The sequence below is a fragment of the Carassius gibelio genome, chromosome A4, assembly GCF_023724105.1.
Source record: "Carassius gibelio isolate Cgi1373 ecotype wild population from Czech Republic chromosome A4, carGib1.2-hapl.c, whole genome shotgun sequence".
Classification (NCBI taxonomy): domain Eukaryota; kingdom Metazoa; phylum Chordata; class Actinopteri; order Cypriniformes; family Cyprinidae; genus Carassius; species Carassius gibelio.
The window spans coordinates 3,308,815-3,452,993 of record NC_068374.1 but is presented as its reverse complement, the minus strand read 5'-3'; the positions used below and the strand labels follow the sequence as shown (position 1 = coordinate 3,452,993).

Below are 144,179 nucleotides of genomic sequence, written 5' to 3'. Positions count from 1 at the left end.
GCAGCATTAGATTTTAATTTTTTCTCACTAATTTGTTGTCGGTGGCTGTTTTTGCCCCATTGACTTCCATTATAACTACATTTTTTGATTGCAAGGCAATGGCACCATATAATCATGCATTCTTAATCGTTTGTGGTGTTCCCTGTTGGGAAGAAGTACATTTTTTTTATTTTTACAGTTGATCACTAGGTGGAACCATTAACCCTTTAGATAGGCCTGTGCAAAAAAAGCTTAGTTTCTGGCTTGTATATACATCAAGAATGCATGATTATATGGTGTCATGAAAAAAAATATCCAGCCACAATCACTTTTTATATTGAAAATTAGTCATTCTGTGTGTTTTTACCCCCAAATCAGTGACATCATGTATGAACTTGGCAATTAAAGAGTTAAAACTTGTAATAAAAAAGAAAAAGAAAAAACGTAATTTTGAAAAGAACAGAGGTTGATTAATAGATTTATGCAAAAAAAAAAAAGGAGAAAAGAAATTTGGATACATTTTTTAGAGCAGTGTAATGTAGTGGATGTTTTCATCCTGAACATAACAAAAAGGTTGTGAATTTGTGCACAATGCACAAGGGTTAACCCAGCAATACACAATTTTTGCTTACACAAAAAAAAAAAAAAAAAAAAAACAGAGGCCAACTGCCAGAAGAAAACAAGTTCTAAATAACCACCGTGAGATCCTGCTGACTATGCCAAATGTTGGCAAAGCGCTAAAGGGACTACAGTTTAGCAAGACTACACCACCCTGGGTCTAGCCCGGAGACATCTATCAAGTGAATTACCTCTTTTTTTTTTAGGCAACACAGGTCAGCTCACGAGTAATTGGCAGAACTACAAAAATATTTTTTATTCAAATTAAAAATGTTTTTATTACATAGAGGTAGAAAACAGTCGCTGAATGCAACAGTTCAAATATCTGACTCAATTACAAACTTCAAGAAAATAAGACAATGGGCAACCTGGGTCCTCAAGGACAGCCAAAGTTAAAGGTACAGGAACCGAGGCTTGACAGCAGGACAAAAGGGCACAATCGGTCTACACAGCAAACCACCTTTCACTTACACCTGTGACACATTCATACACACACACAACCACTCCAACCAGCACTCGTGACAGAAACACCAACACCAGGAACCATACTCCTGCCTTAGGCACTCAGATCCTGTAACAAGCAGAAAGCAGGTTTTACACTTGAAGACACCATCACAGATGGATTATAATAAGGAAAGTTGTCCACACACAAATTACAAATACTTAAATCTCCAGAAATAACCAATACAAGGCAATAATCAATAATTGTGATTACTGCAACAAAAAAAACAAAAAGTAATCAAGCACAATTAAAACAAATTTAGAAGCAGACTCACAATGATCAACACACATTTCACAATAAAGGCTTCTTGCAATTACCAAAGAAAAAAAGAAAATTGATAAACCAAGGACCAAACAACACACACACATACAAGCTTCAACAAACCATTGAAATGACAAAAATAAACCAAAACAAAGCAACAGCATCTCCAGATGATAGTTCCCACATAGCCCCAACAAAAGGGGAGCTAATCACAAGTAATGACGTCACTAGTCTGTCTGTAAGGAAATTACAATTTAGACAGAACAGACATCCCCCTCACCGCTACTGCTAAATATTAATAAAATATCAAAATATCAACCCATAATAAAATTAACAAACTGTACAAATAAGTTCAGAAATCAACTCAGTATAGCAGATGAGCTATATGCTGGGAAGCTGAGAGCTCATTCAGTCTATATGGGTCACTGATGGTTCTTGTCTTATTTGTTAAGAAAACTGCAAAGTCGTCCGCTGTAAGAGTCGATGGAGGGGGTCGTGGAGGTGGATTAAGAAGAGGAGAAAGTTTTGAAGAGTGTCCGAGTGTCACAACAGCGGTTAAATTTAATGTGGTAGTAGGATGTTTTAGCCGTGAAGACATTTGCAGAGAAGAAAGAGAGGAGAGACTGATACACACTGAGGTCGGTGGAGTTTCTTGATTTCTGCCATTTCCTCTCTGCAGCCCTGAGTTTAGAGCGATGTTCACGGAGAACCTCGGACAGCCAGGGGGCAGATGGGGCAGTGCGTGCTGGTCTAGACAACAGTGGGCAAAAGTTGTCTAAGCAAGATGTTAAAGTGGAGCAAAGAGTGTCCGTAGCACTGTTCGTGTCCAGAGCAGAAAACTGAGAGAGTGAAGGAAGCGAGGATGAAACCACAGAAGATAGGCGAGATAGAGAAAGTAAGCATAGGTTCCGTCGAAAGGTGACCTGCGTTGGAGTGTGTGCCGCTTCAGGAGTAAGTGCTAGGTTAGCAGTAATGAGGCAGTGGTCTGAGGTGTGCAGTGGAGCAACTGAAGAGTTGTCCACAGAGCAACAGCGCGTGTAGATGAGATCTAGTTGGTTGCCTGATTTGTGAGTCGCTGTAGTAGACACTCACTTCAGATCAAATGAGGCGAGCAGAGTTTTGAAGTCAGCAGCCTGGGGTTTATCTAGGTGGATGTTGAAATCACCAAGACGTACCAGAGGAGTATCATCTTCAGGAAAGTTTGATAGCAGCACATCCAACTCCTCCAAGAAGTTTCCCAATTGACCTGGGGGATGATAAATGACCACAAAGAGAATTTTAACAGGTTGGGTTACAGTAATGGCATGTGATTCAAATGAACCATTACCTGTAGGTGATGGCTGAAGATCAAATTTCCATTCTTTTGATATAATGAGACCAGTACCTCCACCCATCCCAGTCATACAAGGAGTGTGGGAACAAGTGAAATTAGTGTAGAGGGCTGAGGGAGTGGAAGTGTCTTCAGGTTTGATCCAAGTCTCAGTCAGTGCCATGAGGTTGAGACCGGAATGAGTGGCAATGGAAGAAATTAAGTCTGCTTTGTTAACTGCAGACTGGCAGTTCAAGAGACCAACTGGAATGGAGAGCGTAGTAGTAGAGGTCAGAGGGACAGGCCATAGGTTTGTCAGACAGGCCTTCCTGTGATGTACATAGCGTGCTCTCCGAGTGTTAGTAGTGATAGTAGAGATCTGAAAGCACATAGTGACTACAAGTGTAAGAAATAAGTATTTGAGAACAAGCTATACAAAAAGTAAAGAAGGAGGAGAAAAGCAATACTCAAGTGCCCTGTCAGTGTCCTTGCTCAGAGGAGTCACGCAGGTAGAGTCGATGGTCTTTACACTCTTCTGTCTTCACACAAAGAGGATTCACACGAGGGCTGCCGCGACAACATTGGCTTTGTTGCATTGTTAGTTTTTTGCAGCCTTAGATTTAAATTTGTTCTCCCTCATTTGTTGTTGGTGGCTGTTTTTGCCCCATTGACTTCCATTATAACGACATGTTTTGATTGCAAAGCCATGGCACCATATAATCATGCATTCTTAATTGTGTGTGGTGTTCCCTGTTGGGAAGAGGTAAAATTTGTTATTTTTACAGTTGATCACTAGGTGGAACCATTAACCCTTTAGATAGGCCTGTGCAAAAAAACGCTTAATTTCTGACTTGTATATACATCAAGAATGCATGATTATATGGTGTCATGGCTTTGCAATCAAAAAATGTCATTATAATGGAAGACAATGGGGAAAAACAGCCACCAACAACAAATGAGGGAGAAAAATTAAAATCTAATGCTGCAAGAAAACTAACAATGCATCAAAGCCAATCTTGTTACTAATCTTTGACATGCCCAAAGACTGTGATAAAAGGTAAAAACAAAAAAAAAAATCAGCCACAATTACTTTTATATTGAAAATAAGTAATTTTTTTGTGTTTTTACTCCCCAAATGAGTGACATAATTTATGAACTTGGCAATTAAAGAGTTAAAATCTTGAATAAAAAAAAAAAATGTAATTTTGAAAAGGACAGAGGTTGATTAATAGATTTTTGCAAAAAAAAAAAAAGGAAAAAATATTCTGATACATTTTTTACAGCAGTTGAATTTAGTGGATGTTTTCATCCTGAACATAATGAAAAGGTTGTGAATTTGAACAATGCACAAGTGTTAACCCAGCACTAACCACCACAGAAAAGAGATCAAAGAAAAAAGAAAAGCCACTGCTCACCACATTCCAGGCAGATGCTGTTGCTTACACAAAAAAAACAAAAAAACAGAGGCCAACTGTCAGAAGAAAACAAGTTCTAAATAACCACCGTGAGATCCTGCTGACTATGCCAAATGTTGGCAAAGCGCTAAAGGGACTACAGTTTAGCAAGACTACACCGCCCTGGGTCTAACCCGGAGACATCTATCAAGTAAATTACCTCTTTTTTTTTTAGGCAACACAGGTCAGCTCACGAGTAATTGGCAGAACTACAAAAATATTTTTTATTCAAATTAAAAATGTTTTTATTACATAGAGGTAGAAAACAGTCGCTGAATACAACAGTTCAAATATCTGACTAAATTACAAACTTCAAGAAAATAAGACAATGGGCAACCTGGGTCCTCAAGGACAGCCAAAGTTAAAGGTACAGGAACCGAGGCTTGACAGCAGGACAAAAGGGCACAATCGGCCTACACAGCAAACCACCTTTCACTTACACCTGTGACACATTCATACACACACACAACCACTCCAACCAGCACTCGTGACAGAAACACCAACACCAGGAACCATACTCCTGCCTTAGGCACTCAGATCCTGTAACAAGCAGAAAGCAGGTTTTACACTTGAAGACACCATCACAGATGGATTATAATAAGGAAAGTTGTCCACACACAAATTACAAATACTTAAATCTCCAGAAATAACCAATACAACAAGGCAATAATCAATAATTGTGATTACTACAAAAAAAATAAAATAAATAGTAATCAAACACAATTAAAACAAATTTAGAAGCACACTCACAATGATCCACACACATTTCACAATAAAGGCTTCTTGCAATTACCAAAGAAAAAAAGAAAATTGATAAACCAAGGACCAAACAACACACACACACACACAAGCTTCAACAAACCATTGAAATGACAATAAAAATAAACCAAAACAAAGCAACGGCATCTCCAGATGATAGTTCCCACATAGCCCCAACAAAAGGGGAGCTAATCACAAGTAATGACGTCACTGGTCTGTCTGTAACGAAATTACAATTTAGACAGAACAGACATCCCCCTCACCGCTACTGCTAAATATTAATAAAATATCAAAATATCAACCCATAATAAAATTAACAAACTGTACAAATAAGTTCAGAAATCAACTCAGTATAGCAGATGAGCTATATGCTGGGAAGCTGAGAGCTCATTCAGTCTATATGGGAAACAATGGGTTTGACGGAGAGACAAACACGCATTCGTAATTGCAGGTGAAAACCCACACTAGTCATGCTGAATCGGTCTCACTCAAACTTCAACTATGCATAAATACAACAAAAAGACTGCTGTAACACAACTAAATGTACCACAGTAAGCAAGGGGCATGATACATTTGCTCACTGCCCAATGATAGGACAAGCAATGAAAAACCAGCCAACCAAATGCAAGCAGGAAGGGCTTCACTCGTCCTGCTACATATATATAACATCAGGGATGAAGAGCACATTAGTAAGGCCGCTGTAGCAGAGAGGCGAGGAAAGTCTCCCTCTCACGCTCTTTCTTTCAATATTTGTGTAGTTTTCCGAACACAAAATGAAGCTGTTTACTGTATGGAACGGAAGGATGACAGATGGAGGTGTAGTTCACCACCTCCACAGCTGTTACATTTATTTGGTTTATTTGTTACATTTATCTTTATTTCCTACAAAATCATCAGTTATTATTTTTCCTGTTGGATTTTAATATTTTTCCAATACTTAGTATTGTGGCCATCTGTAATTCATTATTTTGTGAGCCTTCTTGCCATTGGCTGCCCTAGTGAAAAAATTGTATACTAAAGTACAACTTGTTTGTATGCACTTTAATATAGCTGAATGTATTTGTGGCACACTATAAGTTTTTATACTAAAAGTCTGCTAAATCGGAACAAATAATTTTATACTTAATTTATTTAGTTGTGCAAAAGCAGTGCTGAAGTTCAACTAAAGTTGTATTAAATATTCTTGTTTGTGCTAAAGTGGAACTATTCCAGTTATACTTAAGTACACTTTAAATGTACACTCTTTCATTTAATTTTCGAAATGCAAAATTCATTCAGCATAAACTTAAAATGTATTTTTGTGACATTACAATTGCAACTCAATTACACTGTAAGAATGTTGAACATATATTAATATCATACTAATAACAAACTGAGGTCATACTATCCCTTACTTTCTGTGACTTTAAAATGCACTGCAATGGCAAGTAAACTTGAAGTGTGCTAATGGGACAATTATTGTGCGCTTCTAATGAAATAAATATTCCTTTATAAACAGTGGCCCAGATTAAAAAATTGCCTTTTACCAACACTCCCAGCATACCAGTCAACTCAATTATTCAGAGAACATCAGTGGAACATTGGACACAGACATCTGAACACTGGCTGAAGTAAACAGTGCGGGCTGGATTCGAACCAGGGTCGCTGCCACACAAGTGCACTAAAGCAGACATGTCCAGTGATAAACTGCGGTTACTTTGTAGACTTTCTATACTGTTACAAATATTACTATAAGTAAATGTTGTTTTTTTTCCCATCAATAACAGCACAAATTAGGCTATATGGACCTAAAGACTGTGAATCACTGAAAAGTCTTAATACAGGCATTATGAATTATTATTATACTTATTTGCAACTCAAAACATTTATTTTATGTACAGTATACTATTTGTATACTCAAGTAGAACTCAAATTAAATACAGTGTATTGTATTGTACATTTAATCACAAACAGGTCAACAGAAGTTTCAACTAAAATAAATTATTGAAGTATTACTAAATGGTTTCATTTGTGAATCCCCCCATTGTTACATTTGTGCTGCAGGCAACAGTTATGTTTGGTTCTGCTAACAGATGTTGTAAGGGCTGAGTTTCCATACTAGATGTTTCAATTCATACCTCACATTTTCTTTGGTTTGCCAAATCTTAAAAAAAAAATAATTGCACCACATCATCTTAAAATAATTTCATCATTCTCAGATTTTTAATACATGATGAGACTTGTCTTTAGCTGCAATGAGTTTCTCGACTAAAGGTTTCTCCTGAAAAATGTCCCAATCTGGAACACTGTTTCTCAATAGTGCGCATTCTACAGAGTTCAGATGTTTAGCAATAGTAGAGCAATCGATCGTTGGTGAAATTCAGAGCTCATGAAAGTATAAGGTGAGGAAAGACTGAATTATCAAGGTCTTTCACTGAACATACTGTAGCCTATGTTTAGGCTGATGTTAAAATCACATTATTAAAATTCTTAAGACACATTTAAGGGGTGAAGGAACAAACAAAATCAATACACAGAATGTGATATTGTCTCTTGTGCTACAGTCTTAGGTGAGAACTCATACAGCGGCCTTATTTACTTAAATGATATGACAACATATAATACAAACAATCCCCAAAGACATACATTATATGGTATTAATACAGCTACAGGAGGAGCTGCTTCTTTTATCCCTTACCAACAATAGTTGTTGGGCTGAGTGAGCATGGACATGTCATTGGGGTTATGAAGTGGCGTCCTCTTTCAAAGGTTCCTTCCAGTTAGTTTATATGGGTACGTATATGTTAAAATCACTTTTTACAAGTTTCAGACATGATGTAGACTGAATTAAGAACCTAGCCAGTGCACTTTCACTGTAAGATATTTCAAAGGGTTTTTAATTAAAAGATTTGCAGTAGCAAATTGTAGAGCCATTTTGGAGAACACCTGCTGAACGCAAGCTGTGTACGCTCTTCTGTACAGTTTGCGTTCAGCGGATATTCTCCAAAATGGTGCTATGTTGATGCGGAGAGACACAGAGGAGACAAATTGTTGGATAAAGTCATTATTTTTGTTTTCTTCACGTACAAAAAGTATGGTCATCGCTTCAGAACTTTACGGCTGATGGCAGATGGACTATTCTGATAATGTCTTTCATGCTTTTCTGGACCTTTACCTTGACAGTGTATTTTACTTGGAAGTCTATGATAAAGTTAAACGTTTTCATCCAAAATATCTTAAATTGTGTTCTGAAGATGAACTAGGCTTTTACAGTTTGGAACGACATGGGGGTAAGTGATTTGGGATTTTGAGTTTGGGGTGGAGTATCCCTTTGAAATACAAATACAAAAAATGCAGTAAATTTGAAATTCCATTAAAAACTAAAACAAACAAATTCTAAAACTAGAAAGGCAGTGTCACGGTTCATGAATGCACCGTCTCCTGCTCGTCTCATGTTACGTCATGTTGATTGTTTCATGTTTCTTTTTCATCTGATCAGCGGCAGCTGCAGCTCATTCTACCCGCCTACTTAATGCCCTGTCTTTCGTCTCTTGTTTGTCAGATCGTTGGTTGAGTTCCTCCGTGCTTCATGTCTATTCGTCCTCCAGTTCTACTGCTTCGTGCCTTGTCCCTGTTCGGTCAACCTAGGATTACAGTCATCATCACGGATCTCTCACCACCAGCACCTGTCTGTGCTGCAGTCAAGGTCCCTGCATCACCCACCAGCAACTCCTCATCATTATTCATCTTTAACAAACATTCTATACTTGCATTTGCCTTCTGTCCTCCATCGTAACGTCACAAAATGATCTGACCAACAATGGAGGCAGCGAGTAACCAATCATCCATCCTGGAAGAATTACTCAGCGCCAGTGCTCGGAAGATGGACTCCCAGGAGAGGAATCTTAACGACACTGGTCACGCAGTTCAGGCTTTGGTGGCGCAGGTGTCCGAGCTCACCCAACCACTACAGCTGCTACGAGTTCCCACTGTGCCGCTGTGGGAGAACCAAGATCCATGCTGGGCCTCGCTCCAGACACTCTCCGCCGAGATGAGGCGGGTCTTTGATAGAGCCGTCGCTGGGAGGGAGGCGGCGAGGATGCTCGCTGAGTTACATCAGAATGAAAGATCCATCTCCGACTATTCCATCAAGTTCCTTACTCTGGCGGTGGAGTGTCATTGGAACGAGGAGTCGCAGTGGGACATGTTCCTGCATGGGCTGGCTGACCGCGTCCAGAAAGATGGATCTTCCTACTTCAATGGGCTCATCGAACTAGCGTTGCGGGTAGATGCACATCTGACGCGAGTGGAGTGACGGAACCTACCAAGCTCCACACCCAAGGCCCGGACAGATGTGCGAGCCAGCGGCGGGGACGCGGCCAGCCCCTCCTACGATCATGAGCCCATGCAGGTAGGGCGAGCTTGGCTTTCCCAGGAGGAGAAGGAGAGGCGGAGGTCCCTTGGCCTGTGCCTCTACTGCGGGGGGACCGGTCATCACGCTTACATCTGTCCGGTAAAAGGCCAAGCCCGGTAGTATGTATGAGGCTACTATTGGGTGGGATCTCCGCCGAGAAGACCTCATCATCATCTACACTCCTACCGGTAAGACTAGGATGGTCAACACAGATTCACGACTGTCAAGCACTACTGGACTCAGGGGCGGAAGGTAATTTCATGGACAGTACACTTGCACGCAGACTTCACATTCCCCTCAGACCCCTCACGCACCACATCATGGTTCACGCCCTCAATGGACAGAAACTACCGGTCATCTCTCACATCACTGAAGACATCATCCTTATCACATCAGGCAACCACTCTGAAACCATCTCCTTCCACATCCTTGACTCTCCCCTTGCACCTATAGCCCTTGGTCACCCCTTGCTTCTCCTACACAACCCCAAGATAGACTGGCAATCCAATTCCATTCTGGCTTGGAATAACAAATGTCATGAGTCTTGTCTAGTGTCTGCCTGTCCGTCTGTTTCTATGTCTGTGTTTCAGGAGGAGGCAGTGGATTTGTCTAACGTGCTAGCGGAGTACCTCCACCTGAAGGAAGTGTTCATTAACCCTCTTGGCGTCACGGTCGAGTTTACTCGACAAGATGCGGCACTGAATAAAACGGCCGATTTTGTCATATAGGGTGTCAAATTTCATGCGACTTCTCCTGCACCAAATAGCAGACATGTAATACTTAATTAATCTCTGACTCAAAAAAACTCATGCTTCTATACAAAATCTTCGAACTAGAGCGCACTGAATCAGTGCAAACAAAAACGGAGCTAGTGTGAGAGTGAGCCATTTTATCAGAGCAATATTGTCAACGTCAGCAAGTATTGGCATTAGATTATTATTATTATTATCATTATTATTATCTAATGGCATCAATAAAGCTTCAATAAACCCGCAATGAAGTGTTGGGACTTCTTTTCGCGGACACTGATACAATATCTGCATTCAGAAGATGACGGTGATACTGAAAGTGAAAGTATAGCCCTACACCAAGCACAAATGGTGAATCCTTTGCCCAATGTAGATGGTCCTTTTGCCAAATGTCAGAGGTGTGAACAATGTTTGCCGGGGTCGGAAATTAGCAGGCGTGTTATTGTTGCGGGAACGAGGTGGGAGATTTTTACCGCGCTAGAGATGTATATTTGTCTTCTGACCGCAGCTCTCCGCAATCGCGGCGACAGTATTGTAGTGGAGACTTTGTCTAATGCCACTGGGTATGTTAGACAAGGTCGAACTATTCATAGGACAGTTAGGAGGCAAGGTGGGGAGTCGCAATGACAATGACAGTAGTCCGAGCTGTGCACACTCGGCGCATGCACGAGGCAGATCTGGCCGTGCTGCTCGTTGCAGGAGCAAAGGTGATGTGACACGAGGCATAGCTTTTGAACTATAACAGGTCTTGTCTACTTGTGTTTGTGTGTCATATGAATAATATAGATGTGCCCCATACATGGAATCAGAGTGCCTGCTGTATGTAGTAAATTGAAAATCTCTACAGCAAAAGACCAACCGCTACATGCATTCGGTTTGTTTCTACCATTTATTAGTAATGATTTACACAGTTTGTTTACTACTTACTATTTACCTGAGCATTCAGTATTGTGCAATAAAGCACACAGAAGGTGAGGGACTTTTTGGGGGAAAGAAGTGCTGCATTTTATCATTTTAACATGTGACTTTTCATGAAAATTCTATAATTCAAGATGGTCACCCCCATATGACGTCATTGTTTTATTGTTTTATTGCTTTATTAGGATCCCCATTAGTGGCCCATTTAATGGCAACTAGTCTTCCTGGGGTCCTATTTAAAAATCTTCACAACACAAAATTACACGAAACAAACACAAATTACAATCAAGAAAATTCAAACATTACAGTTACATTCAAAATATTACCAATTGAAAGTACATCACAATTTCTAGCTTTCACAAGGTCATTTGCAGCAGTTCCTTGGTTACTGTCCTCTTAAATTTGTATTTGTTCTGAACTCTGCGGAGTGAGACAGAAAATTGATTCCAAATAGATATTGCTTTGTAAAATGATGTGCGTTTCTGAAAATTTCTCCTGGGAAGCGGAAGTTTTATGTCACCACCTAGTGCCTGCCTGGTGGCATATAGGTGTCCACTTCCTACAAAAACAAGCTGCTCAGAAAGAAACTGTGGCTGTTTCATAAATACTGCATTCCACAATATTAAAGTTAATCGTAGTTTGATTTTGTCATCAACTGTAAGCCAAGAAAGGCGTGTATGCATAAGGGCCACATTAGTCTTAAGAGAACACTGGAGGACAGTCCTCGCTGCCCTATTTTGTGCCACTTGAAGCTTACATAGGTCTTTTTGTGTAGCAGATGACCATATAATTGGACAGTTTTCTAAATTTTCTAAACCTGTTTAGCAATGGACATAGGAATATATGACATACATTTTCTGGACATTGCAATACCATTCCCCATTTTAGCTATCATTCCATCAAAATGAGCTGACCAAGACAAGGAAGAATCCAAAGTGACGCCCAATAACTTGGCCTGCATCACTTGTCTTAGCTGCAGCCCATTGACTGACAAGTTCAGAGAAGGCTCAGTGATTAGTTTTGATCTTTTACAGAATATCATAGATGTTGATTTGTCTACATTTAAAGCTAATTTGTTATCTTTTACCCAGAGATTTGAAACATCATGAGTTTTTGCAGAACAGTACAGTGTGGAATCATCTGCATACATGACAGCAGTTGAATGTTCTACAATAAAAGGTAAATCATTTGTAAAGATCGAATATAGCAAAGGCCCAAGGCAGCTACCCTGGGGCACACCACAATGTATTGTCTTAATAGATGAATATTGACAATTAAAAAACACCCGCTGCTTCCTCTTGGATAGGTAACTCCCTATCCATAACAGAGACAAAGGTGTAAAACCATAGCATTCTAATTTTTGAAGCAGCATTTTATGATCTATCAAATCAAACGCTGCACTGAAGTCCAATATCACTGCTCCTACTAATCTGTTTGCATCGATTTCTTCTAACCAGTTGTCGGTCATATAAGTTAAAGCAGTACATGTGGAGTGACCCTCTCGATATGCATGCTGGTACTTGGTGATCAGCCTATTAGAAAAAAAGTATTTATAAACTGTTATATATTCATGAGGCCAGCCACCAAATGCTATCAAAACATACTTTACTGGTGTTCAGATCACATATTGATTACATCACATTTCACACGTGCAAATCACATCACGTGATTTAAATACCCTCTTCCCAGGCATAGGAACCAATGACTGCTCATCATGCATATATACACATTATCCCAAATACACCACATTTCCTCCCCCATTAAAAATCATACACCACATTATCAGTTCAAAAGCACCACATGTGTTCAAATTCTCAATTTCTAAAACGCTGTGGTAATTTAATAGTTCGTTTAGAGCGACGTAGACCCCCTGGACTTGGAATCAGGGGTTCTGTTAGTTCAAAAGGTACCTCAGAGTCAAATGTACCTGGAATTCCAGCAAATCCAGAATCTTGATCATTGAGTTCAGCATTTTGAGCTTGATCATTAGATTCAGCAGATTGAGCAGTCTCCTTTTCATTCGGTGGCATTGGAATCTCTGAGGACGAAGTGCGTGGTCTCAATTGATCACCATGCCGTCTATACACAGTATCCGATGCTGGATCACGTACCTTGTACGAAACAGGTCCTGTCTGTTGTGTAATCACTCCAGATAACCACTTCGGATCTCCTCCCACTGTACTTCGCAGGAAAACAGAATCATCCACAGCAAAGGATCTCTCTCTTGCCCGATAGTCATGTTGATTTTTCTGCATATACTGTTTTCTGCGAAACGTCTCATGAATGTTTGGTTTCAGGAAGTCCAGCCTGGTGCGGATGTGTCTCTTTAAAAATAAATCAGATGGTGACTGACCTGTGGTACAATTAGGAGTTGTGCGATAGCGCAATAAAAATAAAGATAGTCTATCATCAATGCACATTTGCTCATTAGTCAATTTCTTCATACCCCTCTTGAACGTCTGGACATATCTTTCTGCCAAACCATTTGTTGCTGGGTGTTTTGGTGCACTTCTGGTATGCATAATACCATCCTGCTTCACAAATCTTTGGAATTCATCAGAAGTAAAAGTAGTTGCATTATCAGTCACGATTTGTTCAGGTAATCCATATGCAGAAAACAATCTCTTCAATCTGGTAATAGTAGCTTGAGAAGTAATCTGTGACATACGAAAAACTTCCAACCATTTAGAATGAGCATCAACAATGATCATAAACATGTTGTTCAAGAACGGACCAGCAAAATCCACATGCAACCTTTTCCAACACTCACCCGGGAATTCCCAAGGATGAAGAGAGACGTGACTTGGCATTCTTTGTTCTTGTTGACAGATTTGACACTCCTTGGAAACTCTTTCTATATCCGTATCAATTTTAGGCCACCACACGTATTTACGAGTCAGAGCTTTCATTTTAACAATGCCAGGGTGTCCTGAGTGAATTTCCTGTAACACTGATTTTCGAAATTTGAATGGTACAATCACTCGTGTGCCCCATAGCAGACATCCCTGTTCTACTGACAGTTCATCTCTTTTCGTGTAGAATACTTTCAAATCATCTGACACTTCAATTGGCCAACCTTCCATGACATAACGAAACACTTTAGAAAGTTCTTGATCTGTTCTTGTCATTCTGGCAATCTGTGCTGCATTTAGAGGAGCTTCTTGAAGATGGTTTGTCAAAAGTGTGTTGATATTTGCTGAAATGGCTTCTGTTCCTACATCGGTAATTTCAGGTAATGGAATTCGTGACAAGCCATCTGCATTTCCATGATCTTCTGCCTTGCGATACATGATATGATAATCATATGCCGACAAAATTATCGCCCACCGCTGAATGCGAGCGGCAGCCATCATTGGGAAATGCTTATGTTCACCAAAAAGAGTCACTAATGGTCTATGATCAGTTATCAAATTAAAAGATCTTCCCCAAAGATACTGATGGAATTTTTTAACTCCATAGATCACACTCAAAGCTTCCTTCTCAATCTGTGAATATTTCTTTTCAGCAGGGGACAAAGTACGTGAAGCATATGCAATGGGATGCTCGTCACCATTTGGCATGATGTGCTGAAGCACCGCACCAATTCCATAAGCGGAAGCATCACATGCTAAAGTCAAAGGCAGTTGTGGATCATAGTATACTAGCACTTTGTCACTGGTGAGCAATTCTTTACATCTACTAAAAGCACCTTGTTCCTTTTTCCCCCAGCACCAAGCAGTTTGTTCTTTCAACAGTCTATACAGTGGTGCCAACACTGTGCTCTGCTGTGGTACAAAGCGTCCATAATAATTTACCAAACCTAAAAAAGCTCATAGTTCCTTCACATTTGATGGTGCTGGCGCATCTTGAATAGCTTTTACCTTGTCTTTTCTCGGATACACCCCTTTTTCATCGATCACATGACCCAGGTACTCAATCCGTGTTTGTCCCCACTCACATTTACATTTCTTTACTCTTAAGCCTGATTCTTGAAGACGCTGTAAGACCTTGCAAATGTTTGTTAGATGTTCTTGCTCATCTTTACCTGTGATCAACAAATCGTCCAAATACACAATCACTTTCAGATCTTTCATCAAATTTTCCATTATTCGTTGAAAAATGGAAGGGGCTGAACTGATGCCAAAAGCAAGACGATTATACACATATAATCCCTTGTGAGTGTTGATTGTCGTATACTTCTTAGAATCATTATCCAGCACGACTTGTTGATATGCTTGTGCCAAGTCAATCTTGGAAAACAACTTCCCTCCACTCAAAGTGGCTAACACTTCCTCGATCCGTGGCAAGGGATACACTTCAGTGTTGGCAGCTTGATTAACAGTGACTTTGTAGTCTCCGCATAAGCAAATTGTGGAATCTTTTTTTATAACAGGAACAACTGGAGCAGCCCACTCGCTGTATTTTACTGGGGATATAACATTAGCTTTTTCCAGTCTATCAATTTCCTTCTCCACACGCTCTTTCATAGCAAAAGGAAGAGGACGACTTTTAAAAAACTTGGGTGGCACATCTGGTTTCACTGAAATAGTGGCTTTAATGTCCTTTAAAGTGCCCAGCTCATCCTTAAAGACTTCACTATATTTGTCCAGCACTTCTTGAATGGACCCAGGCTGCTTACTCACATGTCGAATTATCTTCCAATTCAGTTTTACTTTCTGAAGCCAGTTTCTCCCACACAGGTTTGGACCATTCCCTTTGACTACGATCAGTGGTAACTCATTCACTTGATCCTCATATTGTACAGTAGCTATGAATTGACCCAACACTGGAATGCATTCACCGGTGTAGGTCTTTAACTTGACTCTAGCTCCCTCCAGTGGCAAATGGGCAAACGATCGTCTATACTCTTGTTGTGAAATGATGCTTACAGCCGCTCCTGTATCAATCTCCATCAATAAATCCTGCTGATTCACAGTAAAATTTACTCGGAAAGACTGTTTCTCAGTATCACTTAACATGGAAAACATTTCCAGCTCCGGCTCTTCAGCATGCATATAAGCTGTTACTTTGTGCTTGTTCTGTTGTTCAGCATATTTACTGTTAGGATGTGACTTCATTTTAACTTTACAAGCTCTCTTTATATGCCCAATCACTCCACAATTGTGACATTTAGAGTTTTTAAAATAACACTCCTGTGCATTATGGTTTTTCCCTTTACAACGATAGCATTGTCTCTGGTTATAAACAGTCTTTGCATTTACCTTATGCACTGTTGTCGCTGAATCCTCTGTTTTCCTCAGCTGTTGCGTATCTTGATCTGCGGTTTCCATACTGTGAGTACTTCAAGTGCCCGTGCAAAAGTGAGTGTGTCTTCCGAAAGCAATCTTCGTTGACATGCTTCACTTCGGATTCCGCTGACAAAACGATCACGTAGAGACTCATCCAAACTTGCACCAAAGTCACATTTAGATGCACATTGTTTCAGTTCAGCAACATACTGGGACACAGTTTCATGGGGCTTTTGAACACAGCGCTGAAATCGGAAACGCTCAGCTATTATTAACGGCCTTGGTTCAAAATGGGCCTTCAGAATGTTCACAATTTCTTCAAACATTTTATCCTTTGGCTTCGCAGGCTGAACCAGATTCCGTAGTAATCCATATGTGGACGCTCCCACAGCACTAAGCAAAATCGCTACTTGCTTCGTATCATCCACATCATTTGCAATCATGAACAATTCCGCTCGTTCAATATATGCAGACCAGGACTCATTTTCCGGTTTATACTCATCCAATCTTCCGATTTGCGCCATGTCTTCTCACACTTTATCCTCGTCGCCAATTTATGTTATATATTCATGAGGCCAGCCACCAAATGCTATCAAAACATACTTTACTGGTGTTCAGATCACATATTGATTACATCACATTTCACACGTGCAAATCACATCACGTGATTTAAATACCCTCTTCCCAGGCATAGGAACCAATGACTGCTCATCATGCATATATACACATTATCCCAAATACACCACATAAACTTTTTCAAAAGCGATCATTTCCATGACTTTACTGAGTAAAGGTAATAGACTGATAGGTCGGCTATTCTGTCCTGTAAATGTGGCTCTTTTATTTTTAGGCAGTGGTATAATTTTAGCCTCCTTCCATTTCTCTGGAAATATGCCCTGCAATAAACTTAAGTTGACCAAATGAGCAATGGGAAAGGACAGAGCTTCAGCAGCCACCCTGATTAGCCTGGAGTTCAAATGGTCCATGCCTGATGCCTTTCCATCAAGGAAGAGCTGCAAGAATTTTTCCAACAGAACCTCTGTCAACTTGACTAAATGAGAAAGTGACAGAATGGTTCTTCTCACTCATTATCTTACTTAATATTGCATCATAAGATGCTGAGGTATTTGGACACATACCAGATCGAAATTTCTCTACCTCACTAATAAAGTAATTGTTGAAATAATTAGCAATTCCCTCTGGATCTGTAATGAACACTCCATCATTTTCAACATATGCAAATTAGATGGGAAAATGCAATCCCTACATCAACATTGGGTCATCCTTAATATTTTTATAATTGACATAGTCTATATCTTTTAGCAATTTTAAGATATAGCCTTTTGAAATTAAGATGTCAAAATCAAACGTTTTAGGAAAAAACCTCTGGCGCCTAAAGGGTTAAGTCTCGTGCTGCTTCTCTTCCTCCGCATCGTCCCTATGACTGTGCCATAGATTTACTGTCAGGTAAGTCTCCGCTTAAAGGCAAATTATATTCACTTTCTGTTCCAGAAAGGGAGGCTATGGAGAAATATATTTCTGATTCTCTAGCTTCGAAGTTCATCTGCTCTTCCTCCTCTCCAGCGGGGGCGGGGTTCTTTTTTGTGGGGAAGAAAGACGGATCGTTGCAACCTTGCATTGATTACCGGGGACAGAACAACATCACGGTAAAGAATACTTATTCTTCGCCGTTAATGTCTTCAGCCTTCGAGAGGTTGCAGGGAGCGTCGATTTTCACAAAATTGGACTTAAGTAATGCTTATCATTTGGTCCGCATCAGGGAGGGGGATGAATGGAAAACCGCTTTTAACACCCCCAGGGGGCACTTTGAATACTTGGTCATGCCCTTTGGGCTTTCCAACTCCCCAGCGGTCTTCCATGCATTCGTCAACGACATGCTGCAAGATATGTTTGATCAATTCATATATGTCTACCTGGACGACATATTGATATTTTTCCTCTTCTCTCCAGGAACATGAGCAGCACGTTCGACGAGTGCTTCAGAGATTGCTAGAGAATGGGCTTTTTTGTCAAGGCGGAGAAATGCGAGTTTCATGCACAGTCGGTTCCGTTTCTTGGGTATATCGTGTCGACTGAGGGAATATGCATGGATCCCGAGAAAGATAAGGCTGTGGTAGAGTGGCCAAGTCCAGATTCCCGTAAGGCCCTACAGAGGTTTCTGGGGTTCGCCAACTTCTACCGGCGTTTTATTCGCAACTTCAACCAACTAGCCGCACCTCTGACCGCCTTGACCTCCCCCAAAACTATGTTCAGGTGGTCAGACACAGCCGAGGCTGTGTTTGCCAAACTGAAGAGATGCTTTGTTTCAGCCCCTATCCTGATCACCCTTGACCCATCACATCAGTTTGTGGTGGAGGTCGACGCGTCGGAGGTGGGGGTAAGGGCGGTGTTATCTCAATGTTCTCCCTCAGACGATAAGGTGCATCCATTCGCGTTTTTCTCTTATCGATTATCCCCTGCCGAACGAAATTATGATATTGGTAACTGAGAATTGTTGGCAGTCAAGATGGCATTGGAGGAATGGCACCACTGTTTAGAAGGGTCGGGGGTTCCTTTTATAGTATGGACCGACTACAAGAATTTAGAATATATTAGTACTGCCAAAATGTTGAACTCCAGGCAGGCTCGGTGGGCACCTTTTTTCGGACGATTTGACTTTACTTTCTCGTACCGCGCCCAGGTTCCAAAAATATTAAACCCGATTCCTTGTCACGTATTTTTGACCATTCTGAATGCCAGTCCACTCCCGAGTGCATTTTTCCTGAGACATTAGTGGTCTCCACACTCACATGGGAGATCGATTCGAAGGTCAAGACAGCCTTAGAAGGGGTAACGCCTCCGCCCGGGTGCCCACTGAATCGGTTATTTGTGCCGGAGGGATTACGGTCCAACGTCATCCAGTGGGGGCATTGCCCCTGATGGGTTACTTCAACTGCTGCCGGTCCCTTCGATACCCTGGTCCCACATCACACTAGATTTTATTACCGCCCTCCCAGGGCAACACGGTAGTTTTGACCGCGGTGGACCGGTTCTCGAAGGCTGTCCACTTTATTCCCTTGCCCAAATTACCCTCAGCCAAGTATACAGTGTTGACCATTCTAGATCACGTCTTTCATTTACATGTCTTCCCGATAGACGTGGTTTCAGACAGGAGACCCCAATTTGTGTCGAATTTTGGCGAGTGTTCTGTAGATTACTGGGAGTGACAGTTTAAGTCTGTCCTCAGGGTTTCATCCCCAGAGCAATGGTCAAACCGAGAGAGCAAACCAAGATTTGGAAAGGGTGTTGTGATGTTTGGTTTCCAAGAATCCTTCCTCCTGGAGCCAACAACTGTCAATGGTTGAGTACGCCCACAATACCTTACCAATATCAGCTACGGGCCTATCTCCATTTGAGTATGGCTTACCAGTCTGCAGCGAAATCTGCTAAAGCGGCCTATTTTTCAAATTTGATATCATGCAATAGAAATAAGCCAAAAATCTTATTCTCTGTGTTAAATTCTATGTTAAACCCATCTGTAATCTGCATTCCAAACCCTTCTGATGATTTATGTGAATGTTTTCTGAGGTTTTTCTCTGATAAAATCGTAAATCTAAGGTCTCAAGTAGCTACAAACAATTCTGTGTCTATGTTGGAAGATATTTTGCAGTCTTCATGTGTTTGGGACACTTTTGAACCAGTCTCATTACAAGTACTTTCTGAAGTCATTAACGCCCTAAAACCCTCACTGTGTCCTTATGACGAGATACATCCTCGCTACCTCAAACTGACCACAGAGTCAATTTGCCCTACATTACTCATTTTTATAAACAAGTCCTTAGCTACTGGTATGGTTCCTACCGCTCTGAAACGGGCAGTTGTCACCCCTCTCCTCAAAAAACCTTCATTGGACACGTCGGTGTTAAATAATTTTCGGCCAATTTCTGTGCTCCCATTTATTTCTAAGGTGTTAGAAAAGCTGGTCTTAACTCAACTTCAGTTATTTCTCAGCACTAACCACATTTCCGAACGCTTTCAGTCTGGCTTTAAACCTCTCCATAGCACTGAATCAGCTTTACTGAGAGTTTTTAATGATATTTTAGTTACCACTGATTCAGGGGACTCCTTAATTTTAGTTCTCCTTGACTTAACAGCTGCCTTCGACACCATCGATCACCAGGTGCTTCTATGGAGACTAAAATCCCTAGTGGGGTTAAATGGTTATGTCCTGGAGTGGTTTAAAACATACTTAACTGACCGCTACTACTCAATAAAAATTGGAAACTACTCCTCCTCTGCTGCGCGTCTCGAATTTGGCCTTCCTCAGGGTTCGATCTTATCCCCTCTGCTTTTCTCCCTCTATATGTTGCCGCTAGGATCGATTATGAGAAAGCATGGAGTACAGTATCATCTCTATGCTGACGATACCCAAATCTACCTACCTATAAAAAGAGACAATCCCCTTTCTGTCACCTCGCTATTTTCCTGCCTTGACGAGATTAAAATCTGGCTGGCAAATAATTTTCTATCCCTCAACAATTCAAAGACAGAGGTTAATGTGTTTAACTCCTCAAATGTCTCCAAAATTGATACATCTATTCTAGATGACCTGGCAGTTCACCAAACAAAGTGTGCAAAAAATCTTGGTGTCTTGTTGGACTGTCAACTCACTCTAGACAAACACATCTCCTCAGTAGTTGCGTCTAGCTTTTCCCAGCTCCGTCAGTTATCAAAAATCAAACACGCATTGCCTGTTAGCTCGCTTGAGACAGTAGTCCACGCCTTTATCGTTTCACGGCTGGACTACTGTAATTCTTTATATAGCGGCATTTCAAAAATACAATTAGATAGGCTTCAATTAGTCCAAAATGCTGCTGCGAAATTTCTAAAAAATGGTCGTAAATATGACCACTCCACCCCGCTACTCCGAGCCCTTCACTGGTTAACGATTCAGTATCGTGTAAATTTTAAAATAATTTTATTCGTCTACAAATGTGTGCACGATCTGGCCCCAAGCTATCTATCTGACCTCATCTCCCCTTACAACCCCACTCGAGAGCTCCGCTCTGGAAATCAAAAGCTGCTCAAGATCCCCTCATCCAGACTCAAACGCAGAGGTGACAGAGCATTCTCTATCGCAGGCCCGAGATTGTGGAACAACCTTCCAAGCCACATCAGAACTGCTCCTTCACTAGATATATTTAAATCTCTCTTAAAAACCCACCTGTTCTCCCTTGCCTTTTTGGATTGACAGGGATAGTTTTTAGTAAGTTCATTAGTTTCAGGTAGTCGTGTGTAAAAACATAATATTTGTGATAAAGTGCTAGACACACTGTCTACTGGATTGTAAATTTTCACACTTGGTGTTTTTAATTATTATGTACCATCAAATGCTCAAGGGAAGCTATACACTCTTTTAAACTTTCACTGGCATGTAACATGTTCTAGTGTTGTCAATTCTATCTGCTTTATTTTATCTCTATATGTCATGCATTGTATTTTGTACAGCACTTTGGTCAGTCGGGTGACTGTGTTAAGTGGTGCTTTATAAATAAACGAACTTGAACTTGAACTTGAGTATAGTGTAGGTTACCAGCCACTTATTTTTCCCAGTCTGGAATCCGAAGTCGCGGTCCCCTCCGTTCACGCCTTCGTCCAGAGGTGTCACTGCACTTGGACTAGAGCCCGCGAGACTCTACTCCAAGTGGGGGCGCGCATCAAGGCTAAAGCCGATCGCCACCGGTCTAGGCCTCCCATATACATTGTGGGTCAAAAAGTGTGGCTTTCTACTAAGAACATTCCTCTCCGTTCCATCTCAAATAAGTTGGCTCCCAAATTTATTGGCCTGTTCACTGTCAGCAAGATCATTAGTCCGGTGGCAGTCCCCCTCAAACTTCCTCCAGTGTACAGGAGAATTCATCCCACCTTTCATGTATCTAAAATAAAGCCCGTATTTCATTCTCCTGTTAATCCGCCTACATCGTCTCTTGTTTGTCAGATCGTTGGTTGAGGTCCTCCGTGCTTCATGTCTGTTCGTCCTCCAGTTCTACTGCTTCGTGCCTTGTTCCTGTTCAGTCAACCTAGGATTTCAGTCATCATCACGGATCTCTCACCACCACCACCTCCACCAGCGCACTCAATCAACTACTCACCTATCTGTGCTGCCGTCGAGGTCCCTGCGTCACCCACCAGAAACTCCTCATCATTACTCATCTTTAATAAACATTCTATACTTGCATTTGCCTCCTGTCCTCAATCGTAACGTCACAGGCAGCCAACCATAAAACTTATAACCTAGCTAACATACAATTTCATTTTGTCAGTAGGCTAATGGCCAAAATTAACTACTAATCATAGACTGTATAAAAACATGGAAATAGTTTGACGTCACCTGTATATTCCTAAAGAGTATTTCTGGAGTGCAAAGTGGGTGGAGTGGTCTGTCTATGGGACTGAGTCCCTTTTGCAGCCAGCCTCAAGCGGCCAGTCGGTGAATTGCAGTTTTAGTCACTTTCTTATTGGCTTCACGAGAGAGAGCAAGAGGTTGCGGCTTGCTACTAACACCTTAAAAAAACATTTGTTAAAAGTAATTTTAATTCAATAAGCTGACAAAAGTCATTTGAAATGACAGCATAATTTACCTTAGTAACATTTGTTACTGCTATGTTGACGTGTAAATGTTATTAGGTTAAACTGGTGTGAAAAAATCATGACACACACAGAGAAACGTACATTTATTTTTTACCTTGCTTACTTGACTTACTCTCTTGTAAGTTACATCGACACACAGCGCAGATGTTCTACGGAACTCTCCTATTCTCGCGGGTTCATTTCCGGGCAAAACCCTTGGCACTGCCCTGCAGGATCTGTGTCTTCCTCGAATGCGAATGGCGCACCGCGTCCCAACTCGACAAAAGGCTGCTGGCCCTGATGGCATTCCTGGACGTGTGCTTAGGGCATGTGCAGAGCAGCTTGCAGGGGTCTTCACAGACATTTTCAACCTGTCCCTCATCCAAGCAACTGTGCCTACATGTTTTAAGTCCACATCCATTGTGCCAGTACCGAAACACTCCTCCCCAACGTGCCTCAATGACTATCGCCCCGTAGCACTCACACCCATCATTATGAAGTGCTTCGAGCGACTGGTCCTAGCACACCTCAAAGACTGCCTCCCACCCACACTGGACCCACACCAATTTGCCTACCGCAGAAATAGGAGCACAGAGGATGCAGTATGCACAGTGCTGCACTCTGCACTCACACACCTTGACCATAACAACACATATGTTAGGATGTTGTTTCTTGACTTCAGTTCAGCATTTAACACCGTCATTCCCTCCAAGCTGACCACAAAACTTGGAGACCTGGACATTAACACCTCCCTCTGCAACTGGATAATAGACTTTCTGACCAACAGGCCTCAGCATGTTTGGTCAGGCCACACCCACTCCATCACCATCACACTTAACACTGGCGTACCACAGGGCTGTGTGCTGAGCCCATTCCTCTACTCCCTTTACACCCACGACTGCAAGCCTGTGCATGGATCCAACTCCATCATTAAGTTTGCAGATGACACCACGGTGATTGGCCTCATCAGTGACAACGATGAGACTGCCTACAGGGAAGAGATACAGCACCTGGCCACATGGTGCGCTGACAATAACCTGCTCCTTAACACCAATAAGACCAAGGAGCTCATTGTGGACTTCAGGAAGAAGAATAGAAGCACTCATGACCCCATCCACATTAACGGGCTGGCTGTTGAACGTGTCTCCAGCTTCAAGTTCCTGGGAACCACCATCTCGGAGGAACTGTCCTGGGCCACAAACACCTCCAGCCTGGTCAAGAAGGCTCACCAGCGCCTTTTCTTCCTCAGGACACTGAAGAAGAACCAGCTGTCTTCATCCATCCTGGTGAACTTTTACCGGTGTGCGATCGAGAGCATCCTGACCAGTTGCATCACAGTCTGGTATGGGAACTGCTCAGTGGCTGACCGCAAGGCACTGCAGAGGGTGGTGAAAACTGCCCAACGAATCACTTCCTGCTCTTGAGGACATCCAGAGGAAACGCTGTCTACGTCGAGCTCGCAGCATTCTCAAGGACTCCTCTCACCCTGACCACAAACTGTTTAACCTCCTCCCCTCCGGGAGGCGTTTCAGGAGCCTCCGGACAAGGACCACAAGATTCAGGAACAGCTTTTTCCCTAAAGCTGTCTCCTTGCTGAAATCTGCCCTCTGACACCCCTCAACACCCCCCACACCACACATAGACTCCTCCCCCTCTTCAACACTCTGATTTATTTATTTACTCACAACAAGCAAAAAGTAACTTGTTATTACTTGCACTACTGCCTGTTCACCCAGGAACACTGTATAATCCATTTGCACATGGAAATATTTTTTCTATGCACTTTACTGTCCATTGCAATACTGTAAATTATGTTCATAGTTCTGCCTATAGTGTACGTACACTTTTACATAGCCCATCTGTATAGTATGTTCATAGTACACCTATCTGTATATCGTGCTTATAGTATTTAATATCTGTAAATTATGTCCATAATACTTACCTGTATAGTTATTGTACATATTATAGACCTTTATTCTGTACTTACTGCTTATTGCACTTCTGGTTAGATGCTAACTACATTTCGTTGCCTTGTACCTACATGTGCAGTGACAATAAAATTGAATCTAATCTAATCTAAAAAGACATTATAGAAACCATTATACTATCTACAGTGAATGCAGACAGTAAAGTGATGCCCCAGTATATTTCTGACGTACAGATGTACTCCAAGCACTCGTGTTGTTTCTGACAGTAAGGATAAATGGATTTTCCAATCATTACAAGTAATGTAACATCCAGTGTAGTCAGTCCCAAGCGGCATTGTAAGCACGGTGTAAGTCAAATCTCGTCAATCCAAATGTGAGAAATAAGGAAAAGGCCAGTAAGGCAAATATAGTAGTATACAGCAAATGAAAAAAATACAGTAAGTCACTGTATGTGGGGTTTGACTCTAGGTGAAAAGGAAATATATTGAGATTGCACTTTTACATACTTAATATATTTAAATAACACTATACTAAGTGCATATATAATGTATTATTTTGAAACAATTTTAAGTATATTACGAGTATTTCAAAATATGTTTCAGATTATTTTTTAAAGTATTCGCAATATATTTACTCTATTAAAATTGTGTTAAATTGGAACCACTATAAGTATATTTAGTGTTCAACTACACTGCTCGCAATTGTATTTATATTACTTCTGTTGTACTAGAAGTACAATAGAAATTTATTTTAAGCTAATCATTATTTTATTCCCAGTATATCTTACATATAATATCAGCTCATTATTTTCATGACACTAAAAGAGCCACTACCAGTTTATTAAAAATATGTTTTTAGTATGACAATACCTTTTTCATATATTACATATATAATCAAAATCTTTTTTCTGTAAATAAACATTAGATTAAAATACATGTACATTTTCAAAACAAAAAAACTTTATTTTAATTTTGGACATTTTAGTCTTTAGCCCAAATATGTTCACATAACAAAGATCAGTGATCAGCAGAGCTACATTTAACAAATAATAATAATAATAAATATAAAAACAAATCAATGAAGTGCATTTTTAGCAAACTAGCAATGGCTTAAAAGAGCTGAACCAAATATGGAACCACAGAAGTCAATAAAATGTTTTTTTAACAAACTAGTAATAGCCATAAACAGTTAACCAGGAACTGTAACAACTCAAACATCACTATTTTGAGAATATGAAATCAGAATATGAACTATCCCTTTTCAGAACCTTTCTGTGAGATCATATGTACCAGACAATAATAAAGTCATTTCCTGTGCTCAAATAGATCATGACACGAGTTAAATTATTAAATGTTTCTGTAAATTTACACCCACATTTAACCGCAAAATCGAAAATTCAAGCAAAGATATCGGATAGAGTAAGATGGTCTAGTATGTTTGTGTCAGGACTCGGGTGTGATCTGTCCTTTTTTCTTCCTTTTTCTTACTTCGTTCGTTTTTATATTTATTTTTTCGTTTCTACTCATTTTTCTACACTTGTTTTCATTTTCTTTACTTTCTTTTCTTTCTCTCTGATTTTTTATATTTTTCTGGTTTTTCTTCCCTTCGCCCTAGCGCCAGCTGATCTCGCTTTGCAATCTAGGCTGCGGCTTGTCTGATGCACCTGTTCCCCCTCTATCTCATTACTCACCTGTTCCCGTTATCTCATTACTCACCCTATTTATTCTGCTTGGTTTTCACCCTTCCTTGTCAGTGTGTTCTGTGACCCTTTGGCTTCGGTTCTGTCCTGTTCTGGTCAGTTTGCTGGTTGGTTTGTCTGCCCAGTTAGTGTAACCTGTGTTTTGCCCTCAGAGGATTTCGGACCGCTCTTCTGGTTATCGATCTGGACTGTTTTTGATTCTGATACTGCCCGCCGTTCTCAGCCCTGTCTGCACCTCGCTTGACCCCTTGTCTGCCCGACTATTCTCCTGCCTGCCGTTGTTGGATTTGTTGCTCCCTCTCTCCTGGCGTTCGCGGAGGCTGAGCGCTCGACCTGCCCGCTGAGCAGCGTGAAGTCAAGACTTTTTCTCTCCTCGAGGGGTTTTGTTTTATTTTGTTTTGTTTTTGACGTTAAGTCGTCCTCTGAAATAAAACTCTGTTCTCCAGCCTCATTCCGCTCTTGGGTCCTCGTCTGTCCTGACACCACACACTGACCACGAATGGACCCTGCGGAGAACTCGACTTGGCAGGCGGCTTTGGAGCATCAAGGAGCGATGCTGGGCCGTCATGAGATGGAACTCTCTTCCACCCGTCACTCTGTGGATGCCTTGTCGGCTCAGATCACGGATCTAGTGGGTCGTCTCGATCGTCTCACTTGTCAGGAATTCCCTTCTCCGCCTCCCGGGCCTCTCCCGTCCGCTTCCTCCTCTGAGCCGAGAGTGAACAACCCCCCCGTGTATTCCGGTGAGCCTACTAATTGCAAAGCTTTCCTTATTCAGTGCGAGGTGGTGTTTTCCCTTCAAGCTCGAACCTACGCGTCAGATGTCTCCAAGGTGGCGTATGTCATATCCCTGCTTTCTGGTAGAGCACGTGATTGGGGGACTGCGGTATGGGAGTCACAGGCCGCGTGCTGTTCGGACTTCAGTTCCTTTAAGGAGGAGATGGTCAAGACCTTTGATCAGTCTGTTTTCGGCAAGGAGGCATCCCGACTGTTAGCGCGCCTTCAACAGGGCAGGCGTTCAGTGGCAGACTACTCCGTGCAGTTCCGTACCCTGGCCGCTACCTGTGGATGGAACGCCGAGGCCCTTATCGCTCGCTTTTTAGAGGGTCTCAATGACTCAGTCAAGGATGAACTGTTCTCCCGCGAGGTTCCAGAACGCTTGGACGATGTTATCAGCCTGTCCCTCCGCATAGACGCCAGGAGAGAGCTTCGCCGTCGAGTTCGTGCCGACTCCGAGCCTGTTACGTTCGTCCCTCCATCCCAGACTACCGAGGAGTGTGAGCCTATGCAGGTGGATCGCTTGCGCCTCACGCCCAAGGAGAAACAGCGCCGCCTGTTGGAGGGTCTCTGTCTGTATTGCGCGGCTCAAGGGCACCGAGCTCACTCCTGTCCAGCTAAGGCTGCTCGTTCGCCACAGAGCGTTAATCTGAGTGGTACTGCCATTTCCCCTGCTCACAGGTCACGCACTTTTCTGTCTGTGTCTCTGTCTACTAAACACACTCTGTTTAACCCTTTCGAGTCGATTAACGCATATATGCGTTTTGAGTCATTTTCACCTGATAACCCCGAAAAGAACTTAAATTACACTCTCAGTTTTAATCGTACAGATAAGAGCAATACATCAATCGAATCTGTAAAGGGTCTAGTTTTTTTTGGATACAGACATAATAACAAAAAACCTTTGTGCACTCATAAAATAAATATAACAAACAAGGTGCGCTGTCTACAGTCTTTGTCTCCGCTGATCGTCATGTACAAACATTTCATTAAAATGAACTGTAACTCAGTGAATACTCAACGAAGAGACATGAGAGAGATATCTATAGAAAGCCTGGAATGTCTACTTTTAAACTAAACAAGTGCTGCCGATAACAAATATTCTGAGATAAAGTAATCCATATGAAAACAACGCAATGTCTGTTTTTCATATCTCCGCTCATTATATCTAATGTGACCACGCCCCCGCGCTTAACGCGCTATTCAGATTCAAACTGAAGCGCGCGGCTTGAATACGCCCACACAGAAGAAAAAGCAGCAAGACTATTCTTCAAGTTTTTATTTTATTTTACTGTTTGCTTCGCGATGAGAGGACTAAGACATAATTCACCCCAAAAAGATGTGATGTGGTTGAGGATTTGAGAAATGGATTTCCTCAGAAAAAAGAATGAAGCACTTTATTCAGCAGAGATCATAAACATGAGTAAGTCTCTTTTTATTTATTTGTACTAGTTTTCACATAACGTGTAAACATTTTACTAGTTAGACTTTTTCCAAATACTTTTTCCAAACTATAATTCCTGACTAAATGTATAATCAAGTGAAACATTATGAAGTTTCAATAACAATATACAATACTATACCATTCAAAAGCTTGATGTAAATAATATAAATGTGACAAATAGAGATAACTCTAACAAATGTAAAAACAATGCAGTTCTTTCGATTTATTCCCCCTAAAAAAAACTGAAAAATATTATCAGCTCTTTTCAACATTAATAATAATAATAATAATAATAATAATGATAATAAATGGGGTTTATTTGGTAGAAAATAAGATTGTTAAAAGGATTTCTGAAGGATTGTGTGACTAGAGAAAGGATGCCAAAAAATTTGAACGTCAGCTTTGATTGTTCCTAATAAACTGTTTAACTGCTCCCCCAAGTGGATATTAAATTATGTTGTGGGATAATTAAATATATTCTTAATAAACTACAAACATAAAATTATATACTTTTATTTTGTTCTCACATTCTTTCTTGTAAGTCCTCCCTCAGAGTGGCACAGTTGAATGGGAGGCTCATTATGCAGCTCATTATGCAGGCCTTTGTCTTCTCAGGTGTAAATCACAATGATATTCATGATAGTTGACGCCTACTCGCATATGACTTTTACCAACAAAAAGTGTTTTAGAAAATTTAAATCAATATATTGTTTTCTGTGAGTGAGTGAACAAGATGATTTTCACATCATTCAGAAAGAAAAATTCTAGGCTACAAGCTCCAGTTCTCAACTTTTCCGGCAACCAATTTTATGTATGTGTTTTATTGCCTTATTCAAGTGATTTAACATTTTTAGTTTTTCACTAACCATGCATAACATTTTTTTTCTCAAAAATACAATCATGTACATGCATGCATTTCACATATTATTATAGCCCAGTTTGTGCTGATTACAGTGATATTAGACTTTACCCATTTAGATATTTATAAGAAACTGAAAAAAGCACAAATGTCAGGGCATGACAAAACTTCTCAAGGCCCCAAAAATACCCTTAGACTCCAGAGGGTTAAGGCTTCAGCACTCGTTGATTCAGGAGCAGAGGGCAACTTCATCGATGAGGAGTGGGCTCGCGTTCGGGATATACCCATCCAATCCCTGCAGTCACCTATAGTCGCTCATGGACTCAATGGCAGGCCACTTATGCAGATCTCGCGGATCACTGATTCGGTGAGTCTTCTTGCCTCCGGGAACCACCGGGAGGACCTTAGATTCCTAGTCTGTGACTCTCCATCTGTCCCTTTAGTATTGGGTCATCCTTGGCTCGTTCGCCACGGGCCAAACATTAACTGGGCAGACAATGTAGTTTTGTCATGGAGTCAGTATTGTCATACACATTGTCTCCAGTCTGCTTTCTCCCCGGTCTCTGTTTCTGTTTCCCTACAGGAGGAGGAGGCGGATCTTTCTCGAGTTCCTGCTTGCTACCATGATCTGCGGGCGGTCTTCAGCAGGTCCCGGGCTGTATCTCTTCCTCCTCACCGACCGTACGACTGTGCCATCGATCTCCTCCCTGGGGCTTCTCCGCCTCGCGGGCGGCTGTATTCTCTCTCCGCGCCAGAACGCGAAGCGATGGAGAAGTATTTAAGTGATTCTCTGGAAGACCGCGCTTAACACGCCTCGCGGGCACTTTGAATACCGGGTTCTTCCCTTCGGCTTATCCAACGCTCCAGCTGTCTTTCAAGCACTTGTCAACGACGTGCTGAGGGACATGATCGACAGGTTCGTTTTTGTTTATTTAGATGACATCTTAATTTTCTCCTCTTCTGTTCAGGATCATGTCCAGCACGTCAGACAGGTGCTTCAGCGGCTGTTAGAGAATCGGCTGTTCGTTAAGGCGGAGAAGTGCGAGTTCCACGTTCAGTCAGTTTCGTTCTTGGGCCACATCATCTCGGTAGGGGGGATTCGCATGGACCCTGCGAAGGTGAGAGCCGTCTCCGAATGGCCGACTCCTGATTCCCGCAAGGCGTTACAGCGGTTCCTGGGTTTCGCCAATTTCTATAGGCGATTCATCAGGAACTTCGGGCAGGTGGCGGCCCCTCTGACCGCGCTAACCTCCACCAGGATCAACTTCCGTTGGTCAGCGGATGCCCAAGCGGCGTTCGATGAATTAAAACGCAGATTTACTTCAGCTCCCATCCTGGTAACTCCAGAGACTTCCCGGCAGTTCGTGGTGGAGGTGGATGCGTCAGAGGTTGGTGTCGGTGCCGTGCTCTCCCAGGTATCCCCCCTGGATAACAAATTACATCCTTGTGCTTTTTTTCACACCGTTTGTCTCCCACAGAACGAAACTACGACATCGGTGATCGCGAGTTGTTGGCTGTTCGACTGGCTTTGGGGGAGTGGCGCCACTGGCTGGAGGGAGCGGCCGTTCCATTTCTGGTGTGGACTGACCACAAGAATTTAGAATACATTCGGTCTGCACGCCGGCTAAATGCCAGACAGGCTCGGTGGGCGCTCTTCTTCGGGCGCTTTGACTTCACCCTCTCTTATCGACCCGGGTCCAAGAACGTTAAACCCGATGCGCTGTCTCGTCTTTTCGCTTCTCCAGGCGACCCGCCCCCTGACACTATTATACCTCCGCGGTGCGTGCTGGGGGCGCTTACCTGGGGAATCGAGAAGCTCGTCAGACAAGCGCAGGGGGGAGTCGGAGTGCCCGCGGGGTGTCCCATCGGCCTGCTCTTCGTGCCCAGGTCAGTTCGCTCCGCCGTTCTCCAGTGGGGTCACTCCTCCAAAATCATGTGCCATCCAGGTGTGAGGAGGTCGCTGGCAGCCATTCGCCAGCGGTTTTGGTGGCCTGCCATGGCGGAGGATGTTCGCCGGTTCGTGGGGGCGTGCCCGGTCTGTGCTCAGAATAAATCCTCTAATTCTCCTCCCGCTGGTCTGTTAATGCCGCTTCCCATCCCATCCCGCCCCTGGTCCCATATTGCCCTGGATTTTGTAGTTGGACTCCCTCCATCCAGTGGCAATACTGTGGTTCTCACTGTGGTGGATCGCTTTTCCAAAGCGGTCCACTTCGTTCCTCTTCCTAAACTCCCCTCGGCTAAAGAAACGGCCCGGGTGGTCATTGATCACGTCTTCCGGATTCACGGCCTTCCGGAGGACGTGGTTTCTGACAGGGGGCCCCAGTTCGTTTCACATTTTTGGAGAGAGTTCTGTCGACAGATTGGAGCCTCTGCGAGTCTGTCGTCAGGCTTTCATCCACAGACCAACGGCCAGACCGAGCGCGCCAACCAGGATCTCGGTCGGATGCTCCGCTGCCTGGCATCCCATAACCCCTCCTCCTGGAGTGATCAACTCACCTGGGCAGAATATGCTCACAACTCGCTACCGGTGACGTCTACAGGTATGTCCCCGTTCATGTGTAGTCTGGGTTATCAACCTCCTCTGTTTTCTTCCCAGGGCTCCGAGGCAGCTGTCCCCTCGGTTCAGGCTTTTGTTCAGCGTTGTCGCCGCACCTGGAGGAGGGCCAGGGAGGCGCTTCTCCGAGCTAGGGGACGCGTTAAAGCTGCCGCAGACCGCCACCGAAGGTTGACGCCCCGTTATGTCTGCGGACAACGCGTGTGGCTCTCCACCAAGGATTTGCCACTGAGAGTCCCATCACGAAAGTTGGCACCTAAGTTCGTGGGGCCGTACCGCATTGCCAAGGTCGTCAACCCGGTGACGGTCTGTCTCCGGTTGCCCAATTCTCTTCGTCGTGTGCACCCTGTCTTCCATGTGTCCAAAGTTAAGCCTGTCTTGCGTTCCCCCCATTCTCCTACTGTGTCTTCCCCTGTCGCCCCCCCTCCCCCTGTTATGGTTGACGGTTCTCCTGCATATAGGGTTAGGAGAATCTTAGACTCCAGACGCCGTGGGCGGGGATATCAGTACCTAGTGGACTGGGAGGGGTACGGTCCGGAGGAGAGATGCTGGGTTCCAGCCCGGGACGTCCTGGACCGCTCGCTCATCGACCAGTTTCACCAACGCCGCCCTTCCTCGGGAGCGCCGGGAGGCGCTCCTGGGGGAGGGGGGTACTGTCAGGACTCGGGTGTGATCTGTCCTTTTTTCTTCCTTTTTTTTACTTCGTTCGTTTTTATATTTATTTTTTCGTTTCTACTCATTTTTCTACACTTGTTTTCATTTTCTTTACTTTCTTTTCTTTCTCTCTGATTTTTTATATTTTTCTGGTTTTTCTTCCCTTCGCCCTAGCGCCAGCTGATCTCGCTTTGCAATCTAGGCTGCGGCTTGTCTGATGCACCTGTTCCCCCTCTATCTCATTACTCACCTGTTCCCGTTATCTCATTACTCACCCTATTTATTCTGCTTGGTTTTCACCCTTCCTTGTCAGTGTGTTCTGTGACCCTTTGGCTTCGGTTCTGTCCTGTTCTGGTCAGTTTGCTGGTTGGTTTGTCTGCCCAGTTAGTGTAACCTGTGTTTTGCCCTCAGAGGATTTCGGACCGCTCTTCTGGTTATCGATCTGGACTGTTTTTGATTCTGATACTGCCCGCCGTTCTCAGCCCTGTCTGCACCTCGCTTGACCCCTTGTCTGCCCGACTATTCTCCTGCCTGCCGTTGTTGGATTTGTTGCTCCCTCTCTCCTGGCGTTCGCGGAGGCTGAGCGCTCGACCTGCCCGCTGAGCAGCGTGAAGTCAAGACTTTTTCTCTCCTCCTTGAGGGGTTTTGTTTTATTTTGTTTTGTTTTTGACGTTAAGTCGTCCTCTGAAATAAAACTCTGTTCTCCAGCCTCATTCCGCTCTTGGGTCCTCGTCTGTCCTGACAGTTCGGAGATAAATGCCGATATGCAATTGTATGTTTAATATTTTTAAAAAAGTTATTATTTATCAGTGTAGAAGTAAGCTATTTTATTTTTTATTTTATTTTTTTTAGGTTGCTAAACGCAATGACTGATTCAATCAACAGTCGACGGTAATCCATTACTAACAAATTAAATATTGTATATGCATTTACTTAATGAAGATTAGACAAATTAAATAACTGATTCTCTGCTGCAAATGTTATCAATAATAATCTTGCATAGCCTATTCCACAGACAGAAAAAAAAAAGTTTGCAGTGTTTTCTGTGCATGCGCAAATGTGTTTGTTATCGTGGGTGCAATAGCCTTTTATTACCCCGTTTGAGTAGCATTCCCGTGGTCAAGTTTCTGTGGCTTTCCTGCCATGTGAATGTCTGGTTAAAGCAGATTCATCCTGAAAATCAAATGGCTAACATAAATCTATTTACTGATAGCTGTTTATGATGCTAGATAGTTGGTCTAAGACTGTATTTGACGAATTCATGTCAGCTGCTCGTCTTTGATAAATTATAGTTGTTTGGGCTACCAGACATGCTGGTGTGACTATTTTATGTGCAGGTTCAGCCTATCAATGAGGTAAATCCAGAGTTGCCAGATTGGAAATGTCCAAGTATCATATCAGAAGTTCAAAATTATCGTATTTGGAAGAAAATTATCGTACACGAGTCAAAACACTTATCTATCTATTCAAAACCAACTACATTTCTGATACGACCTGCAATTTACCACAATAGATAACTAGGCGTATGGTTGGATGGAAGCAGTGCAACAAAATACTATCCCATTATTTTCAGTGACTGTCTGCATCGCAGTGAATATTAAAACATATTAAAATTATTTTTTAACTCTTGCTTTGTCGTGTCCATTGTAGGCGGAATTTAGCTGTTGCTGTGGTGCAGTTAACTCCACATCTGAGCCACTGTCATCGGAAGACTGCGTATTCCCAGATGTTGAAGGGGTTCTTGCTGTCATGTACCGCAACCAGTGCTCGTTGGCTTTAAAGCAGGGCACTCTCCTGCATTCTTAACACACCCTCAGGTGCACACAAACGCATTTAGAGTGTCTGTAATGAGCCGATTTCTTGTATGAGTAAAGAAGCCCTATGACTACTACTACCATCATTTACATTTTCATCAAATTCTGAAATTATCGTACATTACGGGATCTTTTTCATTATTGATCATACATCGTACAGAGGTAAAAATTATCATACAAATACAATAATTATCGTAAGTCTGGCAACACTGGGTAAATCCAGCAAAAACAATACTGATCTGGCTAGTGTAGTGTAGTGAACAGCTATTTTTAAGTGCATTGGCATAGTGCACCCTATTTTGTGTTTTTTTTTATGTATTGATTATCATTGAGTTGTAAGTCAATGTTTACATTTGTTTTTTTTTTTTTTTTTTTTTTTTTTTTTTTTTTATTACAGATGTAGATGCAGGGTACTATCCCTGATCAAACTGCTGTTCAAGATGATATCCCAGGATTTATATCTCAGAACCAGGAGGAAATTTGAATGGTTTCTTACTCATTAACTTCATTAATATTGTGTTTAATTTGTTCTATGTCCTAGGGATATGCCACTGCAGCTGACCTTGAGAATTCACCTTCTATACCTGCAACTCCCCGTCTGATACTTCTTGGTAAGTTGTTTTTAGATAGGACAGTTGGCTTTAGTGTTGTGTGTAGTGAATTCATTGGTATCAAACCAAACATTATTTAAAATGAAAAATAAAACTGAAATTTGACAGTTAAAAGGAGAAAAGGGAAGCCGCTTCCATCGCTGGATGATCAGCCTTGAGGGCCAAATAGTTTGCGAAGGGATCCAGTCCACCTTTGTGACAGGGCTGGCATCTTTTTTTTTCCCCCGTTTTTACATCTTTAACCTACAGTACCAAGAGGAGGCAGCCTGTACGTTTGAATTACTCCAGAGGTAAGATATTGTCTGCTAACACCTACATTTTTTCTGGCCAAGCTGTGGCTCAAGCATGGTTTCAACAGATCTGGTGATTAGGGATGCACCTGTCGACCGGCCATAAATCGGAACCGGCCGACAGACTGATACATTTAGAATGTTTATTTCTTTTAAATTTGATGATTATAACTGACAACTAATGTTAAAATATATCAGTTTGTGTGTAATGAATGATTGTAATATACAAGTTTCACTTTTTGAATGGAATTAGTGAAATAAATCAACTTTTTGATGATATTCTAATTATATGACCAGCACCTGTACATTGCACACGTTCAAACAGCAATGAATAAGGAGGCTGGGGAAATTAAATCTAATGTTAATTCTCAACTGCCTTTCAACGTTAGAATGCTGAACTCTTCTTCCATGCTCTTTTGCCATTCTTTTTTTGTTCTTTCAATGAATTGTACTCATCACACTTTCTATTATTTTATAATAGAAATTCGTTTTTTTTCCCCTCAAATTAGCTTAGTTAGGTCAAGCAATGTGATATAATTTTGGATTAAAAATGTTATGGTTAAGTTATGAAACTCATCTGTCTCTCTCTCGCTCTCATACAGACCCAAGACTTTGCAAAGGATCCTCATTGTGTGCTTTGACAAAATGGTTAGTGATCTAAGCAGTGACAGTGTGTTTGTTTATTGCTCAACATGTATGAATACATTCAAACCAATACATAAAACTTAATGAAACTCTTCATCGATGAAGAGTTTCATTAAGTTTTATGTATTGGTTTGAATGTATTCATACATGTTGAATTTTATTGGTTTAGGTAACACTAAGTGTTGAGGTACAGTATTTTGTCATAATGAACAATGTTTTTGGGTTTAAAAACGTATTTGATACTTTTTAAGCTATGAACATGAGAAAATGAGATGTCAGCAATGAACATTATATACAATATATTTCTGTGATTGGTCTGATCCATGTGTGCCTACTTTTGTAAGTATTTACCATCCAGTGTTTTTGTAGTACAATAAAAAAAAGTTAATTTTAACACGGAACTATTCGTTCTCTTTCTGATAATCTGATGGATTATGCCTATTCTTGTATTAACTCAAGATAGAATATGTCTATAACAATCAGTGGTACACGTTACTATGCTAAAAATAATTAACAATATTTAATGGAAACAAAATAAATGGTAATTTAACAGGAAAATAATGGTAATACTGCTGCCTGTTGTTTCCTGTTTTTTTTTTTTTTGATACACAGTAAATTCCTGTTGAAAAACATTACGGGGAGTGCACTGTAAAAAACATTAACAGGAATTAACTGTTAAAATAACAGGAAAATAATGGTAACCCTGCTGCCAGTAATTTCCTGTTATTTAACAGGTAAATAATTAACAGTGAAGGTAATGTGTTTGATGCATATAAAAGCATAAATGCAACTGAAGAGTTAATATGTACAACCCATTTGAAGTTTTTATCTAAATTAAATTTTTATCAGGCTGCTATATTTATGTTCAGTTCTTTCATTTTAATTGCATAGAAGCAGTTTATTAATGTGTATTGGTTTCAATACTAACTGTCTGTTCTGGTCTATTCATTTGGTTATATTTTGCTATAACTTTTCTGGGATGTGAACCACCACTTTGCAAATGCTTTAGTTAATTAATCAATTATTATAATTTGATTTATTTTTTTGCTAAAATGTATGTCTGTCTGTTCTGGTCTATTCACTTGGTTATATTTTGCTATAATTTTTCTGAGATGTGAACCACCACTGTGTAAATGCTTTAGTTAATTAATTAATTATTATTATTTTATTTATTTTTTGCTAAAATGTATGACATGATAAAAGATAATTTTACAATGGAAATGAAACAAGGAGCAATAAAATATTTAAGAGCCTTTATTTTCTGAGTTGACAGACTTGCACAGAATTATATAAATCCGAAAACCCTTTCAATATTTCACTCTCATCAAATGGGAAATACATTCAAATGACAATAGGACCTATAGCAGATCTGTAACAATCCCAAAGCTGTATTTTATTGCATATGTTTACTGATACTGATGGCTATAGATGAAAAGCCAAGCAACCTGCAACTTAAAACTTTTACTAATAAAACTCTGTATCATATAACATCTGCCAAATTAACATGTACAGTATGTTTTTACACAGATATTATAAGGTTGATTCAGAAATTTTCTTCAAACTTGTTGGAGTCACAGTCATTGTTTCTTGTCAAGATCAGTCATTCCCCTCCATCTGCCTCGCTCTTTCCAGAAGGATTCCAGTTTATATTCAGCTGCAGAGAGTGTACGGTGAATGATGATGTCTATGGCTTCGGCAGCAAGGGACGCACATGGCTGGCCACATCATTGAAGGAGAGCGGAAAATAGCTGGGAACTTCATCTCCAGGGAAAGACACAAGCTGTTCACCCTGACGGTTGACGTGCTCATAGAGAACCCAGACACCACCTTTCACTTTGTGGGAGGAAGCGGTGTCACTGAAAGCAATTTCATGAAGATTGGTTTCTCCGTTCAGGGTCACACTTCTTCCTCCATAGTTCACGTGCTCAAACAGCTGGATTTCAGGGTCATCCAGTTCATCTGTGATCATCTTGAGGGAAGAAAACTTTCCCTTGTCTTCTAGGGTAGCGTATTCTCCTTCCTCAAACACTCGCTGCTTTCCAGCTAAATTCTTGTCATAATACGCTACCCATGGTGCGCCAAAGACTTTGAGAGATGAGATGATGTCGTTGAAGCCCTTGTTTTCTAAGTTGTTGACATTGTTCTTGAATTCAGCTGATCTGCCTTTGAAGGCATCTTTGGTAAAAACAACAATCTTGCTCATTTTGAACAATAACTGGAGATCAGACGCTGGAGAAGGCAGGTGCTTCTTATTCAGCTTCCCGTGGCTCTGCTAGGAAAAGTGATTTTAATGGTGCGCAGAGCTGCCTTTTAAAGCACAAATACACCAAAGTGGGTGTTAACAAGGATATGACCGTACATGTAGGTCTGGCAGCTGAGAAAAAAGGAACACAAGCTTCTTGGCTGAAATAAATTGTCACAAATTCACTTTGACTGCTGCTCAGTTCTTGCACCTTCACTGATTATAACTGAATGAGCTCGCAATTAAGACAAGTAACAATTTTTCATTGATTGTAAGTGGAGTACTCCGCATGCCTTTTTTCAGTGATTCAAAGAAATGTCCCTTTACCAACATTATTATTATTATTTTTTATTTCATAAAAAAGATTTAAAACTAGAACAATATAAATAAGTTATGGAACACTCATGAATAATGTATATATTAAGTTAATTTTATGAAAGCACATTAAACATTAAAATCTAAAACATAAGAACCAATTAAGAAGACAGATTAAGACAGTGGTTCCCAACCCTTTTCAACTCGCGGCCCACACAACCACACACATATGTTTGCGCGGCCCACTTCAAAAAAATTAACTGACCCCACTATTGTTAGTTTAATAACTACGTACTAAGAAGCTAGATTGTTAACTGTATTTATTGAATGAACTAGGGCTGTGCGATATGGACAACAACAAAAAAAAACTATCGCGATTTATATGATCAATTTTGTGATTGTGACACACACCGATATGCTTTTACAGTCATAAATGCATTCAGGAAACATATTTCCAAAAGAAAACCAATTACAGCTTTATCAAAAAGTTGTAACGTCTCTAGACATAAATCAAAATTATCCCTATAGTAAAGATGTAACAAAATGTAAGGCAAAAAAAAAAAAAAAAAAACAGTGTACAGGGACTTTATTTTCCTTTTTTGCCATGCGTTGTTCATAGTGCTCATTAATTGTAGCAGTGCCTCAGGTGTTTGCAGTGTGTATACAGTATGTGTATGCGGTCAGCAGCGAGAGCGCATAAGTATAACGTGAAAGCACATTAAAATAATGCACGAGTGCGAATCTCTGTCACAAAACCAGACATGCTTGCTCAGAAACACGCTGCTCTGCGCGGAGAGAGTGTGCGCAGTTAAAACATGTCTCCTCTCACTTAAACTGCATCCTGTGCGCTCACAATTCTCTCTATGCTCATGTGTTAGATGTTAATTATTTCCGCACGTTTTTATTTCTAGCCTTTTACCGCATGCAGTGTGAACACACTGATCCGTTAACGTGCTCAGAAAAAAGGCGCATTACAGACAGTGTGTGAACCTGGAGTTAGGCATATGCCCAGTCAGTTCTGTTCTTGCGCTAAGCGCAATGCATTCTGATTGGATCAGATAGCATACTACGGGAGGTCAGGGCCGCGGAAAATCGTGCTATTAAACGATTTAGAAATCGCGCACGCTCAAATCATGATTTTATGACGATTTCTTTTAATCGTACAGAAAATAATTGGCGGCCCACCTGCAATACCACCTCAACTCACTAGGTTGAAAACGAGCGGACCACAGGTTGAAAACCACTGGATTAAGAGATACCTGTATAACCCCTTACCAGTTACCCCGCATTTTGGGCATGGAGACACAAGTGACATACCCAAAATAAAAAGGGTTCTGCTCATGATTCTTTCTGACTAGATACATAATTAACTTATGTAGAATTACTCAGACTGTTGTCATAATAAAGATATGTAAGCTCAAAGATAAAAACTAAAATATTAAAAACATGTTTTTAAATGTATTAAAAAAATTGTTGATTTAGGATATGAGTTTAGAAACACAATTTAGCTAAAGCCACAAGTCTACTAATGTTTCATTGGAAATTTCATAATATACAAGTGCTGGTTTTATAATTAGAATATCATCAAAAAGTTGATTTATTTCACTAATTCCGTTCGAAAAGTGAAACTTGTATATTATATTCATTCATTACACACTGACTGATATATTTCAAATGTTTATTTCTTTTAATTTGGATGTTTATAACTGACAACTAAGGAAAATCCCAAATTCAGTTTCTCAGAAAATTAGAATATTGTGCAAAAATGGTGCTGCTCTGCGGGCGACCTGGACACGCACTTACGCTGCTGTCTGTTTGTTTGTTTAACCTTTTAGCCAGCACCACCCCCCATTATGGGACTTACAGCTGAAAGTGCTCTACCAAACTTATAATTGTAACAGTTTCCTACTTCAGTGTGTTACAAACATAATTTTGGTGTCTTTGGAAAGAAGACCCTTTGGGCTTTACTTTTTATCAACCAGATTTGATAATACTCAAAAATATTAAACGTTATAGACACTGAAGTGCCTTGAAATTTTTTTTTACCACACTTAAATATTTTTTATTTGATATGAAAATACATGAAATGAGTCCTTGAGCAATCTAGAAAAGTAATGGGGTGAATGTCACATCTCTCATGAGTTTCTATTTCAAATCTGAATAAGATATCATGAAAAATGAGACTATGTCTAAACCCCCCACCCCCCATATATAAAAAAATATATTTACCAACAGTATTGAAGGCTTCTACAAACTATTTAGTCATTAAACATACCACTGCATAGTTTTTTCCATTATAAAACACTATACAGAAACTTAGACATCATATAAGTGATTTATTTGAGCACTAGAAAAATACAATAAGAATAACTTGAGTAAGAAAAATGAGAATAACAAGAAAAATAATAAAAAAAGATTTTACTTTGTTTGCCAGTTACAGAAAATCCTGAGATTGCTAGAAATGCAGCATTTACAATGAATTACGATGCAAATAAGTGCTGATGTGCCGATGGGCACTTATACAGATGGTAATAACACAAATGTGCCATAAAGTTATTAATCCACTCTCTCCATTCATATCGACGCGTTCACTTTGATAGCCGTGATCATGCAGTAATAGCGAGCTGATTTGGGCTGATTTTCACTGAAACAGATGGTAACCATGCAGATACATTAACATAAAACACACTCTCACATATATAAAAACTGTTGAAAAATAAAACATACAAAGTAAAAGGCGAACGCTATAAGCTCCGCCTCCATCAGCTGACAGGTGCGTCAGAGCGCATCACGAGGGAGCGCCAAATTCAAATAAACTATCTTTCGCCTATCTTTCATTTATTCATTTATTCTATTCTCATTCTGTTTGTGACACTGTACGCTGCAAAAACATGCCATTTTTTTACTACCAAGACGCAGTTTCCGACCGTGAGTTATTCCATAACGGACACAAACAGTTCTGTCACTGAAGAACTGAAACGTAAACAAAGGAGTTATGATCCATATTACAACATTATTGCTTCGTTGGACTAAACGTGCTTCATGAGATGTCGTTCAGTGGACCCTTACCTTCCTAACTAATCCGGGATTTACAGCTGTGGATGTGTTTATGACTCGTTATTACGACGAATCTGGTATGTACTGTGTTTCTAATGTTCATGTTTTTTATGTGCACTGCTTACACAAATGTAGCAAATACAGTCTTTATAAGCTTTCCATTGAAAAACAGCGATCTGTCATCAATGCTTGAGGCTTAAATCTTTATAATGATACATAGTTTGTCATGATTTAATTTGTCCCGTTTCTTTTAATCTATTCGTAAACACTGACACGTGCGAGTTTAGCGCCTTTCAGGACGAGGTCGTCAGGGTGCTGGTAACAGGTTAAAACAACTCTGTTTTGTATGCTCAAACCTTGAGGTTTTTTTTTCTTTTTCTGTGTTTTGTGTATGACTGCACTGATGGAGAGAACGACTAGATGGCAACGTGTGTTTTTCTTTAACTTTTGTTTTTGTTGTTGACAATGTCACTATGTGAACCCTTCTCTACCTGCAACACCAGTGGGAATGGGGAACGAGTCTATTCGAGGGAATTGCTTTTGTCGCTGCGATTGTGTGGAGATGTAGTTCATCTTTCCCGATTTATTTAATGTAAGCTTGCCAGAGGGTATGGGGATTCAATGCTCGCAGCGACCACGGAAAAGTCTATCCCAACAACAAACCCTATATCACAAAGGAACTGAAAGACTGTATTAACAGGAAACATCAAGCATTTAGGATTAAGGATCATCCACAACTTAAAACTGTACAAAAAGAGTTAAACCACAGGCTTAAAGAGGCAAAGGAACATCACAGGGGGCTGATAGAGGAAAACTTTCAAAACATGAACTCAAAAAAACTATGGGACTCAATGAAAATAGCAACTAACATGAAATCAACGGACAAGTCCCTGCATGTTACAGATGAACTGGCAAAAGCAAATGAGTTGAACTTTTTTTTATAAGAGGTTTGACAATCATGATTTCTCTGCTGAATGTGATTTGGTGCTTGACAGTGTTGCTATCAATCATTCTGATAGATTAGAGATTGATCCTAAGAGAGAGAGAGAGAGAGAGAACTTTATTAATCCCGAAAGGGAAACTGGTTTGCCACCAACTTAAAAAATACAGCCAACAAGCACACCACATAGCTAACACACATAAATAAAAAAATTCAACATTTAAAACCTATGAAAAACATGATTAAGAGACCAATGAGACATGATTATAACAAGATACAGTTGCACAATTCAGAAATGCAGGGCAAAGAACAGACAGTTCAACAGTTTGACAGTCAACAGTGTTCATTAAAGTATCTGACCGCTGCAGGAACAAAAGTCCTTCTCAATCGCTCACTGGAGCACCGAGGCATAATTAAATGCTCGCTGAAAGAGCTTCTGAGTCCATTAAAAACACTATAGTGGATGGCCTTCAAAAAACAATTTTTAATTTCGACCTCATCCTCTTCTCCACAATGACCTCAAGTGAGTCTGGGATAACACCAATAACTGAACCAGCTCTCTTTATCAGCTTATTTATCCTATTTTTATCATCAACAGATAAGCTGCCTCCCCAGCAAAGGACAGCATAAAAAAGAAAACTAGCCAAGATCCCCTGATAGAAAACATCTAAAAGCTTTGTACTAATGTTAAAAGATCTGAGTTTTCTCAAAAAGAAAAGTCTTGACTGAGCCTTCTTTATTAAAACATTAGTATTCTCTTTCCAATTTAATTTTTCATCCAAATGGACATTTTTATGATATGACTAAAAATTTATATGACTGAACAATTTCAATCGGCTGACCATTAATTGTGACTGGGAGGACCTTCTCCTTTTTCTTTCTAAAATCAATCACAAGTTCTTTAGTCTTCCCTATATTTAGTTTTAGAAAGTTTGACTCACAACAGCTAAATAATAGTGCAATCATCTACCCCCACATCCTTCCTATATGCAAATTGCAAGGGATCCTGAAGAACAGACATCTGCCTAGTCAGATGATCAAGTACAGCCCTCTCAAAACATTTCATAATGTGTGATGTCAGAGCTATAGGCCTCAGATTAGCATGACTATTTGACACCTTGGCTTTTTTAGGAATAGGAATAAGGCAAGATGTTTTCCACATAACCAGTATTTTAGCAGAGGCCAGAGACAAAGAAAACAGTGAATGAAGAACAGAGCATAGCTGATCAGCACACACTTTTAAAGTACGTGGATGTACATCATCGGGGCCTTCTGCCTTATTTGGTTTAATACACCTTAACTGCTGACGAACCTCTTCCATACTAAGATTAATAGCTGAACTACAGTCGTCAGAACTACTCTGCCTTAGATTAGAGAGGACATTCTCATGTACAGAAGAGAAATCGCATTCATCAAAACTGGCAAAAAAAGTATTGTCATCGTTAGCCTGTATACCCAATTTACATAAACTGGGATTACTAGTCCCATATCCAGTAATACACTTCATACCATTCCATAGACCTCTTGTGTTGCTAATGGACATTTTACCTTCAACAATTTCCTTATATTTTTGTTTGCCCTGTCTGATGATGACTTTCAACTCTCTTTGGGCAACTTGAATCCTTTCTTTATCACCACTATAAAAGGCTGCTTTCTTATTATTAATAGCAGCTTAACTTGGTGACCCATGGTTTATTATTGGGAAAGATTTTGATTTTTTTTACACGGAATTACAACATCGACACAATAATTAATATAATGTAACATATATGCAGGTCATCAATTCATGGGTTAAATTCAGGCATATAAAATGAAACCTTTTTACATTAAATGCCTGGCCTGGCGCCAGCCTGGCTGGATTTAAATTATTTATGATACCCGTGCGAGCCTCAAAGGAGACATGAAACCCCCACATTCCACAACACACACACACATAAGCACACACGCAACATAAAATTAAAACCCAATGGGAGGAGGATCTAGGGGAGGGAATCTCGGAGGAGCTGTGGGTTGCCATTTTGCGTCGGTTTCACTCCTCATCTATTTGTGCTAGACATGGTCTGATCCAGTGCAAGATTCTACATCGTACCCATCTCACTCGAGTGAGGCTCTCCAAAATCTATAATGATGTCGATCCCATGTGCATTAGATGTCATCAGGCTCCAGCTATCCATGTCCATATGTTTTGGTCTTGCCCTCCACTATTTAATTTTTGGATGCAGATATTTGATTCCATTTCTATTTGTACAGGGGCTCAATTTGATCCAACAGCATGTACCGCTTTGTTTGGGGTTTTACCTTCTACTTTGCAGCTTCCTGAATATAAAGCTGACTTTGTAGCCTTTGTCTCCCTTTTGGCTAGACGTTTGATTTTATTAAGGTGGAAGTCTCCTGCGCTGCCTTCTCACTTGTCTTGGATCAGGGACATACTTCAGTTTGTGAAGTTGGAGAAAGTTAGGTGCTAAATTAAAAAAAAAAAAAATTTTTATTATTATTATTATTATTTATGTTTTTCTTGTCAGTTGTACTTGACACTGATTTTGTTATGTCACTGGAAAATCAATATACAAATGTAAAAAAATTATAAAAAAGACTCAGGACTATGGACGTCTGGGTCCTCTCAGTTTGGCAGATAAAAAGGTTTTTGGGCTGACCGACAAGGATACTCTTGTGACATCCAATAGGAGCTTCCTACTCACGGCATCGAATGGGTAAACCTCTCCGGGCATAGAAGGAAAGTCAAAGTCGGGAGACCGGGAGGCTCTCGCCAGTATTTGATGGGAGCTCAAACACCTGACATCAAATAGGTAAGTCTCACCGACCGTAGGAAGAAAAAGGGAAGTTTGTCTAGCCAGGAGGCTCTCGCCGACATCCGATGGGAGCTTCCTACTCACAGCATCGAATTGGTAAACCTCTCCAGGCATATAAGGAAAGGTACAGTTGTGTGGCCGGGACGCTTTCGTCGGCATTCGATGGGAGCACATGCATCAAATGGGTAAGTCTCGCCGGCCATAGGAAGGAAAAGGTAAGGTTATCTAGCCTGGAGGCTCATGCCAACGTCGAATGGGAGCAAACTGCTTCAAACGGGTAAGCTTCACTGGCTGTAGAATAGAAAGATAAAGTTGTCTGGCCGGGAGACATCTGGTGGGCTGGGATCACTGGATCCCTTTTATCAGGATGGAGGTTTGTGAATTCCTTATTTTGGGTAAGGGAGAGCTGAACATCAGTTTATGGAAAAACTGAACTCCGCTCAGATATCCTTTGATGGACCCGACCTGGAGTAAATAAAGGAAGTAACTGAGAGTAGGGACAAATCCCAGAACAGAGTGTTGTATGTGAGGTGGAATGCCTTGAAGCATCTTCATGCAGTTACGTATGATTGGAGGTTTATGGGAGAAACTACCTGGAGAATGGTGTCGAGCAATGCATCGAGAAGTGGTTTTAGAGGGTGGGAATATTAATTCTGAATAGAGAAGAACTTGTGTGGGGAATTGGTCGACCTCTGGAGCCAGAGTCCTGAATTTCTGAAACAGAAAGCGAGACAGGGAGTCAGCGATTTGTTTTTCTGAACCTGGAACGTGTTTGGCATTTATTATAAATTGGTTGCATGCTACATCCATATTAAACGTCTGAGGAGAGGCACGAGGACAGGAGAGTAAGAACGGCCTTTAAAGGCTGCAACTACGAGGGGGTAGAGCTCGAAAAGAGCTGAGGACTGGGATGAGTCCTGCAGCTGGGGGGGCCATGTAGACGTCCTTGGTAAAAACTTCCAAAACCGATTGAGGGAGCTGTGTCTGTAAATAGTTGTATGTCGATGGGAGATGAAACAAGATTGTTGTAGGAAAGGGAAAGCCCATTCCATTGTTTAAGGAACATTATCCATAATTTCGTCGCAGCATGTGAGGGATAAGGGAACGAGGTCCTCAAATGTGTGGATCAAAGATGTGAGAGCTAGGAGATAAAGGGGCTTCCTTGGGGGATGATGCGCATTAAGAAATTTAAATGCCAGAGCAGGAAAAGGAGTTTGCGTTTAGAACAGCTTGGGCTGCCGAGCAGGGTAGAGGAGATGAGGACTATTCTATCTATCTTCTCCTTGGACAAAGAGAGATGAAATTTAGCCTAGTCTAGGTTGATACCGAGGAACTCGATAGATGTAGCGGGACCCGTGTTTTTTTTCCTGAGTGATGGGGATCCCAAGCTCGGAAAATAAAATTTTGGACCATGAGGAGATGAGTGGCTGGGTTTGCGTTTGGAGGTGAAATGACCAGAAAGTCACCTAGGATGTGGATAATGTGGGGAATTGCATTAATATCAGACCAAATCCAACAAACGTCTTCTGATAGTGTGTCCAAAATTTTGGGGCTGCTTTTGCATCCAAAGGTTAAACAGCGAAATAGTATTTCTTCGACCCGCGATTTCTTGGTATTTGAGAGAAAATTCATCAAGAGGGATCAAGCTATTAATGCTTGGGACAGTAGAATTATGTGGTGATGAGTGATCGACTACTAAGCATTTCTTAACTGAAAATTTTCTAGTAGCCACTCCGATTGGGCTGACTCGAAACGTTATTGAAGGGCTCGATCATAAAGCCTGACTTGACTTCTTTTTGATAAGGTTATTTAAGGTTTTTCTACTAAGTCAGGCTCAGCGTGAGCGGATTGGAGATTATGGCAGACCATGATTTGAAAAATCGCACATTCGATGCCGGGGTTAAAACCGTGTCGGAGGCCAGATAGGAGGTAATTAGTAAATTCTTTGTCTGGATGGTGAACGAGTTCGATGGTCATGTGATAAATATTGAAATATTGAGTTCATAGATCTTTTTTTAATTTTTATTCACTGCTTTATAAACTGGACAAACAATGTGGGCATGAGCTCCGCTACAGAATTTGCAGATGTGCAGGAAGTGGCAGCTTTGTCTGGGGCATCTCCCGTTGTTGAAGGAGAGGCATGGCTGCCTGTTATCTGCTTCTGGTGGGGCTGGATGCAAGTTTGCTGTAGTCACGGATATGGGGACATAACTGGTGGATTTCACCGAGGAAGTATTGGAGCAAAGGGGTATACTAGGATTAGTTTGTTGGCAGGTAGTGGTGGAGTGGGTGACTGACCTGCAAACTGCGCAGGAAATTTTCCTGCACCCTAAAAATACCCTGCTGTGGAGATCTGGGTCAAGTGCGCCCCAGTAAGGGCACTAGTTCCATTGGGCGACTCGAACTGCACATTTGGCTAAAAAAGCTTGTTATGTGTAAAACTGAACCCCTCCATAGGACAACGAGAGCTTGGCTATAATTGAAAAATAGTCGTTTGTTTGGGTCGTCTGTGAGGGAAGGCTGAACAGATAATCTCGGTGAAATGACTAAATGCGATTGTGAACTTGGAAAAAGAAAGTAATCGAGATGAAAGGGGATTTGGGTTTTTTAATGTGACTGAAAAATCCCCACAATCTATTTGCCGGTTTGAATAGGGAGTGGGCAGGAAGGAAAGGAGAGACGAGAGATTGACGTCCGCACCTGATATTATCTGGGCTGGGATGTAATGAGCCACTTGGGGAGGCTCAGCGGCAACGGCGTTTGGTGGGGCGGCCATGAGTTTGGCAGAGAAAAGGGAGTATTGAGATTTAACCTGGAGAAAGGAGTTGCTGGGGACTGAAGCTGAGCTGGGTATGGCAGCGGGTGCAGCTTAGTGCTTGCTTGAGCTGCATGCCCCGAGCTGGAAGGGGCGGGCGTCGGGACTATGTTTGCTGGCCATTGCGGGAGAAAGGTTAGGTTTATGCATGTTAATGTATAAGTCCTATAATTCGGTTTTGTTTATTTTGCTTGAAGGCTGTACGTCAGAATTGATCAGGGCTTGCCTCAGACTCAACACAGTCCACTTCCCTATGGGAGGTTTTTTTTGCCCAGCCGAGCGATATGAGGAAGCTGGCTGGTGATCTTTCCTGGAGGAGGCGAGGGTAGATCTAAGCGCCTTGGGAGGCAGGTAGCCGCTCTAGCTGAGGCCCGTCCGCAAGATGCGGCCTGGGGCTCGATTGCAGTGTCACGGTGCTGTGGAGTAGCCTTGGGGTTGGCTTGTTGCTACGAAGAGGCTGGGGAGAAGGAGTCTTTGAAAGATGAAGTTTGTCTGTCCGACATGGTTTGAACGAGCGAACCAGGATGCTGATAAACTATCAATGGATAGAAGTAAGTCAGTTATATTTATACTATTGTATTGATTACTTGATTGTGGTCCACCGGTGTTGATTAGGCTAAGTATCTGGCGTGCTCCTCCCGAACCTTTTTACTAAAACATCATTTATTGGGATTGCTTCATCCCGTGGACATGTAAAGCAACCCCGCAGCAACAGTGTTAAAATAACCCAATTCTGAGAAAATATTGCGGACGTGCCAATGCCGGTGCTTTCCGAGTTGTCACGTCTGCGCTACTTTGGTCTCAATCAACAAAATTTCATCTGTACGCTCATGTGAACCTGCATGCATGAAGTCTCTCCGGGCCTGAAGAAGGAAACAAGGCTGCCGGTCTCCTTTGGCATCTCACATTCATCACTTCTTCAGACTATACCATTATAATTATCATTTTTGTTTCATGCACTTGTGGCGCTTGGGCATAAATGTTATTTTCTGCAAGGTTATTTTCTCACACGTTCAAGATAAAGTGCTGGGTGTTTCGTGATTGTTCATCTAGCAGACTAGCACTGCATAATTATGTTGATCAAATTAATAGATTCAATGTTTGGAACAACTCTTTTGTAATGAGGCATTTTAAGGTTCGCATTAAAGGCTTACAATCTTTATTTATACTGATAAAGATTGTTGCTCGCATTATTCCTTTCTGAAAAATATGCTATGTCTAGCACACCGTAAAGTATTTTTGTCTTAATCATATGCACTTGTGTTTGTTAATTCAGTCATTATTTCATTTGCGTCTATCTACAGTAATGCCTTGTACTGGAATGGGGGTTCACTTGTCTGGTTCCCATGGTTAAATGGAGTTTATCAAGCTTTGTGGGAGTTCCATGGCTGCAGATGCAGAGAACCGTGGCTCTCACCTCATCTTCACACAGGTCACTCTATGGACTGGCGCTAATATGAACATGACATATTAGACATATTTCCACCTGAAATGGAATATCGAATAGAGGGCATGGTTTTGTTTACGCTCCTGGTCACTGTCTCTCACTCATAGCAAACTAATGGCTGGAGGGGTGTGTTCAAGGATATTCTGCCCAAGCCGTCAAACTGACGTCATCAGAAAAGGAATGCCATTCCAGAGTGGAAGTAAATATTCAGATTTTGATTAACCCTCTGGAGTCGATTAACGCTTATACGCGTTTTGCGGGTTAATCTCCTGACAACACCAAAAATAACTTAAATTTCACTTCCAGTTTTGATCGTACAGATAAGAGCAAATACATCAATCAAATCTGTAAATTGTTTACTGTTTTTTGTATATACTCATGATAAAAACAAAACGCTATACTTTTGTAGAATAAAGAAAATAAACAGTGTGCGTTATCTGGCATCTCTGTCTCTGTCATCTCTCTTCACAGACACCTAAATGAAACAACCCGAATCTCAGCGCATACTTGCCTCAAATACAAGAGAAATATATCTATAGAAAGTTTAAAATGTCTACTTTTAAATAAACAGATTCAAATAAAAAACAAATAATCAATTTTTATGTAATTTCTCCTGTATCGTCTCATTATAGATAATGAGGTGAGCCAGGTAATCATGTTCACGCCCCCGAGAAATGACATAAAATGTAAAGGATCATCATAGAAATGTACTTTTTTTCCTGCGCGTTTGGATGATGGCATGCTACACGGGTGAAGAAGCACTTCGGATGATCCTGGACAGCATTGAAGAGGCTGCTTTCTCCTCAGAGGAAGAACATGACTCAGATGATGAATGTTTGCATTTTGAAGAACGTCTGGACCCAGCTGAGGTTATAATTCCTGACGAGTAAGCCTTTTATTATTAACCTTCATAATTTAAAATGTTGCTCAGCTATAGCATATTTTATATCTACACTTGGACGTCTCCAAACAGGCTTGACTAAAATCAGAGCAAAGCACGTATTTAACTATGTATTATGATATATGATGATGATATATAGCCTATATAATTATATAATACACATATAATGCTATAGGCCGATATATATATATATATATATATATATATATATATATATATATATCTTATATCTCTTACAAAAATTAACCATGGTTTTTTTTTTTTTTTATCTATTTAATTTTATATATTTTTTACATTGTGGATTGTTTATTTTTCAAAATGCTGAAATTGTTTACCAACTTAGCTTGTTGGCGAATATCAGATGTGGTAAAAGTTTCAAAAGTGTTATACCCGGCTATTGGCGTTCGCGATCATCCGAGGTGTAAATGTATCATAAAGCTGCAAATGTCGCTGATAAGTGGGCCATAGGCAGACATATACGCGCGTCTATTCTTATCAGTAATATAATGTTTTATCAGTTATGAATCCTCTGGTAAGTGCTAACAACACTTTCAATTTTCTTTTAGGACTGTGGCTGCATCACCGGCAACGTGCATAACAAAGGGACCCGAGTGCTTGAGTTCGCTGGAAAATCATACCAAGTAAGTGCACAGTATTGTACTTTTATTATGACTATGCCTAAATAATATGGAAACATTATTTGTGGTTTGGATGACACAATAAGCAAATCTTCCTGTATGGATTATTAGAAATTGTACTTTTGTTATGCCTGTATCCCACATGAAAAACTAATATTGTAATTTAGCTATAGTGAATACTATAGTGTTTTTGAACCATAGTGTATTGTACTGTATTTATTAAAGTATTTACAACACTATTTCTTAATATATGCCATCAGTTTTTAACAAAACATTTTTTAACACTTCAAATACACCACTTTCATGTTTAACCTGCATCAAAAATGCTAATTTTTATTTTTATTCTTTATTTCAGATGTGCAAAAGAACCTGTGGCAAAAGAGCTAAAGTAAATAAGCATCCCAGTTGGTCATGGAAAACAGAGGATGATATTGACATGGCTCCACAGGCGCTGAGATTCCTGCCCACAAGGGAACCTGGACCACAACTAAGACCATGTGATGCACACACTCCCATGAGTCTATTCAAAAAGTTTTTTTCTGACTCTGCTGTGTCAACTCTGTGTCTAAACACCAATGCTCAGGCTGCCAGGACATGTGCAAAGGGACATAAATATAAATGGACAGATGTCAGCATCAGTGAGCTGTACTGCTACTTTGGGCTACTCTTCTACATGGCAATGGTGAAGTTGAGTTCCATCACAAACTACTGGCGGAAGAACAATCTTTTCTCTGTTCCTTTTCCTGCCACAATCATGTCAAGGGACAGATACCGCACAATTTCATGGAATCTGCACATGAGTAACCCAGATGCAGACCAGGACAATGACAAAAAGAGGGGCACAGCTGAACATGACCGTCTTTTCAGAGTCAGGCCCCTCATGGACACAATCCGGCTTACATGTAAGGCCATCTATCAACCAAGAAAAAATTTGGCAGTGGATGAAAGAATGGTGGCATGCAAAGCAAACACATGACTCAGTACGTGAAAGCCAAGCCAACCAAATGGGGCTTCAAGTTGTTTGTTCTTGCGGATTCATCAAATGGATATACTGCAGATTTTGCTGTTTACACAGGAATGAACCACTTTCCCATAGGCCATGGACTTTCATATGATGCTGTAACATCTCTGTTGGACCGTACAGTTTTGGGCTCTGGGTACCATGCATACATGTATAATTTTTACACTAGTCCCAAGCTCCTAAGAGACTTGTTTGCTTTGAAGTTTGGTGCATGTGGGACTTACAGAGACAACAGGAAAGACTGCCCTCGGAATGCAGCTAACTCACTCACCAAAAAATCTGTGAGGGGCTCCATCAGGTGGATTCGAGACAAAGATCTTGTGTTTGTGAAATGGATGGACACACGAGAGGTGTCTGTCTGTTCCACCATCCATGCTGCTTACACAGGAGACAATGTGCAGAGGAGGGCAAAAACACAAAATGGATGGAGGAAAAAGAGTTTTCCATGTCCTGCACCTGTGACTGCCTACAACCAGCACATGGGGGCGTTGACCTGTCTGATCAGCTATTTCTACACTTCTTGGACATTGCTGCCACCAATGCTTTTATTGTACACAAAGAGCTTTATGGCACCATGACCCACAAGAAGTTTATGGATGGACTAATTGCAGAGCTCTGTGGTGTGTCACAGAAAATACCACCAAAGCAGACCAGTGCTGACCATGTGCCTATTCCAGGATCTGAGCAGCCCTCAGGTGCCACTACTGGTCGCCGGATTTGTGTGCTTTGCAAAGTAAAGCATGGTAAGAGACAGGACACTCCTTGGAAATGCCAGGCATGTGATGTGCACTTGTGTGTCCAGTTGAAAAGGAACTGTTTCCTGGAGTGGCACAATGACGTATAACTGTGCAATCCTGGGCACTTTATGATAAAATGGTCCCTTTTTTTATCTTGAACTCTTCCTGTTTACAATTTTTTTTTTATGTTGCACTTTTCCTTTTTTCCTTTTTTTATTTTTGCAGTTTCACCTTGATTGTGTCTTCTGTGTTTTTGCTAACTTCTAATGTTATTTTGTGTGATAGTTAAATAGTCTAAATAATAAACAAGTGACACAGCTGACTGAATGGCTCATTATGCAGCTCATTATGCGGGCCTTTGTCTTTTCAGGTGTAAATCACAATGATATTCATGATAGTTCAAGCCCTCTCGCATATGACTTTTACCAACAAAATGTGACATAGAAATTTTAAATCAATATATTGTTTTCTGTGGGTGAGTAAACAAGATGATTTTCACATCATTTAGAAAGAAATATTCTAGGCTACAAACTCTAGTTCTCAACAGTCCCGGGAACCAATGTTATGTATGTGTTTTATGGCCTTATTCAAGTGTTTTAACATTTTTAGTTTTTCACTAACCACGCATAACATTTTTTTTTCTCAAAAACACAATCATGTACATACATGCTGATCACATATTATTATAGCCCAGTTTGTGCTGATTACAGTGATATTAGACTTTACCCATTTAGATATTTATAAGAAACTGAAAAAAACACAAATGTCAGGGCATGACAAAACTTCTCCAGGCCCCAAAAACTTGCACAGATTGTTTACATCAATCCTAGCCATGTGTGCTAGTAAAGATTTCATGCGGACTTTAAGTTATAATCAAGGCTTGTTTTGTTTTTTTGCATCTACTGGCATGGTTTACTCGGTTTCCTCAAACAGTACCTATTGACTTTGGTCTTACCTGGCTGTTGCTGCCTTCACATTATATAGACTGTTGTGGCACTTTGCATAACTCTATGCTATGGTGGTCATCATGTATGTTTGTCCATTACTGTTTATGAAGTTTGGCCTATCGTGGCCTTCACATGTCACAGCCTATCAGGGACTTCACTTGAGTATCGTTGAGTATCTCTTTTTATGGTCATGCTGATCTGGTTCATTTTCTTTTGGGGGGGGGGGGGGTAGGTTTCCTCTGCGCGTTTTGGCAGTTAGATGGAGTTTTTTCAAGCGTGCGCAGGAGTATAGCCTAAATAATTATGTATGTGTGTATTTGTTTTTAAGTTGCTACTAGAACCCTGATTCTACCTCTATCAATTAACCTAAACTAATGAACTTTCTTACTCAATGCGGTGGTTTAGAATTCCTGTAATCAGCCATCAAGCTTTTATGTACACAATCATCCTCTTTAGATGTCCATCAAGGTCAGACTCTAAACTATTTCACATAATACTCAAGGTACAATATAATAATCTTATCAAAATGCTGGTGGTGGTTACTTATCACATGGTCCTCATGTCCAGTTAATCATGGTTTTCACATACAATGGCCTCTCATGGTCATCTACACAAGGCTTTCACATCACATAGTTTATAGAAATGTACATTGCCTATCAACGTAATTGCAGTCAATCAGGCCTTCACTTTACATGGCCTATCGAGGCTCCACATTACTCGCCCTTTACCTTCAGGTAAATGACTATTTTCACTATCTAGGACCATGCCACAAACAAGCTATGAACTGGGGAAGAGTAGAAAGAGGATGAAGGGGTCGAGGAAATGGGAAAGAGGGGTCGAGGGAATGGGATTATGGTCAAGTTGATCAGGGCATCTTGAATTGATGGCTAAGGGAGACTCGGTGAGGGTACCATCCCTAGCATATATTTAGGCCAGACAATGAGGACCCCCTGATACAACCTGATAGAAATATAATGTGGGATAAGATTGGCTGAATGGATGAAAAAAGGATGGAAGGGTGGGTTCAAGAGAACGGGACTATCAGAGCGGTATGAGGTGGCCAGTATATATGGAGGTTTTAGAAGTCAGGTGATTGTTTGAGGCGTAGCCCTGCTCCCGAACTTAAGTTAATATCAAATAACTCAATTTCACTAGCTTGGACCATGCCACAAACAAGCTATGAACTGGGGAAGAGTAAAAAGAGGATGAAGGGGTCGAGGGAATGGGATGGAGGTCAGGATGATCAGGGCATCTTGAATTGATGGCTCAGGGAGACTCAGGGTGGGGGTACCGTCTTTAGCATATATTTAGGCCAGACAATGGGGACCTCCAAAGTTGGGAAGAGCCGAGTTAAGCGTGAGCTCTGAATGCCTGATCATACGGAGAGGATGCGTTGGATGGTTAACGCAGGTTCTTGTTTTAGCCTTTGGAAGTACGAATGTGTGATAATGAGAAAAGCTGGGCAATCTCAGCCAATGGTTATTCGTAGGAATAATTGATGCCTCAAGTAGGTTTAAATGCACGTGGGGATCAGAGGAAGGAATGAGCGCAAGATGTTACGTTGTAGATATACGGTGGGTCGGTTGATGAGAAAGGAAGCTTTGAGGCAGTTCCAGCCGGAGATGTATCCTGAAGATCATGCTTGGAGCAAGGCAATTAAGAATGGTTTCTTGGGAAGCCAATTTGGTGTTTGGTCTGTGGTATGGCCTGCGAGAGATGCATGTTTATTCCAGAGCCAAGTATATCTTCTGAAATGGGAAACGAGACGAAGAGTCGGTTTACGAGATTAAGTAGTCATGGTATGGAGTTGCTCAGAGGAGGAATTGTTGTTGAGTAGATTAAGTGGGCCTATGCATGAATTGCATAACTGCCAAACATAAACATCCCTTGTTTATGGTTTCAATTTCTACTGCATAGTCTGAGCGGATGAGTAGATTCGGACTATTCAAACCCCCAAGGATGTTATGTTATGACTATGGGATACGTTTCATAATGCTGTGGAGACTGCTCTTGACTGTGGATTGTAGGAACTGAATTAGAGGCTGTTTAGAATCAACCCGGCAGCCACCATATTAACGGCTGAAGTCTATTTAGGATGTTGCATCAGTATACAGATAGATGCAGCCAGGATGAGAGATGTAGATTAGTGTGGATATCCTCATTATGGAGGTGCAGATGAAGGTGAAGAATGTAAAGAGACTGTTGTAGTTAGTAAGAATCCTTTGTTGCTTCGGAAGAGAGACCAACATCTTAGGGCTGCTTCTGCAAATGAATGAGGCTCACAATGAATTAACAGCACCATCCCAGAAGCCTCACGGGATTCTTGATGGATAGGCAATACTTGGCATTTAGTGGTATAGGCTTTGGCCAACTGGCTTCGTGGCTTGCTAAGTGAATGAGTATTCTGTGGTTGGGATGATATGGTTAATGGTTGGAATGAGAGTGTCATGGAGAGAAGATAAGTTGATTCAATTCAGCCTCTTCTGCTAGTGCCCTGTCGACTATGTCAGGTTCTTGAGAGGAGTGCAGAGGAGCTATGCAAGTCAGTCTGCTGGTGTCATAGGGTTATGAGAGCAGGAGTTTCTTGCATGGCTGTCTCAGAATGCGCAGATGTGAAGGCGCCTGGGGGGGGGGGTGGAAAGAGAGGGTAGAATAGGCTGAAAGAAGGGTGGAAGAAGGGATGTTGGGATGAAAGGATGTATGTGAGTGGCGGGGGGGCGGGGGGTGGGGGGGGTTGGAAAGAGGTTTTGGAAATAGAATTGGAGGTTGAAGGAGACCGACATTCAATGCTCAGTAGGTCGCTTAATCACAGGAAGCCCCACTTTCTGAATGAAAGAGCCGAACAGTAAATGGTAAATGGTAAATGGACTGCATTTATATAGCGCTTTCAACAGACCACATGGCCATCCAAAGCGCTTTACAATTTTGCCTCACATTCACCCATCCACTCACTCATTCACACACCGACAGCGGTGTCTGCCATACAAGGCGCCATCCAGCTCGTCGGGAGCAGCTGGGGTTAGGTGTCTTGCTCAAGGACACCTCGACACTTGGTCAGGTGGAGCCGGGGATCGAACCACCAACCTTCCGGTTTGTAGACAACCTACATGAACCACTGAGCCACTGCCGCCCCATAGTAGGTGTTGCCGCTGTTGTAGCTGTATGATCAGTAAGTCAGCGCATCACTGCAGCTGCTATTATCTACTGATCTAGCACGAATAAGATAACAGTGCTGTTGTTAGTTGCAGGATCTTCCGCTGAGGTGCTGCCTTGGTGGTGCGGTTGTTAACTGTATGATCGTTCGCCTGAGGCTCTGCCATGGTGGTGCTGTTGTAGCTGAAAGATCATTCACCTGAGGCGCTGCTGTGGTGGTGCTGGTGAGCTGTATGATCGTTCACCTGAGGCGCTGCTGGTGGTGCTGTTGTAGCTGAATGATCGTTTCACCTAAGGCGCTGCTGGTGGTGCTGTTGTAGCTGAATGATCGTTTCACCTGAGGCGCTGCTGGTGGTGCTGTTGTAGCTGAATGATCGTTTCACCTGAGGCGCTGCTGGTGGTGCTGTTGTAGCTGTATGATCTTTCACCTGAGGCGCTGCCGTGTTGGTGCTGTTGTTAACTGTAGGCTCGACCGTTGAGGCACTGTAGAGGTGGTGCTGTTGTTAGCTTTGTGATCATCCACCCGAGGTGCCGCCGTTGTGGTGGTGGTGTTAGCTGCGGTTTTTATAATGCTATATGAGCAGAAGTAACAACATGACACGGTGTCAAATGTCAGATTTGTTAGAGATAATTAGAAATACAGGGCCATATTCCTGTAAACAGCTGAAGGATGGGTGGAAAAAAGGATGCTGGGATGAAAAGATGTTTGTGAGTGGGGTGTGTTGCAAGATGCAGGGAGGGAGGGAGGTTGGGAGGTAATGAATGAAAATAAGATTTGAAAATCGAATTGGAGGTTGAGGGGAGACCGGCTGGTCTGCATGAGCAAAGACTAGAGAATACCCAAGACATGTCACTCCTGTAGTTTTGAATGGCGTTAGGGACAGTGAATTGGCATGAGTCAAGGGGGGACAATTTAGACTGTTCAATTTGACCAGCCTGCATGTTTTTGGGCTGTGAGCAATATTGCTGTAATCAGCTGAAAAGAAGGGTATAGGAATGGATGTTGGGATGAAAGGATGTTTGTGAGTGGAGTTTTAAGAACAACTTTGAGCATAGAGAAGAGAGATCAGGTTGAACGACTGCAGGTGGAATTCTGTCTTGCCTGCCGCTAGGGGGTGATGTGGTTTGATGCTGTGGAGGAGAATTCTCGTGACGTCACGTGTGATGGAGAGTGCAGTTGCCGGAAGTGCTGAGGGCTCAAAGTTTGTCATGACAGAAGTTTTATTGAAACTAAATACAGATGAAATAACTGTTTGTTATCTGAACGATTTAATTTGATACCTTGGATTTAAGGCGACCCGTGGTGGAATTGTCCTTGGCTTTGGATTCTAAAAGACGTGTAATGAGAGTGCTGAGGAAGCATGAAAGAAGCGGCTGCGACGGGAGTGAGAATTCAGTTTCGGTGTCCACCACGCAGAATCCGCCGGAGATGAGCCTGTGCGTAGAAGATCGTGGCCCAGAATGTTCGAACTTTAGTTAATATCAATTAACTCCATATTGTTTACCAAACTGTCTATTATTGTCCTTTGTAAAATAGGCCTATGATGGCTTTTCTCATTTCATGAATATTGTAACGGATCTGACCCGAATCAGACAAATTAAAGAGTCAATTAGGACTGTGGTTGAAACACGAGCCGAATTCCTCAGAAAGGCAACAGGAAGTCATAAAACATTCTGTGCCACAAGTCCCAAACAAGATAACCAACCAACCAACTCTTTCACAGAACAGCTTTCAACATTAACACCACTAGAACAATTTCAATTCAGAGAAGAGATTGTCAAATTTGGTGCAAGTAATTGAGATGCAACGCCGGACATCACATGTAAACCCATGAGAGTTACACACAATATCCTTAAACATCGTGGCAACAACAGCACCATCACATGTAAACCCATGAGAGTTATACACAATATCCTTAAACACTTCCCCCACCTAGCAGAACAAGACTGAAATTCCTAAGGGGGGCCTTTGAACCTCTGGTCTCCACAGAAATCTTTGTCAGAGAATGACAAAGAAACTGCCTTTTCTATATATAAATTGACCAAAATGACTTCTAAATGAATATCAGTCCCTCACTTAACTCTATATTCATTTATATGTAACCCACACATTTGACTATCATGTTTAAACACTTATTGTATATGTCTTTTAATAACTATTGGATAGCTTAAGGATACATATTCATGTTTCATATGTATGTGCTTGAATCTGCTTTCGTGAAACAGTCATGACCATCAGTTATTTGTCAAATGTATCATATTCTTGTTATAGGAATCTTGTCCAAAATTAGACCTTGCAAGAGTGGGAAAATTCGTACCATGTGCTTGATAAGATAACATATGATTTATGATACCCCCGAGCCAAGACAATATCTGATTGGTCAAGACAACATTTGAGGTGTGGCCAACAGGCCGGTTTAAATACTTAGGACACCATAAAATTCTGCTTTTAGCTTTTGCTATTAGTCATGTTTGCTTTTAGTTTGCTTTTAGCTTTTAGTTTTTTAGCTATGCTCTTAGCTTTTAGCTTTGCTACTAGCCATGCTTTTAGTCATCACTTTTAGCGTTCTTTGAGCGTGGTTCCAGCGTGCTTCGGCCTTCCTGCTGCTACTTAGCCATGATGAGAAGAAACACCACCTAGTCTCGCCAAACTTTACTTCTTTTCCTTTTGAGAGTTTCGTGTTCTGAGTTAAGTTTTATAACGTTGAGTCTCCGACGTCTGACCTCGAGTGCCCGTTCAACTTCAACCAGCCACACAACTCCGCGTCTTCAGCCAACGCCCAACCACGGGCTTCCCAAGACGCCACTTCAGCGATTACTGAACTTCCAGCCAATCTGCGACATCGGGAAACCCCCTTTCAACAATAACAAAGGGAACACCTTTACACAGGCATTGTACCTTCAGACATAGTACTGGTGTATCTTATACAATTTTAACCTCATTGAAGAACTCAATGGATGGGTTAATTAATTGATTGATGGTTGTTCATGTCTATGCAATTTCACGTATTGCTGTAAACTTGGGATTCCATATTACTATTCTCTTAAACTCATCTTTCCCTAACTTTCGATCTTACTGCAACTTGTGTGAATGTATGAGTGCGTGTGCTTATGTGCTATATTAGTTTATGTCTTAGATTTATCTAATAAAGCCTTATTCATATTGAAAAGAGAAGTATCTTGTGTTTTATGCTTACAAGTTAATGTCTTAAACTGCCGATCTTGTTACTGTGCTAATTGATAGTGTTTTCACTATACTTTGGATATTAATATCCAGCGCAGATTTCATGTTAAACGGCTCGTTCAGTGAATCGCAGGGCGTCTCAGTGATCAGCCGTGAAACAGTGATTCTGTTCAAATTCACTTTAAAATCTTAAATGGGCCTGTTTCCCTTACAATATGCTGTCTTTGTGTTAAATGGCATAATGTGGCCTGTCATTAGATGGTGTCACACCTATTCATTACATCTACTCTTTCAACGCCTCTTGCAGGCTAGCGTCATGACCTTAGCGGCTATACTCTCTATGGCATCTTGTAGCTGTTCTCTCTCAGACTATCGAGGCCTTTCTCTCTATGGATGGTTCAGCTCCATTTAGTCACATTTAGAAGCTGCAGTCTGCCATCGCTTCTATACACTGGCCACTACTGATGTTGAACTTGGATTTCAAACATCCTATGTCAAGCTACTGTGAAGATGGCCATCCTCCGCAATTGAATCCCACATTAGACCTGAGCCACTAAACATATCAAGGAATATCAATGTGTTTTCAAGGTAATCTATATGCAATTACTGGTGGTGGTACAATACCTCTTTATACTACTCCCAACAACCTCTATGGTTTATTGCGGCTTAACTCGCCCTTTCTTTCTGTGGCCTGTCTTTTGTAGCCTTCCCCTCTGTTACCCATCTTGTGGCGTTTCCCACCATGGTCTAATTACACGACCTTCCTCTCTGTGCATACTGAGGCATTTCATTCTACTGCCTCTTGGCTTTCTCTCTATAGCCCAGTGGTTCCCAACCTTTTTCAACTCGCGGCCCACACAACCAAACACATATGTTTGCGCGGCCCACTTCAAAAAAATTAACTGACCCCGCTATTGTTGGGTTAATAACTTAGTACTCAGAAGCTAGATTTTAAACTGTATTTATTGAATAAACATGGACAAAAAAAAAAAAACTATCGCGATTTTTTTGATCAATTTTGCAATTGTGACACACACCGATATGCTTTTACAGTCATAAATGCATTCAGGATTAATTTTAAACATATTTCCAAAAGAAAACCAATCAGAGCTTTATCAAAAAGTTGTAACATCTCTAGAACAGACATAAGTCAAAATTATCACTATAGTGAAGATGTAAAAAAATGTATAGACTTGTGGCAAAAAAAAAAAAAAAATCCTGTATACAGGGACTTTTTTTTCTTTTTTGCCATGCATTCTTCATAGAGCTCATTAATTGTAGCGGTGCCTCAGGTGTTTGCAGTGTGTATACAGTAGGCTATGTGTTTGCAGTCAGCAGTGAGAGCGCATAAATATAACGCGAAAGCACATTAAAATAATGTACGAGTGCGAATCTCTCTGTTCGCACGAAGATTTCCTTTGCTCGTTCACACTTAAAACGTGTCTCCTCTCACTTAAACTGCATCCTGTTCACTAACAAATTCACTCTATGCTCATGTGTTGGACATGAATTATTTTCGCACATTTTTATTTCTAGCCTTTTACCGCAGTGAGAACGCTCTGATCCGTCAACATTGGCTCAGAAAAAAGGCGCATCACAGACAGTGTGTGAACCTGGAGTTAGGCATATGCCCAGTCTCTGTTCTCGCGCTAGGCGCAATGCATTCTGATTGGATCAGATAGCATACTACGGGAGGTCAGGGCCACGGAAAACTGTGCTATAAAGCGATTTAGAAATCGCGCACGCTCAAATCGTTATTTTAGGACGTTTCCTTTTAATCGCACAGCCCTAGAATGGACTGCAAATGAACAGAAAATAATTGGCGGCCCACCTGCAATACCACCGCGGCCTATTGGGCCATTCTTTAAGGCCTATTGGGCCATTCTCACCGTGGCCTTTCCTGTGGCATAGTCTCCGCCTCAGACGTCACGCCCATGGACCGTTGGCTAAACGTCTGGTGCATATGGGACATAAAAGTGGAAATACTTCAGGAGTGTTGAAGTTGACATCATATTGATTAAATTCTACAGGAGTTCTGCAACTCCTCTATCCAGTAACTGGCTACTGGGCTTTTTAACAGATAGACCTCAGTTTGTGAGGGTTGGACATCACACCTCCAGTACCATCTCTCTGACCACTGGCTCCCATGTGGACTGTGTCCTGAGCCCATTACTATTCACCATGATGACCCATGACTGCCATGCCAGGTTTAGTACAAACCATGTTGTGAAGTATGCAGATGAGACGACAGTGGTGGGCCTCATTTAGGATGACGACAAACAGGAGGAGGTGAGACAGCTTGTTGTCTGGTGCAATAAAAATAACTTGTTCCTGAATGTCAAAAAAGGAGATCATTGTTGATTTGAGGAAAAAGCAGTACAGGCACACACCACTCATCATCAATGACACTGCGGTGGAAGTAGTAAATAGTATTAAGTTTTTTAGGATGGAGATCACAGATAGTTTGACATAGTCCGTTAATTCCACCTCTCTAGTGAAGAGAACATGAGCGTCTTTTTTGTCTGCGTCGGATGAGAAGAGCACACCTTCCTTCTCACATCCTCAGTACTGTCTACAAAGGCATTATTGAGAGCATATTGACCAGTTGCATCCCTGTCTGGTCTGGGGTCTGTGTGTGTGGTGAGGACAGCAGAAAAGATAATTGGCTCTTCACTGCCTTCCATCCAGGACCTCGCACACAAACACTGTCTGACCTTGTGCTCAAAACATTTCAAAAGACCCCACACATCCTCATCATGGACTGTTTACACTGCTGCCCTCTGGAAAAAGGTTTCGTAGCCTTCAGTGCAGAACAGTAAGGTTCTATAATAGCTTTTTTCCACAAGTTATTAGACTTCTTAACTTAAAAATAACCTCTTAACCATTTTATTTCACTGTAGTAAGTCTCATGTGTATTTATTTATATGCTACTGTCATTGATTTTAGGGTTATATTCTTTTAAATGAACACTGTTGCAATTTTTATTATATCTATATTTTTATAGTGATTTTATGGCATGCGTTTAGTTTAGTGTAGTATTTATCAGCCAGTGAAACAGAATTTTGTTCATATGTGCACTCTTTATGTACAGTTGAATGACAATAAAAGCAACTTACCTTATCTACAACTTGTGATTCAAGCTACAGATGGGGCCAGCGCCAAAAAAATTTTTTTCTTTTGTATTGGTTTTGTAAATAAATACTTTTGCATTCTTTCTGGTAGAAATTGAAGCATCAGTGCAAGTTCTACTAGTAATAATTAATGCCACGTCTCATTACAATTAGATCTAGACAAACTGCACTCAACACGAGGAATATAAAAGCCCTCTCCTCACACTTCATTGTGTTTGCAGATACTGTCGCAAAGTTTCCCCTCCATCCTCCCCACCTACACCAGGTTGGCCCTGTCCATGCAGTGGTATGCTCCACCCTGCCTTAGTCTCCGGCAGGAATCTCTACAACCTCTGATTCAAGCTACAGATGGGGCCTAAGCCAAAATAATTATGTTCTTTTGTATTGTTTTTGTAAATAATTACTTTTGCTTTTCATCTTCACCTCCTTTTTTACCAGGAGTTTTTCTGGTAGAACTAGGAATGAACAATTCTTCTAGAACATTTATTAATCTTAGTTAATGTTAATTACAATGTTTAATAATACATTATTAAAATCAAATGTTGAATTTGTTAAAAATTAATGCACTGTGAACTAATATGAACAAACAATGAAGGACTGTTTTTTTATTACCTAATATTGACAAAGATGAATAAATACTGTAACAAATGTATTGCTCATGATTAGTTGGTGTTACTTATTACATTACCTAATGTTAACAAATGAGACCTTATTGTTAAGTGTTACCAAACTGTTTAAAGTGCAGGTAGTTCCAGTCCATTTACTCATCATTTGATATTAATATGATGCTTCTGTCACAGGGTGATGAGAGACAGGCGGAACCATTTCTCACCAAGGATGTTTCCTGGTCGTAAGGGTTCCGGTGTGACACCTGGCCGGTTCCAGTTTCCCCGTGAGTTACGCTCAGACGCCCGGGTCGAATGAAGAAACGAGTAACAGGTGTGTAATGAGGAGGTGGCAATCGTTGATTGGGACAGGTAGCGGGAATGCGGCTTATAAAAGGACTTCGGGTTGAAGGAGAGAGGAGAAGGTTGCGGGAGAGATTAGCGCAAGAGAGAGAGGTCGGGAAGAGAGGAAGTGCGACAGAAACGGATTTTCTACAGGCTGTGGATAGGAGGTAAAGTCTGTTCTACAATAAAGGACGCATAGAGACGGGAGAACAGATGCACACATTTATGTTTGCAACAAGTTAAGTACCACGTTTACTTTCTATATGGTTCTTTGAAGTTTGTTGTCCCCATATGGATGTGACGATTGGATGATCATGGGCTGGAAGTTTGCTTCTGGTTGTTCATTCCTCTCACTGTCTTTGAGCCATAACTCTCGAAGCTGGATATTCTGTTCTCACCTTGCTGCATCCATGGGATGATTGTTTTGCTTTTAATCCATATTATGATGTTTTAACCTCTCAACGTTAGTGTATCTGTAGCTGTTCCTCTTCCCCGTTGTGTTGTCTATGGCATTCTACCCTTGTGCTGATTCTGAGTGGAAGGTGTTGACGACAAGGAGCTAGTTCTTGTATCCAGTGCTGTCCACTGACAACTATACTTCTTGGTTGCTTGCGAATCCTCCTTACCTCGAAGGACGAGGAACCAGGTTGGAGCCACGAGCAAAGGCCTTAATTCACTGTGAGTGTGTGGATTGTAGTGATTGTGGTGAAGATTCATATGTGTGAAGTGCTTTGAACTGTCTTGCTGAATGCACGAGTGTAAAGTCTCTCCGGTGTTTGTGCCTTCAAACCTGATATGCCACCTATCCTGGCAAGGAGGTGACGGGTTATACTAACCAGTGATTGAGTGTATTATACAGAGCTGTGAGCCATGCATCCCCTGCTTTCCTGACCAGTCTGAAAGAGGAGTCGTACCTACATACTCCCCATTATCTGGCCTGGTGCCGATTGTTGGACGCGTGAAGACATTCCCCCTTCACTGTTCTGGTCTGCCTGGAAGAGGAGCCATACCCGTATACCCGCCTGGTCTGGCCTGGAGCTGCCCCGTTAAGGACGTGAGTCATTTATCCTTTGCTCTCCTGATTTGTTGGGAAGAGAAGCCATACCTTTATACTCCCTATTGCTGGGCCTGGAGCAGATTGTTGAAAATGTGATGCTATCCCTCCTTTGTTGTTCTGGTTTGCCTGAAAGAGTAGTCATACCCGTATACTCACCGTGTCCGGCCTGGAGCCGCCCTGCTAACGACGTAAGTTATTTCTCTGTATATGCATACTCTCCATTGTCTGGCCTGGAGCCAATTGTTGAAAACGTGAAGACCTCTCTCTCTTGACGTATTGGTCTGTCTGGAAGAGGAGCCGTACTGGCGTACGCCCCATATCTGGCTTGGAGTTAACTGTTGAACACGTGAAGTCATCCCCCTCCCCCCTTTGCTGTTCTGGTCTGCCTGGAAGAGGAGCCATACCCGCATACTCACCTGTCCGGCCTGGAGCCGTCTTGTTAGTGACGTGAGTTATTTCTCCCTTGTTTTCCTGACCTGTTCGGAAGAGAAGCTGTTCTTGCATACCCACCATTAACGGGCCTGGAGCCAATTGTTGGAAGTGTGAAGTCATCCCTCCTTTGCTGTTCTGGGCTGCTGGAAGAAGAGCCTCCCCCTGCCTGCTTAACCTAGTCCAGTTGGGAGCCGATCCATTGACAAAGTGAGTTAATATCCCCTTGTTTTCTTGGCCTTACTTGGAGAAGAACCACTATCTATGTGTATATCATTGACTGGCTCAGAGCCGATTTAATAATGAAGTTAGCTGTTGTTCTTTGTTCTGAACTGTCTTAAGGAGGACTCTTATTCGCCTGCTTATCATCGCATTGTTCAACAAGGGGGAATTCCGGTTACATACTCACCCTGTGGTGCATACCCTGACTGGAGAAGTGGAACGCCAGTATCCTGAGGGGAAGAGGAGGTCGAGTGTTTTATCTAGGAAAATACTTTTAATTAAATAAAGACATACTTATACCTTCTTGTTTGTCCTGTCACTGGTGTACTCTGCTAGCTCCCCGAGGTGGTGTAGGGTATAGGGGCAGGGTGTAAGGTTCCGGCCCGCCCCGGTCTGTGACACTTCCATTAAAAGACACACACACACTGCACACAAACTTCCAGCTTCACTTTTAGTTGAAAGATCTTGCAGAGATGTGGGTAATTCATGAACGCATCTCTCAGTCTGTAATATGCATGTCGTGATTGTTAAATAACTGATTGCGTTATCCAATCCAAATTGTAATGCTGACAGGCACTCCCTGTAAATCTGCTTTGAAACTAGATGGTGAAAAAATGTTACATAGTGTACCTGTAACAATAACAAAAAATAAGTACATGGCTATCTTTCATTTTTCATGTTTACATTGCCTCCCAGTTTTGGAACTGTAATCATGCAATGGGTTTCTTATTGGCAATATTAATAAATAATGCAATTTATTCAGAAATGTGTTAAGATCATCTTTTGTAATTTAATATTTAAGTAGGCCATGTTTCCATTTCTCTTGACTGTATGTTGAATAATGTTGATACAGAACTCAGTGTCATTGATATTCTGTCTCTGAGTTTACAAAGTTTTAATGGCACAGCATGCACACACGTGTCATACTCATACACAGTTACAGTTAATTTGTTTCATTCTTAGTGTGACCAGAACTAGTAAACAGGAGTGCATTGTCAAAGTGCCATCATTCCATGCTTTGTTTTGAATGTTTTGAAAGATATGTTTTGAAAACATATCTTTTCTCCTTAGCATTTTAATTTCACTTCATTGCTGTTTTATTGTATTATATGTCTTGTTTTTTTTCTGTTTCCTCTTACTTTTAATTTGATTTTACATTGTTCAGCATTGTTATGTTTAATGTGCTATATAAATAAAATTTACTTACTCATGGTATGTGGGCCAGAGTAAGTTACTGGATCTGGGCCGGATCTGGGCAAGAAATCAAAATAAATGTGGCCCAGATTTGGGCCAGTTCTACTTTATTTGTTTTGTTCTCACCTGACATCCAGCATTGCTATGGGTACCCTGTGGCCCAGAGCTGGTAAACAGGAGTGGACTGCCCAAGTGCCATTATTCCTCGTGGTATGTAGGCCAGAGTAAGTTACTGGATCTTGGTCGAATCTGGGCCAGAATTTAAAATAACTGTGGCCCAGATTTGGGCTAGTTCTACTTCATTTGTTTTGTTCCCGGCCTTACATGCAGCATTGCTATGGCTTCTCTGTGGCCCATACCTGGCAAACGTGAGTGGACCACCCAAGTTCCTCCCAAGTTTGAATTCTGGGACGAATCTGGGCCAGGATTCAAAATAACTGTGGCCCAGATTTGGGCCAGTTCTACTTTTTTTTTTTTTGTTCTCGGCTGACATGCAGCATACCCAGATCTGGTAAACAGGAGCTGACCACCCTTCCATCATTCCTTGTGGTATGTTGGCCAGAGTAAGTAACTGGATCTGGGCCACAATTCAAAATAACTGCTGCCTAGATTTGGGCCAGTTCTACTTTATTTGTTTGATCTGGTAAACAGGAGCGGACCAAACATTAATATTTGATCTGCCCACACACAACAAGCCAGAACTCAACCTAAAACTGGTTAGTCACACATGGGCCGGATCTGGCCAACATACAACAAGCCAGAACTGAGACTAAAACCAGCTTGATGTGTGTGGGCCAAATCTGGCCCAAATTTGGCCCACTTCACTTTAAAAATAACCTCTGCCACTGCCAGAACCCAGCCATATGTGCCATATTTGGCCCAGATAAGGCCCGGAAGTGTATGCTATCAGGGAAGTGCCATCATTCCTCGTGGTATGTGGGCCAGAGAAGTAACTGGATCTGGACCGGATCTGGGCCAGAATTCAAAATAACTGATGCCCAGATTAGGGCCAGTTCTACTTTATTTGTTTTGTTCTCAGCTGACATGGGGCATTGCTATGTCTTGGTTGAGGCCCAAATCTGGCAAACAGGAGTGGACCACCCAAGTGCCATCATTTCTATCATATGTGGGCTATATTAAAGTGTCAAGTGTGCGCCAGATCTGGGCCACAGCAATTTAGCTATCTGGGAGGAGGATCCCGGTGACATGGCAGTCAGGATGACAGGTGGTTCATATAGTTGTAAATCTGCTCATGAATGAAACCAGGTACAAATTTGACAAATGACAAACTGTCAAATCAAATCAAAATGGAGGAGATGTCAGGGCATAAGGAAATTGTAATTAAAATAAAATCCTTTGAAAGCGATATTATGAAGTCAAAACAGGACATTGATGAATTGCTTAAAAAATTGGATAACATTGATAATCAACATAAAAGGAAAAATATCATCATTGATGGGATACCTGATGTTGGAGGAGAAAAATCAAATGAATTGGAGCTTAAAGTTCAACAAATGTTCTCTAGTAATTTAGAGCTCGACTGTACTAATGATTGAGATGGAGCGGGTACAGAGGATTGGTCAGTACCAAGAAGGGGGAAGGCCAAGAAAGATCATGGTGAATTTGCTGCGGCTAAAAGACAAACAGCACATCATCTCTTCTGTTAAAAAGCTGAAGGGGACCAACATCTATATAAATGAGGATTTCTCAGGGGCAGTGCAACAGAAAAGAAAAGAACTCTGGCCAAAGCTGAAGGCTGCGAGGGAAAGGGGTGAAAGAGCATGGCTGAGGTATGACAAGTTAGTCATTGGGTCAAAAGATGGACATACAGAAAATGTATAACTTAAAGGGCATTTTAGAACTTGAAGCATGTTATTTTAAATTATCTGTACATTTTGACATCCTTAGCTATGAATATAGGCAGAAAGAAAATACAATCATCTTCGCTAAAGTTTTCTAAAAAGGGTCTAGTCCTGGCCCACTTAAACATATGTAGCCTCAGAAACAAAGTTGAAGAAATAACTACACTTTGTCAGTCGGAGAATATTCATATCTTAGCACTGACAGAAACCCATTTGGATGAAAGTTTTGACAACTCTGTTGTTGCAGTTGATGGCTATAACCTGTACAGAAGAGACCGGGATTAACACGGTGGAAGTGTAGCATTATACATTAAAGATAGTATTGTAGTCGTGCAAAGAAATTATATAATGTGTGTTGATGTTGAAATATTATGGATTCAGATAAACATCCCTCACTCTAAGCATTTTTTAGTTGGATGCTGTTATCGTCCCCCAAGCGCTCATGTAAGTTACTTAGACAAAATATGTGAAATTGTAGATAGAGTGTCTGAGTGTCTAAAGACACTTTTCTTTTAGGGGATTTTACCATAGATTGGTTCTCTAAAGTTTGTCCCTTACGCAAAAAACTGTCCTTAATGGCCAGTCTCTGTAATTTCACCCAGCTTGTTATTCAGCCAACTAGAATCGCTGTAGGTATTGATGGCAGAAATAACATCTACATGCATTGATCTGATATCCACTAATATACCAGAGCTTTGTTCACAAACAGTTTCCAAAGATGTGGGGTGTTGTGACTACAATCTGATCGCTTTATCAAGAAAAACTAAATTGCCTAAATCTGGAGTTAGAATTGTTCTCCGCAGGTCCTTTAAAAGGTTCAACCCAGATTTATTTATATTAGACATCAATAATATGCAATGGTCAGATGTTCTTGAAGAACAGAATGTCAACACTGCTTTAAATATGTTTATGGATAGATTAATGAAATTGGTTAATATGCATGCTCCCCTTAGGAAATGGCTGGACAATGAATTGAGATCATTGATGCTTCAAAGGGATAAAACCAAAGCAGTTGCTCAAAAATCAGGGAAGCCTGAAGATAGGAAGACGTACTGCACATTAAGAAACAAAGTCACAAAACTAACTCATAGTAAAAAGAATGGTTATTTTAAACAGAAAATGTATAACTCTGTGAATGATGGGAAAAAACTGTGGAAAATACTGAATGTATTAATGTGTAAGAAGTCAAAGTCATCCCCAAAATTTGTTGAATGTGAGGGGCAGTTCATTACGAAGCCACATGATATTTTACAAGAAAAGTGGATAATTTAAGATCTGACATGAACAAAACTAACAGTGATGCATGCCAGAAATTGGTTGATAACATAATGAAGGACAAAAACTGCCATCTCCAATTCAATACTGTAACTCAGGATGACGCAGAGAAGCTGCTACAGGGTCTATCTATTGATACATCTGCAGGTATAGATAATTTGGAAGGAAGAATACTTAAAGTAGCTGCGACTCAGCTTTCAAAACCTATAAGTCACATTTTTAATAGGTCCGTTTTGAGTGGTACTTTTCCTGAGCTTTGGAAACAGTCAAAGATAATACCCCTTCTTAAAGATGCAAAAGTGGGCTTTACTGGATCAAATAGTAGACCAATCAGTTTACTCCCAGTGTTAAGCAAAATTTTGGAGAAGGTTATCTTTAATCAAATAATGGATTATTTCAGTACAAATAAATTGATGACAAAGTTCCAACATGCATATAGACAAGACTTTTCCATAAACACTGCCCTAGCACAAATGACAGAGGAGTAGCTAACATGTTTGGATGAAGGGAAACTAGTAGGAGCTGTGTTTTTGGATTTTACAGCAGCTTTTGATGTAATAGACCATAGTCTTCTCATAGCCAAACTCAAAGCATATGGTTTTTCACACTCAGCACTAACTTGGGTGCACAGTTATCTTTCCAATTGGACGCAACAGGTTTATTTCAATGGTAGTCTTTCCAACTGCTTAACAACATCATGCGGCATAGCACAAGGAAGCTGCCTGGGTCCACTTTTATTCTCAATATTTATAAATGATTTTCCACATGTTTTTAGAAAGGCTAGTGTTGTTATGTATGATGATGATGCTACTTTGTTCACTGCAGCATCAACATTACCTGAACTCAATGAGAATCTCCAGCATGAGTTAAACACAGTAGTAGACTGGGTGAAAAAGAATAAATTGGTACTGAATATTTCCAAAACTAAATGTATGATATTTTGCAATAGATACATGTTACCAAGTATCACCCCACTTAATTTGCATATAGAGAGCAATGTGGTCGAGCAGGTTATTAGATTTAAACTGCTGGGTGTTAGACTAGATAATTTATTATCTTGGTCAGACCAGATTGAATACATTGTCAGTAAGATGGGCAGGGGTATCGCTATGTCCCGAAAATGCTCTGTATATTGTCCAACTGCTACATTGAAAAATGTTGTCCAAAGTCTTGTTCTGTCTCAGTTATATTGCTGTCCAGTAGTTTGGAGTAGTGCGGCCCAAAAACATCTAAGAAAACTTCAAATTGCACAGAATAGAGCGGCCAGAGTAGTTCTGCACTGTTCTTTTCGCACTAGTGTGCGTGAGATGCATATTACATTATCTTGGTTAACAGTAGAGGCAAAAGTAAAATATAATCTTTTGTTGCTCATGTACAAGGTCATGGCTAATGAAGCATATACTGTAACTTTATAAAAGAAAAAATATTGTTTAGTGGATATGGTCATGAGCATGTGACACGCTCAGTCAGCAACAAGATAATGATTACTCCTAGTCCAAGATGTAATTTTATGAAGAAAACTATTGTATACAGAGGGGCTGTAGAGTGGAACTCACTGCCATCCAGCGTTAGGGAACTCAAAAGTACATTTTCTTTTAAGAAAATAATAAAACAGAGATTACAGGTATGAAAGTATTACTTATATTTATTTTTGCATGGTTTGTTTTAAATTGTTTGAATTGCATGTTGATTAGATGTTGCTTTTTGGATAACTGCATAATTTGTACTTCTTTCAAATGTGTGTCATGGTAGATAATATATTGTATAGTTTTTATAGATTTTATTGATGTATTGATTTATTGAATTTTGTATTTTTGTATTGTGATTTCAGTGGACTCCAGGAATACTAGCGACCACCATAGTCAGAGCTATTTTCCAATTGCATTAAATGTCATGGTTCTGGGATGTAATCTCTCTTAACTGGTATTTCACAATCTTCACACATACAAAAAAAATCTGAAAAAGATTATGCATATTTGGTCTATCTGCCCGAGGGGAGGGCTATAAAGACAGAATTGTGCCCGAGCCCAGTATGCTCCCCCTTTCCACAGGCATAAGACAGGTACAGTTGAGAGTGAGGAGTTGGGGTGGTGGAGGTATGATGGAAAACTGGAAAATGACAAGCACTTCCCTAAAGGAGAAAACAAACATGGTACAGAAGCCAGGAATCAGTTTTGATATTAGTTCCCTCAAAAATGATGGAGTACTAGGTTAGCTGTGTGGCCTTTGCAGGGAGTTGCTTGGACGCTTGACCAGAAGAACCAATAGAGACAAGCACTTGATGTCACTATTTTTTATTTTTATTTTAATTGAATCTTTCAACATTTTACAACAGTAGCCAGTTGATAAAGACAAGAATAAAAAGATAAAAAATCAAAATGTCACTTGCAATCTGCCCCTGCACTCTCGGCTTCAAAGTCATGGCCTAATGGTTAGAGAGACGGACTTGTAACCAAAGGTCGCAAGTTTGAGTCTTGGTACGTAGGTGGGGAAGGTGAATGACAGCACTCTCTTCCACCCTCAATACCATGATTGGGGTGAAACCCTTGAGCATGGCACCAAACCCCCAACTGTTCCCTGGGTGCTGCAACAAAAAATGGCTGCCCACTGCTCTGGGTGTGTTTTCACGGTGTGTTTAATTATTTGCTGTTATTCAGCTGTTCCTCCAACCGGAAAAGAGAAATGACAGTTTTTTATATTCATATTTTCATAGATATTTTTGAGCACATAAACCCAACTCTACACTCACCAACTACTTCTCAATGACATCAAACATATAACAAGCAGATAAAAGTACGGTTGCAATAATAGATGTTGGTTCCCAAGGGTCAGTTAGTCGTTTTCTGTTAAAATAAAAGAAAACACCAGGCGGGAGAGGGGCCTATTTTAAGACATGAATTTAATGCTCAAAATCAGCCCACAACCCTCCCTTCTGTACTCATTTGTTTTAGCATGAATATCCAGATAAATAAATAACATACTAAACTTCTTAAACACCCTGCAATCAAGCTCTTTAATAGGCAGAGCTGAAATATTCTATAAATTCTAAGAATATCGGACAGTAATATGATTATGCTTTTCTATGAAATATTATACAACTTGATAATAAAAAACAAGAAACGTTTATCTTGTCTTTATGACTTTGCATTGTTATTTGAAAGGGGATTGATTGTCAGGTGGGAGCAGAGGTTGCATCAAACAAAACTAACTGAATGACTTTTTAAAAACATAAAATAAAGCCTTATTCACGCGGGATATCTGGGGAACTTACCCCCCACCCTCGCGAAGACTGTGATTTTAATCAAATTTACTGACTTATCTCCCGGATACCCGGATGTCAAGCCTTTGAGAGTCCCGTCCTATGGTCTATTTAGATGGATTTAAAAAAAGAGACTAGTATATTCTTGTGCCCTGTGTCATTTACATTTCACTAGGTTAAAATAATATCTCAAGTTTATGCTTGATTTATTTGAAACACATTTTCCTCAAAACCTTTTAAACTTTCTCTTTCTGCAAATTGTGTAGTCGAAGCTATATGACAACACTCAAAATACTATCAAAACACTCTAATGCAGCTCCATTCTTTGCAAAGATGGACAAAAAGGCGCACAGGAAACAAAAACCTTTAAAAAATGTTATACGACCTGCCAAATGCTGGCCAAATCACAGAGATGCCGATTCGCACAGGATAACCTCCACAATTATTACAAATGACTGGAGACCACCAAGTAATACTAGTCCCGTGTGAATACAGCTTAAGATATTTAAACCTTGAAGTAAACTTTGAAAATGAGCTATATAATTCTGCTACTTTGTTTTACAGTCAGGGTTAATCATACAAAGTCAAGGTCTGTAATGTTCTATTCGTAAGGGGCAATACTTTTAAATTTTTTCCCCTTCTTAGACTTTGGTCATATTCATCTCAGTTTTCCAAAACTGATAAATAAGGAAAATGTCTTTTAAATAGAGAGAAATGTATTACTGGAATGAAGAGTGAAACTGAAGGAAGACTTGTGCTTATTTTTGTGGAATAAAGTTTCTGTATTACATGTTGTTACATGTTTTTGAAATTGCATGTACAGTCAGTGTGCACTTGAGTTCCACAGAAATGCTATTTTCCAAGTGATTTAAATATCATGGTTCTGGAATGTAATCTTTCTTAACTGGTATTTCACAACTTCACACATACAAAAAATCTGAAAAAGAATATGCTTACTTGGTCGATCTGCCCGAAGGGAGGGGTCTAATCACAGAATTTTGCACGAGACCAGCGTGCTCCCACATATCCTAGGCCTGTGATAGGTACAGTTGAGAGTGAAGAGTTTGGGATGGTGGAAGGATGATGGAAAACTGGAAAATGATGAGCACTACCCTAAAGAAGCAAACAAACATGGGATAGCAGCCAGGAATCAGTTTTGAAAAAAGTTCCCTCAAAAATGGTGGAGTACAAAGCTAGCTTGGAGGTGCTTGGACGCTAGACCGGAAGAACCAACAGAGACTTGACGTCACTATTTATTTATTTATTTGAATTGAATCTCTCAACATTTTACAACAGTAGCCAGTTGGTGAAGACAAGAATAAAAAGATTCAAAATGTCAATGTCACTTGCAATCTCTCCCTGCACCCTCGGATACAAAGCCGTGGCCTAATGGTAAGAGGGCAGTCGTGACCTAATGGTTAGAGAGACAGACTTGTAACCAAAGGTCGCAGGTTTGAGTCTTAGTACATAGGTGGGGGGAGTGAATGACAAGCACTCTCTTCCACCCTCAATACAATGATTGAGATGAGACCCTTGAGCAAGGCACCAAACTCCCAACTGCTCCCCGGAGCTGGAGAAAAAGAATGGCTGCCCAATGGTGTGTTTTCACAGTGTGTATTTATGTGTTTGTTCAATTCTCACTGCTGTGTGTATTTGTGTGCACTTGGATGGGTGAAATGCAGAGCACAAATTCAAAGTTTGGGTCACCATAATTGGCCACAAGTCACATCCTTTCCTTTTTTCTTTCCCTTTCCTACCTGTGGCATCACTTGCAATCCACACAAATCATGTGCATTGCCAATGGAGACAAGACACTGCGGTGGTTAAATGATTAAAAGTAACCTAGTAGGCTACTATAATGTACAGAGTCCTGCAAGTCACCTGTTGGAGAAACCGACAAGACTCTCAAGTCCGTGGCCACAGAACAGTGGAAAGTTTGGGTGCTCTGTTCATATTCTGACCCTCTGCTAACCCTATATATTGGCCTAAATAGAGGCCTTTTTCGGCAGCTGTGGTTGTTTTGCCTATGTTAAAATAGTGACAGGAAAAGTGGGCTGCTGCGATGCCAGATTGATTAATAACTGATTTGAGGAGGGAGGGCTGACAATTGTTTATTTCAGGGTAGGGTGTGGGTTGGATCATTTTACGAAAAGATCGGATTCTGCCTAAGTAGCCTGGAAACAGCTTGGAGATAAGTGCAGTGATGGAAAGAAAGGAAAAGTCTGGAAAGGGCAGGTTGTATAAGAGATGGAACATTTCTTGAAAAGACCAATCTTGACGCCTATGATATAACTTCTTCTTTAATCAGATTGTCTATCATGTCAGGCTCTGCGAGAGCGGATTGAAGATGATCCCAGATGATGCTTTGGAGGGCAGGATTTCTATCCCAGGTTTAAAACCATGTTTCAGACTAGACAATAGATAGTAAAATTAACATCAGGGTGTTGAGATCATTCCAATCAATAAACTAGAAATATCCACAGGGGTCTGCAAATCATTATTAGGATTTGTATGAACAGATTTCATAACTGGACATAGGGTGTAGACAGGAGTGCTGCCGCAGTAATTACAGATGAATGAAATATGACAATGCTGTCTTGTGCATTTACTTTCCTTGAAATTGTTGCAGACCTGTCAGCCAGATGGCAAAAGGACAAACCTTCCCGTAGAATCAGTTCCAGAGGAGTCTACGTTGACATTTGGGGGCTGTGGGACAGAACTGCTCGACTTCAGTCGATTCTGTGCAGGAAGGAATTAAGGTGTTAGTTTGTGAACATGCCATAGCGACGAAAGGAGTTGAACATAAAAGATGAACTAAAGAATAATGTAAAGATAATCAGAGCTTTGAATGTGTTTATTCACATTTTTTTGTCCTATGTTACAGACAAATTACTTCAGCTAAATGTCCTGACTATGAAAGTCTCTAAAACATACTGAAACAAATATCCTGAATCATGTTCAAAGGGATTCAAGTTAACATTCAACAATAGCTGATTGTTTGCCATTTGAATGTAGTTGTGAGTGTAGTCAAACCACGTCAGCCAAGCTTGCATCAGCTGGTAGTCAGCTGTTCCTGATGTGTACCAATCTAGCTTTGACTCACACCGGTCCATTTAAATTCTCATTCTTCAGCATCTCTTCTATTGCATCGCTGCTCGCAAATCAAACTCCCAACTCCACCTAACTGAACCTGTAATCTAAATGGACATTTTTCCTGTATAGAGTTCACTATATTGCAAGCATTCTCGTGTATTTTGTATTTTCTATGAAACTCATATCAATTATGAATTGTAATTACGTATACTTATACTTGTAGTGAACAACAGACAAATTCTCATTCCAAGGACCAATTTATGGCAGGGCCCCTGTCTGTCTGTCAGTGTGGAGGGAGATGAGCCCCACTATGATTGGATCCTGGCGGAGGAAGATAAAAAGAAAATTTCAGGACCATCAGATTCAAAGACAACTGCCAGACATCTCTAACATTACAAGAAGGGAGATATTCTGCTACCTCAACCACCTTAAAGGGGACTTCTCATTGGACTATGGGTTGGCCCTCACCATCACATCCAATCCTAAATTTTAGGGAATGACTGCACTAAAAAATTCCTCCAGATTTCTCGATGCAACAGCAGTGGCCGAAACAAAGAAAGGCCACAAAGATCTATCCGATTCCATTCATACCCAGGTTTGGAGACTTCAAATGAATGCAAACTGTAAGGAATTCACTTCATCCTTAGATGAAGTACAGTTTATGTTGATGGCCATTGACTGTTAACACTGGATCAGGCCTGTTAACATATTATGGTATGAATAGGTTATATTAAATTTGTTACATTTCATTAATCTCTTTACAATAGAGTCTTCTTTGTGTTGATGATCCGAGGCTCTAATAGCTCACTAAACCACCAATCTTTCAGATAAATCAGTTGACCAGCTCCCTCCAGTGTGTGAAAAATGAAATTGTTGAACAGCTTGTTGGAACACATTGCCAAATTATCAGTCTTAGACTGGTGCACTAACCTAAGTGAGGCGGGAACTGGTCATCTGGGGCCATATGTATAAAGACGCTCAGAATACATTTTTTGTCTTAAGTGTGTCAAAATTCTTAGAATGACGTCATTTTACTCTTATTCTTATTCTTGAGACTAAGTGTGATTCATAAAGTTTTTTAAGTGTCAAGACTAGGTCTCAGCTCCTAAATTATTTAAGAGAGCTGGATAGGTCTCCTAACCAGTTAGGAGTAACAAGATGGCAGCAGAGAGGAGGAGGACGCACAGTTTCCAACAACGAAAGAATGTGTTGGAATTATATGATGACAAAGAGTTGATCAAACGATACAGGCTTGCTCATCAGGGTCTTTTTTTTTGGTACGGACCTAGTCAGAAATTCAATAACTTCTTCCACTGTAAGAAACAATGCTCTAACTGCAGAAATTAAAGTTATAATGACTGCGTTTCTTGGCGACTGGAAAAATGCAGCAATGCGCCAGTGATGACTTAGGGCCATCACAGTCCACAGTTAGCAGGGTGTTAAATACCACTGTTGCTGCACTAACCACACCAGACATAGTAAGGCAGTTCATTGACTTCCCAACTGACCTTCAAACTACGGCAAAAGCAAGCAGATTTTATGAGGATTGCGGGTTTCCCTGAAGTTGTTTGAACCATCCATGGCACCCATGTACGCATCACTACTCAAACTGTAAATGTAAATGACATACATCAATCCAAAAGGATTCCACAGCATCAATGTTCAATTCATATTTTTTCTTACACAATTCTATGGCACAAAGCATATGTACAGTCATTGAGTATTTTTAATTCTTTTCAGTTTTAGTGCGTAATATTCATTTTTAATTTCCAACAACTTAATTTGCAATTTGAGCTTTTTTCTTTTAAAGCAAGGCAAGTTTATATAGCACATTTTGTACACAATGGTAATTCAAAGTGCTTTACATAAAAGAAAGTAAAATAATCATGAAGAAAAATAATTTTAAAACTTTAAAAATTATTTAAAAATGTACCTATTTAAAAATTATTTAAAAAACAGAAACAGAAAATGATTTTACCAGCAAACGCCAGGTTTTTGTCAGACCACGTCTGCAGTTTCTTCATTACACATCCAGAAACACACACCCAGTGGTTTCTCAACTCACTCCCTTTAGTCACAGTCTGTTCTGAGAAAATTATGTTTAATGAAGTCTTTTTGTCCTGTAAACAGTGTATTTCTGTCTTACTTTACAAATATCTCACAAATATATACAATTATTAATAACAAATTTTATTCACATGAATGTTACATATAATATTATTATGAAAATAAAATTAACTCTAGCCAAAATGATTCAGTTATGTGTTTGTATAGTGATTATAAGGGGGTTAACTAGAATAGGTTTGTATGATTTAATTTAAAAAAAATTTGTTTTTTCGGTAACACTTTATAATAACTGCATGCTATTAATCAATAGTTTAGCATTAGGTAACAGTTAATTCATCATTTATAAAGCATTAATATACATTTATAAGCAGTTTATAAGTACAGATATAAATGCTTTATACCTGGTTTAAAAGCATATCTATAATGTATTTAATAATTGTTTTTTCATACTTTATTAATGATCAATTTATCATTTCTAAATTAAGTATAGCATTATTTATACACCAGTTATTAAGGAGTTGTCCATGGTTCATAAGATCACTTAGAAATTGTAAGTAAATGATTAATAAACTATTTAAATGTGTATTCATACATCTTTTTATTCAGACATATAGTAATAGTTACTTATAGCCCTGAAAGACAGCGGAGACCAGGACAACTAGAGCCCCAGATACAGATCCCCTGTAAAGACCTTGTCTCAGAGGAGCACCAGGACAAGACCACAGGAAACAGATGATTCTTCTGCACAATCTGACTTTGCTGCAGCCTGGAATTGAACTACTGGTTTCGTCTGGTCAGAGGAGAACTGGCCCCCCAACTGAGCCTGGTTTCTCCCAAGGTTTTTTTCTCCATTCTGTCACCGATGGAGTTTCGGTTCCTTGCCGCTGTCGCCTCTGGCTTGCTTAGTTGGGGTCACTTCATCTACAGCGATATCGTTGACTTGATTGCAAATTAAAACAGACACTATTTCAACTGAACAGAGATGACATCAATGAATTCAATGATGAACTGCCTTTAACTATCATTTTGCATTATTGAGACACTGTTTTCCAAATGAATGTTGTTCAGTGCTTTGGCGCAATGTATTTTGTTTAAAGCACTATATAAATAAAGGTGATTGATTGATTATAGTGTTAATAAATGGTTTATTAACGTATTTCTTCTGTAATTCAGGGTTAATTCAGGTAGTTCTAAAACATATGTAGTTGTTAGTTAACTATTTTGTGAGCTCATCTAAAGTGAGGACTATTTATGCTTTGTAAAGCTTTTACAAATGAGATTTAAAGGCTTTTAATATTTCTATGTTCTGTATCACTGTGTTGTGTTTGCAGAACCTGATTTTACCAAGTGAGACATGTTCCTGGGACAACATCGTTGTTGACCCTAGAACAACATTGTGATTAACCAATCAGATTTGAAGAACCAGTTTATAGATTTTGTGAAGTTTACGCTTAAAATCAGTGTTTGGTGCTTGTACATCAGTGTCATTCATCTATCATTTCCTCTGATTTTAGGGATTACTCATGGTTAAGGTTAGGTTTAGGTGTAGGGATATGGTTAAGAATATATTTTTGGAGTAAAATGTTGTTCCAGGGTCATCAAAATATGTTGACCTAGGAACACATCGAACTTGGCAAAATCAGGACGTGCGTTGTGTTTGTTTCCGTTTTTTGTCTAGAAGATAACTGAGCCTTTAAATATCCTTTATAAATGCTTTACAAGGCATAACTAGTCCTCACTTTAGATGAGCTCACATAAATAGTTAACTGACCACTACTAAATGCTTTATAACTACCTGAATTTACTAAATTTCTTGTGATCTTATGAATCACTGGCAACTACTTAATAACTGGTTTGTAAATAATGCTATACTTCATTGAGAAATGATAAATTGATCATGAATAAAGTATGAAAATACAATTATTAAACACATTATAGATATGCTTTTAAATAAAGAATAAAGCATTTATATTTGTATTTATAAACTTCTTATTACTGTCTATTAATGCTTTATAAATTATGAATTATCTGTTTACTAATGCTTAATTAATTATTAATAGTGTGCAGTTATTATAAAGTGTTACCGTTTTTTTCTAATAGTAATTTCTTATAATAAATAAAAATTATGAGTAAATCTAACTATAACAAAACTATTAACAAAAATATTCCCTACATATGCAACAAGTTTACAAATGAAATAAGGCTGATTGTTTGTTAAAACCATAATACAAAATCTTAAACTCTAAAAAGGTGCTCCCATACTCTACGATCAAGGTGCACAGGTGGCATTTTGCACCTCTGGCTACAAAGTGAGTTTTAAATCATGATAATTTGACTCACAGCATTGCAAATGTAATATGTCTAGATTACATTCATACTATATAGAATTTACTTTTTTAGCAGTCATTATGTAATTACTTATAAAAAATATGTGCCTAATCATGTAAGGATGGTTTTCCTGCTAGGGCAGTGATCAACATAATATATAATTAATAAAGACACCTGACAAAAACTGAAGAAACTGAGATAGCAACGTACGAAGAACGGGACAATTAGTGGCGGGCCATTATCGGCGTTAACGTGAGACTCTTATTGGGCAATAAAAAAAAATATTGCCATTAATCTGTTCTCAAAGTTTGGTTGGGAGCTAGGTCTATACTACACAAGTTATTATGACTTTTACCTTGATAATTTAGTGCAGATGTATACCTAACCGAATTGCAATGTAGAGGGCGAGAACGAGTCTCCGAACCTGTGTGTATGCCTGTGAAATTGCCACATCAAACGTTACGTGCAAACATGGATGCAGCTATGAAGCCACCGGGTTTGCTTCAGGAATTTCTTTTTCTTTTTTTAAAGAAGCTTCCCAATGGAAACCTCGACAAGACTCACGCATGTTTCACACATACTCCATCTGCAGTGCGTATGCAGTCCATGTGCGTTACGTATGTGGTGCAGAAGTGGCACAGACTCCGTGTGCTTTCGAACAGGATGCATTTGCAGTCAGCTACTGATCCGTGTCTGTTTAGTCCACAGATACAACATTTGTTCACCGCTCCTGGAACGCACTGATGGACCACAACCGTGTGCACTCCGGTGCGAAAAAGAATATGCAACACATACACACTGCAGACAGAGTATGTGTGAAACAGGCACTTGTTGTTTGCACCTTGTGCAATGTGGAATTAGTTTACTGTAAGAGTTCTTCCAGTCTCAAGTACCACCTAAATGCAAAGTATACCTTATTAGCTAATGCGGAAGATGCCGGGCCAAGCGCTGATGTAGCACAGGGGAAGAGTCGTCGTCAAACTACTATGTTTGAGTGCAACCGAGGCAAGCCCCTCAGCACAGCTCTATCAGTACTAACAATCTTATTGAACATAATTTAATAATTTATTTTCATCACCAATTATCATAATAGAATATGATATATACTTTCATACTTATATCATACTTTCTCAAGCAGTTTGTGATGCATTTTGGAAACAGGAAATGAGTTTGTGGTCTAATGCGCCACCTGGCTTGAAAAACCCATTATCAAAAACTTACTTTTAGGCCTGATCCCAATTATTTTTTATACCCCTTCCCCTTCCCGTACCCCTTCACCTACCCCTTCCCCTTGAGTGCCAACAGTCTTGAAGGAGTTCCCTGAGAGATGCTTAGCACTTGTTGGTTCTTTTGCCTTCTGTCTGCAGTCCAGCTCACCCCTAAACCATCTCGATTGGGTTCAGGTCCGGTGACTGTGGAGGCCAGGTCATCTGGCGCAGCAACCCATCACTCTCCTTCTTGGTCAAATAGCCCTTGATGCCTTCAGTGTGACTCTACAATTTTCACAGTCATGAAAATAAAGAAAACTCTTTGAATGAGAAGATATACATATATTTGTATGTATGTGTGTATATAATATGTATGTATTGTTTATTTGGTTTATTATTATTATTTTTGTTATTTATACTTGATGAACAATATAACCAATAGCTGAAGAGTTTTTTTGTGGTGTAACATTCATCAGTGTTTGTATCAGTATTGTAATCAATAAATATTGTTCAATTTAGTGTTATACATATGTTATAATATTATGTTTTGTTCTAATGCCACAAGTCTTAATCTCAAGTTTAATGGGTTTTACATGATTCGATTCTTTTGTGTGGGTTTATGTAGTGTACTTTCATATTTTCACATGTGTCCTCCTAAATAACCCACTAGCTTATCAGTGTATATGTGAAGAAATACATTTATTCATAAATTCTCACAAAATGATTTTTTGACAAACTACTTGGCAAACTACTTCCTCTGACTGCTGCTTTCTGATGGTTTGAAGAACAATTACCCCCACCACCCTGTTGTTTCACACAATTGTATAAATGCAAGCAAGTGTAAAAAAAGTGTCAAGCAAGTGTCAAAAAAGCTGCCAGCATTTAGGGAGGAGCGCACCCAGTCAGCAGGTTTGTGGTCCTTATGTCCTCTATGAGAGAAAGCAGAAGCTGCATGGTGATTCCACCGCAGGCCAGTCGAAAGTGTAGGCCTACTAATTTGGCGCTTCAGTCCATCTTGGAGTGCGCGCACAGAAAGCTGCCTGTTACATGCGAGTGTGAACTCAAATTTCCTTTTGTGGCAAACTGCATTTATAATAAGTGAAACTGCACGAAGTACATCACACTCTATTACTCAACCATTCGTTATAGTTGCTTACCCCGATTGGCCTTTTTCTATAAAAAAGTTCAATCAATTCACACTTGATTTAACTATTCACACTTCATATTATTGCCACGATATGTATTTCCATATCACCCAGCCCTAACATTCAGTTATGCTTAAAAACATTTGACAAGCTATCTGATTGGCTAACACTATTTTTTCCCCTTGTTGGTGCTCTTTTATTCTTTCATGTTAACTGAAGGCAAATGATGCTAGTGTTGCCAAGTCAGCTGTTTTCCCACAGAATTGGGCTACTTTAACACCGTTGCCAAGCGTTGCTTTATGTCTGCGGGTTGAAGTGACCTCAATAATGTGATATTTAGCCGCTGAAATGTGAATTTTACTGGAGGTAAAACATGTATTTTAACCCACGGAATGCAATTTTTACCAGGGAACCCACTCAAAACACAATTGGGCTAGTTTTGAGTAGCAATTGGGTGGTGTTTGTTTGCGAAAACCTGACAAACCTGAATGATGCTCTATTTTAACTTTAATCAACCAGTACAATTGACCTTGACAGCCTCACCTCATCTTGTAAAAGTCCCTCACCCCATGCTGAATGCAGCTGTACAGTACAGCTGCAGCTCACGTGATAAATGATGGAGGTGTGTCTGAACTAGTGGATGAACAAAATCAACACCCTGATAAAGAGGATGACTGGCAGAAAGTAATGTATGTATTCTGAAAATACAAAAATACTAATCATAAATGTATTAAAATCTAAATTACATTTGACTAGTTCCAAAGGCTTTAAAATCCAAAATAGTATTTTGTATTTCAAATAATTATTTTCAATACATGTATCTGAAATACTATCCACACTGCACATAGTGTGACTCTTTAAATATAACTTAAAAAAATAAAGTAATAATAGTGATTATAGTATTTCACTTTATTTATTTTGTATTTTAAATAAAACAATAAACAACATTAAATATCTTCATTATGCATATACCTGGGTTGTTATTGGTTGCAGGGAAATCAGAAATTAAAGTTGAGAGTCCATGGAACTACATACAAGCCTGTTTCTTTCATAATTATACAAAAGTTTTCAACAAAATATATGTGGCACAGACAGAAAAATAATGTAGTCCACACCAGCATTTCTACTCGTTAGAATTGCAAGTGCTGAATCTATAGGCATCCAGCATCTGTCAGGTAATTATTTATCTAGGACACCTCATTCACACCAGCAAGCACATGAAACTACTGCTTATCTTTTACATTTTTTGTCAGAATTTATCAGCTCTGGCTTAATCCCTAATATGTATTGAAGTTACATTGATGTGTGACAATACATGTTTGCGTGTGTGTGTGTGTGTGTGTGTGTGTGTGTGTGTTCATGTCTGACTGTCATTCTTCTGATCCTTATGTCTTCCTGAAAGAAAACAGGAAGCAGGTTTCACTTGTTTTACAGAAGTAAAATAAATTTCAGAGCTGATTTTCAGCACAGCGTTTCAGAGGAGGAAATATTTTGAACTATTTTTTGAGGTGAGTGTTTAATCTTTCTTTAGTTATTTTCATGTTTGAGTGTCGTCTTATGATGTGTCATCGGTCACTTTGAGCTTCTGAGAATGATGTGGTGAAGTTGTTTTGATGTGGTGATCAAACAGATTATCAAACCGATGATCAAGTGTGTCTTTGTCAGTGAATCATGGAGAGCTGCTCATTCTGATATTGTTTTTACACCCTGTGAAATCACTGTTTCTCAGTTTAATGTGTTTATTAATAAGTCTGTGATCTCTGTATTTCTCATCAAGCACTCTTTACTCTGAGACAGAAACTATCACTCAACATCTTCATGTGTCTGCAGACAGTGATGAGTGTTATAACATACTCAACGATTTAATACAATTTAATACTATTTAATACAACGAGCAGCATTTCTAGTTCAATAAAAACGGTTTACTTCAGTTCACTGTAGGTGTCGAACAACAGAATTATATAAATATAAGACTCTCAATATTGAAAACTCCCATTGCTCCCATTTTTTTTTTTTTTTGCTTTTAAATGTAGATCCATGAAGTGTGAAGTTAGGAAAATAGGACTGGATATCTGAAATTTACTATATTGTGCTGCTGTTGTCCACAATGAACGCAAGACAGTTAAAGTGCATTTAAGCAGCAGAAGATCTACATGTGAGGAAAGTACACTAGGGTTGAGCTGTAGGCTTTGTTCGTCTTCGGAACAGTTTAAGATATTTTGGATGAAAATCAGGAGCCTTAAGACTGTCCCATAGACTGCCAATTAAGTAACAATGTCAAGGTCCAGGGACGTATGAAAAGCATCATCAGAATAGTCCATCTACCATCAGTGATTCAACTGTAAAATTAAGAAGCAACATGAATACTTCTGGTACACGAAGAAAACAAAAATAACTACTTTATTCAACAATTCTTCTCCTCTGAGTCTCTCCAAGTCAGCGTAGCTGATTAATCTGATTAATAGGAAAATGTTGATTTCAAGGTCAAGGTCAAGGTCAAGGTGAACTTTATTGTCCCACAAGGGGAAATTCATATGGTCATTCATTCATTACACGCCCTTATCACAACATATTCTCCAAAAAACAAACACAACACATAAAACACAATCTATACAAAAAATAACAGTACTACAAGAATGAAAATTACAATCCAACATTTGACGTTAAAAATTTATAATATTATCAAATAACTAAAACTATGATAGCTTGCGATGTGCGTGATCATTATACAATCTGATCGCTATGGGGACAAATGATTTATTATACCTTTCTGTTCTAATTCTCTGTTGTAAAATTCTACCAGTTGACCTATTACTTCTAATAAATTTATGATATAGAGGGTGAGTAGGGTCATTAAGGATTTGGTCAGTCTTTTTTGAAATAAGCTCATTGTACAGCTGAGCTACCGACACCTGGTCAATTCCGATGATCCTGCTGGCCATCTTAATCATGCGCTGCAGTTTCTTTTGGTCCTTAACATGCATGTTACCAAACACACAGATGAGGCCAAAGGACAAAACACTCTGAAGTAGGCTTTTATAAAACATTACAAGAATGTGTTTTTCTAATCTAAAATTATATAATTTCCTAAGGAAGTACATCCGCTGGTGCATTTTCTTAATTTTGTTTAGTGCACATTCATTAAAAGTTAATTTAGAATCAATTTCAACTCCCAAGTATTTATACGTTGAAACCCTCTCCACTAATTCACCATTAATATTAGAGGGGGGAACTATCATTCTATTTTTGCTAAAATTTATAACCATCTCTTTTGTTTTCTTCACATTGATTTCCAGAAAATGTTCAGTACACCACTGAGTGAAACCCTGCAATTCCCTCTGAAAACCACTCACAGAAGATATGTCCGACTTTAAAAAACCAACCAATGCTGTATCGTCAGCATATTTAAAATAAATGTGAGCTGAAGAGGAAGCTTGACAATTATTAGTGTATAATGTATATAGGATAGGCGACAGAACACACCCTTGTGGTGCCCCTGTATTTATAATTTTTGAGGATGATATGCTTGAATTAAATCTGACCTGCTGACTACGATCTGTCAAGAAGTCATAGATCCATAAAATAATTTGGGGATTACTCCCAAATGCACTAATTTTCTCACCAGCAGGTGGGGTTGGATCGTATTAAAAGCACTACTGAAATCAATGAACACAATCTTGACCAGGCTTTGAGCATGTTCAAGGTGCTCATGAGTGCTGTTAATCAAAGATAATAGTGCATCCTCAACACCTCTCTCTGCACGATAAGCAAATTGATTCGGGTCTAAAAGGGGTGAAACCTCTTGGAGAAGTTGTTTTAAAATTATTTTTTCAAAACATTTCATAACTGCAGAGGTAAGGGCAACAGGGCGCAGATCATTAAATTCCTTAGGTCTATTGTTTTTTGGCACAGGCACTATTAAGGATTGTTTCCATAGGCTGGGAATAACGCCTGTATCTAATGATAGCTGAAACAACCTATGGAAGGGCTGTGCCAACTGATCAGCACACACCTTTAATGTCCTGCAGCTAATACCATCAGGTCCACATGCTTTACGAGGATTTACACGTCTAAAATAGAATTTGACCTCATCCATGGGGATATCAAAATCTATACCCTTCATGTCTCTTACTGCTGTAATGATCTCATTCTGTTCAACTTTAAAATCATGTATATCAAATCTACAATAAAAATCATTTAATTCATTTGCCATATTAAAATTATTCTCTGCTACCAACGGATGCTTCTTGGACTTATATCCTGTGATAGATTGGACTCCCTGCCAAGCTCTCCTAGCGTCACCTTTAAAAAAGTTTTCTAACTTATGTTTATATGCTGCTTTACACTCATTGATTTTGCTTTTAATCTTTTTCTGCACTGTCTTTTTCTCTTCTCTACTTCCTCCTGATTTAAACACTCTCTTTTTCTCATTAAGGAGTTGCTTTAACTCTGGGGTAACCCAGGGCTTATTATTAGGATACATCTTAATAGTCTTTCGGGGGATGATTACGTCCTCACAGAATTGTACATACCCCGATATAGCAAACACTGCTTCATTGACATTGTCAGTCCCATCTGTCACTACATTCCAATCTGTGCTCTCCAGGCAATCCTGAAGTGCCTCAGTCGCAACAGCAGTCCAGCATTTAACCTCCAACTTTTTTGATTTTTCACGCCGTAGGCGGGACACATATTTTGGCATCAGTTTAATCATATTATGGTTCGAATTCCCTAAACCGGGCAGGGCCTTAGAATAAAACGCATCCTCGATATTTCCATAACAATGATCAAGGCAAGCTTTATTGCGTGTTGAACAGGTAACATATTGTTGGTACGTAGGTAAATGTTCCTTTAAACTGCATAAATTAAAGTCACCCAACAAAAAATTAGCTGCATCGGGGGCCTCTTCCTCCGTTTTAGTTACAAGTTCATGAATCGTAGTGGCAGCGGCCAATGTGTCGGCGGAGGGCGCAATATACACAACAAACAGTCTGATTTGGTGTATTTCTCTAGGCAAATAATGAGGCCTTAAGGAAAGCGCTAAAAGTTCAATGTCCTTCGTACAGATCTGATGCTTCATCGTAATATGACCAGGGTTACAATATGTATTGTTAACAAACACGCACACACCTCCACCTTTCCTTTTCCCGGAGTTCTGATTACGGTCCATCCTCACCAGCGTGTAGCCCTCTAGTTCGACCGATGAGTCGGAGTCTGTCTCAGTGAGCCAGCTTTCTGTCAGGCAGATAAGGCAGGATTGCTGGTATTCGGTGAGATACTGAGTGCAGGCCCGCAACTCATCTGCCTTATTCCTTAGGCTTTGGACATTGCCGAACATGACAGTTGGAAGTGATTGTCTGTAGGGCTGTCTTTTCACTCGTTCCCGGATTCCTCCTTTCCTGCCACGTTTTCTTGCTTTGGCGTTCTTGCTACCCCTGACACATTCCGGTGGTAACAACGATGTGTCATAGGGATGAAATCGCATTGCAGGGGATTTAAAATTTAGCAGAAAGTCCCGTGTGTAGGTGATTCGCGCTCCCTGGTCACTATGCATGCATTGATTGTAACCGGCAGCATAAGTGATCAAAATCACCAGCAAGATAACTGAGTTCGTCTTCATTCTGAGCCCTGAACATTCATCTAATAAAAAAAAAGAAAAAGACTTACTTTAACCGTCAATATTGATGGATTGTAAAACAATTAATAAAAACAAACAAACACAGCTAAGGACGCGCAAAGAGACCGTGTCGCCGCTCGCGCATGCGCCACATGATGATCATGATGATTCATTACAAATACATCTTATAAACCTATTCAGAGAGCTCCCCATAGTGTCCATAATTGGGTTGAAGACTAATAGTGCCCATATTTTAAACTAATGACCAAAAATCATAGGGATTTGATGCCTGAGGTGAAAAAAATGGGTACTCACACTTTTGCTATACTAAAGCCTGAAATGGGTACTATATGACGGCATCCTCATAATTTTTTATCAAAATTAACTAAAATCAGTATTCTTATGATTGCTCTGAACATTTCATACTGAGTTCTACAAACATTAAATTGCTTTTTAATAAACTTAAAAAAAAAAAAAAAAGAATTAACAAAAATGTAGGTGTGATGAGGTTGAGACTATGGTAGCTAGTAACTAGACTGAATGAAGTGCATCTGGAAATTAATCGAACATGATTTTATTTTTGGGTTTTGGGACAAATTTCAAAAGGTAATCCGAACCCTGTATAACAAGATTAATAGCACTGTAAAACTGGCATATGAAACTTCTCATAGATTTGAAATCAAAAGGGGGATTTAACAGGGCTGTCCTATTAGCCCATTACTTTTTTTATTGGTTGCACAAATTATGGCCATTCATTGAGACAAATATTTTCCGTGGTATCAAAATAGAAGAGAAAGAAATCAAATGCACACAATTAGCAGATGACACTACCCTTCTCTTAAGAGACTACATTGAAGTTGAAAAAGCAATTAAATGCCTGCAATTATTTACATATATATCTGGTCTTTCTCTGAATATTAATAAATGTGAGCTTATGGCTCTAGGTTCCTGTAACTTTCCAGCATTATGCAATATTCCAGTTAAAGAAGTTGTCAAATATCTGGGTATTAAGATATCTAAAAATAAGGAAGTCAGGAATGAGTTAAACTTTACACCTATTATTCAATCATTTGAAAAGAAACTGAAAAACTTCGACTTCAAAAAGTAGGTGGTATTGAGTTCATATTGAAATGTGATTATGATCTTAATAAAATCCCATTAAACTTGCAAATTTCCACAAACAAGCATTACTGTATGAACTCTTATGTATAATAATAACTCATGACTCTTACTCCCCCCCCCCCATGGTTTGCAGTGTCAACAGGAAAAAGGAACAGATGATACATTTGAATGAGGACGTTTTCTATTTTTTTATTGCTTAAGGTGTATATATTTATATAGCGAGAGATACAGAGAGTACAATATAAGACGCTTCCAACGCCGTCGCAAGAGACACAGTACAAGCACATATTAATCCATGTTGGGATAGTTGAGGAGAGACCGTTTTATCTTGCTCCCGCCCATATTCGCAGCGGTTGCCAAAATAATTTTGCCCGTTTAAAGTCTAGTGTGACTGTGCCTTAAGGCTGCTAGCAGTACACTTTACTTTGGGACAGTAGGCTACTCTGCAGGTGAGGAGCAAGACTGGTTTCCTTCAAACATGATGCTTGGAATTGAGGTTAATCAGACCAGAGAATGTTGTTTCTCATTATCTAAGGGTTATTAAGGTGTTTTCATGTGTCTTCACTGAAGAGAGGATTGAGTTTGGCCGTTCCGCCATAAATCCCAGATCAGTGGAGTGTTGCTGTGATGTTTGTCCTACTGTAGGTTTCTCCTATCTCCAAATATGATCATAGGGTTCAACTAGAGTGACCATCAGGTTCTTGGTCACCAATCTAACCAAAGCCCTTCTCCATTGTTTGCTCAGTTTGGCCAGGAGGCCATCAGCTCCAGGAAAAGTCCTGGGCTGCATTTCCCTAAAGCATCTTAAACTTAAGTACATCGTAAACCCATTGAAACCAATGGAACTACAATCAAATTAGGCTTACAATGATTTTGGGAAACAGCCCTGGTTGTTTCAAACCTTTTCCAATAAAATTAACAGAGACTGCATGCTTCTGCAAAGCTTTAATGCAGCAGAAATCAAGTTGAAGAAACATTTCATGGATGATTATTGGAAACAGGATGCACCTGAGCTCAATTTTGAGTGTCCTAGCAAAGGTTGAGTATCTACCCCAACCTCGCAAAGATTTCAAACAAACTTCTTTCACTTTATCATTATGGGGTATTTGTTTGTAGAATTTTAAGAAAAATAATGAATTTACTCTATTTTGGCAAAGGGCTGTAACATTACAAAATGTGGAAAAAGTGTAGCGCTGTGAATACTTTCTGGATGCACAGTAGATGATCCTTGAAAAAAGGAATCTAGCTCAGTGGCGGTTCTACATTGAAATACACCCTGGGCGAGACCCCTTTTGAGCGCCCCCCCCCCCACACTGTGAGGGCCAGTTAGCAGGGTCGGTTGACAGAGGCTCATCCTCACCAGTGGGGCTCAGTGGGGGCTCAGCTCCAGGCATTTCTATCAGACAGCATATTGGCATATTACTCAAAACACATAGCAGTGAAAAAACATAGTCCTACTCATAAATTATCAGAAATATTAAAGTTACATTAAATTGCAGTTGTACAGTTGTCTTGTAGCCCACACACACACACACACACACACACACACAAGCAAACATGATATGCACACCTGAAAGCTCATGCTGGGGAGAAGTAGAGGAAAAGAGGTCTTCATCCTCAATATCAGATATTTGTGGAGACATATGTGTAGCGGAGGAGGTGGTTGGCTCATCCTGACCAGTGGTAGAGGATGCTCCAAAATATTTTACAAGTGCCCCTGAAATTGCAATTGAACTGCATTTGAAATCAAAAGACCATAGGATAATGTTTTATAAAGCTAAAACAGCCTGGGGTCAAATTGACTCAAAACATAATAGAAGGGTTACATAAACATGCTCTTACACACTAACTGGCTGTCATTACACGCTATATCCTCCTAGACCTGGAAAAAAACATTTATTTATTTTATTTCCCCCCCCCATGTCATCACATTGTTTAGAGCATAGAAACAAGTAGTAAAAAAATATGTATATATTGAAAAATTCTATTTTATTAATGTTATGCTATGGGCACTGGGACTCAGTTGTTTAAAAAAATAAAATGACTTTAAATTATATGTGTAGGCAAAAACAATGGGATTTTATTTTTTAATCACCAAAAACTTTTTGGGTTTCAGGATATTTTTCAACCAAAATTTGTATGTTAATCTAACTTTCATGGAGGTACCATTAGCCATTAGGTTACTGCCTCAAATTATACGCATGACACACTTTTAGTTATGACTTGTAAAACTATATTTAGGAAACTATAATTTGCATACTGTGTAGCAAATAAATAGCAAATGTTCATCTTTAACCTACAGATTTTAAAATGTCGTTGGTTATTTACATGGGCTAACATTAAAAAAATGATGGAAATGATAACTGAACTTGTAACAGTTTTATTGCAAAGCACAATATTATAAATTAGATCTCGTGATTGAGTTGAAACCAAATTATTGTTGTATAAGCATATCAAGCATCATAGCAAAAAGGATAAACAAAGAGTTATACCCACCACCAATTAACATTAGCCCTTCATTCATGAAATGGATACTGTAATGATAAAGAGACAATAGTTGAATACCTTTATCTTTTGCTCGTTTCTCCTCTTCTTCTTTTCGAAACTGGGCACCTGATGGCTCTGATCTTTTCTTCTCCATCTCTGTTTATTTGGCACTCGACAATCAGCAGATTTCTCATCCCCCCAACTGTCACTCAGGACCAGAAGTCAAGACTAAACCAATTCACCTTGATGACCGCATGATCGTCTTGTATTACCTAGTTTCATTTGCAGGAACTATAGGCCTGTATTATAACATTATGAATGAAATGTGCGTTATTTGGAAGAAAGTCGAGGTGCGTGACTGACTTTAGCCTATTATTAATTATATTACTTGTGTGGATCCCCTGTCCCCGTCCACCCCCGTCCTGTCCGTTCCATTTGAGAGAGACCCAGAGGTGAAATGTCGCACGCGCCTCTCGCCCCACCCCCTTACACTTCTCTCACAACACAAAACTTCTGTTTGCATTTTCAGTGTACATTTTCAGCAAGCAGGGGCGCCGGCAGCTGCAGGGAGCGCCAATTTGCCAATTCCACACACAGTGAAATTATATAAATGATGAAAAACCGCTTCGCGACACAGAGGATTTTTTGTTTATCTGCTCGTGCTGCCGCCCACCAATGTGTCACGAAAAAATGACGCCCCGGGCGGCTGCCCGGTTCGCCCGTGCCTAAAACCGCTACTGATCTAGCTGATGGCTGCCAAAATGGATAGCAGCCATCAATTGGATTAATTTTCAGTCAATAAACTATCACATACAACCTAAACAACTAGTAGAACTTAAAATAACATCCTACCATTTTCTAACTCTCAGCCTAGTAATTTTATTACATTCTTAAGTGCTCATTGCTCTACCTTGAAGATCCTGGACATGGATACTGGTCTGGGGCATGATCTGGATTTTGTGGAGGAGTGGTTAAGTTTCTAAGTACTTCTCTCCACTCCTTGCTTCTTCTGTAAGCTGCTCTCCACTTTCTATTCTTCAGCCACTGTTGTCTTTCATTTAACTCATTGATTCCTTTCTTTTTCCCTGTCTCTAGCTTTTTTTTCTCCATCTCTGGCATTCATTCTGCAGGTATTTTTCCTTTTTTTTTTAGGATCCGCATTTAGCCGTGCATGATACTCATTGATGTCTGTAGATGTTAAAATTGATATCATTAAATCAAACGTTCTTTCAGAGAAATTTACTTAACACTGAGATGTGAAAATCTCAGCAGAACACGAATATGCATGCACACACAGCTTTAAAATGGACATTACTACATTTAACATATGCATGTGGTATAATTCTCTTAAATATAATAATACATTTACATTACTGAATAACTTCATAACCAAAGTGTTAAAAACACAAACCCCACACAATCTCACAACCCCATTATGATCAAATGTGTGACAGGGTTGTGTTTTTATTTATGTTATTTTTTTTTTTGCTCAAAATGGCCACTGCTCTAAATGTAATGTGCTCTCCTGTTATTCATAGCATGCATGGTAGTAAGAAATTGTGCATATTGTTGAAATTACAAAGATCATTTTCACAAAGATCATTTAAATAGCTTTATATCTTTATTTGATGTAACAGGGTTGAGTCGTTAAGCTTGAAAAACACAATATCACAATATTAAGTTATAGTTATAAAAGGAGGTGGAAACTTGATTATGTCTGCTCACAATGTTGTTTAAAAGCCTTACATGATGCCACTTCCTGTTAGTGATGTCACATAGGAATCAGTTCATTATTTTTATGGGGAGAGAATTATTTATGTAATGGGGTTGAGGGGTTACTGAGGTACAGAACTAAGTCATGATTTTAATGAATAATCATTAATTTATTTAGAAGAAAAAAAACATGACCAGCAAAAAAGCACAGATAGATATTTATGAGAATGGAAAAATTCTAATAGTATTATTCATATCCCAAGTACACTTTCATAGAAGGCCATGAGGGACATGAAAAAATATGTAGTGTCAACTGAAAAATCAAGATAATTTCTAATATGAAGATAAAATGTATGTCATGTGTTTAAACCTTATTAAAGGAAATATTTTAGTTAATACAAAAAGCTTTTAAAAAAGATTTTAGTGACCCAATAGATAAAATACACTTAAAAAGGTCAGAGGGACTCAAATCGTACTGGTTTTGTGGAATGACTCTACTAGAGAAGAATAAAACATAATTTGCATACGCTAATTGTAAACAAAAACAGCATGATGAATCATTTTGGCAGTTCTAGTTTTTATGCGTGCTAAAAAAAAGTGGAATCAGCAAAAGAGGAAGGGAGAAGTGCTTGAGGTAAGCAGTTTTGGTTTAGTGCTGTGTTGCGTTGATTTCATGTAGCATTTTTATTGGTTGGTCAATAAACATGGGTCTGCAATGATCATGCTGAATTTCTGACACTGCCAGAAAATGATCGTAGGCTCTTTGGTCGCAAGGACCACTGTTTAGGAGCTCCAATCAAAGAAATAGCCATGATTGTTTCACAAGGCCAATCTTTAGTCTGCTAAAATCATGCCGTGTGTCTCAGGCCACTACCTTTGTTGCATGTTCCTGGAGGCAGGGTTTATGTAAATTTCAGGGTTTCTGATGTCACCAATCCAGGAGAAAACTTGTAGTCCCTACCAGCTGGTAGTGAAGCAGGTTGAGGCTGTTACATATTTTGGCACTGAGATTGGCAAGCATCTACACCAGTGGTTCCAAACATTTTTCAACACACATATGTTTGGGCAGCCCACTGCAAAAAAATTTAACTGACCCATTATTGTTGGGTTAATAACTTAGTGCTCAGAAGCTAGACTGTTAACTGTATTTACTGAATGAACTGGCAAGGAACAGAAAATAACTCGGACTGGCACTGCTTGGGACAACTGCTGTTGTTCTGTAGCATAAAAATATCTAAGATAAATTGGTGGTTTATTCTTAAACCAATCAGCAAGCTTGAATATTGGAAGCATAGTTAGTTTTAATTTTTTTTGTTAATTTTTTTTTTACATGTATGAAAAATATTATTTCTTTTAATAGTAATTGGTGGCCCACCTGCAATATCATCGTGACCCACAGGTTGAAAACCACTGATCTACACTATCTTTTACACAGCAGGTGAATAGTGCCTATAAGAAGGCTCAGCAGGTATTGTCTTACATTGAAAACCTTAAGCTTTTAAAAAAAGATAAGATAATTATTTTATTCCTACTGCAATTTCTATTTTAAATAAGATCAAATAGTTCTATTAGGATCTTGTATCTTAGGCTTGTTTATTTTAAAGGTGCTTTCTTTAGATCAGTTATGTGTTTTGTATTGTGTATATGTGAGCTTATTCTTATAACAAAAGAGAATTGCAGTGTATGTTGAAATTGCTTTAGTATTATATACTTTAAAGGGTTAGTTCGCCCAAAAATGAAAATTATGTCATTAATAACTCACCCTTATGCTGTTCCAAACATGTAAGGCCTCCTTTTATCTTCAGAACACAGTTTAAGATATTTTAGATTTAGTCCGAGAGCTCTCAGTTCCTCCATTGAAGCTGTGTGTACAGTATACTGTCCATGTCCAGAAAGGTAAGAAAAACATCATCAAAGTAGTCCATGTGACATCAGAGGGTCAGTTAGAATTTTTTGAAGCATCGAAAATACATTTTGGTCCAAAAATAGCAAAAACTATGAACTATGAACTTTATTCATCATTGTCTTCTCTTCTGTGTCAGTTGTGAGAGAGAGTTCAAAACAAAGCAGTTTGTGATTTCCGGTTCGCGAACGAATCATTCGATGTAACCGGATGTTTTTTAACCAGTTCACCAAATGAACTGAACTATGAAGAGAGAACTGAAGATGAACACCGAGCCGAGCCAGATAATGACTCGTTCACGAGTCAAGAACCTTTTCTGTCAGACGTGTTCGATTCGAACTGATGATAACAACAAGCAGCGTTCCACTGTGGCATATTGTTATTTATGATATTTTTTCCATTGATACTGAAACACGTGTGAACTACAAAGCCTATTTTACCTCATGAATAATAGTTAAGCTTCAAATGGGCAACATCATGAATATGGAAAAGTTTGGATTTCTCCCGAGTGAGAGAGCCCAACCTTACCTTATGTTTCGCTTTAGATTATTATTCATTTTGTTTGTTTATAGTTAAGCCTATATTATATACTGCAGTTATATTTATCCATTAGAATTATAGATTTTTAATTCTTGTTTTGTTCTGATAAACTTGTTAAATTGAAAGGATTTGTTGTAAAGTGAAGGGAACTAAAAATATCCTGTTAGTACATTATAACATTATTAGGCCTGCCATTATTATTTCTGAATGTAATAAAATGCACCTTATACATGAATTATATATTTTTTTTACAAAATTAATGTATTTTTTTGCTTGTTTTAAAAGAAAATGCAGCAGAAGAAAATAGGCGATTAATCGGTTAAAATTTGTTACTGTGGGTCAAAAGTAATTATGATTATTATATACATAGAAACATACTCTGGGCTATCCAGGTTTTTTTTTTCATTGCATCTGAAAATGACATGAACATTCACTTTGCGCGCTCTGTGCAGATTTGCAGATCTGCCTCCCACATTGCTAAGCTGTTGATTAATTTAAAATGTTTGATATAAAGGGTGCTGTCCCATTTTATACAGGAATTGTTAATAAAAAGAAAATCGAATTTTTACGTTCTAATTATATTGTTAACACAAGTTCATTTAGGCTATATGACATGCACTGTGACATTTTTGCCCTTTTTAACTTATAAACTCCTTGAGATTTTAAAGTCAGTTTAATAGTATTGAAATTAAAGTAAAAAAAGGTTTTAATTGCTTAACCTGTTAGCCTGCACCTGGAAGCCCTCGTCCTCAACTCTCCGTGTTCGCACGTGTCAATGTTTACGAATAGATTAAATTAAATGGGACAAATTTAATCTTGAAGATGAAGACGTAAGCCTCAAGCATCGACGATAGATCACTGTTTTTCAATGGAAAGCTAATAAAGACTGTATTTTCTAGATTTGGGTAAGCACTACACATAAAAACATGAACAATGAAAATGCTGTACATACCAGATCCGTCATAATAACGAGTCATAAACACATCCACAGCTGTAAATCCCGGTTAAGTTAGAAAGGTAAGGGTCCACTGAACAACTTCTCATGGAGCACGTTTAGTCCAATGAAGCAATAACGTTGTAATATGGATCATAATTCCTTTGTTCACGTTTCAGTTCTTCAGCGACAGAACTGTTTGTGTCCGTTATGGAATAACTCATAGTTCAGAAACTGCGTCTTGGTAGTAAACAAAATTGCATTGTTTTGTACCATACAGTGTGACAAATAGAATGAGATGATCCACAAAAAAAAAGTGAATGAAAGATAGGGGAAAGATAGTATATTTGAATTTTGGCGCTCTCTCCTGACGGCTCATGACACGCTCTGACGCAACGGTCAGCTGATGGAGGTGGAACTTATAGCGATCGCCTTTTTCTTTATTTTTCAACAGTTTTCATATATGTGTCAGTGTGTTTTATGTTGAATGTGCATGTATCTGCATGATTACCATCTGTTTGAGTGCAAATCAGCACGCTGTTACCGTTAGCATTTATATCATTACCATCTCTATAAATGGCCAACAGCATGTTTATTGTAATTCACTGTAAATGCTGCATTTCTAGCAATCGCAGGATGTTCTGTAATTTGCAAACAAAGTTAAATCTTTTTTATTTTTCTTATTATTCTTATTTTTCTTACTCAAATTATTCTTATTGTATTTTTCTAGTGCTAAAATAAATCACGTATATGAAGTTTCTGTCTAGTGTTTTATAATTGAAAAAAAAAAACTATGCAGTGGTATGTTTACTGACTAAATAGTTTGTAGAAGCCTTCAATACTATTGGGAAATATATTTTCTTATATTTGGGTGGGTGGGGGGGGGGGTTGTAGACAGTTAAATCTTTTTTTATATATATATTTTTTGATGTCTAAGTTTCTGTCTAGTGTTTTATAATTGAAAAAATATGCAGTGATATGTTGAATATTCACAGATGTAAGTTTGGTATTTATGAAGTTATGTGCATTTCTTAGAACGAATTCAAGCAGGATAAATGTCAGCCTGTGCCTGAGCCTGTGCTTATATTTTCTCTAAGCTACACAGTATTACACCATATTTTAGTTTTTACTCATTTAACAGATAACTTCTTGGGAAAAATATATTTGTCTGTACACTGATTGTTGAAATTGTTGCATGTTTTATGAGTTATATCCTTTATTTTAGTAAAACGTGAGGCACTGTATAATTTCTTTCCCATTACTTAGGCCTAATTAGCCTAAAAAATGAAAGGGATAAATTAAACCTGCACGATTTAGCTAAATCATTAAAACTCTAAAGAATGGACAGATTAATAAATAGTGTCCATGGTTAAACTCAAGTTCTCTCATTATAATCAACAATATGCACACAATGTAAATAAGAGCTTAATTAATTGACAACTTCAGTGATTTTAAACGGAGCCTTCTTTAGTTTTGGACTGTGGGGAGGTCTTGGCCTAGTGGTTAGAGAGTTTGACTCCTAACCCTAGGGTTGTGGGTTCAAGTCTCAGGCTTGCAATAACAGGTTATATGGTTGAAATAATATTTTAGTTCAAAACTTTAAGTTCCATTGTTTAAAAAAAATGCTTTATTGGCTAACGTTTCAAAGACCTTCAGTTGTTATGCTCTAAAATCCAATGCCATTTGTAATTTTACAGTATTTTCACCTCCTAAATCACTAACCTTTAAAGTCATAATTCGGTCAAATTTACTCAGACCAATGACATTTTTTAAATGACATTATTATTTATTATTTTTTTTTTAGAATAATTGTAGCCTACGTAAATAGATGAAGCAAAACAAATATGACAAATATTTGGATTGTCCCTTAATGTTTCCCTTATTTTCTTAAAGTATAAATACTTAATTTCTACAAGAATAAACATGATAACATTATTAATGCATAGAAACAATTTAAATATTTTAACTACAGTGTTTTTCTTTCATTTTCCCCGACTGTAGCCATCAAATGTAACACATTAGTGATGCAAAGCTGACGGCTATTTACAAAAATGTGCTTTGATGCGCATGTTTGCTAAATTTTGGTTAAAGCACCACTCAGTCAAAAGATGCAAATGAACTTTGCAGATGCAGCGGCGGCTGTACATGTGGAGGTAGAACCATCTGTAGTTCTTGAGAAGGGATTTTTAAAAAACTAAATATGTCCCTTTGGAGTGATGTGTAAGTTGGCATATCTTTTTTTTTATGCCCAAACATACACCTTACACACTGACAAAAATTAAAAAAGTGAAAAAGCATGATAGATGTGAAATTTACTTAAAATGAAATAAATATAATTTAAATATTTATACTAGTAAAATAATCTTACTAGTGCATGAACTAAATTTGAATCTAAACCAAATTAAAAAGGTAATTTATATTAGTTGTGCTAATGGTGTTTATAGTTTTTATTACTGTACAATAACTGATAGTATACTGTATTGTGTGTTCATATTAAATTCTCAGGTCTTTGAACTTTTCTTTGTGTGATTTTCTCTATTGCAAGAACTTGTTACAGTGGTGTAATAAAAAAAATGTTTAATTAAACTTATTGCCTAATTTCAGTGTATATATACGCTTTATGTTGTATACTGTAACAGACACTGACATTCAAAAGGATACCTGCTTTCCAAAGGGAGGTTTTTTTGAAACTGTATTGAATGGATTTCACTTGTGTTCTCTAGACCAGTGGTTCTCAAACTTTTTCAGCAGGAGGCCCTTTGTGTAGGATGAATCCTTCCGTGGGCCCCCAAAAGGAAACTTATGACGCTAAACATACTCAAACTTACAATTTTACTTAAAAATGTTAGATTATACCAAAAGACTAAACAAATACATTTGTACATTGCCGGAGCATCAATTCTGTTTGTAGCCTAATATCTCTGATGTTAACTAGATTTAATTTATTACATTCTTAAATTTAATAAAATATAACATTGTTATAAAACCGTTTTGACCGTTATGAAAAGGTCATGAAAAGCTATACATGAAATTTTCAATAAAAATACCACTTCTTATGCTCAGTTTTATGTTCATGGACTTTCTGTTTCCTTAATTTGACTTTTTCCTGTTTTTTTAATTGATTGATCCCCACCTGTCTCCAGTTCCCTGATTACCTCCTGTGTGCTTAAAGGTCCCCTTCTTCGTGATCCCATGTTTTAAACTTTAGTTAGTGTGTAATGTTGTTTTTATAGAGTATAAATAATATATGTAAAATTCTAAAGCTCAAAGTTCAATGCCAAACAAGATATTCTATTTAACAGAATTCGCAGACAAAAAACGACCCGTTTGGACTACAGCCCTCTAGTTCCTGCAGTAATGACGTTACTCTTGTTCCGAGGTCACCGTGGCCACCAGATCCAGTCTGTATCCAGATCAGAGGGTCACTGCAGTCGCCCGGATCCAGTACGTATCTAGAGCAGATGATGGATCGGCACCTAGAAAGGACCTCTACTGCCCTGAAAGACAGCGGAGACCAGGACAACTAGAGCCCCAGATAGAGATCCCCTGTAAAGACCTTGTCTCAGAGGACCACCAGGACAAGACCACAGGAAACAGATGATTCTTCTGCACAATCTGACTTTGCTGCAGCCTGGAATTGAACTACTGGTTTCGTCTGGTCAGAGGAGAACTGGCCCCCCAACTGAGCCTGGTTTCTCCCAAGGTTTTTTTCTCCATTCTGTCACCGATGGAGTTTCGGTTCCTTGCCGCTGTCGCCTCTGGCTTGCTTAGTTGGGGTCACTTCATCTACAGCGATATCATTGACTTGATTGCAAATAAATCACTAAGTCACTATTTAAACTGAACAGAGATGACATCACTGAATTCAATGATGAACTGCCTTTAACTATCATTTTGCATTATTGAGACACTGTTTTCCAAATGAATGTTGTTCAGTGCTTTGACGCAATGTATTTTGTTTAAAGCACTATATAAATAAAAATAAAGGTGATTGATAATGACGTCACTAAAACAGTTTTTGACTAACCTCCACCCACATGAATTCACAAAAAGGGGGCGTGGTCTTGTTGCGCTCCGAGGGAGAAGGAAGAGCTGTGTTTGTGTTTTTTGTCGCCATGTCGTCGAAACGCTGTTTTTCATCTCGGAGTCCAATCATCTTTGTTTGGGCTTCCCAGGGACGCTGTACTTGGAGATTAATGGTTACAATTTATGTTTAACTCGGTTCCCGAAAATTATAATCCACATGTAAAACTATGTGCAGCACATTTTGCTGAGGACAGCTTGCTGAGGACATCTTCCTCAATCTCAATCAGTTTAATGCCGGATTCACACAAAGATTATTCTTGAAAGATGGAGCAGTTCCCCCTTTGTCTGGAGAAGGCGTTGTTTATGGGCCACAACCTGTAAGTGTATTTATTATTTAAGTTGGTGCGTTTAACAGTTTCTGTAACCTATTACACAAAGGGCAACGCTGTTTAACTTTGTTAACTAGATGTTAGGGCTGTGCTAAAAAACGAATGCGATTTTCATGCGCATCTCGTCAGTAAAAACACTCCCGTGATAAGTACATCTCCAGCACATGCTCCTGCCCACTTGCTTCTCAAAACTACTCCAAAACTAGCCCAATCGCGTTACCAGGAGGGCACCGTGCGCTAAGCTGCTGTCGAATCACAACACAGGATCCGCTGGCACAATCAGAACTCATTACGTATTTCTGAAGGAGGGGCTTTATAGAACAAAGAAGTCATCAGCCCATTTTTATGACAGTGAAAACAGCGATATACAGATAGACGAATTGTGTGAAAAATACTGTGTTTTTTTACACGCGAAACATGAACACGTGTTATATTGCACACTGTAAACACAATCAAAGCTTCAAAAAAGCGTGTAAAACGGGACCTTTAAATACCCTGTCTGTTTAATTCTTCTTCGTCCGTGATAAATGTGAGTTCAGTTGATGTTGTATCCTGATGTTAGTTAATGTGTTAATGTAGTAGTGTTGTATATTGTCTATGTTATCTCCATCGATGTTCAGTTAACTCCTCTTTTGATTAATACTCTCCTCGAGCGCTTTGTTTCTATGCTAGCACACACCCAACTGTAACACTCAGAGGTTTTTGGTCTTAATATCACTGATTTATGGATTAACTGAAAACAGTAGAAAATAATAGTCTTTCAAATTTCATATAATCTGGAGGAAATAATACTCAACCACCAACCGCGGGAGATCATTTTTAGTTAATCATTTTATGAAAAAGTAAAAAAAAAAAAAAAAAGTTTGAGTTTCAGGCCCTGTTTTGTAAGTGCCCAGTTAGAGTGGACCTATTGTAAAGCATTTACTTCATGTCTAACAGCAGTCGGTGAAGAAAGATGGCGTCAGTTAAACAGCTGCTTTATGACACACTGGATGACCTGGAAGAAGAACATTTGAAGAGATTTAAGAGCTTCTTAAGAGAAGATGGACCTATTCCGGCTTCTGTACTGGAGAAGGCTGATGCAACAGATACAGTGGATCAGATGCTGGATCGTTTTGGGCCAGAAAGGGCTGTGAATACCACTCTTGATATCCTGAAAAAGATTACCCAGAACAATCTTGCTGAACAGTTAGAGAACAAACACATGGAAGGTAAAAGAGAAAAATATTGTAATGTCAAACCTGTAATGTAAAAAAAAGTGACCTCTCTTTCTCCTTTCCAGTCAAGATCATCAACTGTGCTCAGACTGGATTTGATCTCAACAATGAAACAGGTGCAGAAATAAATGTTGCATAATTAAAAATCATATATTGGATAATTCTAGATCCTGCACACTTTACACAGTACACTGTGCAGTACACAGTACACTTTACACTGCATACTGTGTACTTTATAAATCACATTAGATTATAAAAGATTATAAAATTATGTTAGATTATAAAAGTTTTCTTTAAGTCTATATACAGCTGAGATTTGTTAATAATGTTGGACAGGTCAGGGTTTGGGATATATTAATGGTATAAGTGTGAGTGGTCCTGTACTGCACCAGCAGACCACGTCAAAGAGCTGACTGACTTTTCAACATTTAACCCCTGAAGATGCAAATGACTGCCATTACACCTCATATAGAGTGGTATACAATGGAGATAAAAATTAGAGAACAACCTACAATTTAACTTTTTCATCATGTTTGTATTCATTTTTAACAGAGGATTTAATTCTGCAGAAATTCTTGCAAATTCACAAAACTAACATGAAGAAAAAAGCAAAGTATATTTTTGAAGGCAACAAAGACAATGATACAGATCTCGAGACTGTCTACACAGACCTGTTCATCACGGAGGGAGATATGGAAGATGTCAATCATGAACATGAGATTCATAAGATTGATGAAGCTTTCAAAAATAAAAAAACAAAGGTCAAACCTATAAAATGTAATGATATATTTACTGAACTGAGGAAAAAAAATGAGGTGAAGATTGTGCTGACCAAGGGAGTCGCTGGCATTGGAAAAACTGTCTCTGTGCAAAAATTCATCCTGGACTGGGCAGAAGGAAACACCAATCAGGATATAGACTGTGTGTTTTTGCTTCCATTCAGAGAAATCAACTTAATGTCAAATGAAAATTTCAGTCTCCACGAGATTCTGCTGGAATTTTATACTGAATTGAAGGACTTGGATGAATCAAAGCTATATAAGAAATGTAAGCTAGCAGTTATATTTGATGGACTTGATGAGAGTCGTCTGCCATTAAACTTTAAAAGTGACACACTGTACACTGTTGAGGAAAGAGCATCTGTAGATGTGCTGTTTACAAGTCTGGTCAAAGGAAAGCTGCTTCCATCAGCTCTTGTCTGGGTGACATCACGACCAGCAGCAGCCAATCAGATCCCTCCTCGGTATGTGGGATTGTTTACAGAGGTGCGAGGATTCAATGACCAACAGAAGGAGCAGTACTTAAGAAAGAGAATCACAGATGAAACTCAAGCCTCCAGAATCATCTCACACATTAAGACGTCTCGTAGTCTCTACATAATGTGCCACATTCCTGTGTTCTGCTGGATAACAGCCACAGTACTTCAGGATATTCTCATCAAGAACAATACAGAGAACATAAGCACAACACTCACTGAAATGTACATTCACTTCCTGCGTATACAGATGAACATAAAGACCCAGAAGTATGATGAACAAAAAGAGAGGGAACAATCAGAGCACTTAAAATTAAATAGAAAAATGATTTTGAAGTTAGCCAAACTAGCATTTAAACAGCTGAAGAAGGAAAACATTGTGTTCTATGAGAAAGATCTGAAAGAATGTGGTATTAATGTGAGTAAAGAAACTGAGTTCACAGGAATGATTGCTGAGATCTTTAAGAAGGAAGATGGACTTTATAAGACAAAGGTCTTCAGCTTTGTGCATCTGAGTGTTCAAGAGTTCCTTGCTGCATTGCATGTGTTCATCTGCTACCTGAACAAGAACATGCTAGAGCTTCAGTTTTTCTTTAAAGATTCACAAACTACAGCCAGACAAAAGCTTCAGTTCCTTTTTAGAAATGTCAAATTTCACGACTTAACAAAGAGGGCCACTGATAAAGCCATGCAGAGTAAGAGAGGACATCTGGACCTTTTCCTGCGGTTTCTGATGGGAATTTCACTGGAATCCAGTCAGAACCTGCTCAAAGGCCTGATCACACACACTAAAGACAACAGTGTGAGCATCAGACAAACAACTGAACACATTAAAGGATTACAAAAACAGGTAATTTCAGATGAAACTACAGTCAACCTATTCTACTGCTTACTTGAGCTGAAAGATAATTCATTATATGAGGAAATCCAGAGTTACCTCAGTTCAGATGAATATACAGGAAGAGACCTCTCATCTTCAATGTGCACAGTGCTGACCTCAGTACTGCTGATGTCAGAGAAGGTGCTGGATGAGTTCAACCCAAAGAGATTCACGTCAAAACAAGTAGACTACAAGAGACTTGTTCCAGCTTTGAGATGCTGCAGAAAAGCCCTGTGAGTAATTTCACTGAATGGTGTTTAATTATTATTATTTTCTGTTCTATATCACTAATTATTTAAATGTTAAAATACTACATAAAATAATTTCCTGTCCCTATTGTGAAAGCCACAATAAGTTATTGCATAATCACTGAACATCAGAAATTAATCTTGTTAAACATTCTGTTTTGGCAGTTTTGACAGCTGTCGACTTGATGAAACAAGCTGTGAAACTGTGTCTTCTGCTCTACAATCATCAAACTCTCATTTGACAGACCTGGACCTGAGTAACAATCACCTGCAGGATTCAGGAGTGAAGCTTCTTTCTGATGGACTGAAAAGTTCACACTGTCAACTAAACATACTTAGGTTTGACATTAACCCTTTTGAGTTGAACACGTTATGAATAATTTTTTCCTGATAACCCCAAAAAGAACTTACAGATGTAGCGGGTAGGGCGTAGGCAGCGGGAATTGCACCTTGATTGAATCAGGTGGTGGGCGTTTGGCGTTGCACCTTTAAATCTAGCAAGCTGGCGGTTTCTCTGATTAGTGTTTTACTATAGATTCTTGGTTCCTTGGACTCTTGGTTGGTTGTACGAGTTGATCTCGACTTGGTGTTTGTGGGTTATTCAGTGCCGTGGTTACATCTAGCTCCGTCTTCATGAGCCCTCACCGGCTACGGATTGTGTCTGCGTGTTTCAATGAAAATTCGCTGATTTAGAGTATGACCACTACAAGTTTGCAGAGTGCTGTTTGTTGTGCTGAGAATATTGGCCAGGGAATGTATGAGTAAAAACCAGACGGAATAAGGCGATTGCTACAGTATTACAACTAAACAAGCTCTTGGTTCGACGCTGCGGTCTGTGTCCATACAGGAGGACCGTCATATGCCATCTTGGCCACTGTTTTTCCTGTGCCCTGTTTTTAGTATTCAGTTGTGTGTGTGTGTGTGTGTGTGTGTGTGTGTGTGTGGGCGGAAGGCCCATTGTGTTGCTCATTAGTCTTCATCTGTGTGCGTTGCTGTATGTTTTATGTTTGTATCTTGGGCCATTGGGTTGGTGCAATATCCTGGGACGGGGAATAACAATTTTGTTGTGTGGTCACTGGTTTGCTGAGTGTAAATTTATTTTGTTTTCTGTGCATATGATTTGTGATGTGCCTTATTTATTCTGTATTTGCTGATTGAGTTTTGCTGATCTTTGTTATACACATTTTGATTTTGCACTTTGTTGTCCCTGTCCCTGAATTTGTTGACCAGAGGCCTAATGTTTGTTATTTTAAGTGTGTCTAACTGGAGAAAAATAAAATAAACCGTTTCTATTTTTATAATACTCCAGTCCCTCTCTCTCCTTTTATTTCCCTTTATTGGGATAGCCTGCTTGTGAATATATAAAATTTAGATTGTTGGTTGACTGGTTCGACAAGGCCCCCTAGGGGTTACACAGACATAATAACAAACCTTTTGTGCATTTATAAAATAAAGATAAGAAACAAGGTGTGCTGTCTGCAGCCTTTGTCTGCGGTGATCTTCATTTAGACGCATCATTAAAATGAACTGTAACTTAGTGAATACTCACTAAACTTTAAACAAGTGCTGCCGAAAAAAATATTCTTTGATAAAGTAATCCATATGAAAACATTTTTCATGTCTCCCTTCATTATATCTAATTCCCCCACGCTGAACATGATTTTGAGATGATAATGTTTCACTGAAGCGTGCAGCTTGACTACATTCATACAGCAGAAAACAACGCAGCGAGACTGTTCAAGTTTTTTTTATTTTACTCTTTGAAAGTGAAAGTGAAGTGACATTCAGCCAAGTATGGTGACCCATACTCAGAATTTGTGCTCTGCATTTAACCCATCCGAAATGCACACACACAGAGCAGTGAACACACACGCACACTGTGAGCACACACCCGGAGCAGTGGGCAGCCATTTATGCTGCGGCGCCCAGGGAGCAGTTGGGGGTTCGATGCCTTGCTCAAGGGCACCTAAGTCGTGGTATTGAAGGTGGAGAGAGAGCTGTTCATGCACTACCCCCCACCCACAATTCCGTCCGGCCCGAGACTAGAACTCACAACCCTTCGATTGGGAGTCCAACCCTCTAACCATTAGGCCACAACTTCCTCATTGCTTCGCGATGAGAGTAATAAGACATAATTCACCCCCAAAAGATGTGATGTGGTTATCTCAGATAAATAAATATAAATAGTGTTGCGTGTTCCACAGTTATTGTCAAGTGTTCATAGAATAGAATAGAAGGGAGGGTTGTACCAGAGATTCGCTCAGCAGTCCGGACTACCCTCTGTAGTCTTGGCAGCTGAGCTGAACCAGACAGATATTGAAGTGCAGAGGACAGATTCAATGATGATGGAGTCGAACTGTTTCAGCAGCTCCAATGGCAGGTTTAACTTCCTCAACTGGCTAAGGAAGTACAACCTCCTCTGGGCCTTTTTCACAATTGAGTAAATGTGAATGTCCCACTTCAGGTCCTGAGAGATAGTAGTGCCCAGGAACCTGAATGACTCCACTGCAGTCACAGTGTTGTCCATGATGGTGAGTGAGAGGAGATGGAGGTGAGTAGGGAGAACTGAGTTAGTTTGGGCAGGAGGCCTTTTGGAATTATATTGTTTCAGGCTGAGCTAAAATCCACAAACAGGATCCTCACATAAGTCCCTGGTCTATCTAGATGTTACAGAACATAATGTAGTCCAATGTTGACAACATCGTCAACAGACCTGTTTTTTTCTGTTGGCAAACTGAAGAGGATCCAGCAAGGGTCCTGTAATGTCCTTCAGGCGGGCCTACACTAGTTTTTCAAATGAATTCATGACCACAAATGGTAAAGTCACAGGCCTGTAGTCATTTAGTCCTGTAATTTTGGATTTCTTTGGGATGGGGATGATAGTGGAGCGTTTGAAGCATAAAGGGACTTTGCACAGCTCCAGTGATCGATTGAAGATCTTTGTGAAGAAGGGGGCCAGCTCGTCAGCATAAGATTTCAGACAGACTGGTATAACACAATCTGGGCCTGGTGCTTTTTTCCTTTTCTGCTTCTGGAAGACCTGGCACACCTCGGTTTTCCTGATCTGAATTGCAGGTGTGGGGGAGAGGTGTGAGAGCGGTTGTTTGGGGTGGGGTTGCAGAAGGTGTGAATGGGTGTGTCAAGAGGTGTTCAGGGCAGGTATTGGGAGTTTTTTTTAAACCTGCAAACTCATTCAGATCATCTGCCAGTTGTTGATTCTCCACAGTGCTGGGGGACAGTGTCTTGTAGTTGATGATCTCCTTCAGACTTTTCCACACTGATGCTGAGTCGATGGACGTGAACTGAGTGTCACAGTCTTCTGTCTTTCTGTCACTGTCTTCTGTGAGTGTTGTGTTTGTTTGGTGCCATGGGCTCTCTCCTGTCTTTCTCTGACCCCGCCCGTCTTGTTACCTAATCATTGTTTTAGTTGCTCCACCTGTGTTTCTCCCCTGCTTCCGGACTCATTTACCTACACTCCGCACACCTGGTCACTCAATCACACACACAGCTGTTGCCCATTATCACAGACTATATATTCTCATCTCACGCACCACTCTGTCTGGCTGTGTTATATGTTAATTGTTACTTGACATTCATTTTTTTGCATTCAGGTTGCTTCTGCTTGTGTCCCTGTCATTTGGTTCTGTTTTGTTTTTGCCTTGTTGGCCTTTTTGTTCCTGTTTATTAAAAAGTAATGTGCATTTGGACCCAGACCCTGTTCTTTCTTTGGCGCTCTCTACCGCCCCGTGACACTGAGTCCTTATTTTCCAGAATAATTCCTCTTTGCCACTCTGATCTCCTTTTCGAGTGTGTATTTGGCCTGTTTATACAAGACACTGCCCCCCTTCCTGTAAGCATCTTCTTTGACCTGATGGAGCTGTCTGAGTTTTGCAGTGATCCATGGTTTGTCATTGTTTTAAGTTAGATGAGTCTTGTTAGGAATACAGATATCCTCACAGAAACCTACATATGATGTAACAGTCTCTGTGAGCTTGTCCAGATCGGTGGCAGCATCTTTAAATTCACTCCAATCGGTAAGTTCAAAACAAGCTTGTAAATCCTGCTCTGCATCATAAGTCCATCTTTTTTTACAGTCCTTAATACAGGTTAAGCTGAATTATTTTTGCCTGTAGATTGGTATAAGATGAACCAAATATTGATCAGAGCATCCCAAAGCTGCTAGTGGAACAAAGTGATATGCATCCTTTATTGTGTTGTTATAGTGATCCAGTATATTACTGTCTCTGGTGGGACATGTGATGTGTTGTCTAAATTTTGGCAGTTCACGAGAGAGATTGGCTTTATTAAAGTCCCCAAGAATGATTAAAACAGAGTCAGGGTGTTGTTGTTCTGTCTCTGTGATCTGATCAGCGAGTTTCTATAAAGCCAGGCCCATGTGCACTTGTGATTGAATGTAAACACTAACAAGAATTAACAAGCAAAACTCCTGTGGCGAATAGAATGGCTTGCAGTTAATGACGAGTGTTTCTAGATCTAAACAGCACATCTTTAACACTGTTACATCTGTACACCACCTTTTCTCGATGTAAAAGCATGTCCCCCCGCTGCACGATTTCCCCATTGATTCTGCAATGTGGTCCACTCTGAACAGCTGAAAGCCGGGCACATGGAGTGCACTGTATGGAATGGTGTCGTTTAACCAAGTTTCCATGAAACTCAGAGCAACAGAGTAGAGCAGAATAAGTTTGTCCGTTTTGTTGGGTAGAGAGTGGAGGTTTGCCAGATAGATGCTAGGTAATGGCATTCGAAATCAACACTTTGAGCTTCATGAGGGCACAGGCTCTCTTCCCCCGTCTGCGCGTCCTGAAGCACTTGATCAGCACAGCTGCTCTGCCAACTACTTTGTCGAGCAAAACATCAGAATAGTTGAAAACCGGTAATATATAGGGAGTGTTTGGTGCCTAATGTCCAGAAATTTGTCTCTGGTGAAACTGATTGCAGGAATATAACTAAAGAGAGGAGAAACTAACAAAAACACAACATCAACTGCAGAGCACATCATGGAGGTTGCCATCAGTATTGGGTCCATCTTGCTTTTTGTTAAATAAGGTGCTAGCTGTTAAGAACACGTCATTACACATCAGTGTATTGTCTATCGTCACAAGCCGCAGGGTTTAATTTGGTTTTGTTTGTATGTTTGTAATACTCTCAAAGCCATGATTCCCATCCACTTACATTATATTGCTTATTTTTTAGTGAAATATTTCTTTAAGTTTAGGTATTTGGTAGGATTAGGTATGTAGAATAAGGCATTGATATATGTTTAATTAGTTCTAATAAATGTCTAATATTCTAGTAATATGCATGCTAATAAGCAACTAGTTAAGAGACCCTAAAATAAAGTGTTACCAAAGTAAGGTAACTTCACTTTAAAACAGACAAAGACCACATATAAATAATATTTATTTTTTCTCTAACAGACATAAAATCAGATATTAGATCAGACAAATGTGTACACATTGTTACGATTATAACCAAACTGCAACAAAATAAAGGAGACACCACACACAACTGGAGCTTGACAATATTTATTTAACTAAAGAAAAAGTGTAAAATACGTTATCAGTATAAATGTACATCCATTTGTCATCAAATGAAGGTAAGTACAAGTGACAATCCAAACAACAAAAAATACTGAAGATAGATGGTCAGGATGTGAAACCCGTGGCCACTTTTATCCTCCTTCACCCACACATATATAAAAACGGTTAAAAAATAAAATGAATAAAGAAAAAGGCAATCGCTAAGTTCCACCTCCATCAGATGACAGGTGCGTCAGAGCGCATCACTAGCTGTCATGAGAGAGCGCCAGAATTGAAATAAACTTTAAAACATACAGAACATTTGCTCACAAGACTCACAAGACAGTCAAACCTGGAGCTTGTAGCCTACATTTTTTTCAAAATGTGAAAATCATCTTGTTTACTATTTGCAATTTTCATTTATTAATGCATTCTGCTATAAACAGTGGTTAGATCCATTTTTATTAAGAGTGTAAAGCATGAAATCAGAACACCATAACAGTAAGATGCTGATAATTTGCAAGGAACAGACACAATATTGATTCCACTTGTGGTGTTGAAAGTGCTTTAGAAACTAAGTAGAGTTGAATTAAGTATTATGTATGTGGCACAGAGGTTCCGTACAAAAAGCAATGCAACTATTGGTTGATCATATTTATTATTTTATTTAATAATAGCTGTAAATTAATAATAATGAAGCTCTAAGATTGGCAAGAGCAGAATCCAAATTTTCAGTACTTATCCTGCTTGATCTGTCCACTGCTTTTGACACGGTTAACCCCTTACTTGTAACCCCCCTTTTTTGGCATGGAGACCGAAATTACATACCCAAAATAAAAAGGTTTCTGCTCATGATTCTTTCTGACTAGATACATAATCAACCTTTGTTCACAAAGCTGACACTTTAAAGTTTACTGTTCAGGAATCAGAATGACTCAGACTGTTATGATAATAGAGATATATAAGCTCAAACATAAAAATAAAAATATAAAAAACATATGTTTTAAATGTATTTAAAAAAATGTTGATGTAGGAAATGAGTTTGAAAACACAGTGTAGCTAAGGCCACAAGTCTTCCAAACCTTCATAAAAAATTTCATAATCGAATCTGTAAAACGGTGAATTTTATGAAATATTTTCTAAGGCCATGTCATGTGTGTTTTTAGAGAAGGCTAATCAGATTGATTTATGGCACTTGTCATCTCTATAAGATCTCACATGTAAACATTCCTGTGCTCTTTGTGTATGTTTCACTGTTGAAAGCTGCCCGATTCATTATTGTATTGTTCTCACCAAACGAGTCTTTCACACCTCCGCCAGGGATGACACATTATCCGCATTATTCTTTTATCATTATTCTTTTGTTTTTATTCCACCTTTATTAGCCTTGATTGTGGTTTTTCAGGCTTTACAAAGCAACAAAGCAGCGATCTCACTTCAGTCTCTCTTTGCATTTAGCCCTTATTTATCAAAAGTCTTACTATAAAAATACAACAAAACATTTTCTTACGACCTTACGTGAATTATTGAGACAAAAATGCATTATGAAGAAGAAAAGCACCTGCTATTAGTAGCATTGGTGCTAACGTTAGCATCAAGCTACATCTGACAATTTATGAAATTATTAGTACACTTTTACTAAAAACTCACTTTAAACCCCGATCGAGTGTTTATAATAACTTCCTTTAGCGATCAGGGGTGGAATTTGGTCGTTTACTGTTGTAAAAATATGTTATTTGTAGCCTTTTTCATCGCTGCACAAGTTAGCATTTCCGATGTACATTTTCGATTTTTTTTATAAAAACGCCCCAGATCTCAAGAAATTCTCATACCAAGCTTTACTATCGTAATCGCGGGTTTATTGTTCGGATATTTTGTGTGTACAGAGGTGTTTCAGTGTTGTTTTGGCCAGATAACTACCAGGAAGTGTGCAGGAAGCATGTGACACGATGGGGCGGTGTCCAGATATTACACTCTCAGATTGACATTTGGGAAGGCCCAATCGGAGTCTGAGACACACAGCACGAGCTGCCGGCACAGCAAACACATACACAGATCGCTGGGAGAGGCTGTTTATCATCTGATCGCGTAAATCCGTGGAAAATGAATAGAAATGACGATTCTGTCTGAAGAAATATGAAGTAAACATCAGTAAATATATCCATATATCTCCGCAGATATGCATCTGTGCTCTATAAATCCTAATTGACGCTGTTCAGTGAGTCTATGTGAACACAAATAAACCGCTGCTGACGTGACTGAATATGACTGAGAGGTGAATTTCTTTTCAATAATGAAATACATACAAATACTAACTAGATCTTGTTGTCAAAATACATAAGTTAGTATGAAGAGTAGAGTTAGTGTACAGAATAAACAGTTCGTACAGTATAAAAACTGTAAACGAATACAATTAATGTCCAATTAAAGTTGGTTTAAAGCAATTAATATTTTATTTTCTGATGATGAAATGACGATTCTGTCTGAAGAAATATGAAGTAAACATCAGTAAATATATCCATATATCTCCGAGATATGCATCTGTGCTCTATAAATCCTTATTGACGCTGTTCAGTGAGTCTTTGTGAACACAAATAAACCGCTGCTGACGTGACTGAATATGACTGAGAGGTGAATTTCTATTCAAAATGTGGCATAATACGGATTTATTATTTTGCACTCCTGACATAAATCACTAAATATCTGTCACTGCAACAATGTTTTATCAAAATATTGGTCAAATATCGAAGCTAGAGTCTTTAAACTTTCAGTTGATGCATAGTTTGTCCAGATGAAGTAAGACAGTGATGTTTAATGTGCTGTGAAAGTGAAACAATAATAAACTGGGGCCGTCAGCGATGTTTGCACGTAAAGGGGTTAATCACCAGATCCTCCTATTAAGGAACCACACTTCAATGGTTTGAGTCTTACCTATCAGATAGGTCCTTCAAAGTATCTTGGGGAGGTGAGGTGTCCAAGTCTCAACATCTAACTACTGGGGTGCCTCAGGGCTCAGTTCTTGGACCACTTCTCTTCTCTGTCTACATGGCATCATTAGGTTCTGTCATTCAGAAACATGGCTTTTCATACCACTGCTATGCTGATGACACTCAACTCTACCTCTCATTCCATCCTGATGATCCGACGGAGGCTATTCGCATCTCAGCCTGTCTAACAGACATTTCTTCCTGGATGATGGACCATCACCTTCAACTCAACCTTACCAAGACTGAACTGTTTGTGATTCCAGCAAACCCATCGTTCCATCACAATTTCGCCATCAAGTTAGGCACATCAACCATTACTCCTTCAAAAACAGCTAGAAGCCTTGGAGTTATGATTGATGATCAGCTGACTTTCTCATACCAAATTGCTAAAACTGTCCGATCCTGCAGATTTGCTTTATTCAACAACAACAAGATCAAGCCCTTTCTTTCGGAACATGCTGCACAACTCCTTGTTCAAGCTCTTGTTCTGTCCAGGCTGGACTATTGCAATGCTCTCTTGGCAGGTCTTCCTGCCAATTCTATCAAAACTTTACAATTAATTCAGAACGTGGCAGCAAGATTAATTTTTAATGACCCAAAAAGAATACACGTCACACCTCTGAACTCCCCAACTCAATCCGAGCAGCTGAATCCTTAGCCATCTTCAAGAATCGGCTTAAAACCCATCTCTTCCATCTTTATTTGACCTTCTAACTTTAACACTCACTATTCTAATTCTATTCTTTAAAAAAATCTAACTACCTTTCTAATCTTTTTGTATTCTATTTTCTTTTCATTTATTATGCAATTGTATATGTATGTGTGTGTGTATGTGTAAAGACCTCTAACTAGCTTGCTCTATTCTTTTATTTTTTATTCTATCTGTTTTCTTTTTATTTATTATATTATTTAAAATCCCATGCTACGTGTACTGTGTTAACCTAACTGAGACTTGTTATAGCACTTATATATCATTGCTCTTTTTGTTGTTTTTGACCGCTTCCACTGTCTTCATCTGTAAGTCGCTTTGGATAAAAGCGCCTGCTAAATGAATAAATGTAAATGTAAATGTAAATGTAAATCATCGTAAAATGTTTAAATGTGCATAATTTCAATTCATACACAAGCATTTATTTACTGTAAATTAATAACTTATTTTTTTCATTGACCATTAACAACTAATGTAACACTGCTGTTAAATATATCACTTGGGTTTAGTCAACAAGTTGTTAATAAAGGATGAAAAAAACATTATGCAAGTCTTTAACACTTAATTCAATTACAATTAATGGTAATTACATTAATATTAATTGAAAAACTCACTATTTGTTTTACCTTGTTAATTTGTTAACAACATAGAAACTACAATTTATAAATTATTAATTAACTGTAACAGTTTGTAAATTATTTGTAAGTACTTTATAAGTCTGTATTTCTTATATTACATTTACATTAATTCATTTAGCAGATGCTTTTATCCAAAGCGACTTACAAATGAGGTCAGTGGAAACAATCAAAAACAACAAAAAGAGCAATGATATATAAGTGCTATAACAAGTTTCAGTTAGGTTAACACAGTACACATAGCATGGGCTTTTAACCTGATAACTGTCACTCACGTTTTTGAAGATATACTTGAATGTGCATGATACAAACCTAAATTTTTATATTTCATGACTGAAAACATTTTGTAACATGATTTTGATGTGCCATTTACATGGTAATGCAATGTCTGATTTTAAAATGGGTTTTGAAGGATGAATTTTGAGATTTTATGTTTTCAAGTGATATATAACTTCTGATGATTTCTAAAATGTGATAGAGAAAAAGGCAACGAGGAAGTCTTTTTTTTAAACAAAGGTCAAAGCTCCTTTTGTAATGTAGATTTCTGAGGGTGCACTTTTGTCATAAATTGATCTATTACTTTTCCTACATAATTTTTAACAAAAAATATTAGTATAATATATATTTGGGAGTCTTAGACCTTTCCAACGATATATAGTTTGTCAAGATTAGATTAAATTTGATTGTAATATAGTCAACGTAGGTGTCCCGTATACGGGACATTTAACAGGTTAAATAATATAATAAATAAAAAGAAAATGGAATAAAAAAAGAGTAGAGCAGGCTAGTGGTAGGGGTCTTTACACACACACACACACACACACACACACACACACAAACACACACACAAATGCATAATAACTGAAAAAAAAAGAATACAAAAAGATTAGAAAGGTAGTTAGATTGTTAACCCTCTAAGCGCCAAAGTCACAAAATTTCGACAAGACATCATACTTAATAAAATAGACTGTAGTTCCTTATATGGTGTAATATCTCATTTGTATTCCCTTCCACTAGATGGCAGATATGTAGTACTTTGATTCTAGTACTATTTGATTCCAACATTATGCAATGTTTCTGTTCAAAGTGTTCGAGGAAATAGCAAAGCAAGTGAGCAAAGTTGCGAGGATGTGTTGTAAATGTTGTTCGTCGATTCTGACTCTGAAGGGGAATATTTGCCTTTTGGAAATTACGATTGGCCGTCTAATGATTGCGCTTCTCGTGGTACATCTTTGCAGTGCAATGTTGCCGGCAGACAGTACAGGTGCAGTCAGTGTGGAGAAGGTGCGCTCTGCTCTGTGCCATGCAATGAATGAGAGGAACCATACACTCAAGAACTACGAACTGTGTCACATAGATACCTGATTGGGCAGATGGCTGATAAACTGATCAAAAAATAGGCACATGTAACAAAAACAACAACAACAACAAATACAAAAAAAAAAACATTTTTGATTAAAAAAAAGAGATTAATCAACACAATACTTATATTCCCTGCCGGTGTCCCTGCCCAGTGGAGTCTTCGGTCTTCACATGGGGAGGCTTAACTGGAGGGCTGCCGCAACCACTGCCACGGTATACTAATCTTTTTTCATACCCAACAAAACGGAAATTTAATTCAGCTGAACGCACTTTCAGCTGAATTCAAAGGTCTAAGCAAGCGCACAACACTGACAACGTATGCAACAGAGTACGAGACCAAACACAGCACTTCTCAACACAGTAAACAAACAAGTGTTTCCTAACAGCAACAACTGCGCTAAACACTAATGAGACAAGAAATAAATACACTTATGATCTGCTTTTAACTCCCGCTGATTTAACTTCTTCTCACAAAGGGTATTTCTTTACACTGTCTTGGTTAGAGCTTGAACGCACTTTACTGTTTATCACAACAAATGTTATTTTTATTGTTATCAAAGTTGCTTGAAATGTTTACAAATACATGGAGTCTATCCCCAAACCTAAACATAACCACTTAAAATATGAAATTACATAATGCTGACAATAATGAAATACATACAAATACTAACTAGATCTTGTTGTCAAAATACATAAGTTAGTATGAAGAGTAGAGTTAGTGTACAGAATAAACAGTTCGTACAGTATAAAAACTGTAAACGAATACAATTAATGTCCAATAAAAGTTGGTTTAAAGCAATTAATATTTTATTTTCTGATTTTCCATGATCTAGTCTAAAGTGTGAAATATTTATGGTCATTAATAAGCCATTGTGTAATTCTTTACATTTGAGCTAATTAAACAGCAACACTTTGTTTTATTATTTAGTTTATAAACTACTAATGAACCACAGAAGTTTTAAAATGAGTTGTGTTATAGTTATTGTATAATTATTATAAAGTGTTTGTGGCAATATGGAAAAAGTCCGTGCCAGGTCTTTTACCCTACCCTTCATTAGGAGGAGGTATGGAAAACGGATATATAAGGAGGACAAAACGGAAGCAGGGGGTGTGTGAAAAAACAAAAAAGAAATCTGAGTATTACCTGACGGCTCCATGACTGCGGCTGCTGCAGCTTATTGTGCGGGATTTGTGGGTGAGCATAGACCGGGTGCGATCCGAAGAAGATTGGTTTCGCATGACGGCCGGTCGCAACCTATCTGCATATCGGCGCGACAGATGAACCCAGTTCACATGCTGCAGGTACTTTAAGATTTTAGCACCTTACGTAAAGTCACATCGGACATTCAAACGTCCTAATTTTTGTTTCCCCATAACATTGTTTATTCAGCAGCTGGCTGGACTCCCCTAATGCAGACTGATTCGTGCCGCTGATTTTACGCGCACGCTCGCAGACGCACGCACGCACGCACGCGCGCGCGCACACACACACACACACACACACACCCACCCGCTCAATCAACGGGATTAATATGGGTTTTGTGTAAACTTGGACTAAGACATTTTTTTTTTGTCTTTTCTTTGTTATTTGTTTGGTTTAAGAATTGAAGGACTGTTATTTCCTTATTTTCCTTTATTGTACTTTTTTCTTTTTTCGTTATTTTCCTTCTAAACAAAAAGTGTCAAAATGAACGGAAGTGAAACATTGTAATTTTGTTTGTGTTTTTTATTTTGAATAACATCTTTTGACTTGAGAAAAAACTGAATCTGGTTGTGAGTGTTATTTAAAAGTATGTGTTTTTGTGTAGCTGGTACATTGTGTATCTGGTGGGTTTTAGTTTGAGCTCTATCTTGAGTTATCTGGGAACCTAAAAACGAAAATAGTTATAGATTGACTTGACAAATTTTGGTCTTGTCTGGCGCCCGAAAAAATTTTGATATTTAATTTTAACTAACTGAAGGAAAAAAACCTAGTTAGGTCTAACTGGAGGCCCGCCACCGCTTACACAGTATTTAACACAAACATACTGCAGAATATAAACTATATTAACTCATAAATTCACATTAATTTTACTGTTTGTATTGTTATTTACACAGGTTATGTGGATGTAATCTCACTGCTCAGTCCTGTGAGAGTTTTTCTTCAGCTCTACAATCCTCAAATTCCCATCTAAATGTGCTGGACCTGAGTAACAATGACCTGCAGGATTCAGGAGTGAGCCTGCTTTCTGAAGGAGTGAAGAGTCCAAACTCTAAGCTGGAGATGTTGAGGTTTGCGTTTCAAATATTTGATAAATTCTTTTACAATCAAATTATTTAAATGTTATAAACTCAAATAAATGCTATAAACTCATAAATTCAAATGAATATCACTGTTTGTTTTGTTATTTACACAGGTTATGTGGATGTAATCTCACTGCTCAGTCTTGTGAGAGTTTTTCATCAATTTTACAATTATCAAGCACCTGTCTGAGAGAGCTGGACGTGAGTAACAATGACCTGCAAGATTCAGGAGTGAAACTACTTTCTGATGGACTGAATAGTCCAAACTCTAAGCTGGAGATACTGAGGTTTGAGTTTGAAATGTTTGATTAATTATTTTACATTGTTTTACTAATTAATTATTAAAAAACACGCACTGTTAAGATTTATTCTGTTCACAGCTACTGTGTTATTCTGCAGAGTTTCCATCTGTAATCTCACTGCTCAGTCTTGTGAGAGTTTGTCATCAGTTTTACAATCATCAAAATCTGTTCTGAAAGAGCTCAACCTGAGTAACAATGACCTGCAAGATTCAGGAGTGAAGCTGCTTTCTGATGGACTGAAGAGTCCAAACTGTCAGCTTGAGATACTGAGGTAATTGGTTTTCCATAAAACAGTTAACAAATTGTTACCACAATAAATGGCTGTTGAATCTAGTGCTGCAACTAACGATTATTTTTATAATCGATTAATCTGTCAATTATTTTTACGATTAATCTTCATGTACTTCTATTTTAGTTTTGCTAATTAAATTACTAACAAATGGTCTTAATCATCCAACATAGACTTTTTAGAGATGTTAACCATTTTGCATTGTCATATCCTCATCAAAAATATACCTGGAGTTGTTTTATTATGTGTTAGTAATCCTTGTCAAACTCTTCTGTAATCAAAACACTGACCCATACTCTAGCAAATTTCACAAAGAGATTTCAAATAATGTTTTCACCAGGTCAGCCTAAAAAGACGCTCAGGACAGATGACAGGCCACTGTTGCTTGTGGTCACAAAAGCTTACCATTTTAACGTGTTTTTAAGCCTTGCCACTTGTCTATTTAAACATTCAAAAGAGTTTAAAGCATTCAAACAAGATGCAGAAAAGCTCAACTGAGAAGCTGTTACTCGTGCGCTGTGTTCAGTGAGCATGCGGAGAGAGAGAGAGAGAGAGCCGCGTCTCACAGACAGCAACACTGAACCTAGCTCTACTTTGTGAAGTTCTCCTTGAACTTCCCCCTGCACCTGAACAAACAAATATAAATCGCAGTTTAAACAAACAGAAAAGGATGTGAAAGAGCCCAATTCAGCACTGCGGTGTTCTGGTGTTCAGAGCTCATGCAGAGAGAGGCGTCTCAAAACGCCTGAACACTGAATTTGCCTTATTTTGCTCTTGTACCGTCAAATACAAATACAGTCAAGTTCATACCGTCTTAGAAAGTATGTTAAAAAAAACTGTCGGTTATTTCTTAACTAAAAGTAAAAAGTTTAGAAAAAAATTTAAGTGTATTATATTGGATGGGTTCATCATCTCTTAAAGTGACCGCACCTAATTTAGCTATAGCTGCTGTAATGTTAATCCAAGAAAATGAAAGAAAAATCACTCACTGCTCTTGACTGAATTACTTTGTAGTTTTACCAAGAATGCACAGTCAAACCAGCAATTATTCAGACACCAGATATATATTTTTTACTAGTAGTTGCAGGACACTATAATACATTTATGCAGGCAAGTATAGCAAAATAAAGTGAACTGCAACATATTATACCCAAAAATTCTTCATACAGTGGACCAGTAGTGAAATTGATTAATAATAATAATATTGATAATGATAATAATAATAAAATTGGAACCAAAAATTATTCAAAAAATATATATATACACAGTTATGAGGTGTTTTATGTGTGTGTGTGTGTGTGTGTGTTGACAAATCTTTCGCGATGTCCTAAAAGCCAGGATTCCCACACAACACGTCCGCTAAAGTCTGATTTGTGACCTAATGACTCCTTTTAGCCGATTCATTATAATGAATGGTTAAAGCAATTGGTCTGCCCGTCAGTGTCTAACAAATCATTACTTCTTTGAAGAACATACACATCTGAAAAGAGAAAGTAAGTGTGCGTACCCCATTTAGCAAGAGTGTTAAGTAAAATTTAGCCTTAATAATCCACAGTATGTATAGGCCTATGACAATGTGTAGTAAATTACATATAAAATAATTTAAAGTTAGACTGGAGTGAGATGAAACTAGATCTGTTGCTATAGCTAGCTGCTAATTTTATATGGGAAAAAAATAAACTATTACACCTTTTTTAACGTCACGTTTTTAATTTATATGATTACACTAAAATAATTATCAGGTCTATCAAAAAAGGATTTTATCTTTCTTAACTATGAAAGCCAGTCCTGGAAAAAAAATCCTAGCTTTTTTTGCAAAGAGGGCAAGAAAAGATGACAGTGATCGTTTTTTCATGAATAGGATAAAAAAAAAATTTGAAAAAAATTTGAAAGTAAAATCCATCAGAAGGTTGTCCAGAAAAATAATAAAAAATGACACACAAAAAAACTGCTGTGTGAAAAAGAGCAGTGAATACTTAGAAAAAAAGTGCATTTCAAATACTTTTAAACATTTACCTCTCTCATTCAGTCATAATTAGGCTGCACGACTGAATTATGAACTGGTAAACATCAAACTGATCACAGAACATGTTAGTAAGTAAAGCTTTTTACTTTTAACTGTTAAAACGCAATGTTATTAGCTTTTACGACTAAACATTTGCAAACAACGTTGTACTGGAGAATCTGCACAAATAAAAGTCTTAAACATTTCAGTAGTGCAGAATTTACAGGTTACTCTTCTTTTTTGAAGGCTCAGGGTAAAGTGCTCCCACACTTTGGATGACTTCGTTCGATTAGTTTAATCTTCTGCTTTTTTCTTTTTCTTTCTCAAGCTTACTCCACTGCCGTCTGTCTCCACCATCTCGCTGAATGCTACAGACGCAGTTCGGGAAACACTTGACATAAAACGAGGCCAGCTATTGACTATTCGCTACTTCTCCTGCTGTACTGGCTGAGCACAACCTGCGGTGGCTCATTACTGCCACACTTTGGTCAGCGCAGATTTAAAATATGCACAAAATGAGCCGCTTACGGCAAATAAAAGTTGTTTAGCAACTAATCGATGACTAAATTAGTTGACAACTATTTTAATAATCGATTTTAATCGATTAAATCGATTAGTTGTTTCAGCTCTAGTTGAATCGTTGAATCTGTTGTCAATGGAATTTCAGAACTAGAGACAAAAACAAAATTTGCAGGCATTTTTTCATATTTATAAAGATGTCTGTAGTAGGTCTGGTCTGGTTTGAGATTATGAAGATATGATAACCTTAGATAAAAAATATCTTGATATCACCGTCTGGTAAAAAAAATCCCCCAATGAAAACAATACCTTTGATTTTTAAGAAAGACAGAACATTTTGAAACAGTAGATATATAAGGCCAAATAATTAAAATAAATAATGTAAATATTTGTAATTAAATGATGTGCAATCACATAAGTGAGCGTAAACCTGCAGGTCAGCAATAATCAGAAAAAATAAAATTAATTCTAAATGGAAAATAATAGACACTTAATCTAAGCCTGCAACTTAACCTAACCCTGCAGCTCAATAATTGAGAGCATAAATTTAAACATAATCTCTATAAAAATGTATGATAAATAAATCAATCATAAAAAATGCAGTCATTTAGCTAAATGTCATTCATAAAGTCTTTACTGCTGTGATGTTGGGAAGTTTTAAATTTTTCTTTAAGATAGCCACTGTATTGAATACATACCTGGGGTTATGTTTGTTTTCTTCTAAAAGATAAGAAAAGTAATCGGATCTAGTTTTAATGCTTTTCTGTAGGATAGGTTATGTTCCCGTCAAGCAATACAAAATACTTCTAGTTTTATTTTCCTCCAGCTACCCTCCATTTTCCGGGCTGACTGCTTTCCTTAACCTTCCTTAAGTTTAAAAGAGCAATTGTTTTTAAAATGCTAGAAAAGAGAGAGTCCATAGTTTCTGTTACATCACCAAGTTGTTCTGAGGTTTTGGGTATGCTAATGAATTCGGATACATCAGGAAGATGACTTACAAATCAGTCTTTTGTGGTAGAAGTGATGGTTCTACCATGCTTTTAACAAGAAGTAGAATTTACAGTTTTAGCTATATGAAGTTTGCAACAAACTAAATAATGATCTGAGATATCATCACTTGGCTGCATAATTTCAACACCATCAACATCAATTCCATTGGGACATTATTAAATCTAGAGTATGATTTCGACAGTGAGTAGGTCCTGAGACGTGTTGTCTAACCCCAATAGAGTTCATAATGTATATAAATGCTGATCCCAATGCATCTTTTTCATTATCAACATGGATATTAAAATCACCAACCATTAAAACTTTATCTGCAGCCAGCACTAACTCGGATGTAAAATCAGCAAACTCTTTAATAAAGTCTGCATGGTGCCCTGGTGGTCTGAATACAGTAGCATGTACAAACATCACAGGGGATATATCATTAACATTTGTTTCTCTGGATAATGTTATATGAAGCACCATTACTTCAAACAAGTTATACTTGAAGCCTGCCCTCTGAGAAATCCTAAAAAAATTGTTATAAATTGAAGCAACACCTCCCCCTTTACCTTTTGGACATGGCTCATGTTTATAAAAGTAATCTTGTGGGGTAGACTCATTTAAAATAATGAAATCATCAGGTTTTAGCCATGTTTCTGTCAAACAGAGCACATCTAGATTATAATCAGTGATCATATTATTTATCAAAAGTTATTTCTTAGAAAGGGACCTGATATTTAATAAGCCAAGCTTTATCATTTATTTATCCGTATTGCATCTGTTTTTTATTTGTTGAACCTCAATTCAATTGTTACTCCTAAATTGGTTTGGACGTCAACATGAGATAAGAGCAAGTTCTCCAGTGTGCAGAGAATCTCTTATCTTGGTATGTAGTTAGACTCAGTGAGTATGACGGCATGTCTCACCAGCGAGCATGGTCTGCACAGACAACACTGCGGCTGTTTCATACATCTACCGACAGGGCAGTCTGGGATCACGCCGCTTATCTCAACTCGCCCGCCATCTCCTACTCCCCTGGAGTCCGATGTGGCTCAAGTCACTGCGTCTTCTGAGGAAGCTCAAACATGGAGCCAACACACTCTCATGACAGCTCACATTCCCCTCGGAATGATCCATCTGATCTGAAGACATACGGGGAATTACAATTCCTTGACCCAGCCTCCCCTGGGCACGGATGCACTGGCACACAGCTGGCCTCGGACTCTACGCAAGTATGCGTTTCCCCCAGTGAGACTGCTCACACAGACACTGTGCAATATCAGGGAGGATGAGGAACAGGTCCTGTTGGTTGCGCCTTACTGGCACACCCTGACCTGGTTTTCGGAACTCATGCTCCTCTCTCAGGGGCTGGGCACCATATGGCACCCTTGTCCAGATTTTTGGAACCTCAATGAACCTTGGAACCTAAGTGATCTGCCACCAGCAGTGGTGGCCACTATTACTCATGTTCATGCTCCTTTTATGAGGCAGACCCTTGCTTTGAAGTGTCTGTTCATAAATTGGTGTTCTTCTCACCTAGAAGACCCCTGAAGATATTTGGTCAGTGTTGGGCTTTCTTTTCCTGCAAGGAAACTTGGCGCGTGGGCTGTAACCCTCCACACAGAAAGTATATGTTGCTGCTATTGCAGCCCATCACAATGCAGTGGACGTCCGGGCCCTGGGGAAGCATGACTTGATCATTAGTGTGCTTCGCATATACGTCGACCACACCCAGAGCTTCAGAAGCTCTAAATAGTAGCTCCTGGTCTGTTTTGGGGGACAGCAGAATTAGAAGGGGGTGAGGGATCACTCCACATGGAGTGTTGCCTCCTCCTATGCGCTGTCACATGGTACCTTTCTAGCAGACATCTTTCAAGCTGCGGGCTGGGAGAAACACCTTCACAAGGTTTTACAACCTTTGTGTAGAGACGGTTTCTTCCTGTGCACTGGTTAACAGGTAATTGCTGGGAAAAACTGGCTCAGGGAACCAGGGTTACGTACGTAACGAGATGTTCCATTTGTTGTTGTCGAAAAGGGGGTTTCCCATAGGTTGCTGATTGGCTGAAAGTTCAGTAGTCATTGAAGTGTCGCCTTGGGAAGCCAGTAGTTGGGCATTGGTTGATGATGCAGAGTTGTCGGCTGGTTGAAGCTTCAGACGGGCACTCAAGGTTGGACTCGGTGACACAGTGTTTGGCAAATCTTAACCCTCTGAGGTCTAAGGGTATTTTTGGGGCCTGGAGAAGTTTTGTCATGCACTGACATTTGTGCTTTTTTTCAGTTTATTATAAACATATAAATGGCTAAAGTCTAATCTCAAATTGAAAGAACAGCATTATTTGTTACATTTTTTATATTATTTACATCTAGCTTTTAAATGGCATAGTATTGTATATTGTTTTTGAAACTTCATAATGTTTCACTTGATTATACATTTAGTCAGGAATTATAGTTTAGAAAAAAGTATAACTATTAAAATGTTTACACGTTATGTGAAAACTAGTACAAGTGTGTGTGTGTGTATATATATATATATACACACACACATATATATATATATATATATATATATATATATATATATATATATATATATGAAAAGAGACTTGTTTATGATATCTGCTGAATAAAACGCTTCATTCTTTTTTTTCTGAGGAAATCCAAATCTCAAATCCTGAGGTAATCCATATCACATATTTTTGGGGTGAATTATGTCTTATTCCTCTCATCACGAAGTAAACAGTAAAATAAAATAACTTGAAGAACAGTCTCGCTGCGTTGTCTTCTGTTGTGTGGGCGTGTTCAAGCCATGTGCTTCAGTGAAACATTATAATCTGAATAGGGTGTTCAGCGTGGGGGCGTGGTCATATTAGAAGATATTGAAGGGAGATGTGAAAAATGGACATCGAGATGTTTGTTTTCGGCAATACTTTTTTAGTTTAAAAGTTTCTATAGATAAATATCTCATGTCTCTTCGTTGAGTATTCACCGAGTTACAGTTCATTTTAATGATGCGTTTTTAAATGAAGATCAGCGCAGACCAATGCTGCAGGCAGCACACCTTGTTTGTTATCTTTATTTTATAAATGCACAAAGTTTTGTTGTTATTATGTCTGTATACAAAAAAGTAGACCCTTTACAGATTTGACTTATGTACAGTATTTCTCTTATCTGTACGATCAAAACTAAAATTGTAATTTAAGTTCTTTTCAGGGTTATCAGGAGAAAATGCCTCATAACGTGTATAGCCGTTAATCGACTCCAGAGGGTTAAATACTCAGGACACCAACAAATTGTGCTTTTAGTTTGAGCTCTTAGCCATGTTTTTTGTCATTATATTTTGTGTTCTTTGAGTGCTGTTCCAGCATGCTTCATCCTGCACGCCTGTTGCTACTTAGCAACGATCATAAGAAACACCACCTGGTATCATAAGAAACACAACCTAGCATCATCAAACTTTACTTTTATTTTTTTTACTTTAGTTTCTTTTCTTTTCCATTGAGAGTTTTGTGTTCCGAGTTAAACTGGCATTTCGGCCACACTTCAAATGTTGTCTTGACCAATTAGATATTGTCTTTGCTTGTGGTGTTGTGATCTTTCTACTGCCCATTCATAAATCATGTTATCTTATCAATCACAGGGTCTAAATTTTCCTGATCTTGCAGGGTATAATTTTGGACATGATAATTCATATAACCAGAATATAATACTTTTGATAAATAATTGATTGTCAGAAACAATTCAAGCAAGAAGATACAAACAAACACATACTAAACATAAATATGTATCCTTAAGTTATTCAATACTTTTAAAACGACACAATAAGTGATTAGAAAAATTAGTGTGGGTAACAAATATGTTATGGAGTTAAGCAACGGACTGATATACGTTTGTAAGTCTTTTTGAGTTAATTTTGGTGCATCTACATCTGTAAGTAACTGTTTCTGTGTCATTCTTAAACATAAATATATTATGTGGAGATCAGAGGTTAAAAGAATGCCTAAAAAGGAATTACAGTCTGGTGTTCTTCTTCTAGGTGGGGGGGAAGTCAATTCAAAGAGCTTTTGATTGTGATTATCATGGATTCACATGTGATGGTCATGCTGTGCATCTCTACAACCATCAATCTTGATTACTTGCCCCAAATTTGACAATCTCCTCTCTGAATTGGAATTGTCAATAATTGTTCTTTTGTTCTAATGTTGAAAGTGGTCAAGCTGCTAGTTAGTGGGCTTGCTTCTGACTTGTGGCTCTTGTGGATTTGATTTACAATATCCCATTATAACCCAGGTAACCCAGTAAATTAGTAAAGAAAAAAGATAAGAAAAAAAATTAAGAAAAGAAAGTATAAGTAATTTGATCATTAACTGTGTCAGAGTGATGAGGTCTTTGTATGATGAGCTCGTAATAGCAGTGAACTGAGTAAGCTCTGCCTACCTGCCGATGTCTAAACGCGTGAGAGAAAGTTCTAGATTTTCTGAGAGAGGAGAAAGAGATTGAGACAAGGCAGCTGCACGGAGTGATCTTCAACCCCCTCCACATTAAATAATCCATTTAGAGATGAGAGTGATTGGATCCAACAGAAAACCAGAATTTCTTAGCTGATGCTATAACTTAAAGAAGCTGTCGTCAGATTAAGAAGCGGATGAGATTTGTGAAATAGAGGGCGATGCAGACGCACAGAGCATCAGAGTGCCACAATTGAACTTATTTAAAAATATATAAATTCCTTTCCTCTGTGAATTAAAATTCAAACACGTGTAAAAATGCTAATGAGCTAACAAAGTATCATAAAGTATGGTATGCAAGTGTCAATGTGTTCAAAAAGTATTAAAGTGTTGAGTTAATGTGTTATCTGAAGTGCACACTTGTGATTTGATGATTAAATTGTTTGAATTAAAGATTAATTATTGTTCCGCCCTGTGTTTCTACAAGGCTGGGTTTTTTGTGAGATTTGAGTTCTTCTGTGACAAGTTTTTGATTCATGCTGGAAGAATGAGGTGCACTTTGTATAGGTCCTTCTTTAAAAAAAATAGCATATTGTGAAAAAGTTCATTATTTTCCATAATGTAATGATAAAAATTAAACTTTCATATATTTAAGATTCATTGCACACCAACTGAAATATTTCAGGTCTTTTATTGTTTTAATACTGATGATTTTGGCATACAGCTCATGAAAACCCCAAATTCCTATCTCAAAAAAATAGCATATCATGAAAAGGTTCTCTAAACAAGCTAATAACCTAATCATCTGAATCAACTAATTAACTCTAAACACCTGCAAAAGATTCCTGAGGCTTTTAAAAAATCCCAGCCTGGTTGTCCAGAAGGCCATCATTGACACCCTCAAGCGAGAGCGTAAGACACAGAAAGAAATTTCTGAACGAATAAGCTGTTCCCAGAGTGCTGTATCAAGGCACCTCAGTGGGAAGTCTGTGGGAAGGAAAAAGTGTGGCATAAACGCTGCACAACGAGAAGAGGTGACCGGACCCTGAGGAAGATTGAGGAGAAGGACCGATTCCAGACCTTGGGTGACCTGCGGAAGCAGTGGACTGAGTCTGGAGTAGAAACATCCAGAGCCACCGTGCACAGGCGTATGCAGGAACTGGGCTACAGAGAAGCAGCACTGGACTGTTGCTCAGTGGTCCAAAGTACTTTTTTCGGATGAAAGCAAATTTTGCATGTCATTCAGAAATCAAGGTGCCAGAGTCAGGAGGGAGACTGGGGAGAAGGAAATGCCAAAATGCCTGAAGTCTAGTGTCAAGTTCCCCCAGTCAGTGATGGTCTGGGGTGCCATGTAAGCTGCTGGTGTTGGTCCACTGTGTTTTATCAAGGGCAGGGTCAATGCAGCTAGCTATCAGGAGATTTTGGAGCACTTCATGCTTCCATCTGCTGAAAAGCTTTATGGAGATGATTTTGTTTTCAGCACGACCTGGCACCTGCTCACAGTGCCAAAACCACTGGTAAATGGTTTACTGACCATGGTATTACTGTGCTCAATTGGCCTGCCAACTCTCCTGACCTGAACCCCATAGAGAATCTGTGGGATATTGTGAAGAGAAAGTTGAGAGACGCAAGACCCAACACTCAGGATGAGCTTAAGGCCGCTATCGAAGCATCCTGGGCCTCCATAACACCTCAGCAGTGCCACAGGCTGATTGCCTCCATGCCACGCCGCATTGAAGCAGTAATTTCTGCATAAGGATTCCTGACCAAGTATTGAATGCATAACTGAACATAATTATTTGAAGGTTGACTTTTTTTTGTATTAAAAACTTCTTTTATTGGTCGGATGAAATATGATAATTTTTTGAGATAGGAATTTGGGGTTTTCATGAGCTGTATGCCAAAAACATCAGTATTAAAACAATAAAAGACCTGAAATAGTTCAGTTGGTGTGCAATGAATCTAAAATATATGAAAGTTTTTTGAGAAGGACCTGTATATGGCGAGTATCCCATGGAACAGTTTTCTCTGCTGAACTGTGTTTTTGAGCCACCAAACTGGTAGGAGAATCATTTTCTTATTTGCTTTTGGTTAAACAGGACCTAGACTCATTGAGAACTGTTATTTAAAAAAATAAATATCTGGATTCACGATCAAAGCACATACATTTTGAACTCGAACTGTTTCAAAAGAATAAACAGTTCTTTGAACTGAATAATTTAGTTCATAGACTCTTGTTACTGAACCAATTCACTTTTTCTTGAGTATTCATTGAGTATTTACACAGCTGAAAAGCTATTGATTTTCAAAGGGAAAAAGTTATATATCGGATTTGCAAGATAATTTACTGAATCGCATTCTGTACATTGAGTCATATTGAGTGTTTATCTGAGTATTTGAATTATTGATTGGAACATTTTGTTTGAGAGTATTATTAAGTTACATTTTATTTTATTTTATTTCTTTTGAAGATTTTTTTATTTATTATTTAATTGTTGTATTCAATTGTTTCAACTGAGTTGGACTGTTCAACATGCTGATTCCAACTACCTAGAAAGTTCCAAAGAGTATGTAGCGGCCCTTCAGCTTCATAGAAAAGAAACAGATAGTTTTGGACGGGTGCCTTTAATTTATTTTAAGATGCAATAAACTTCATTGTTGAAGTGATCGTTGTCTCAATTCTTTGTTGCAAATGTTCTCCATGCATCACAACACTATGTTTACGCATTAACTTCATAGCACCATAACAATTGTTTTACAGCATTGTGGCACCACAAAACTACAAAGAAAACTACAAAGAAAACAAAAACCAATACATAAATATCAAAGCAAAATAAACTCAATCAACATTCACAATAAAAACAAACAAGCAAACAAACATTCACTACACATTTAATATTGTTCAAATTAATCAACAATTGGTACAAAATAAATACATAGAAAACAAACTAACGGACATCGCTCAGCTTGCCAAAGGGATATTAAAGCTTAAACCATTTTCTCAAGCTTGTTAGCTCAAGAACAAACGTGAAAATACTTTTGCTTTGTTTCCTCTCCCTTATATGTAATAAGTGTATTTCGCCATCTAGTGGTTACGCCAAGAAAAACAAATTAAAGGGGAAGGCCATTACAGAGTAATAAGAGGAAACGTTGTAATTAATTTTACACTTTCTCAAATTGTGATCATACGCGATTCATCTAATCAAATAAAAAAAGAGTAAAACATTTTCTAATATAAAATCAATCTTTACACTGTAAAAAAAGAAGCTCAGTGTTGGTTAATCACTCACCTGCTATGTTACCTTCCTCTCTCCAGTAGTCACACCTTTCTTCTGATCAGTTGGCCCATATTGAACATTATACTAGTGTGACACGCTAAACGCTTTACACGCTACACTGTTGTCTTGAGCCTTTCTGTGGAATTCAGCTCATGTTTCAACCATGCTCCTAATCGAATCTTTAATTGTCTGATTCAGGTCTGATACCCTACACTGCTTATAATTTTACTGGAGTATTGTTTTATAAAAATGTATTATATAACAGTTCAGTAGTAGTCATTTCATTGTTATTTGTCTTAAACCTTAACTAGTAGATAATTAATAGTAGTTCTTCAGGAAATATGAAATAATAGATTATTTATTGATTGTATTACATTCTGATTAGTTCATACATTTTCTTCAGTAGTTAAGGTGTTAACCTGACCCCCCCCCCCCCCCCCCCCCCCATTATGGGATAATGGATTATGGGACTCAGAGCCCAAAGTGCTCTACCTAACTTAAAATTATAACAGTTTCCTACTTCAGTGTGTTACTGCCCGACACGCCAGACTCCACCTCCACCTACAGAGGTTACTGTTGCTCAAGTGATAGACCATTGCATTAGCAAGCGCAAGGTTGGGGGTTCGAATCCCAGGGAACACATGTTAGGAGAAAATTGTTAGCCTGAATGCAATGTAAGTCGCTTTGGATAAAAGTGTCTGCTAAATGCATAATCTTATTTTATTTATTTTTAATTTATTTATTTTTTTGTCAGCAATTATTCCAGTACATAAGCACCACTCTCATTTTCAGTCACTGTTCGGTATCTTCTGCACCAAGACGCTAAAGCTGTGCATACCTCTAGGCCTCCATCGCAGTTACCTGTTCCTTTACACTCCTCTCCACTCTTCCTCGCAGTTCTCGTCTCCTGATTGTGTGCACCCGAGTCTTTTTCAGCCCTGTGTGTCTCCATCCGATCTCCATCAGCAAGTATCATTCTGAGCTTCAAAGACTACTCTACCTGGATCGCTATTCACCATACCCTTCACAACTGATCACTCATCTGGTTGTTCAAAATAAACACTTATAATCCAAAATTATAACCTTCTGTATTGAACAGAATACCGGACCATCTACAATGAAAAACACCAGTATGAGCACCCCTGGGCACTTCAGTGACCTCGCGGACGATGTCAGTCAGGAACTTCCTATTCCGCCAGCACCAACTTCCACAAACATTACGGCGGTTTCTTCACCACCATTCATTGCCAGTCCCATGGCCCGACCGGCACCCTTCTCTGGATCGGTGGAGGATTGCAACGGATTCATCCTACAGTGTTCACTGGTCTTTGAGATGCAACCACACTTGTATCTGAGCAATCTTGCTAAAGTGGCATTCGTGATATCACAACTGAATGGCAAGGCGCTCTGCTCTGTTGGGCCGAATCCCTCTGGTCTCAGAAAAATGACATACTCCAGTCTATTTCCAGTTCCAACTCACTTCAAGGAAGTTTTCGTCACTTCAAGGAAGTTTTCGGAATGCCTACCTGGGACTGATCAGCTGGAGAATGGTTGTGTTAGTTACGGTAGAATTCCATGACTGTGAGAGAACATGCTCTGCAATTCTGTAGTCTAACTTCTGAAAACAGATGGAATGAACAAGCTTTGATTACCACTTCTTGTCAAGGATTGAACCCTCATGTGCAATTGTATCTCACAGCATACAAGGATTCCATTGGGCTAGAATGTTTCATCCATATTTCAATCGATACATAAGATGAAACCCCTCACTACCTTCGTGAATCTCATTGCTGCCGATGTTATGATTCCATTATTCGCCCTATTCGACTCGGGGCCAGCTTGCAATTTAATCTCCGGCGCCCTCTGCCGTCAGCTCAAGCTCAAGTCTACCCCCACACAATCCATCCATCAAATCAACTCGATAACGGGCAGACCACTTAGCCGGAAGACGGTAAATCTCTGTGCTGCACCCATTCAGCTTCAGATTGGAGCCCTTCATGGAGGAATCCACCACTGATGTGATTCTAGGGCGCCCATGGTTTGAGCAGCACAATCCCATCATCTCCTGGAAGACCGGCGAAACCCTGAAGTGGGGAAAAAGCTTTTTCCGTGCACTTCCTATGGCGACTACTCCTCAGTCCAAGGAGTTAGTTCTCTGCTAGTTCTCTGCACTACCTCCATCGAAAGTCCTGTGGAGAGATGCTCAGTAGATATACCTCCTTGTTATGCCCACTTCAGTGACGTATTCTGCCCCCCAGCGAGCCTCCAAGCTGCCTCCACACCGGCCATGGGACTCTGCCATTGATCTGCTTCGGGTGCCAGTGTCCCATGGAAGGATCTATCCACTGTCACTTCCAGAGGAGAAGGCCATGGAGGACTACATTAAGGATGCTCTGGATCAAGGTTACATCCATCCGTCTACTTCCCCTGCTGCTTTAAGCTTCTTTTTATGGTGAAGAAGGATGGAGGCTTGCGGCCATGTATCGTTACGGTGCACTCAACCACAGTCAAGTTCTGTTATCCCCCGCTGCGCTAGAACATCTTCAAGGTTCCACTGTCTTCTCCAAGTTGGATCTCCGCAGCACATACAATTTCATCCGGATACTGTGCAGGGCACTATGAGTACCTCGTCATGCCATATGGATTGGCCAATGCCCCCCTCCATATTCCAGGACTTCATCCATGAGGTACTCTAGGAGTTCTTCCACAAATTTATCCTGGTCTACATCGATGATATCTTGATTTACTCCCGGAGTATGGCCTAACATCGCCGCCATGTTGCGGAGGTCCTGAAACTCCTGAGGGATTTCCAGTTGTTCCTGAAGGCAGAGAAATGCGCTTTCCACCAACCCTCAGTGCAGTTCCTTGGTTACCACATCGATAGCAGTAGCATCCGGATGGACAAGGGGGAGGTGGACGCCATACGCAACTGGCCCATACCCACCACTATCAAAGAACTCAAATGTCTCCTCGGGTTCTCCAATTTCTATCGCCGCTTTATCAAGAACTACAGCACCATGGCACTTACCATCTATGCCACAAGTCCAAGTCTCTGTCATGGACACCCATTGCCATTCAGGCCTTCGAGTCACTCAAGAGATCTTTCACCTCCGCTCCTCTCCTGGTACATCCAGACCCAGAGAAACACTTTGTCCTGAAAGTCGATGCCTCAACCACATGAGTAGGAGCAGTCCTTTCCCAGCAGCAGGGGAACCCAAGTAGACTCCATCTTTGCGCTGCCTTCTCCTGCAAACTCAACCCGGTGGAAGTTAACTATGACATTGCCAACTGGGAGCTGTTATCCATCAAGTTGGCTCTTGAGGAGTGGGGACATTGGTTAGAGGGCGCACAACACCCATTCGTAGTAATGACAGACCACAAGAATCTACAGTACCTAAGAGACGTCAAGAGATTAAACCCACGACTAAATGGGCATTGTTCTTTACTCATCAACTACCTCCCTGGTTCCGAAAACACTACAGCGGACGTTCTATCCCATCTCCACTGTCTTGAAGAGAAGTCAGAAGAGCCAGAACATATCCAGCCTGAAAAACCTCGTCATAAGTCCCATTACCTGGTCAGAAGAAACCATGCCTTCCCCCAACGTCTCCACCCACACTCCGCCGTGTCATCCACCAGGTTTGCTCTACATCACTCGGACACGGCACACTCCCCTCATACACACTTCCCACCTGTCGCTGGGCACTGGCCACTCAGGGGTCAATGAGACCCTCTCGCTGCTAAAGGAATGTTTCTGGTGGCCTAACATAGCAGAGGACATCAGAAGGTACGTAAGAGGTTTCAAAGACTGTGCCATCTCGAAGATACCTCATAATCTTCCTTCCAGAAAACTGCTCCCTCTGCCCATTCCCAACAGACCCTTGTCACACCTAGGAGTGTATTTCATAACCGACTTAGCTTCTTCTGATAACTGTACCTGCATTCTAGTAATCATCAACAAAATCTCCAAGTCATGCCATCTAATTACCCTGAAAGAACTTCCCACCACCATTCAGACTACCGAGTTGATGTTCTAACATATCCTCAGAGTTTACAGTATTCCCAAGGAAATTGTGTCAGATAGAGGGCCTCAATTCATCTCCAGAGTGTAGAAGGCATTCTTCTCGCTCCTAGATGTGACCGTCAGTATCTCCTCTGGTTACCATCCACAGTCTAATGAGCAAATGGAAAGGATGATACAGGAGTTCGGACGTTTCCTCCATTCCTTCTGTCACACCCACCAGAACTCTTGTAACAAGAACTCCCTGCGGCAACCTACCACTGGACTCACTCCCTTCCTATGCATGCTCGATTACCAACCCCCATTGTTTCCCTGTTCTGGGGAACCATTGGATGTTCCTTCTGTCGATTACTGGTTCCGAGAGAGCGAGAGGGTCTGGGACTCAGCTCACCATCATTTGCAATGGGCACTACGCAGACGGAGAATGACAGCAGACCTTTGCCACTCTGACGCTCACACGTACCAAACAGGTCAGAAGGTATGGCTGTCCACCAGGGATATCAGGTAATGCCTACCTTGCTGAAAGCTGAGTCCCAGGTTCATTGGCCCCTTCACCATCATGAAGCAGATCAACCCAGTCACTTTACTAACTTCAGTTGCCACCACATTACAGGATTCATCCCACCTTCCACGTCTTTTTACTGAAACCCTATCATCTCTCTGTTTCTGTTTCCACAGAGCCTGACACAGCCACTGAACTAACCCCCCCACCCCTTCCACTCATCCTAGAGGACGTTGCCACCTACCAGGTTCACGAGATCTTAAGACTCCCGGCGCCATGGTGGTCTTCTAAAGTACCTGGTGGACTGGGAAGGGTACGTTCCTGAGGAATGTTCATGGGTACACAGAAATGACATACTGGATCCTAACCTGTCTGATCAGTTCCACACTACCCATCCAGAGAGACCTGTACCCTGGGGTAGAGGCCGACCACCACGATGTCCGACTGGCCATGGAGGGGAGGGTAATGTCACAGTCACGCCAGACTCAACCCCAGATCAATCACAGCGCACTGCCTCTCCTGAATACTGATCACACTCACTTGAATGTAATCTGCCAGTAATTACATCCAGCACTTAAGCACCACTCTCACTCACAGTAACTGTCCGGTATCATTTGCACCAAGATGTTAAAGCTGTGCTTACCTCTAGGACTCCATCGCAGTTACCTGTTCCCTTACACTCTTCTCCAGTCTTCCTCACAGTTCCTCGTCTCCTGTGTGTGTGCACCTTAGTCTTCTCCACCCCATTCTGAGCTTCAAAGACTATTCTACCTGGATCGCTATTCACCATTCCCTTCACGACTGATCATTCATCTGGTTGTTCAAAATAAACACATAACCTGCATCCGTGTGTCTGTCCCTTCTGCCTTGTAACAGATACAAACGTAATTTTGGTGTCTTTGGAAAGAAGACTTTACTTTTTATCAGCCAGATTTGATAATGCACAAAAATATTAAAAGTTATAGACATTGAAGTGCGTTGAATTTTTTTACCATATAATTTGAAATATAAAATTATATCACTCCTGTAGCAATCTAGAAAAGTAATGGGTTGAAAGTCACGTCTTCACGAATTTCTATTTAAAATCTGAATAAGTTATCATGAAAAATGAGGCTCCTGCTAATTTTTTGATGAGACTATGTATAGAACCCTTGTAGAAATATTTACCAAATGTATTGATGGCTTCTACAAACCTTTTAGTCATTAAACATGCCACTGCATAGTTTTTTCAGTTATAAAACACTAGACAGAAATGTAAACATCATATAAGGGATTTATTTGAGCACTAGAATACAATAAGAATAATTTGAGTAAGAAATATAAGAATAATAAGAAAACTAAAAAAATCTAACTTTGTATGCCATTTACAGAAAATCCTGAGATTGCTAGAAATGCAGCATTTACAATGAATTACAATGCAGATAAGTGCTGATGGCCACTAACAGATGTTACTAACACAAATGCATCATAAAGTACATAATCCACTTCTCTATTCATATAGACTTTGATAGCCGTGATCATACAGTAATAACAACATGATTTGCACTGAATTCCACTATAAATGGATGGTAATCAAGCAGATACATTCACATTCAACATAAAACACACTCTCACATATATAAAAACTGTTGAAAAATAAAAGAAATCGCTATAAAGGCAATCGCTATAAGTTCCGCCTCCATCAGCTGACAGGTGTGTCAGAGCAGAGCACGTCACGAGCCGTCACGAGAGAGCACCAGAATTCAAATAGGCAAGGCAAGTTTATTTATATAGCACATTTCGTACACAGTGGTAATTCAAAGTGCTTAATATAAAAGAAAGTAAAATAATAATGAAGAAAAACAATAACAAGAATAGAACAATCAATTTTAAAACTTGTACAAATATAAAAAATGTTACTTATTTAAAATGATTTTTAAACAGTTAGAAAATGATTTTACATTTTTTTTAAAAACAGTGAAAATATAGTGCAATCAGTTCGGACATTGCACGGTGCTCATTCAATAAATGCACAGCTAAACAGATGAGTTTTAAGTCTAGATTTAAATGGATTATAAGAATATACACTAAAAAGAAAAAAGAAATATACCATCTTTCGCCTATATTTAATTCACTTTTTTTTTGGTGGATCATCTCATTCTGTTTGTGACACTATATGCTGCGAAACCATGCCGTTTTTTTACTACCAAGATGCAGTTTCTTAGCATGAGTTATTCCATAACAGATACAAACAGTTCTGTAGCTGAAAAACTGAAACATAAAGGAATTATGATCCATATTACAACATTATTGCTTCGTTGGACCAAACATGCTCCATGAGATGTTGTTCAGTGGACCCTTACCTTTCTAACTAAACCGGGATTTACAGCTGTGGATGTGTTTATGACTCTTTATTATGACGAATCTGGTATGTACAGCGTTTCCATTGCTCATGTTTTGATGTGTACTGCTTACACATGTAGCAAATACAGCTTTATAAGCTTTCCATTGAAAAACAGCAATATGTTGTCGATGCTAGAGGCATAGATCTTTATAAAGATATATAGTTTGTCAAGATTAAATTTGTCCCGTTTCATTTAATCTATTCATAAACACTGACACGTGCGTGTAGAGGGGGGTTGAGGATGTCCGCGTTCTGGTGCAGGCTAACAGGTCAACAGTAGTGAGTTGTGTTAATGAATAATTACTTGTTAGTTATTCAATAATTCCTTATTAGTAATGCAGTAATTAAGAAACTAATATATACCTAAAGTCATAACGAATGTTTTAACAAAGATACTCATTTGATAAACTCACCTTTTCTTTGCACAAATGAAATGAAGACTGTGTTCTAATCAGCATGATTAATGCTTTCAGAGGGACTTTTGCAGGGATAATAATTGCAAGGGTGACTGCTATATAGTTCTGAATTTGTAATAAAAATATTGGCGAATTAGGTAAGATCTAAGTGGCACCACTTAACTCAAAATGGATGATGAAATCTTTGAAAGGAACAGGGCATAGGGTCGATATCCCTGAAGTTTGCAGTGCAGTTTGTGAATGTCTTCTTTAAACTATGGTTTCGGGAAACACCAAATCATTGGACTATGTTGGTAACGACAGAACTTGCGTCCATAGTTGGCTAACAATGTTTTGGGAAACTCACCTTTGACCAGTCAAATGACTGAGAAGTAATTATGAACTCTGAGGATGTCCTCATATTAGCATATTAGTATGAATGAGGCTTCTGTGAATAGCATATGTTTCTATGCTTCTATCTCTTCAGTGCTTTACTCAGTCAACTTTAACATAAAATATTTCAGTTAAATTCAAGTTTATTTGTATAGTGCCTTTTACAATACAAATCATTGCAAAGCAACTTTACAGAAAATTAGGTTTCTACAATAGTTAGTAGTAGCTCATAAGTGATGACTGTCAGTTTATGTGCATATGGCAGGAATCAGAAATGTTAATAAAAGACGTTGTCAACCAGATGAACACAATTAAATCAATTATTAAATAATGCAATCACACTTGTAGCAATATTTGTTAGTTCTGTATGTTGTTTCGGGTTAGCATCATCTGTTTTTCTATGATCAGGTTTTCACTACAAAAACAAGCTTATTACACATATTCAGAAAGTTTGTTCTGTCTTCTTGAATATTAGACATTTGACCCGACTGAAAAGACCAGAATGACAACAAATATGCATTATACTTTTTTATTGAATAATTTGATCAATTCAAAAAGGATATAACACATAATGTGATCCACAGAACATAAAAAAAAAAAAATGTGATGTGGACTGATGCTGTATGTTTTTGTAGGTTGTCTGGCTGTATGGTGACAGAGGAGGGATGTTGTTACGTGTCTTCAGCTCTGACTTTAAACCCCTCATGCTTGAGAGAGCTGGATCTAAGCTATAATCACCCCGGAGATTCAGGAGTCAAGCTGCTCTCTGAAAAACTGGAAGATCTAAACTGCTCACTGGATAAATTCAAGTACGTCTAGTAGGAAGAGGTTTTAGTTTTCATTGTTTAAACTTTTCAGTGTCTCTGGGTATATCTATATGGGTCTAGAGATTTAGTGGATGTAACAATATTTAGAATTTAAAGAACACTAGTCTGAGGCCTAAAATCTTAACTAAGCTGATCAGACAAATTAACATCAAAACAGTACTTTAACTCAACCCCTAACTGTCAACAAAACTGGAGCAAACAGTAAAAGAAACATTAAAAATAGCAGCCTACTCCCTTTAGTTTCCATAAAAGGTAGAAACAAACATATTCAAAATGTTTACATTTACATTTATTCATTTAGCTGACGCTTTTATCCAAAGCGACTTACAATTGCTATATATGTCAGAGGTTGCATGCCTCTGGAGCAACTAGGGGTTAAGTGTCTTGCTCAGGGACACATTGGTGTCTCACAGTGGATTCGAACCCGGGTCTCCCACACCACAGACGTGTGTCTTATCCACTGCGCTAACACCACATAAGTTAACAACTATGTTAACTTATGTTGCAAATATTGACAAATTGTAAATAAAGGAACAAAAAAAGCCCTACATTTAAAGGGGACATCAGATACCCATTTTACACAAGTTGGTGCTACATACATAAAAACATACTTTGGTTAAAATTCCTCAATGGTTATATAAAACAACACCCTTTTTACCTTGCCACAAACATTTCTGTTCACAGCGAGCTGTTTCTTTAAATGATAATGAGCACCCCACTCATCAGTTTTTTGTTTTGTGTGTATTCTGTGGTGTTACCATCAAAAACTAAACTAATCCACTGCCTCCTCAGTGACTCTAATGTCAGAAGATAATTAAGACTCTTATTTTCACATTTCCATCCAACTACAAAACACCTGCATCACTTCTGAAGCTTCTGAGTTCTGAGTGAATGTGTGCATTAACCGCAGTGAAGATAGAGCATTAGTTTTGAAAATCTGTGCCAGCAATGTAAAGATGATTTTATTCATTTATTAGAATGAGAACATTACAATATGTGGCCAATCATGGAAAGTAGGGACACAAGTCGGTTCTGGGGCAATTTGAGTTCTGGGGCATTACAGATTCTGAAAGTGTAGTCTCCAAGCTTTCCAACGATGTGTAACACATGGAAATCTGATAATATTTGGAGAAGTTGTGGCCATTTGAAGGTACTTACTCAAAAAAGCTCAAAAAGCAGAAAATAGCCTCTAAAGATTGTGGAGTTCTCACCTGTTCTCACTGCTGGGAGTGACAATAGGGCTCATTTACATCTAATAACATCTCATTTACATAAGCCCTGTAAAGCTGCATGTTTGCATAGCAAAGACAAACACAATGGGAAAAATTTGACCGCATACTATTAATAATAAAGGATAATGTGCATTGTAAATATCAGTAATTTATACTTTGACTTTTATAAAAAATGATTTAGAGGCTGAAATATGTGAGTTTTATCTTTTTATAAAACCTTTTTTTGTCAAACCTCTATTTAAACTTGTGCATTGTTAATAACATTGCAAGACACTCCTTTAAAATCTGGCCATCATTTTAAATGTTATTATTTTAATGTTTACGTAAACAAAAAGTACATATTGATGCTAATTTTATTTGTTATTTGCTGGTTTTCTACATAAAACTTGGTGAATTGATTTCATTGTGTAGCATTACGATTTTTTTAACAGGATTCTGTGATAACCGTGATCATTTTGGTCACTATAATCATGAAATGAAATTATCATGCCATTTCATCTATAGTTATGATCAACTATGATAAACTAAAATTCAAGGACTTAATATGGTGACACATTTCGAGTGAGAGCAAGGTTACATCGTGTTACCTTGTAAAATGCATTGTTACAGTTTTCATGTGTCAGAGACAACTATGCAAAAAGCTTTTTTTTGCATTTATTTTTGGCCATATGACAGAGGTCTGATATTCTATTCGTCATATTTTTGTTTTGCATAAAACTGAAGAATATTCGGTACATCCTATTCTGTATTCTAAAATGATCTGATATTAACTTTTGCATGGATTTTATTGAAAAGAGCTTAGGCTCATGTAACCAGTAATTTCACAGTGCGTCTGTGAAATGCTGAGGTACCGTAGTAGTTTTGTGCACACGTGATAACATGGCAACGTACAACAAAAAATTACCTCACGCGGGAAACACTTAACGTAATGCATAAATGCAAGTAACTAACGTAAGGTCTAAACATGGACTAAACATGAGATAATGTGTATGTGTTCTTAGAATGAACACAAAACGACAAACTTTGATGTTTATGGAAACTTGCATATCTCGTTGCCTTCAATGAAATAAGTAACCATCTCCAAAGTTTGCACTGTGCGTCTGTTTGCCTCTAAATGTCGAATAATTTGCATGTCCTGCCACTCTTTTTCCGCAGCTAAAGAATCCAGCCGTATGTTATACATAATGTCTGGAGAAAGCTTCTGGCTACCTTTCTCCTTGTGTAGCATTTACAGTCAAAGTCACGTATTTTATCCCCATCAAATTTTGCTATCGATATAGCCTCTGATTATTTTACAGACCAACTCGTCTGACACCAGTCCGATACATTCTTCCTCGTCTTCATCTTCACTCAGTTGTAGATTAGGGATATTATACAGTCTTATTATGCTGTTTTCATCGTCGTTCAGATCGTCTTCAGAATCAGTGAGCTCTTGTTCGCTAGAGCCGGCCGGAGTGCTGCATAGTAAGTAGCCACGCCCCCCTCGGAGGGCAGGGGCAATAACAAAAGAAACAAAAGCAGGCTTATCCAGTATGGAAATACACACACGCCCCTACTGCATGCTAGAATCTCCTAAAAACTAACCGATTTCAACCTCAAAATGTACGCTTTTAAATATACAAATACTGCTATCTCAAACACGGAGAGGCTTCTTCGTGATCTCAACTAACAAATTCTGCAAAAAAATGAAAATCACCAATTTTGAAAAAAAAACGCTTCTTTCTCATTTTGCTCGAAAGTTGTGCTTGTACAGTATAAAAATCATTACATCTATGGAATGTCCCCACAAAACATGGAAACACTACATGTGTTTAATCAAAAGCTGTTTTACTGAATTCTGCTGAGGTGTAATTCGGTGCAGTCCTATATCGGGATGCGTATTGTATTGTGACTTTACTGGTGATACACAGCCCAACTAGCAACCACCCCATGTACTCTAGCAACCACAACCCCTGTGAGTACCTTGTAGAGTAAGTGCATAGTAACAGCATTTTATTCACTGACTAAATATTCTACCCATAATGCTTTGAGCTGTATGATAAATCAGTAACAGTGAGATGTTACATGTTTCTTCATGACATTAATACTGCAGCTGAACTTCTGTCACTGAAAAAAAAACAGTCAGAATAATTGTCATAAATCCTTATATAGACAGTAAGATCTGTGTGTGTGTGGTTGGGGGAGGGTGTTTGTGGCCTGGTAATTATCACATTGTGGCAACCAAATGTCCACACAAGATAGGAATACCAGTAAATTTTGACCTCGTGGGGACATTTGTGAGGTCCCTGTGAGGAAACAAGCTTGTAAATCCAACAAAATTATGTTTCTTGAAAATCTAAGGTAGCAGAACGTTTTCTGTGATGGTTAGGTTTAGGGTTAGGGGAAGGGAATAGAATATACAGTTTGTACAGTATAAAAACCATTACATCTATGGAATGTCCCCACAAAACATGGAAACACTACATGTGTTTAATCAAAAGCTGTTTTACTGAATTCTGCTGAGGTGAAATTCGGTGCAGTCCTATATCGGGATGCGTATTGTATTGTGACTTTACTGGTGATACACAGCCCAAATAGCAACCACCCTATGTACTCTAGCAACCATAACCCCTCTGAGTACCTTGTAGAGTAAGTGCATAGTAACAGCAATTCTTCAATGACTAAATGTAACTCTGTGTGTTTTTTCTAGTGTGGATCATGGAGGAGAATCCAGGATTACAGCAGGACTACAGAAATGTATGTCTAAGCACATACACACACTCAAAGACACACACAGCTGTAGTGATTGTTGTCATTCTAAATGTCTCTGTTCTTGTGTTCAGGGATCTTTTTTTTCTCACACTGGATCCAAACACAGCTAACACTGATCTCATTCTGTCTGAGGAGAACAGAAAGGTGACATGTGTGAGAAAGAAACAGCCATATCCTGATCATCCAGACAGATTTGATGAGTATCCTCAGGTGTTGTGTAGAGAGAGTGTTTGTGGACGCTGTTATTGGGAGATTGAGTGGAGTGGACATGTGTTTATATCAGTGTCATATAAGACAATCAGTAGGAAGGGATGGGGTAATGAGTGTTGGTTTGGATATAATGATCAGTCCTGGAGTTTGTTCTGCTCTCCTGATAGTTACTCATTCAGACACCATAACATAGATACTGATCTTCCTGTGAAGTCTATTAGCAGGAGAATAGGAGTGCTTGTGGATCACAATGCAGGAACTTTGTCCTTCTACAGCATCTCTGACACA

General features: G+C 39.3%; 3 protein-coding genes and 1 long non-coding RNA gene across 5 annotated transcripts; 2 read left to right on the top strand and 2 right to left on the bottom strand.

Moving 5' to 3' along the window:
- Positions 1 to 37,314: 37,314 nt before the first annotated feature.
- LOC127968419 (epidermal differentiation-specific protein-like) lies at positions 37,315 to 38,361 on the bottom strand. The gene has a single exon (XM_052569636.1). It carries the CDS (start codon positions 38,276 to 38,278, stop codon positions 37,760 to 37,762), a length of 519 nt encoding a protein of 172 aa, XP_052425596.1. The 5' UTR covers positions 38,279 to 38,361; the 3' UTR covers positions 37,315 to 37,759.
- Positions 38,362 to 40,953: 2,592 nt separating this feature from the next.
- LOC127968739 (uncharacterized) lies at positions 40,954 to 78,825 on the bottom strand. 2 transcript variants are annotated; one of them, XR_008156109.1, is made up of 4 exons: positions 78,733 to 78,825; positions 78,263 to 78,363; positions 74,619 to 77,075; positions 40,954 to 42,722 (listed from the first exon to the last, which is right to left on the bottom strand). It is a non-coding gene; the product is annotated as an uncharacterized LOC127968739 (long non-coding RNA). The 2 variants fall into 2 exon arrangements; XR_008156111.1 differs by lacking the exon at positions 40,954 to 42,722 and adding an exon at positions 46,032 to 46,153.
- Positions 78,826 to 84,918: 6,093 nt separating this feature from the next.
- LOC127968466 (NACHT, LRR and PYD domains-containing protein 6) lies at positions 84,919 to 103,589 on the top strand. Its single transcript, XM_052569731.1, has 3 exons — positions 84,919 to 85,010; positions 103,173 to 103,444; positions 103,516 to 103,589. Exons 2-3 carry the CDS (start codon positions 103,189 to 103,191, stop codon positions 103,587 to 103,589), a joined length of 330 nt encoding a protein of 109 aa, XP_052425691.1. The 5' UTR covers positions 84,919 to 85,010; positions 103,173 to 103,188.
- Positions 103,590 to 103,970: 381 nt separating this feature from the next.
- Positions 103,971 to 143,970, top strand: LOC127967332 (NACHT, LRR and PYD domains-containing protein 3-like). Its single transcript, XM_052568316.1, has 8 exons — positions 103,971 to 105,818; positions 105,999 to 106,172; positions 119,167 to 119,340; positions 119,466 to 119,639; positions 119,752 to 119,925; positions 139,507 to 139,680; positions 143,620 to 143,666; positions 143,753 to 143,970. The coding sequence occupies exons 1-8, from the start codon at positions 104,047 to 104,049 to the stop codon at positions 143,827 to 143,829; spliced, it is 2,766 nt and encodes a 921-aa protein (XP_052424276.1). The 5' UTR covers positions 103,971 to 104,046; the 3' UTR covers positions 143,830 to 143,970.
- Positions 143,971 to 144,179: the final 209 nt, after the last annotated feature.

Excerpts from the sequence above, each read along its gene's own strand:
- LOC127967332 (XM_052568316.1), top strand. The coding sequence starts at position 104,047 with ATGAAGAAAAAAGCAAAGTATATTTTTGAAGGCAACAAAGACAATGAT. Across the intron at positions 119,341-119,465 it reads TCTAAGCTGGAGATGTTGAG|GTTATGTGGATGTAATCTCA; the intron begins GTTTGCGTTTCA and ends TTATTTACACAG. Across the intron at positions 119,640-119,751 it reads TCTAAGCTGGAGATACTGAG|AGTTTCCATCTGTAATCTCA; the intron begins GTTTGAGTTTGA and ends GTTATTCTGCAG.
- LOC127968419 (XM_052569636.1), bottom strand. The coding sequence starts at position 38,278 with ATGAGCAAGATTGTTGTTTTTACCAAAGATGCCTTCAAAGGCAGATCA.
- LOC127968466 (XM_052569731.1), top strand. The coding sequence starts at position 103,189 with ATGGCGTCAGTTAAACAGCTGCTTTATGACACACTGGATGACCTGGAA. Across the intron at positions 103,445-103,515 it reads AGAGAACAAACACATGGAAG|TCAAGATCATCAACTGTGCT; the intron begins GTAAAAGAGAAA and ends TCTCCTTTCCAG.